At 40.4% G+C, this 144,179-nt stretch overlaps 1 protein-coding gene across 1 annotated transcript; it reads left to right on the top strand.

Annotated features, from left to right (window-relative positions):
- Positions 1-44,784: 44,784 nt before the first annotated feature.
- On the top strand, positions 44,785-139,890 carry LOC126259330 (paraplegin). The gene is made up of 11 exons (XM_049956026.1): positions 44,785-45,162; positions 45,241-45,507; positions 47,617-47,754; positions 47,975-48,208; positions 77,790-77,954; positions 94,958-95,109; positions 96,866-97,088; positions 97,170-97,332; positions 116,438-116,748; positions 126,208-126,519; positions 139,518-139,890. The coding sequence occupies exons 1-11, from the start codon at positions 45,001-45,003 to the stop codon at positions 139,728-139,730; spliced, it is 2,340 nt and encodes a 779-aa protein (XP_049811983.1). The 5' UTR covers positions 44,785-45,000; the 3' UTR covers positions 139,731-139,890.
- The last annotated feature ends 4,289 nt before the right edge of the window (positions 139,891-144,179 follow it).

Below are 144,179 nucleotides of genomic sequence, written 5' to 3'. Positions count from 1 at the left end.
AATGTACAAAACCCTACGACCAAAACACTAGCTTTTCAGATCTATAGCATATGATTTCTGATAGATGTGATGTCCGTGATTTAGAATCAAGCCTCTCCATTCAATCACATGATTAGGTTGGATCCTGTGGCGATGTCTTTTTAATGATCATAGCCACTAGTGAATCATATTTGTAGCTCTCTCATATCTTGAAGAAGTAAACTTTTTCGAATCTGTCTGCTAAGGACCCCTTACAGCAAAACTTCAATGTAATTTTAAATAGTCCCTCTGCATCTTGTAACTACTCCTCAGTCTCCGCCCTGGCCTCCCTACATCTTTGTCCATGTGATTGACCCAATTTAAGTCAGAACTGAGCAGAAGTCAGTGAGTGCTATATCTACCACCTTCTGCAACCTGTTGAGAAACAGGGTGAGCTGAGTTAATGCGACAGGACCATGTTCTGACCACTCGGTGGAAAAGGGAATATGTTGTCATAGCTCTGTCAAATGTGTCCATTGTGTGACGTCAGCAGTAAATGAATCTTTCTCCTGCAACACTAGGCAGTAGAGAAGACAACACCAGCAGTTAGTCGGTCGGGGTGGCCGAACGGTTCTAGACGCTGCAGTCTGGAACCGCGCGACCACTACGGTCGCAGGTTCGAATCCTGCCTCGGGTATGGATGTGTGTGATGTCATAAGGTTAGTTAGGTTTAAGTAGTTCTAGCTTCTAGTGGACTGATGACCTCAGAAGTTAAGTTCCATAGTGCTCGGACTCATTTGAACCATTTTTGAACCAGCAGTTACAGGAACTGGAAGAAGGACGAGGATTTTGCTATCGCTTTGTGGTGCATCTCCAAATTACATACAGGTATTACAGTCTGAAGAAGAACTGTGTCCCTCAGCGTGCATTCGCATCTGACACCCAAATATTCTATCCCTGCTATTTTGTACCATCCAACAGAGAAAAACTACAAACTATAAATCTCTACTCACATCATCCAATAGAGAATTCTATAAGATTTTACTGCATCTCTCTCTCCTGATATGTCAGAAACAAATACTGCCTGTTTGCTGGCATTGAGCATTTGTGGGGATCCTATTAAGCATACAGGTATTGATCCATTGCAGAAGGTGGCCAGTGATTGAAGTCGCTTGAATAGATCAGTGTAAAGTTTCATGACCTGTATCGTAGAGGGACCATATCCCACAGACTATCAGTCACAAGAGAGTGGTCCCTGTGTTGTTGTTTGATATACTGCTCCTTTTTCTGCTGTAACACATCCAACCAGTGATTGACTACAGCTTTGTACACTGCCATACATTTTGTTTTTTCCACCACCACTTCGAGGTTTGTGTCTGGTTATAAACTGACATTAACATGTTTCGATCCATTGGCTCTCACAGAAAACGACATCACGCAGTGTAAATCATGCTGAAATAAAAGACAGATGCAGAGTTTCTTATTTACCAAAATGTAGAAGACATCATGACATATGGAAGAGTTTTGCGGCGCTGTGGAGGATTTCCAAACAGCTGTCTGAAGGTGATTGATGGCTTCTACATTTAAACTCATCTTTCACAGTGACAGGCTAACAGATGTCTTGGTGTTCCATTTCGATTCATTCCTCATATTGTATCATGTACGTGACCACTGTTTTGGTGTTGGCCATCCCTGGAAGGTGTTGCTCCTACCACAACCCTCTCTCCATTTCAAACAAGTGAAGTCAGTCATTCATCATGTGGTAATCAACAGTGTACCAGCGGACAGATGGGATGGAAAAGACGTGGTTGATATGAGACAATGTAGAGTAATATGCATCACAATTGAGAGTGCAATCAATTTTAGCAATTTTTCCGTAATTGCAACACCAGTCAATGACATGGCAGCATGCTTCCCAGTATCTGTATCATCGCTAAACCACGCTCCACTACTTGGCGAGTACTATATACTAGATTGCGAATGTAGATAGATGTCTGTACAGTACATTCATTGCCGGCCGCGGTGGTCTCGCGGTTCTAGGCGCGCAGTCCGGAACCGTGCGACTGCTACGGTCGCAGGTTCGAATCCTGCCTCGGGCATGGATGTGTGTGATGTCCTTAGGATAGTTAGGTTTAAGTAGTTCTAAGTTCTAGGGGACTAATGACCACAGCAGTTGAGTCCCATAGTGCTCAGAGCCATTTTTGAGTACATTCATTCATTGTTGATTGTTAAACATACATATACCGAAATATACCAGACAGCATCCTATACCAATGTAGTTAGTTTATCTACATATTTCTAGAACTTAGATTATAGTAGGATTACAACTCCTCATCTTTCCCTATGCTGATGGGGGTCACAGAGCATTCTTGCACTCTTAGGATAAAGATGGATACTGAAAGATCTCTTCCTATTACTTTGACCATCCTCCCTGCAACACTGTCACCAAGTTAATTTGCACCCGAATGGAAGTAGGAGGCTGCTATATGTGCTACATTCCATGTGTCATGAAGGAACAGAGTGAGCCGGGTCCATAACTGCTGTTTAGTGAAGACCGCGTCCATAACTGCTGTTCAGAAAAGACTGTTCCACGCCTATCTTACTCACAGCACCCATTGAAGTGCACAAGATCTCTCCAGATGCGTGCTTTTCGAGAGGTTAGCACCCCTTATCGGTGTATAGAAGATATGAGAGTGTTGTGATGATATACACTGAAGAGCCAAAGAAACTGGTATACCTCCCTAAAATCGTATAGTCCCCTGCAAGAATGCAGAAGTGCAACCACACAGTGTGACATAGACTCAAATAATCTCTCAAATAGTGCTGGAGGGAATTGACACCATGAATCCTGCAGGGCTGTCCGTAAATCTGTAAGAGTATGATGGGGTGGAGATCTCTTCTGAACAGCATGTTGCAAGAAATCCCAGATATGCTCAATAATGTCCATGTTTGGTGGCCAGCGGAAGTGTTTAAACTCAGAAGAGTGTTCCTGAAGTCACTCGGTAACAATTCTGGACGTGTGGGGTGTCGCATTGGCTCAAATGGCTCTGAGCACTATGGGACTTAACATCTGAGGTCATCAGTCCCCTACAACTTAGAACTACTTAAACCTAACTAACCTAACGACATCACACACATCCATGCCCGAGGCAGGATTCGAAGCTGCGACCGTAGCAGTCTCGCGGTTCCGGACTGAAGCGCCTATAACCGTCCGGCCACCGAGGCCGTCGGATGTCGCATTGTCCTGCTGGAATATCCCAAGTCTATCAGAATGCACAGTGGACGTGAATGGATGTAGGTGATCAGACAGGATGCTTACTTACATGTCACCTGTCAGAGCTATATCTAGACATATCAGGAGTTCCATATCAGTCCAACTACATGCATCCCACACCATTCCAGAGCCTCCACCAGCTTGAACAGTCCCCTGATGACATGCAGGATCCATGGATTCATGAGGTTGTCTCCACACCCATGCATGTCCATCCCCTTGATACAATTTGAAACGAGACTCGTCCAACCAGGCAACATGTTTCCAGTCATCAACAGTCCAATGTCGGTGTAGAATGACCCTGGAGAGATGTAAAGCTTTGTGTCCTGCAGCCATTAAGGGTACATGAGTGAGCCTTCAGCTCCTAAAGCCCATATCAGTAATGCTTCATTGAATGGTTAGCACGTTGACACTTGTTGATGGCCCAGCCTTCAAATCTGCAACAATTTGGCGGAAGGGTTACACTGAAAGATTCTCTTCAGTTGTCGTTGGTCCCGTTCTTGCGGGATCTTTTCCTGGCCGCAGTGATGTCAGAGATTTGATGTTTTACCAGAGTTCTGTGCCAGACACTTGTTGTCTTATATAGGCGTTGCCGACTGCAGCGCCGGTTTCTGGCTTTTTACATATCTCTGTATTTGCATGCGCATGCCTATACCAGTTTCTCTGGCGCTTCATTGTATAACAGATGGTTTAGAAGAAAACTGTGGTTTTATACATGATGGAGCTCCAAACGAACGGAGTTTGGAGCATTTTTCGTAAATCAACTGCGCTATTAATTCTAAAGTATAGTTCTAGTGTCTGGGGTCAGTACCTAGAAGGTATTCATAAGAGAGAAATGATCATGGAACATAAACACATGTACTCTAATTCAGGACATAAATGTCCAACAGCTGATGTACATCTACTCTCAAGTTCTCTATCTCACTGACTGCGGTGACAAACTTTAAGAAGATAAAATTATTTCCTTGTACATCAAAGACAAAAACGTTAAGTGTTTGTGTACATGCACAATGCAGCTTTCCAAAGGTGATCATGGTTAGAAAATTATACTATGGTCCCATCACATATTACATAACCGTCAGCAATGCAGAGTGCCTCTTACAAGGAAACAGACAAACACCTAGCAGCACTGTTTGAGATGTGGAATTACACGCCTTGCTGCCACTAATTCTGTAAACAGGACACCTGTCAAGCAGACATATACACAGGACACTGCAATACCTCACAAAAACCTGCTACTAACTTAGAATCATCGTAGTTATGAAACTGTAGACTCGATTTATGCCCAAGATGTGGCAGGGGAATGGAGTACGTCGCACAAATGTTCATGCATCTAGAGGAGGGTGCTAAAACAGGATTTCCATCGATTGACATGTTTCATCATCACACATGAGTTGGAAGTCCTCTGATGACTGTGGTATGGAGACGTTTGCTGTTAATGATTGCATGTAGATAGTGCTCTAAGTCACACACAGAACACGCAGTTGTATACGAGTCAAAAGCAGGTTATGTCACACAACTAATGCACCCTGACAGAACAATGGAACATCTCCTTCTCTCTCTACAGTGCATTATCAGTCTACCATTAAACCATATCTCGTTACAACTCCATCTCATCTGATCAGTTCATCCACTTTCTATCATCCCTTAAGGCTGATGCAAGTCAATTCAGATGCAGGTTAGTCTCTTTTTCAGAAAAGCATCGAAGACAGCAGTCAACTTTCATATATCACTATTACCTCAATAGACACACAGTAGAATGTTATTAAAAAAGCCATACAGCAACTGCTTTGTGAGGTATTTGTTAGCTGACGCCGAAAGCTTGTGGTTGGTGGAGAATATAGAGAAACACATGGTAAATAGTGTTTATTAGGGTTTAAACCATCTAATCAGTCTTGCACAGGTGAAACGCGATCCTTTCTGTAGTTGTAAACTGCAGTCCCTCAGCTGGTAATATAACGCTCTTAAACTAAGGACACTTTATAAAAATCTATAAGGTGGTTGCCGATAACTTTGGGGTCACACCTAGGCTTGTGATCTAACACATATATACAAATTTATTACTCTACATTTGGTGGTCATCCACTTTAAACATTCTGTTTAAGCCGTCATGTCACTGTCGACGAAAAATGACTATACCCATGGTTCCCGATGCTTGCATGTCAATTTTTTCTCGTATTCTTGTTTCTGCCTAGTAGCCATTCCCATATACAAGAATTGTCGTACCCCAAGAAGAAGACATGCAAGTACTCCCTCAATTTTCCCGCATTTCGACGTATTTTTTCCTCAATTTATACGTATTTTCCATCATTTTCGTAATTTTGTCGATTTTATGTCACTTCTGCCCATGCGATCATGACACCACTTCTCGCCAGGGGTCACCACCTGAGGCCTAGCCCTTGTGTCACTCTGCTCACATGTCTGGAACAGGCATCGAAGGGGGAAAAACATAAGTGGTCTTTATATATACATATATAAAGTAGAGACCATACTAACTAGGTAAAGAAAACCCTACTACAGCAGCTGAGCATGCAGATTGTCCAAGTCATCTTCTCATATGATGGGGAGTAGTGTCCCGAGTCTACACAGACTGGAGACGGAACATCCCAGCTAGGTGGAGGTTCCATGAACAGTGAACCCAGACAGTTGGCGAAACAGGACCAGTATTTCACTCAGCACAGTAGGTCCACATGTTTGTCCAGCAGGAAGGACCAGTAATCTATCACTTCTTTGACACCATCGTGTAAGAAATAGTACAGCGCCATTCCTTTAATGCAAATGACTGCATTTGTCCTGGGAGCTTGGAAGTGGACGCCATCGCTGTGGGATAGGGCGTCAAAAACGATCGACATGGGCAGCTGTCATAATAGGGTTAACAATCGTTGTATGGATACCCACCATGCACCCACCATGCCACATGTCAACCAGTTTGCATCAGAATCAATTATTATGTAATCTAGAAACAAAGGCATATCAGCCAAATGGATGGCATACAGTAATTGGTGATTAGGGAATTTGTCATTCACTACCAAGTAACACATAGCCTGCACTTCTACCTTTCTCCCATCTTACAGCAGAGGGGCATCGTTCAACCATGTTGGTGTGGTGGTTCCTCTGTAATTGGCGATAATTATCCAGCAGATAACTATAGTCAGAGAGGAACGTTTGAGTATGACTGAGTGGCGGTGTAATATGATCGACAAGAACTGGAGGGTTCAATAACTCAGGAGCCACTTTCTCGATCATGATGCCTGTCAGGCTGATATGCTCAGAATGACACAATCAGTGCTTTGTTCCAAGAAACAGTGCCTACACTCTGTTCCTGATATTGGTCAAACCTGCACCACCTTCATGTGAGGGCAATATCCAAGTGCCTTAACGAATTTTGAGAACAAGGTCAGCATGCACAAAATGCCCAAATGCAGCTTGTAGCCTTGTAGCATTTGCAATAGGCATCAGCAGCACTTGCGCGAAATTGTTTAATTTTGGAGCTAAGTAGACATTAATGTACTGTGTCCACTGCAACATGTCCATCATGGGTAGCGTGTGGTGTGGGACCAGTGCACATAACTGTTTTAACAGGTAACGATATGTGACCACTGCAGTGTGTTGAATATAGCCATGAAATAGTGCCCCAAACATTTGAGTGTGGATACTTAAGTAATGGCCACTGCCGTTCCTGGGGCCAGCCCCCTGCCCACATCCCCATTTCGTCTTCTGCAGATTGATGATAGCATCCGCCATTGTTCTGTGTTGTTGAAGCCATTGCAACACTGACTGTACACCATCCCCTGACCTGGCTGGGAAGATGACATCTCAGCAACTGCACAACAATGGAACTTAGCATCCATAAACAAACCCCTTCCAAGTGTCAGTGAAGGCCTTGCAGAAAGGGCTTGAGAGCTACTGCAAATAAAGTGGCGGACAAGGGGTATCCTTCTCTCACGGAGAACTCGATAGAAATGCGTTCTGACTGATAACAGTTCAACATTACCCTTGAATGTTCTCTCCATGATTCAAAGACGGGACTCCACCTACAAACATGTGGGAGAGGCCCTTGCGTTCAATGACCACATGCAGAAAACCACGACTGATGCTGTTGAATGCACTTCGAAATCCTCTGCAACAAGGGCGCCCCAGAGTTTGGGGGCTGATACTGGTGTGATCACGTCCCTACACGATCCCAACACCGTGCAGACATTGCTCTTTCCACCAAGGCACATTCGATCAGCATGTTCTGCATCCTTGACTGTGGAGTGCAGATGTGCATGGAGGATACACATAAAAAGCTTATAGTCAGCATTTAACAAAATCAGGGTTCGATAGTGCTGTGGGCTGCACCCGCCATGAGGTTTAGGCACAGGGATCATGATACCTTCCATAAATGTGGTAGGTACTCTGAGTGTGTGTCATAATTGCCTTATACATTCGGATGAATGTTGCACCACAAGACCAGAGAGAGAGCAGTAAAACTAAACTGGGAGTCAATCAGGCCAGATGATTTATTCAACACACCACACTTCAAGGCCATATCCAATTCATCCCAGGTAATGTCTGCCAGAAACATGCTATCATCCTGCATAGCCTTGGTTGCTTCCACATTGTGTAGCACATCTACCAATCCTATGTCACTCATTGGGTCCTTGACATACAAGTTGTGGTAGTATTGGTGTACACTGTTTGTGTTTATGACACAGCTTGCCATCCTTCCATTGTTTTGACTGCCTTGATGAGCATGTGCTTGCCCAATGTCTTCCTTGTACTACATAATGCAGCGATGCTCATTCATAACGGATACTATCTTGTAGTCTTGAAGGGACTCTGACATCGCCCAAATGCTTTGATGTGTTGGATGGCCTGTTGACAGTCAGGCATTGGTAGTTGTACTGCCAGTTCCCTTAATGTTGTGTTATAAAATTCTGATGTCATCTGTTGTCAGCCTGACTTATCTCTGCCATAGCCAATAAATGCCCTGCTTTAAGGCATGTTTGATACAGCCAATCCTCCACAGCAATATGGAACTGTAAGCTCAAAGGTGCCATTGGCATCAACGCCAAGTATCCTCACTCTCACTGCAGCTGGTCTCATCGAGGGGGTGGGAAATGTTTAGTTTCCATGGTCCTCTACTATGTCTTGTCTGTTGCTGCAACAAGGAAATGGTGCAGATATAAGCTTGGTGCTTAGTAAAAGCCATCAGTCATATCTCAGTGCCAACTGTCACCACATGGAGCCCTAGTGATTCATACATCCTGTCTAGGTGACTAGCTGGATCGCTGTTAAGGTACATGGATCTATGATTGTCTCCATGTTGTAGGGTCCAGGGGTCTTGTAAGATGATTGTCCCATACCAGTGTGTACAATGCTGGGCATGGGACAAAGTGTAAGTATTGGTCCTCAGGCTGCAGAAAACAGTTGAATTTACTGCCCACTTTGATATGCTCTGCGTTTCCTTGAAACAACGGGGTCACCTCTTCATAGTAGAAGACACCTCTTCTCAGCACTTCGACAAACCTGGTGGCACATAAACATTCACCAATGGACTGCACCAACTGTAAGTGCAACACCATGTGTTGATGGAATATAAGTCATGTCTGATGCCTCGATCCTTCCCTTAACAGTATGGCCATGTCGCCACTACCATCACCAGCCAGTAAACTATAAGTGTCACAACCACAGAAGTCAAATCTTATGTCAGGTCTCACCTCTTGAGGAAACCAATATCTACGTCCCCCCACCTGTAACATACACCTTAACATTTGGACCGTAACTGGAGTGCGAATACATTAATGGTACCTACGCAGTGTACTTGTGACATCACAGTTAATTAGTCGGACTCAGAGTGGTCATGGCATCACTGTGACTGTGGACTGACCATCGTCCAACCACCTGGGCAGTTAAAACACGAGTTAGAGGTCACCTTGCATGTGGGACCCATCTGATGCAGCATCATCAAGGGACATCAGTTGATCATCTGTCTCCTGCATCACATTGTCTAGTTCCACTTCAATAGCCAAGTCTCCCAGTAAGTATTAAGTGACAGATTCTACTGGTTGATGAAAGTTAAAAGACAAATCATAAAATTTGAGTCATATCAACCTTGAATATAACCAATTAAATAAATAAATAACCTACATAAAATTTGACCACATAATAAGTCACCTCAACCATAATCAAAATACTTTGATGAATAATAACCTAATTTCCAAGGTAAATATCTAACAAATTAAGTTGAAAGGAAAGGTATAAATCATACAGAACCAGCAAATCTAACGAAAGATAACATATGCAAAGAAAATAAGTTATGAGATAAATCAAATTTAGAAGTAATATAACCTAAATAAGAGCCTAAAACAACAATTTGGAATATTATTGAAAGGGAAACAGGGCAACCAAGAGTACAGGAAGACTTTTGTGCCATAAAACTGAATGACAAGTGTACTAACAAACAATCAGAAATGGAAAATATTTTCAATAATCATTTTTTAAATGTTGCGGAGAAAATAGGATCTAGATATTCACTAGAAGAGGCAAGACTACTAATAGAAGAGGCCATACCTGTGCAGTTTGAAACAACTGTATTTCCACCAACCTCTCCCTCTGAAATCAGTAAAATAATAAACTCACTGAAAAGTAAAAGCTCTTATGGAATTAATGGCATTTCCAGCAAGGTACTTAAAGCTTGTTCCCCACAGATAAGTAGGATTCTCAGCCACGTATGTAATAGCTCTTTTGAGCAGGGTGTTTTCCCCGATAGACTGAAATATGCCATTGTAAAACCATTGCATAAAAAGGGGGATACATCAGATGTCAACAACTACCGCCCAATCTCTCTTCTGACAGCTCTGTCAAAAATTTTTGAGAAAGTAATGTATTCAAGAGTAGCCTCCCATAGTTGTAAAAATAAAGTGCTAACAAAATGTCAGTTTGGTTTTCAGAAAGGCTTTTCAACAGAAAATGCTATATACGCTTTCACTGATCAAATATTAAATGCTCTGAATAACCGGACATCACCCATTGGTATTTTTTGTGATCTCTCAAAGGCCTTTGATTGTGTAAATCATGGAATTCTTTTAGATAAGCTAAATCATTATGGTTTGAGGGGGACAGTGCACAAATGGTTTAATTCATACTTAACTGGAAGAATGCAGAAAGTCGAAATAAGTGGTTCATGTAATGTTAAAACAACAGCTGATTCCTCAAACTGGAGGGCTATCAGGCACGGGGTCCCACAGGGTTCGGTCTTAGGTCCTTTACTGTTCTTGGGTTGGGTTGGGTTGTGTGGGGAAGGAGACCAGACAGCGAGGTCATCGGTCTCATCGGATTAGGGAAGGATGGGGAAGGAAGTCGGCTGTGCCCTTTCAAAGGAACCATCCCGGCATTAGCCTGGAGCGATTTAGGGAAATCACGGAAAACCTAAATCAGGATGGTCGGACGCAGGATTGAACTGTCATCCTCCCGAATGCGAGTCCAGTGTCTAACCACTGCACCACCTCGCTCGGTTTACTGTTCTTGATATACATTAATGACTTACTATTCCACATTGATGAAGATGCAAAGTTAGTTCTTTTTGCTGATGATACAAGTATAGTAATAATATCCAAAAACCAAGAACTAAGTGATGTAATTGTAAATGATGTTTTTAACAAAATTATTAAGTGGTTCTCAGCAAACGGACTCTCTTTAAATTTTGATAAAATACAGTATATACAGTTCCGTACTGTAAATGGCACAACTCCAGTAATAAAAATAGACTTTGAACAGAAATCTGTAGCTAAGGTAGAATTTTCAAAAATTTTAGGTGTGTCCATTGATGACAGGTTAAACTGGAAGCAACACATTGATGGTCTGCTGAAACATCTAAGTTCAGCTACGTATGCTATTAGGGTTATTGCAAATTTTAGTGATAAGAATCTCAGTAAATTAGCTTACTATGCCTACTTTCATTCACTGCTTTTGTATGGCATCATATTCTGGGGTAATTCATTGCTGAGTAGAAAAGTATTCATTGCTCAAAAATGTGTAATCAGAATAATTGCTGGTGCCCACCCACGGTCATCCTGCAGACATCTGTTTAAGGATCTAGGGATCCTCACAGTAACCTCACAGTATATATATTCACTTATGAGATTTGTTGTTAATAATCCAACCCAGTTCAAAAGTAATAGCAGTGTGCATAGCTATAACACCAGGAGAAAGGATGATCATCACTATGCAGGGTTAAATATGACTTTGGCACAGAAAGGGGTAAATTATGCTGCCAAAAAAGTCTTTGGTCACCTACCAAACAGCATCAAAAGCCTGACAGATAGCCAACCAACATTTAAAAATAAATTAAAAGAATTTCTAGATGACAACTCCTTCTACTCACTGGCTGAATTTTTAGATATAAATTAAGGGAGGAAAAAAAAACAACTTAAACATTAGTGTCATGCAATATTTTGTGTAATGTAATATCTTGTACAGACATCTTTTATTAACCTGACACATTCCACATCATTATGAAGTGTCGTATTCATGACCTATGGAACAAGTATTAATCTAATCTAATCTAATCTAATCCAACAGTAACTGTTAAAGGTTTCAAATAATAAGGTAAAGCAATTATATGAGGACTAGGGAATATTCATCAAGGTAAAAGGCTACGACCAAAAACAGTAACAGATAATAAACCAATTACACCAAAGGAGATGTATTAACCGTTATCATTCAAAGAAAAACTTGAGTAAAAACTACTGTCACCAGACAATGAATAATAAAATGAATGAAAATAGTAAGAATCTGTTAAATTTGTACAAAAAAGGAAAAAATCAAACAATTAATTCATCTCAAAAAAACCATCTCAAGAATTAAAGCCTTTGAATAAAATCCAGGTAAAAAGGGTATATCACACAAAGATAAACTAGAAACACTAAAACAAACAGAAGTTAAAGGTATAAAATTCACAATAGAATCCATAAAACGAATATCCTGAGAATACTTTAAATTATGAGTTATTGACCCTGCACATATAAGTAACAATGGCTTTGATAAAGCATAAACTAATAACTGAAAAAAAACACATTTTTGGTAATCTATTGCCAAAATTTTTATTTATAAACCAAGTTTCCTAAAGTAGAAACACCAATAATTTTTTCCAAGTCAAACTCAAAATTAGTCCCTAAACCAGTTATAAACATAGTTATACAACCTAATAACAATAAAAATCAACCACAACTATAAGTTTCTAATATTGGACTAAAACAAATTAATGAATAAACCCCAGCAGTAACAAGAGTAGAAGAATGAACCAAAGCAGAAACAGGAGTAGAAGCAGCAATAGCTGCAGGAAGTCAAGAAGAAAAAGGAATCTGAGATGTTTTAGTTATAGCCACTAAAACAATCAATAGAGTAATAAGCTATATTTCAAAAGAACTTGAAGTAAGTGATGGTTGCATTTCTTTAAAAAAGTTTACTCAAAATTTGTCATTACTAGACCAAATGGCAAAATATTGCCCAATCAGGTCACCTGGGCAGTATTTAATTATTAACACCAGTTCAGATACTAAATGATAGATTGAGGTTTGTGAAGAGCAGAGTGGGTATGCGATAACAGCACATTCTATTGCTCATTTCTAAAAGAGTTTTTCAGCAAGCTGCTTGAATTTGTCTGAGCCAGCTGAGTCCTATCCCCCACCCCTCTCTTTCGTTCAAAATCTATTTATGCTCTTGAAAATATTTGCTGAAATCCTTGATCATTGAAGGAAACTGAAGAATTTTAATGGAATGAAAGTTCCTTTACTAAAATTTGAGACTGAACTGGGGAAACTGTATTATCCTCACCAATCGTCCGACAACCAAGTAATACATGAAACCAATCCAAGTAACATAAACATGGCTTTATTCCTAAACCTCTGAACAATAACAGCAATAAGCCTCATGGGAGTCCACACAGTATGAGACATGAAACAACTGTTGTGAACAGCACAACTGGATGAACTTAATGGGTCAATTAGCACTGCTCTGTGCATATATATGTGCGAACCGCAACCCAGGTGGTGCGGCACAGACCATGCTGCACACACACCTCCCACAGGTGGCCTCCAGCAGCTAGGCTGCGCTGATGCATTTGGCAGCCGGTTAAAAGAAACACATCTGGTGACACTGCACTGTGCACTCACACACACTAGTAGTGGGATACAGCATACTCTTATTTGATATCATACTGGAAACAGTGCTACTACAATTTTGTCAGAAGCATGTGGAAACAGTAGCACACAGTGCCACTGCCATATCACTCATCATTCCATCTGTTGTAGCATCACTTTAGTTGCTTATGGAAACCCAGCTTTACTTTCTATATGCAAATCAGTTGCTTGCAGTTAGATTTGAGTTGTTATTTAAAGATCTTGTACTCCTTCTCAACACTTTTCAGTTAATTAAGTACATATATATTATTTTCACAGGTGGGTAGCTTAAAATTCCTTCCTTTTGCAGTTAGCTTAAATGCAGTACTCTATCATAATAGTGTAGAGCCAAAGATATTATGGATTTCCACTTTACAACATATTCACTATTCCTCTGTTAATTATTTTTCAAAATCAGCAATCATCCTATTGATATTTCGGATAGCACAAATGGGAATAAAGGTTCCAGATGCTATGTACTTTCAGAAATCCAAACACTGTGAATACTTTTATCATTGCAAATAACTTCATCTAGATTTATTTTCGCCACAGAGTGCAATATATGTCACAATTAATTTGTGATCCTACAAGTATGTTAATCAAGTGTGGCTTGAACAAAACTGAATGGAGACCATAATGAACATTTTCATTACATCTAATCATATGTTAGAATTATTTTTTTTTTACATTATTATAATAATAGTCACAGAAATGACATGCAGCCTTGGGCTTCCTCTTGTGATATATAGTCATCAATTCACTGAAAATGTCATCTGGTGACACAATATCCCCATCCCACATGAAAATCTGCCACTGGCCCCCATCCCCATCATTGTGCTGCTCATGTAACAAAGAAACATGCAACAAACACTCTGCAGTTTTTAATATTAAATCATGCTGCAGTAAAAATTCATTAAGATCCATTAAAATTGTAAACATTTATTACCACATACTGTGAAGCCAGTAAGAATACTGAGTGGTACATTCTGTTATGATGTCTCCTTGAAAGAGGACAACTGTTGAAAACCTTTGCTCCAGTCAAGTGTGCACTCCTTGCACAAAGCACAGCTTCTCATTCTCTCTGTGCAGATCACTCTTTCTCATTGTGTTGTGATCATGAACTGCACTGTTACTCTGAAACATCCCTATATTTTCAGTGACAAATTGCATGAGATAAAAAATATATTGTTTTGGTGTTGTAATAATTTTGAGTTTCAAAAAATTTTTTATTCATGAAGCTCTTCGATACAATCCACAAATAATTTTTACAGCTCATTTCTGGCAATTGCTAACGTCAGTTTACACAAAAATATACTGCCACCCACAACCACTGAATGAAAATCCCCATGGTCAGCACTTTTACAATATAAGATTCTCCATGCATAGTGACAACATGTAATCCATAAATATCAGAACTCAATCTCTTACAGAGGTCTAAAATATGAGAAGACCAGTTAATTTTCTTATCTCTTTGCATGCCAAAAAAATTTCCCACTTCTATTCTTTTATTAGCTGGTTTCCACATGTCACATATATTTCTCTCTTTTTTTCTGTTTTTATTCACAACAGAATAAAATTGATCTCACTAGAATTTAGTGAATGCACATTTGCACTGAAGTTATTAATCACTCCCAAGAGTGTATAGTTAATCCGTTCCTCGAATCTATCATCTGATCTCCTGCTTACAAAAATTGTAGGTCATTTTAAAGATAAAGAATAACAATGGGCCAAGAATTGAGCTCTGGGACCCTCCACAACAGATGGAATTCTATCCAGATTGAGCAGAGATGTCACGTACCCTATCTGAGCAGTTTAATATTGTTTTTTGTTTTCTATGTTGGAGATACAGTTGTAACCAATTATCTGCAACACCCTAAATGTTTCATGTAATTTACCTTCCTCAAAGTGTATATGGCGATCAACACAGTCAAAAGGTTTTGATAAATCAAAAAAGGCACCAACTGCCATCATCTTCTCTTTCAGAAATTCAAGAGCATCATTTGCAAGTCCTATAAGAGATTTCATTGAAGGTGAATGGTGGTGGGGTGTGAGGTCATTAAGAATGAGCAGGTAATCAACTCTAATAGCCATAATAGAGTAAATTGCACATATCTTTATTCTTACAATGACAAGCACACACACTCACACAGTGAACACCTTGATGGCCTTGTGACACAGATTGTGGTGCAGGCATCCCAGCAGCAATGACAGCACAATAGACAACCTACAGCATTGATTCCACGTGAATAGCTTTCATTTCCTGCTGGCATCCTTGTATTGAATGAGTTGACATGGGACTGTGCCTACTGAGCACTGAGGTGAACACTCACAAGCATTGCTGCCATGGGTTTTTACAATGCACATATAGTGTCTCCTCTTGAACAGTTCTCTTGAAAGGCAAACTTGCTCTCGTTGAGAACTCCATTCTTCATAGGTGTTCAGTCTAGAATTTTAGATAAAGCTGTTGACAAAAAACCAGGGTGATAGTGAGTTCAGTTTTATCACCTTCCTTATAAAAGGTCTTCACAATGGCATACATAGGTCTCTCAGGAACAACACCATGTTGAAATGAAGCATTTAAAATATGATATAGGACACTACTTATCCACAACCAAATATATTTCCATAAATTATTACAAACATTATCCACTCCCACATAGTTTTTACTTTTTAATGACTTCATGGCTTTTCAAATTTTCTTTACAGTGACAGGATTAGGATGATTTCTTTGATTACATTGGAGTATTCAGCTTGGCATTTAGTCACAGCTTCATCAAAAAGGGAGTATAGCCATTTGATGACTGAGGAAGTTTTTGTCCAAAATTGTAGCTAAAGTTTTTGGATTCTCTACTACCTTTCCCTCATACCTGGTTTTACCTTTCTTCATTGTTGTACTTGTTTCTCTTTTTCCAATATTCCAAACTGTTTTTATTTTATTATTAGAATTTTATTACTAGATTTATCTGAATCCTATGTTTTGATTTCTGTATTGCTTTTTTAAAAAAATTTTGTTATTGTCTGTAGCATTACAATTTGTCTACATCTTTAAATATAGTGTTTGCAGCATAAAAGTTCCTTTTGGTTCTTATGTGACTGTTTAATACGTTTTGTAAACCAAGTCTGACTTACAGAACTGGAAACAGTATTTATGACCTGCTTCTTTTGAAAGGATTCTTTAAAAAGGGCAGAAAATTCATCTATAAATGGTTCAATTTAGCAACAGTTTTACAAAATCTGTATATTAAAGATAATTCTGTTTCCTGCAACTTATGGTCGAAAGTTTTTTGACCTTTTTTAATTACTCCCACGAATATCCATAGGGGATATTGGGCTTTGAACTGGCCTACATCATAAAGAGTGAAGATTTGTCCATCATGATCTGAAAGACTATTTGTAGTCTTGTCTGAGAGTAAAGTGCTGAACTCAAAACATCTAAAGTATGCTGCCTGTCCTAGTTTGGGACTAGTTGGAAACTATCTATTGTTGGACTGACATCTATATCATTAAAGACAGATTCAGAAAAAAATTTCCATTTGCTGTTGCACTATGTCTTTTTTGTCTTATTGGGAATGATACTGTGAGGGTCAAATCATAGATGGTCATCAGTCATCAGTAACTCTACATGCCCTCAATCAGAACTATCTGAGAGGGAATATATATTAAAATTTCCATGTACAATAAATTCCCAGTTATTTCTACTAAGTCTTTTTAGTACTTTCCCTAACTGCTTAATGAAGTTTGAAACATTTCCTGATGGGGGCCAAGACTGTCAAAACTGTTATCATGCATTAACTCAAAAACATTACTGTGTGTATTAGCAATGCAAATTTCACACCCCAAAGGTAAGCCATGACCAGCTTTTCTGACTCATAATTTATATATTTATGTTAGTCTTTCTTCAAACTGTCTTCTACAATAAATCAAAGTGTCTATATTGCTTCACTTGTTTCTACATTTCTCTGTTCTTCCTGCAGGTCAGCTGTCATTCCATTGTACTGTAGATAATTTGTGTTAGTATTTTGCAACCATGACTTGTTAAAGTGATAGCTCTGGTGTACTCACACCTGTTAGCACCTGCCTTCTTTCCTATTGTGATTGGTATGTTCCTCCTGCAGGCTGAGATTATTTCTCCAGTATCTTACATAGAGCACAGCAGGTGAAATGGAATTTATGAGTGTACAGTGCAAAGTTACTTAGATGCTTTGTTTGAAGTATTAGATAACTGTGTTTAGGTAAGCAGTTGTTACTGATATACTTTACAGAAGAAGGCAGCAGTGGTCTCTTCTGCTGTTAATATGTGACTTGACTCAGTACATGTCCCTGAAGGCTCTTCTTCACAACTGGATTTACAGGAAATGATGTGTGATTGAATGAATTTATTTATATATTTATACATTCATCCAGAGACAAATTCCTTTGTATGTATATTGTCATCACACACACACACACACACACACACACACACCACATGTAAAACAGAGGTACATAAGATAATGGGGAAAAACAGAGTATATATGAGAAATTCATAGTAAAAATAAACATGTACACAATTTATCACTGCATAAAAAAGGCAGAAGAGCATGCTTCAAACAAGAGAAATGAATCATAAGACTCGCCCAATCATACACTTTGGAGTAAGTTATAAATTACGTGTTTTATTGCTTTCAGGTATACTCCATCCCCTTCATCTACTTTATAATGGGTCAACCTGATTATTTATTTGTAATAATTTTATGTTGCATGAACTCTTTAATGGAGTAAAAACTATTTTTTAGTAAATATTCCTTAAAATATGTTTTAAATTTATAGAGTTCCTTTATGATTTTGATCTCTTTTGGCAGTTTATCACATACCTTGACTCTTTGGTAAAACATAGTGGTTTCAGGTACAAGCAATCACTGTATCCGGTTTGACGATCATGTATAGAGCTGTTTGCTGCATATTGCACAATGTGTGTGTGTGTGTGTGTGTGTGTGTGTGTGTGTGTGTGTGTGTGTGTGTACTGAAGTTGGAATACATATTCACTTTGAACTGTCAAAATACCACACTTTTTTAATATCTCCAGGCAGTGGACCCTTTTGTCATGCATGCTCATTATTCTGATGGCTCATTATTATGATGGCTCATTATTGCAGTTAGAACACATTTTCCACATTCTGAGCATTTTCACCCCAGAATATTATGCCCTAACTGATGACAGAATGTATGTTTGTGTAGTATGTTGCTGTTAGACGCGAGCTATTATTACAACTGTGGTTATTATTCGTAATGCATAGTATGCTGTGATAATTCTTTTGCAAAGTACCCTGATCTGTACATCCTATTTCAATTTTTGATCAACAAACACACCTAAAAATTTTGTGCCAGTACACATGCTATGGTTTCATTATGTAATTTAAGTTTTGTTCGTTTTTTTTTTTTTTTTTTTTAAGCTGAAGTTGTTTTATTGTTATTTGACCAGTTTTGGACCACTGAAAGTGCCTTTTTAGCCTTTACTTCTAACATTTCTCCTTTTTTGACCCAAAGTGGGAAGCCATTAATGTAAATGAGAAACAGTATTGGGCCTAATAGACTCCCGTGAGGGTCTCCAGTGTTCAGATATTCTTGATCTGAAGGATGTTTCACCATTTAATTACAGCCACTTGAAATTTCGGATATCTCTATCCTCTGCACTGTCTGCTTGGTAAGACCTAAATGATTTATTTACCTCCTCCCTATTCCTAGTACTTCAAGTTTACGTAGATATATTTCATGATCAGTTGCATCAAATGTTTTCTGAGGTCTAGGAAAATGAATGTTCTCCTCTATCTAGGGCTTCTAAAACTACTTTTGTAAATTTTGCTATAGCAGCTTCTGTTCCCTTTCCAAACCTGAATCCAAATTATCCTTTGCACAGAAATTGATATTTATTTAAATAATCTGTAAGTCTGGTTTCATAATAGTTTCTATCATTTTTGAAAAGGAAGAAGTAATGAAACTGAGCTGCAATTCTCTCTGTTCTCTACATCATCTTTTTTTATATGGTAGAGCTTTGGATGCTTTAGGTAATCAGGGAAGCAACCTTATGAGACTGACTCATTTATAAAGACTATTAGGGGTGCTTTTATACTGCTAGTGCAGTCTTTTAGTAGACATGTTGGTACTTCATCCAGACATGTGGATATTTCACTTTCAAATGTTTGTACAATTCTACTGATTTCCTCCCAAGTGGTGGATAGCAGCAGTGTTGTGTAAGGTACACACTTATTATTTTGTTGCTCCATCTTGTATGTTTGGAAGATTTTCTTGCAGTTTGATTACTATTTTACTAAAGTAATTGCTCTCTGGGGCTACCTGTTAAACTATCTTTATTTATGATTTATATATTGATCTGCTTTGCCTTTGTGTTACCAGTTTCTTGTTTTACTATATTCCAAATGGCTTTGCTTTTATTGTTTGAGTGCAGTATGATCCCACCATTTTGTATTACTTTTGCTTTCTGCAGCAGTTTTCTGTTGTCCTTTAGTATCTGAGAAAGAACTGTAAGAAGACTGGGTCACTCTTATTTTCTTTAATAGAACTGAGATATCTGAGAGTTTTAGAGGATTTTCTGATATCTTATGTTACCCTGTCCCTTCTACTAGACTCCCCCACAGGTTGGTAACTTAAGAAATTCCTCTTCAAATTTTAATTTGAATATGTTCGTGCATTTGTTGAATTTTTCATTTTTATGTGTTCTTAAGTATAGTTCTCACCATGTTTGGGTGGTCATCTGCATTGCAAATCTGCCCCTTTTTGATTTTGAAAACACCTTTCTGTAGCTAAGCACTTTTGTTTGTTTCTTTGTAGATATTTTGAGTTCTACAATTTGACCAAAGTGGTCTGATACTCCAAAGTTTTTAACAGATTTCTTATAAGATTTATGGTTGATATCTGTTACAATATGGCCAATAATTGGCAATGAGTGAATGGTTATTCTTGAGGTGTTTGCTGCTATAACTGTACAAGATATTCAAGAATCTGTTGCTGACTTCATCTATTTTCATCATATTGATATTTAAATCTCCACAAATAATAATATGCCCTTTAGCATTACATATCTTGTCCAGTACTTGTATTAATTTAGTGGAAAAGGGTTCAACATAACCATTATGAGATCTACATAAGCACAGTATAAACAGATTTTTATTGTATTTTACTGTTATTCTTCACTTGGGGAAATCATGTCACTTCAAACTATGATCTGAAGTCCAATTTTAACTTAAATACATGAACCTCTACCCCTTTTTAATGTTCTGCTATAGTGACAGCCTAATTCATAAGAAGGTTAAACTGTGTATTCAATGTCAGTGCCTTTCCACCAGTGTTCAGTAATGCAGATAATCAAGCTATCTATGGTTTTCAGTTCAATTTCTAATTGTTGCACATTGTTTCTTATTGACTGAACATCCTGGTAAAACACTGTTAAACAATAAATATTACTTTTCTTGGACACTTCTTCTTCCTTCCTTCTATTAAAAAATCTTTTAGATAGGAAGGAGGTGCTGTCCTCCTTTTACTCACAATGCTAGATGCTGTTTCTTCTGCAGTTGCTGCTGCCACTGCTGCTGTAGCTGATGATTCCTGCACTATTTGTGGTAATGATGCTGATCCCATCAGTATTGTTCTTCTCATTTCATCCAGTTCACTGCAACGTGGATCTTCTGTTGTTACTGATTTTAAATTCCTTGCTATTACTGCTGTTGTTGTAGCCATTGATACTGACACAGATTCCTCTTCTGCCAATGTTATTAAAGCTCCTTCATTTGCAACTGTTGTTTCTGTGGCATTTACATGTATGAGGGCTGGCTTATCTTCAACTGCCAGCTGCTGGTTGCATTCTTGAATGGAGCCTCTTCTGTCTGAGTGATCTGTTGTCTCCAGTGAAACTTAATTGCCTGTTTCACTGTTGATGTTAATAGTTTATATTAACTCACCAAGTTTTTTACATAAATAAGATTTGCCTTTCTGCAGGTTTGTTGGTAAACGTTGTTGGCCTTCTGGATTTCCTTGCTTATACAAACCAGTCCATTAGATCATGCCTGTGAGTTAAGTATATTACAATAACTTTTGATCTTTTATTCCATTTAAGACTGTTTTCAGTGTGCGAGTAGTTTCAATAAGCTCGTTATTACATATGTCATTTCCACAAACAAAAAACTGATGTGCACTGGTTTTGCAATGCCTGATTACAAAAAAGGTAAGCGTATTTTTAGAACGTGATATTACTATCGACATCTATACTCTGCAACCACTGTGAAGTGCATGGCAAAAGGTATACCCCATGGTACAAGTTATTAGGGCTCATCCTGTTCCATTCATGTATGGAGGTCAGGAAGAATGATTGTTCAAATGCCTCCATGAGTGTTGTAATTAACCCACTCTTGTCTTCATTATCCCTATGGGAGCAATGTGTAGGAGGTTGTTGTAGTAAATGTTTTTTGACAATCAAGAAATACTGCATCTACTTGACTGCCTAGATCCAAAGCTTTCAGTAAGTCATGTAAGAAAAATGCAAATTGGTTTTCACATGATTGGTATTTTCAGAATTCATGATGGTTGTCATGGAGGAGACCATCCGTTTTGAGATACCTCATTATGTCTGAGTTCAGAATATGTCCTAAGATTCTACAGCAAATCAATGTCAAAGATATTGTGCGGTAGTTCTGTGGATCATTTCTACTACCTTTCTTGTATACTGGGTGTGACCTATGCTTTCTTTCGACTACTGGGCAAAGGTTTTTCTTTGAAGAATCTATGACAGATTACAATTAAAAGGAGGGTTAACTCAGCCACAAATTCAGTATAATATCTGATAGGGATTCCATCATGCCCTGGAGCTTTGTTCAATTTTATGGATTTCAGTTGTTTTTCAATGCCACTGCCACTAACACTTATTTCACTTGTCTTTTCAGTGGTACAAGGATTAAGCTGGGACAACTCTCCTTAGTTTAAAAACAGAGTTAGCATTTCTGTTTTTGCTTTTCTATGCTCAATTTCAGTTCCTATCTCATCTACAAGTGACTGGATACACTTTGGCACTGCTACCAGCCTTTACATATGACCAGAATTTCTTTGGGTTTTGTGAAAGATCATTTGACAATATTCTACTACAGCAGTCAGTGCAGACTCCATGCATTGCTATCCTGACAGCCAAACATTTCTTTTAGCATCCCTCCATCTATAGCCCTATGCTTTGTTTTACACCTATTATGCAGTAGTCTCTATTTCTTTAGAAGTTCCTTTACAGTGATTGTATACCATGGAGGGCCCCTCCCATTATCAGCTATTCTACTGTGTTCATATTTATCCATTGTATGGTCAACAATTCATTTAATTTCGAGGCATATTTCCTTCACATGCTGCTGCATGAGCTAAAAGCTTTAAGTTCCTCATTGAGATATGGCACTGCCACTTCTTTACCTAGTTTGCCAAACATACAGATTGCCCTTTGTAGTGTAGTAATCACTGTTGCTGTTGCTACAGCTGCTGCTTGGTCACTGATACCAGTTTCAATGTGTACATTCTCAAAGAGGTCATTCATGTTTATTGTCATTAGATTTAATTTCAAACTATCAATTCTGAGCAATTTTCAGGGAACGTATTTAGCAAATGTACACAGGATGTCTTGTCATGCCTACCACTAACAAAATTGTAATTTTTCCAATTGGATGATTAAAGTTTCCACCAACAATTATAGCATGATTGGGGAATTTACATACTAACAAACTGAGGTTTTCTCTGAAGTTTTTGGGTCACATCAGAGGTAGGCCTGGTTGTCAGTAGAAGGATCCAATAACAATTGCATGCCCACCCTTGATACTGAATCTTGCCTAAACTATCCCGCGAGCAGCTTCTATTTCTATCTTGGTGGAATTGAGTTTCTTGTCTACTATGACAAATACACTACCTCAATTTCCCATTGTCATTTCTATATTGATTTAAATTTTCCTAAAAAATCTCACAGCTGGCAACTTCAGTTTTAAATCAGCTTTCTGTAGTTAGTATTTTGTGAACTTCGCTGATTTTTGGGAGCTCTTCAAACTCTAGCACTTTGATGCAAATGCTTCAACAATTGACTTCTAGGGTTTTGACACTATTGCCTGTGCATGTGTGGGTGGAGGGGGGAGGGGGGGGGGGGATTCCTTTAGATCTTACACCAATACTTCCGGATCTCCAACAGCTGTTGTTATCTGGACTGAATGGAGAGTCGCACCCAACACACAGCCCACTACCTAGGTAGCAGCCCTTTATGTGTAGTGTACACCTGCCCATTTAGGGGGAGCCTACAGTTCTCAACCACATGGACCAAGCCGAGAAAACCACAGTCTACCTTGTCACAGAACATTCACAGTTTCTGGTTCAAGCCTTCTAGTTGATTCCTAACTAGGGGGCCACAATCTGGTCTGTGGACTATATTTCAGAATGTGAGCTTCACTCCATGAGCAAGGCTGATATTCTCAACCTTCACTGCTAGTCACTGAAATGATCCAAGTATGATCTCGGAGCTCACATGACATGCATCGTTTATTCTAACATGCAGCACAGTCTTCAGTTGGTTGCACCCTTTTCCCTCAGTGGTGGCCAGAATAGCCTCTTCAACATGTTGAAAGAGGCCCCCAGGCATCCATGTTTGATTATTTAAGAATAACACAAGTTTTTCTTCATTTAAATCATTGGTTTATTGAAGTCTACACATTAACACTTAACAATGGTAATAAACAGTTCCACAGTTTCAAAGAGAATAAAACAATCTGTGCCTGGTAAAACAAAGATATTTAAATGTCATTCAAGTTATTATATAAAACTGTTCACAACACTTGACATTAACACTCTCCCTTATTTAATAACTTACACATTCTCATATTATTGCACAACTGTCATAATCAGACAGCAAATAATGAATTTGTTAATAAACTCACAAGCTGATTTTCTGTATTCAGTAGTTTCACCAGCTGTAACTAACTCTCAAACAAAGAAGTGTGCCATAAAAATATGTTTGGTCCATCAGTGAAATTTAGGATTCGGTCCAAGTCAAACAGCAGCTTCATTGTTCACTCTTAGGCAAGGTTTTGATGGCAAAATTCGGTTAAAAGTCTTCTGATCCAAATTATTTCTTGTGCTGCTTCACTAGCCACTACAGCTTCTGTAGTAGAGACTGCAATGGAAGTTTGTCCTTGACCCATCCAACTGACAGGTACACCAAAATACAAGCAGAGAACACCAGGGTAGATTGTCCAGTCCCTAAACCACCTGCACACTCGGCATCATTTTAACATTCAAGAATGCCTTTGCCTTCACTGTTTTTGTAAATGTAAGTCTGTAGTCATATGCACCCCTCAAACAGCAAAAGATTCTTTTTAGCCTTATTACCATACATCATGCTCTATCAGATCCTCAAGACTTCTAGATACTACTCCAACAGCATATGCTATGTCTGGCCTTGCCCTTTACATCAGGAACATCAGGGATCCAACTGCTTGCCTATAAGGATATTCAGTGTTGATATGGTACTCTTTCATGCCATTATCCTTGATAACTGGAGTTGTAACAGCTCTACAATCACTTGTGTCAAAGTGCACCAAAACCTTCTTGTTGTTGTATTTTCTGTCAATTTCCAATCCTAAGATATATAATGCCGGGTTTGAGTTTATTTTGAATTCTCTTTCAAGATCTTCAATAAATTGTTTAAGTTCACTATCATTGTTTGTCACAATCAGTCATCAATATAGAGTACAAAGAAAATCTTGTAAGAACCTGTACTATAGGCTTCAGGCTGCATTATAAATATCATTTCCTTCACGTCACTATAAAGAAAAGCAGTAGTCACACTTATTTGTGAAATGTTCATCTTCTCCTTGGCCGCAATGCTGAGCAGTATTTGAGTAATCGACATCTTTGCTACAGAGCTAAAGTTTGTTCATAATCAATCCCTTTCTTTTGGGAAAATCCTTTGATAACCTGCCTTGCTTTGAATCTGTCAACCGAGTCATCGGCTTTCATATTCAGTTTGTAGATCCACTCAAATGGAATTGCCCTTTTTCCAGGAGGTAAATCTTCCAAAGTCCAAATTTCATTTTCTTGATGTGCTGCCATTTCTTGGTCCATTGGTGCTTTCCAACCATCTCATTGACTCAAATTCATGGCATCACAATAAGAGTCTGGTTCCTCAAGATTCATTAAGTGCATTACATAATCTTGAACTCTTCTCAGACATTTTAGTGTTAAACATTCATGCAGTTGTGGCTTGTGGCCTAATCCTTTATAGTTAGATTGTTCTAATAACTCTTCCGTTTCATCCTGTGAGTCACAACCATAAAACACATTTTTTTCTAATTTCTCTTCAGCTTTGTCTTGTAAATTATCATAACTATAGAACTCATTTTCTCATGGAAAAATAAGTTTCACTTTGGTGTCAATTCTCTCTGATGATCCTGGAGGCTTCTGATGAGGGATACCAAGATCCACAGGAACTACTGGATTTTCCTTTTCCTTAATTTTCTCTTCAAAAATAACGTCCTGTGATATCATAACTATAGAACTCATTTTCTCATGGAAAAATAAGTTTCACTTTGGTGTCAATTCTCTCTGATGATCCTGGAGGCTTCTGATGAGGGATACCAAGATCCACAGGAACTACTGGATTTTCCTTTTCCTTAATTTTCTCTTCAAAAATAACGTCCTGTGATCTCATTAGCTGACGATTTTCTTTGTACCAGATCCAATAACAATCATCATGGTCATAGCCAATCAGAATTCCTGTTACTGCTTTTCAAACCATTTTCACCCTTAATTATCTTGGAACATGAACATGACATTTAGATCCTATTATATGTATATGTTTCACATCAGTCTTCTTATGATACCATATTTCACATGGAGACATCGCTAGAATACTGGAAGGTCCCATTCGATTCAAGATGTATGCTGCAGAATTTATCATTTCACCCCAAAACAACTGCAGAATGTTCCCATGAGCATTTGTCACAGACCTGCTGTTCCAGCAAGAGTAAGATTTTCTCTTTCTCTGTATCCATTTTGCTCAGAGTGTATGTCATAGTGAAACACTGGATTATGTTCTCCTTCTGTAGAATCCTTCTTGTCAGTTTATTGTTGAACTCTCCTCCATTCTAGATGTATATCCAGCAGTCTTTGTTTCAGTTATAAATTTGTTTAATTTATTAGGAACTTTTGATTTTTCCTTGATGAAGTAAACAGCTTTAAATGTACAGTAGTCGTCTTTGAATAAAACAAAGTAGTGACACCCAGATTTGGACTTTTGAAGAGGACCACAGACATTCATATGAATCAGCTTGCCCTGTTCAAAAGCTCTCTTCTGGCTGCCAGATGCAAGCCAAAGTGTTTTACTGTAAATACAGCCTTCACAGAGCCCAGAGTCCAAACCCATGTTTATGCGTAAGATCCTGGAGATTAACATCTTGACATGTCACATATTTTGATGCCCAAATCTTTCATGAGACAACCGTAGTAAGTTTTCTTGGATGATTTATGTTACTTCAGAAGGAATAGAAGGTTTAATGCTTCTCATCAGTTACTTAAATAGTCTTCCATAATGATCATGATTGTCAACTAGTTTTGTAACTTTGCCAATTTTAAAACAACATATTTCTGTTGTGGATGAAAATGTACTTTTTGGACTTTTATCTTGTGCTGCCGAGACAGAAAATAGGTTCTTTTTAATTTTTGGTACATACTGTGCACCATTTGGAGTGATTTTTTGCCAGTTTCAATTTACCCCTGATTCCATTTCCATGGTGCTCTTGCCAAGAGCCTCAACAGTATCACCATCTCCTGATATAACTGTATATGTTGTAGAAAATGGTTCAAATATCTTGAAAAAATTGTCAGTGTTGGTGATATGACTTGTTGCACCAACTGTCAGTATCAAACTGAGACGACATAACACTGGACATTTCAAAGGAGAGAACCATATCTGTATTCAGAGTTTCAACAGCTTCCAACACATTACTTTTCTGAGGCTTTTGTGCTCAACCATCCACAGTCCACTTTTGGCATTTCTTGGCTTGTGCAATAATGACAGTCAACATTTTTTGTACTGTACTTGTTTAGACAGTTGTTTTGGTGAGTTACTTATAAGTGCCTCTTGAGGTGTAGATGTCTCCTCCTTTACTCAACAAAACTTTCTCATATGCACAAAGTTGAGTTGTCAAGTTATCAACAGTCCTGTCCCTTTTTGACATGAGCATTCAACTTCATTTGAATGAAAAATACTCATCTGGTTGTATGCCTAAAATTTTACAAATTAAAAATAAATTGGATGATTCTGGATTATTTTCTACATCTTTGGCCATTTCGTGATTCAGATCATTCCACACATTTTTCAACTTGCTACATCATCATTAGATCGTTTGGTGAAATTTAATTATGGCTGTGGAGGCATAGAGTGCTGAAGTTGGCAACAGCTGTTGAATGATGCGAATTAACAATGACCAATTGTGACACAGATAAAGGCACCAAATCAGATTTTAGCCAGTAATAGTTAATTTATCTCCACAATAAACATAATTATTTTGATAAGGTCAATCAGAGGTTCTAGTTTCATGATGAGGGACAAACATTGGTCAGTGGTTTAAATTTAGAAATTTTCTAGTGTGCAGAGTGTTTTATTTATTTATTCATTCATCCATAGACAGATTTCTTTGTACGGACATCATCATTAGAAGTACATAAAATAATGGAAAAATAGGGTGTATATAAGAAATTAGTAATATAAATACACATACACACAATTTATCACTGCATTACATAAGGTAGAAGAGCCTTATTCAAACAAGTGAAGTGAATCATAAGATAATAGGTTGGTTGGTTGGATGGTTAAAAGGACCAAACTACTAGGTCATCATTCCTTTTTCCTCGAACAGACAGGTCTATATGACTGTGAATCAGAGATAGCCTACCATGCAAAACCCAGGGAAAGAAAACACCAAGGTCTACCAATGTTAGTGAAGGTGAGGAGGTAAAGGACAAAAAGAAGAAAAGGAGACACAGGAAGAAATGCAAGCAAAGTGCCCTATTTAGGAAGCAGTTATTAGCTCCTGGAAGCAGAGTGCAGTGAGGGGACATATATCCCCCAGCCTCCTGCCACTTATCATAGGTACTCTACTCTGAGATTGCTTTCGAAAGACTAGCAAAACAGACAGGGCAAGAGAAGCACAGAGACACAAAAGCTGAAGAAGTCCAACAGACCATCAAGAGGGGGGGAACAAGAGTAAAAGAATAGGTAGGGCGAGGACCATGCTGGACCATCAAGCAAAGTATTCTGCCAACTCCTCAGTTGGCTTGGTTAATTGGCTCTCCCTTGAAGAGTGGTAAAATCCCGCTTCAGGAACAAAACATAAAACTAAGTCAGCTGCTGGGGCATCGTCTCCTAACACCAGGGGTAGCGAGTCAGGGAGATTAAGGTGACTAAGTTGGGACAGTCCAACAAAACGCGAATCACTATCAAACTGGAGCCACGACAACAGTGGGGTGGGTCCCCTCAACAGAGAAGATGACCATGGGTCAGCCAAGTATGGCCAATGCAGAGCCAGCAAAGTACGGTAGAGTCCTTGCGAGGGCCCTGCATGGAACACCTCTATAGATCCCCGCTGTCTCCTTTGTCACCTGCAGTTTGTTTGGTGAAGACAGAGTGAGCCATTCCATATTGCAGGCACCTGAAACTTGACAGTGTAATGCCAGTCGGAGGTCTGTTTCCGGAATGCCAATCTCAAGAGTCAGTTTACTGGTAACCAGTTTGGCCAGGCTATCAGCGAGTTCATTCCCCAGGATCCTGACATGGCTCAGAGTCCAGACAAAACTTACTGATCGACAACACTGTTCAATGGCATACAGGGAATCCTGGATAACAATGACCAATGGATGCTGAAGGTAGCACTAGTCAAGAGCTTGCAAGCTGCTCAAGGAGTCGCTGCAGATGAGAAAGAATCCACTAGGAATGGATATGCTTAAGAACTTGAGAGATGGCTACTAACTCTGCAGTGAAAACACCATAGCCATCTCACAAGGAGAGCACTTCACTATGCCCTGCATGAGTATAAGCGAACCCTACACGATCAACAACCATTGAGACATTAGGTGGATAATTCTGAACCCAGGGATGCATCAAGGATGGAGAAAAACTGGCGGGGGAGGGCCTCAGGATGAACCGAGTCTTTCAGACTTTGTGATAGTTTGAGACAAAGCTGTTGCTGAGGGAGACACCACGAAGGTACACAGGAGTGGATCCAGAGGAAAGACGGTAGAGGAAACAGCTGAAGTTAACAGAGGATAGAACGGATTTGGATTGTGATCATAATCCCTGATCAGGGTCATCATCATGGGGAGTAGTATTTGGAAAGAGGATACAATAGTTTGGTTATTCAGAGGAGCTACAAACATGGGTAGCATAACTGACAAGCTGTTGTTGGCACCTGTTCTACAATGGAGGGAACTCTGCGTCCACGATTAAGCTGTTCACAGGGCTAGTTCGAAAGGCTTGCGCCGTATGTAAAACACAGCAGTTGTGTATCGAATCCAGTATCTGCAGTGAAGAGGTCAATGTCGAACTGTAAACCAGACTCCCATAATCAAAGCAGGATTGTATCAGGGCTTTGTAAAGCTGCAGAAGGGTAGTGCAATCTGCACCCCCCCCCCCCCCCCAAACTGGCGTTACTCAGGCAGCGAAGTGTATTAAGGTGCAGCCAGCATTTTCACGTAAGCTGGCGAAGATAGGGAGTGCATGTCAACCAAGAATCGAAGACCAGTCCTCAAAAGAGTTAAATCTCCACCACACTGAGCAGTTGGTCATCGATGTAAAGTTGTGGTTGTGCGTGAATGGCACAATGTCGACATAAGTGCATGATGTGAGTCTTGTTGGAAGAAAATCGAAAGCCATAGGTGAACCTATGCCTGTGCCGTTTACATGGTGCCTTGCAGTCGATGTTCAGCAACACCCACACTATAGGAGCAATAGCAGAGGCAAAAGTCGTCAGCATCCGAGGGGGGTGATGCTGAGGGCCCCACAGCTGCCAGTAGACTATTAATGGCAACTAGAAAGAGAGGGACACTCAATGCAGAGCCCTGTGGGACCCCATTCTCTTGGATATGGGTTGCACTGTGGGAAGCACCAACTCGAACCTGGAACATGATGCGACAGGAATTTCTGGATGAAAATCGGGAGCTGACCCCAGAAATCCCATTCGTGTAAGGTAGCCAGGACATGGTGTTGCCATGTAGTGTCATAAGCCTTTTGCAGGTCATGGAAGACAGCTATAACGCGCTGACATTGGGAAAAAACTGTTGAGATGGCAGACTCCAGGTAAACCAGATCAGTAGCGGAACAGCTTTGGCGAAAATCCCCCTGGGACAGAACCAGAAGGCCGGGAGTCTCAAAGAGTCACTGGCTCACCATGCATTCAACAAACTTACATAGAACATTGGTGAAACTTAGTGGGCGATAACTGTCCATCCCTAGAGGGTGCTTACCCAGTTTCAGTACTGGGACAATGATGCTTTCTCGCCATTGTGATGGAAACTTGCCCTCGCTCCAGATGCTGTTAAAAATGGCAAGGATATGACACTGACAATCCACCAGTAGGTGCTTGAACATTTGGTTGTGGATGCGGTCTGGCCCTGGGTCTGTATTAGAGCAGTGGGCTAGGGCATTGACAAATTCCCACTCACTGAATGGAGCATTTTATCCCAAGTGGCGCTGAGGCTTGAGCATAGAGCAGAGCAAAATGGTCGGTCATGGCGTTTGAGTCAGTGTAGACAAGGCTATTCAAGGCAATACCAGGTACATCTGCAGGTGTCTGGTATCCATAGAGTCATCTGATCTAAGCTCAAACCTGTGAAGGAGAGGTACGTGGTCTGATGGTTGAAATGTGCCGTTCCCAGCATTCTTGCTTCCATCTTTATATCAGGTGGCAGACCCAGGCATGGAGCCAAGTAAAGGCAATGAGGTGCTCCATCAATAAGTGCCACTTATAGCATTGTAGAGGCTACCTACAATCTCTAATGGCCTCTGCGTTTTTCGATGACCACCAAGGAACTGTCTGTGATGGGGTGGGCCCGAGGAAAAGAGGATCACTAAATTAACTGCCGAAAGAATGGCTGTAGCTGTATTCTCGAATGTCTCATCAACATCTCCATCCAGCGAGGAGCCAAAGTCGACAGCAGAGGTGAAAGCATCTCAGTCAGCGCTGTTGAGAGCCCATCTGGACAGGCATGCAGGGGAGTGATTCTGAGGGAGGGACCAGAAGATCAAGAAGTGGTCACTACCACACAGGTCATCATGGAGCCTCCAGTGGATGGTTGGGAGAAGACAAGCATTGCAAATGGAAAGGTCAATGGCCGAGAAGGTTCCGTGCGCCACATTGAAGTATGTGGGGGTACAAATATTCAAGAGGCGAAGGTCAAGTTCTGCTAGTAAATTTTTGAGGTCTTTACCATGGCCAGTGACCATGGTTCCATTCTACAAACGATTATGGGCATTGAACTCACTCAAGATTAGGTAAGGTGCGGGGAGGTGAGAAACCATTGCAAACAGTATGTCGCGAGATACTTCACCATTAGGAGGGAGGTAAACATTGCAGATGGTAATATCCTGAAACACCCTCACCCGAAGGGGCACAGCCTCCAAAGGTGCATTAAGAGGCATGAGTTCGCCATATAGAGTGTCTAGAACATATGTGCAAACTCCGCAGTTTGACATCTCATCAGTATGCTATCACTGTGACCTTTTCAGGCAATGAATAGCCCTCAAAGGCCAAGATGAAGACCCCAGTAACAACCTAATTGTCGTTTGGCCCCCTATAGACATGGTGGACAAAGCTCATCATCAGATTGTAAGAGCAGGTCTCTGTGAAAAATGATGGCCTCAACCAAGTTTAGACCGTGGGAGGGGAGGGAGGGATGGGGGGTGGGGGGTGAAAGTCACCAGTATGTCACCCAGCTTGCTCCAAGCAAGCAGTGCTGTGACTGTGTGGGGAATGCCGCTTTGATCAAAATTGAACCACTCTTTATTTTAGAAACAGCTAGCACTTCCCCAAATTTGTCAAGTTCTTTATGAAGAGCAAGGGCTTTGTGGTCAAGAATGAATCGCCATCAGTACTTGTACACACCAAGTAGTGTGGGGAGTGCTGCTATGCTTGCCGCTTAGCCCTACATTCCTCTCACAGTGTAGCCTGGGGAGGGAACATTTTAGGGTCCTATCTCTCTTCATTATAAGAGGATTCTCCTTTCATAGAGACTGCTGGGGCCATATGACTGCCAGCAGGAGATAATGTAATCTGCTCCATTTGTGGCTGATCCGCCCTTGTGCCAGTCACTCTGAATGGGAACTCTCCCCATTGGCATCACTCGGCCTCAGCAACAGCTAGCTGGCCAGTGATACATTGCTCAGAGTCCCTGTGCCGCAGTCGTGACAGGCAAATTCTCCTCACCATGAACAGGGAGTTTTCAGCTCATACACCAGCAGTGTGATCACTGTATGGTCAGGAGGCTACCTCCATGCAGGTACTTGATGACTCTTCCACAATGGGATGGTTGCCATGCCCTGTTTTGGGTATATTACCTTATTAAAGGGAAGGGGGCACAGATGGAAAAACAAAGATGGAGCACACACCACATTGTGTGAGTTTCCCTGCATGATCCACACTTCTGGAGAATTTTGAAAGTTGGTGGCAGGTCAGATCCAACAATGGGGACTATGTATTTATGTACAGAAAAGTTGTAGCATAGTTGTAGGAAGAGGGAACTCGAAGCCCAATCATAAAGCAGGACCAAGCAGGGTTGTCACCAAGTAAACTATCCAGTGGAGAGGCAGAGGGAGAAAAGGATGTTGTTGTTGTTGTTGTTGTGGTACGGCAAGAAAAAAAAAGGAATAAATGTGAGATAGTGTTAATACTTTCATCCTTCTTTACCTCCTCTGCATTACTGCAGATGACGTATCACTGAGCACATTTGTACTGTGCATGCAGTACACATGAGGTGCCTAGTTGTTTCCACTGCCCTGTGTGGAATGCATAAGTTCTTGTACACTTCACTAACCTGCTGTCTCCATGATGATGATGTCCCCAGGGCAGAAAACAGCACGCAGGTCGTGGATTCTTTTTCTTGAGGCTGAAATTAACTTCGCAAGGAACTGCTGCTACAAATAAACTATAACTCATTTGGGATGCCACTCGCTTTTTTTATTGATATAGACACGAGAAACTATTCTTGATCACAACATATTGAACATATCTTCCCACAGTCATTATATCTGGCTAAAATAACATGAAATACGTCCTGCTACAGACAACATGTCTGTCTACTGGAACCGTCAAAACTGGAGAATAAAATTACATGAATCAAATACTACTATTACAGACAACATGTCTGTACCTAGCGACGGTCGGAACTGTAGTAAATAAAATTGCATGAAACAAGTACTGCTATAACAGACAACATGTCTGTCTACTGGAACGGTCAGAACTGGAGAGCCGGACTGCCCGAGACACTTCGTGCGGCAAGCCAGCAAGGCGTGACCCGAACGCCACCGAAGTGCATCGGCAGTAATATCGTCAGTCTTATGTTATAGTAATACTTTGATTTTAATATTTTTAAATGACTGATTGATAGCTGGCTGTTGAGAGATGTTTATTTTAAAAAATGAAGTAATGTAGATGACAGATTTAATTAATAATAGCAACTAAAGTTTAACGTTTTGGCGCCCTACAGCTGAACACGGCAGCCAATCACAGAGCAGCAGCATCATGCAGGCGGTCTTTCTCATGGGAATGGTACCGAATCTAACATCTGTCACCGGTACCTCATCCCACATTGCGTCATCTCTATGCTTCTTGCATCTCCACTGCCCTGGGAATAGCTTCCTGGAGCCTAATGCGACGGCTGAATAAGCCAGAAATATTACAGTGGTCTTCAGTCCTGAGATTGGTTTGATGCAGCTCTCCATGCTACTCTATCCTGTGCAAGCTTCTTCATCTCCCAGTACTTACTGCAACCCACATCCTTCTGAATCTGTTTAGTGTACTCATCTCTTGGTCTCCCTCTACGATTTTTACCCTCCACGCTGCCTCCGAATGCTAAATTTGTGATAGTAAAAGTATAAGCATGCAGCAGGGAAAGGAAGTAATTCTGCAAAGGTGGGGCCCCGTGGTGGCCAAGCATGTATTCACAAAAGAGTTGTGAGCCCCTGGGTTGGACTCCTCCAATAATACAACTTTGTTTTGTATTGGGTGGAATAAATTACAAACTACAATGTATTGTGTTGCTTACAAACATACTCTATCCACTTTGTCTATTTTGTCATTTATCAACCTGAATATTTGTTTGTAATAATTTTATATTGCATGAACTCTTTAATGGATTAAAAACTATTTTAAATATTCTTTAACATATGTTTTACATTTTTATAGAATTCCTTTGTGTTTTCGATCTCTTTTGGCAGTTTATTATACACTCCTGGAAATTGAAATAAGAACACCGTGAATTCATTGTCCCAGGAAGGGGAAACTTTATTGACACATTCCTGGGGTCAGATACATCACATGATCACACTGACAGAACCACAGGCACATAGACACAGGCAACAGAGCATGCACAATGTCGGCACTAGTACAGTGTATATCCACCTTTCGCAGCAATGCAGGCTGCTATTCTCCCATGGAGACGATCGTAGAGATGCTGGATGTAGTCCTGTGGAACGGCTTGCCATGCCATTTCCACCTGGCGCCTCAGTTGGACCAGCGTTTGTGCTGGACGTGCAGACCGCGTGAGACGACGCTTCATCCAGTCCCAAACATGCTCAATGGGGGACAGATCCGGAGATCTTGCTGGCCAGGGTAGTTGACTTACACCTTCTAGAGCACGTTGGGTGGCACGGGATACATGCGGACGTGCATTGTCCTGTTGGAACAGCAAGTTCCCTTGCCGGTCTAGGAATGGTAGAACGATGGGTTCGATGACGGTTTGGATGTACCGTGCACTATTCAGTGTCCCCTCGACGATCACCAGTGGTGTATGGCCAGTGTAGGAGATCGCTCCCCACACCATGATGCCGAGTGTTGGCCCTGTGTGCCTCGGTCGTATGCAGTCCTGATTGTGGCGCTCACCTGCACGGCGCCAAACACGCATACGACCATCATTGGCACCAAGGCAGAAGCGACTCTCATCGCTGAAGACGACACGTCTCCATTCGTCCCTCCATTCACGCCTGTCGCGACACCACTGGAGGCGGGCTGCACGATGTTGGGGCGTGAGCGGAAGACGGCCTAACGGTGTGCGGGACCGTAGCCCAGCTTCATGGAGACGGTTGCGAATGGTCCTCGCCGATACCCCAGGAGCAACAGTGTCCCTAATTTGCTGGGAAGTGGCGGTGCGGTCCCCTACGGCACTGCGTAGGAACCTACGGTCTTGGCGTGCATCCGTACGTCGCTGCGGTCCGGTCCCAGGTCGACGGGCACGTGCACCTTCCGCCGACCACTGGCGACAACATCGATGTACTGTGGAGACCTCACGCCCCACGTGTTGAGCAATTCGGCGGTACGTCCACCCGGCCTCCCACATGCCCACTATACGCCCTCGCTCAAAGTCCGTCAACTGCACATACGGTTCACGTCCACGCTGTTGCGGCATGCTACCAGTGTTAAAGACTGCGATGGAGCTCCGTATGCCACGGAAAACTGGCTGACACTGACGGCGGCGGTGCACAAATGCTGCGCAGCTAGCGCCATTCGACGGCCAACACCGCGGTTCCTGGTGTGTCCGCTGTGCTGTGCATGTGATCATTGCTTGTACAGCCCTCTTGCAGTGTCTGGAGCAAGTATGGTGGGTCTGACACACCGGTGTCAATGTGTTCTTTTTTCCATTTCCAGGAGTGTATATCTTGACTCCTTGCATCAAACCAGTCTCAGGATTGAAGACCACAACAACAACAACAACTCTGTTCATTCTACAGGGATACAAGAAATCACAGTATCTGGTTTGATCATTGTGTATGGAGCTATTTGCTGCATAGTGCTCAATATTTTTTGAATAAAAACTGCAGTTTGGAATACGTATTCAGTTGGAACTGTCAGACAACATTCTTTTTTTTAATAGCTCAATGTAGTGGACCCTTTTGTGACTGTTGCTCGTTATTCCAATGCCTCTTTTTGCAGTTTGAATACATTTTCTACATTCTGAGCATTTGCACTCCAAAATATTATGCCATAGCTACTGTTAGAATGAAAGTCTGCATGGTATATTGCTTGTAGGCATGAGCTATTACAAACTGCTGTTAGTATTTGTAAGGCATAGCATGCTGTGATAATTATTTTTCCAAGTATCTTGATGTGTTCATACCATTTAATTGTTCATCAACATACATTCCTAAAAGTTATTTGCCAGCTGCGCATTCTATTGTTTCATTATGTGTTTTAATTTTGCTACATTAGGTTTTCTACTTCTGTAGAAGTTCATGTGATTACTCTTTTCTACATTAACAGTTACTTTATTGTTATTCAACGAACTGAGGACTGCCATAACTGCCTTTTCAGCTTTTACTTCTAACATTTCTGGTGTCCTATATGTAATTATTATTCTGCTGTTGCTAGCAAATAACACATTTTCTCGTTGTTTGACCTACAGTGGGAAATCATTAGTGTAAATGAGAACCATTATTGGTCCCTTGAGGGACTTCAGTCTTCAAATTTCTGGATCTGAAAGATGTTAAACCATATAATTAGAGCCACTTGATATTTTGGATATCTCTGCTCTCTGCACTCTGTCTCTTAGATAAGATCCAAACCATTCATTTACCATCCCATTATTCCTAATGCTTCAAGTTTGTCTAAAAGTATTTCATGATCAACTCTATTAAATGATTTACTGAAGTCAAGGAAAATGCCTTTATCTAGGGCTTCTAAAACTACTGCATGCATGCATGCATGTAGTAGGAGCTCCAAAAATTGCTCCATCAATGGAAAAGTCTCTCATGAACTGCTTGATCAAATTGTTCGTTAACGTAATGTAAGTAGTACAAGACATCACATGCATTAACTTCATGTCCATAGCAGAATGCGCACCAGGTTTTAGTGTCAGACTTGTTAAATTTGCTACAAAAATGATGTCTTTGATGTAGATGGTCAGACAGACTGCCTGTGTGGAAATCGTCCCTGGAAACCTAACCACACAGGATCACAAGGATAACATGATCTTTGAAAACACAACCATATAGAATGAGGGAACAGTCTTTTGTGTTGACTCTGAAATAACTAATTATTGCTGTTCCTGCTCTATAGCTGACAGGTTTCTTGTATGTACCCTTCTTTGATCAGTAAATAAATTATCCTCATAAAGCGAACATTTCATAACAAAACATTTGCATAAATATGAAAGAGACTGACATGAAAAGGTGCAAGTTCCTGAAAAAGTAATTACAAGAAACAAAATATAGAGAAACAACAGACTTTATTCAGCTGCATAGAGCTTCAATAAATTCGTTAAATAAATCTTTGGAATCAGAAAGCCTTCTCCTCCACACATACTCAAACAGATACAAATTAAACATGTATCTGCATTTGAAAGAACACTTGATAGTGGACCATGTCCCCTCTATCAAGTTTGTGTACACACCAGTTTCAGGATCTTTGAAACATGTACAAATCTTTCACCGCGCGGCCATTCATGGGATTTGAAGCAGTCCAATATAACAGAGGTCCCAGGTGCACATATGTCTTGAGTATTTCTGAAGAACATGTTTCTTTCTTCTAGCAACAACTTGAAAACACCCATCTCCCAGTAACTTTCTAACCCCTACGAAACTTTATCTTCCTACATTCTGATTTGTCAGTTTCTATACCTTTGCATCACCCCTAGTTAAGTCATTAATGCTGACGCAGTCCAGTACACACACTTCTCCACAAAAAATCTACCAGTCGACGACAGTTAAATACTGGCAAATGCAAATCAAAACAAATAAAAGAAGTACTGCACTTCTTCACCCACTGCAAAGTTGATTTCAAAATGTCTCTCGCACTCATCCTGTTTTCAACGAACCAACTTTTATTCTGGATAATCTGCAGGTACTCATGCAACCCCTCTGCTCTACAGATTCATTCCACGCCATCACTTCAATTTTTTCTCGCAACCAACTCCACAGACCGAACACATACTTTGCAAAACCTATATCTTGAAATTAGACCGTGCTTGAAGCACCAATCAACTGCTTCACCCTGCAGTTTAAACCATCTCCATTGAAAAATGGATCAATATCACAGAAACCGCTAAAATTTTCCGATAAACACACCAAAAATCGAAAAATATGGAAAGAAGTAATTGTATCTTAAACTCCATGATAACAACTTCAACATAAGTTATTACGACATGCTCCATTTTAACAAACCATGTAATTCACTCGTGTATTTCGTCAAAACAAGACAGCGAATGTCATTGGATACCGTATACTATCACCAATTGGCTAACATCAACGTCCCATAATTCCCAACATTCAACGGTCGTTGTCAGCATAGACCAAACATCTACACACTACTGCGCCACTGCTGTAATGTTTCACAAATCAAAAAAAAAAAAAAAATAACAAAGGCCATAAACTTTATAATTAGAAGCACCGCCAAATAATTTATGCAATTCTGTCCACATTGCTCGAGCTGTAATAAGAGGCATTATTTTCTGCAATGACAAGAAACAAAAAAAAGGGGAAAGAAAATTCTCAGAGACGCAATTGCAAAATAAGATTGTGGGATTCCTAAATCAAATGCAGTTTGCAGTACCATTGTCAGTTTATCGAAGACTTTGATCCTATCGCGTTTTTTCGGGGATGTTCATTATAATTGCAGTTATAAAATACAGGTTTCATATCTATTGGACTAACACATTACAGTAAAGTCTTCATGAAAATGTTATACTTTTCCTAATTATTTCACATATTATTCGTATATTTAAATGTAAAAGGTTTTGGTCATAAAATTCACTTTACTTGAGTTATAAAAATGCCATATGGTTCGAATGTTTTTCCAATTGTAATTTAAGTAATATTTCATGGTAATTTATTGTTCACTGTTGTGGAAAATTTACTTACTTATTGTTCCCTTTTGTGAAAAACTTACTTCACAGCAAATCAATGTTTATTATTTACAGTTACCGTACTATCAAAGAATAATTCACCCAGAATTTCAGTAGCCTAAAGTCCTATATCAACGTGAATAAACGTCCACATTTGAGAATTTTCGGAAGTTACCATTGTTGTTTGCATAAACTATTTCGTAGTAAATTGGCATTTGTGATTTAGTTGCCAGAGGTAGCACTTTTTGTAGCTACAGTATCGTATTACATGAAGTTTTCCCTTTCATGAAGAGCTTATATTATCTACATTTAACACAGGGATAAGGCTGTTTTCGAATTTATTAGTGGCCATAACGTCACAAAGTCAGGAAACCAATAATTTTTACCACAGGTTATACTGTTGCCTTAATAAAAATCTCGTTTTGTATACTAATTGCTCCAGGTTTTAAAGGGATTAAGTAAATTTTTAGCAGATTAAAAGATAATCAGCAGGCCTAGTTGAAAGTAAATTGTTTACTGATCTGTAAAATATCGCACCAGTTAAAATGCAACCCCACTGTGAATGCTTTTCTCGAACACGGGATGAGTTGGTTGACATTCGTAAGCAGCTGAAAATCTCTCTGACTATTGTCAGACAATTGACAACTGCTGCGAATCCATGTTTAAGAGGCATTCTCATCGGTCACCATGCCGAGTGTCAACTTCGTTTGTGTGAATAATACCAGAGTCACTAAAGGTATCTCAAGTACCGTTCTCTCCCATGAATCATGTCTCCTCTACAGAAAGTGCAGGATCTGTCACTACCCATCCGCTTAACTACAAGTGGCGTTGCAGTAGGTGTAGCCGCTCTGTACAGGGTATATAGGGACCAATAGGGACCAGGGAAGACTCAGGGTGTCCCCTAATCAAAAGGTTCGACATGCTCCTATCTTCCACCGAAACTAAAGCTGACCCACTGGGACTCGTTTTGTGTGTTGGGAAACCTGTTTTGTCCTGTGTCAAGATGAGGTAAACGATCAAGGGTAGGGGTCTATTAATCATCGATAGTTCAAAAGTATGGCGAATAACAATGCCGTTAGGGAAATGGAAACAGGGCACAGGACATAACACTAGATGTGTGTTGTAAAAGTCTTGTGTTCTAAACAATTTTATTTAATAACATGAAAGATATGTATGTATGTCTATCTTATAAGATGCAGACTTTTTTACGCTTTTTGCTGCAATGGAAGTGTTTATTATAGTTTTTAGGCTTTAATGTGTTGACTTTCAATAAATCAATGTTTTTGAGCTAAGAAAAACTTGAGTTATTCCTAAATAATCAAATAGGTTATGGACCATGTGTGCTACTGCCTAATTTAAAGTGAACTGAAGAAACACAAGTTGTAAGTTTCGTACATAAATTAAGTGCAAATTTTCAAATTAGCATATTGTGACATCCGTATGTAGGAATAACTTTCGAAGTCAGTTTGTGAATTTCAACTATGGATTCGTCATGGGTGATAATATTTGGTTTACTGGAAGGGCAATAAAATTGGAATTTATGGAATAAAAAGCAAGTGTCTATCTACATGGTATTCCCGGAGCACTTGATGTTATTGAAGCATCCTGCAGAATCTATTGTCAGGAAACAAAAGGTAATGTTTGTTCACTCTGACTTAGGAAGATCCTACTGCTCAAGTAAAAGAGATATATAAGGATGTGTTAAATAATTATCTTAAGATTGACAGCAATGCCTTAATTGTACTGACTATGAATACGACAGAGAAACAAAGCTATGAACCTGGTTGCTCAGTCATGAAAATTCCTGGTAAGTTTTCAGAAAGCACACACATTCATAAACGTATAAGCTAGCAAGTGTCGTTATTTTAACTTTTTTAAATATTTCCTTGCATCTCTCTCTATGAGGAGCTCCTTTCATTACTCTGACAGCCCTTTTGGAAGTTTGAAAGTTTATTTTGTCCTGTGAATATTGTCCTGTGAATATTTGTGAATATTTCCCCAGAAAATCACACCATAGCTAAGCTAGCTGTTCATATAAGCAGAATAGGCCCACAACACTGATTCAGTGCTACAACAGTCCCGAAGCATTTTTAATGCATAACAGCATTTACTTTTTTTTTTTTTTTTTTTTTCAAAACTTGTAGATGCTTCTCCCACCTCAAGCGCTCATATGTGAAAACAGATAGAAATGTCAAGTTTTGTAAGCCAAGTGTTACAGATGTCATCGAAATTGGGTAAGTGTTTTTAGTTTATTCGCTGTTTCTGCACTTTTTGGAACACCAAAGTGACATTATTTATTTTTTTTATGTATACTTCCAAAAGAATTTTCTCAATTTTATGCTTCAGATTACTTTCAGGGTCAGCCTACCATTTTGGAATATAATGTATTTGTGAATATTTTCTACTTATATTTCATAAGTCACTGGTTATCCTGTACGAAATCATATGATTATACAGTGTCACAGGCTTAAATAAATGTTATTGAATAATCTGTATTCCTATTAATAATATCAAAAGATGCATACCATATTTAAAATGTATACCATTTAGGTATCAGCTTAAAAGCTTAAAAGTGCTAAGCAGGTAACTATCAATTGTTTGAGGTACTGTTAATTTTGTATACTTCCTGTCAAAATTAGTGCTTTGGATAGGACACATTTTCAAACTAGAGTAACAAATCAGGTATATCAAACATGCCAATTTTAGAACTTTGTTTCAATTTCTGTTGACACACATGGCATTTAACCTGTTGTGTTTAGAAAATATAAGCACTGGCAGTTTTTGTGTGCAGTTAAGAATTCTGATACCACAATATGACATTAATTTATTCACCTTTAATTATGTAATGTAGGGTGAATAAAATATATTAATAAAAAGACTGAACACTGTACATGACAACAAATAACAACTGAATGAGACCTTGTTGGCTAGATTCAAAGAATTGGTTTTTGAGGCAAGACTTTTTTTTACCATATTTCACTTATTGATCATGAGAATAAAGGACAAGAGATTAGGGTGTGTACTGAGATGTACATATGGTAATTCTACTCTTGGTCGGTATGTATATGACTGTGTGATTTCGCAAGGCTTTCTAGCCTAAGTGTCTTGTAGGTTAAGCAGGTTCCTGCTACTCCTACTTCCTCCATGGGACGGTTGTTATAACCTCTCATTGTGGATTCTTTATCTCTTTGTCACATGTGGTCTTCACATCTCAAGCTGCATGGTGTTGCTACCCACATAGCAGGTGCTGTCATCTGATGTTGAGTCGCTACTCTGAACTGCCTTCAACATCTTGATTGACAAGTCATCAGCATTCACCAACACTATGGCAGCATACTCCAACACCAGCCTGATTAATGTCTGATACAGTGTACTGCTGCAGTGTGAGGGCAGTGTTGTTGCAGGGTTCAGTACAGGATACAGCAAGCTTATCCTGCCCAGCACTTTACCTCTCACCTACTAGATGTGCACCTTCCATGACAAGTAGCTATTGAAGGTACCTTCCAGTTTGGGAGCAAGGATGGGTCTATTCATCGTCTGCACTGGATGGAAATATGCTGGCAGCCTCTTGTGGATGAAGACCACTGCCTAGTTCTTGGCTGCATTAAACTTGAGCCATGATTTGAAGGCCAAAGCTCCCAGCTCGTTTCAAGCCAGATGCAGTCTGCGAAGCAGCAGTTGTGCATTTGTGCTGCTCACAGACAGCATGGTGTCATCTGTGTAGAGTACACAATATGGGTCCCAGCACAGACCCCTGTGGCACTCCCACTCTGATGGGATGAGCTGTCAAAATGCTGCCATCAATACACACATCGAAAGTGCGCTCACACAGGTATAACTGTAGCGGATGGATGTGTGACACAGGTACTGACACTACAAGCGGCTTTTACAGGAGGCCATCGGGCCACAGGCTGTCGAAGGCTTTGGAGAGATCAAGAAGCAGTGCCCTAACGATATTCATAATGCTCCAGTACCCTTATCGCCTACTCTTCCAGTATCAGGGATTGGTGTTGCGTCAAATAGCCGCCTCTGAAGCCAAACTATCCGTCAGGCAGCTGGTCTTCTTCATTGACATGGCGCTGTGGCTGCTTGGAGTACAGTCTCTCGAAGATCTTGAAGAGAGAAGCAGAAAAGTTATAGGTATGTAATTAATTTTGCACCAGACTGTCGTCCTTCCCCACTTTAGAAATTGCTACCGTCTTCAGATATTTCCAAACAGAGGGATAGCTGCAGGTCCCCAGCACAGATCCAAAGATCGCTATCATGACTCGCTTAAGCAGCATGTTGTCGATCCTGTCGCTCCTCCCTACTTTTCTGGGCTGTACGTGTGCGAATTGTTGAAATAGCTCTGAGCACTATGGGACTTAACATCTGAGGACATCAGCCGCCTAGAACTTAGAACTACTTAAACCTAACTAACCTAAGGACATCACACACATCCACGCCCGAGGCAGGATTTGAACCTGTGACCGTAGCGGTCGCGCGGTTCCAGACTGAAGCGCCTAGAACCGCTCGGTAACTCCGGCCGGCTGCGAATTGTTGCTGGAACTCTTCTTCTGTGACGTTTTTGATCAGGTCGTCGTCATCACAGTTGTCCAGGAACACCAGTACTCGCTCCATCACGATGTGGACGTAATAATCCTTGATGTCGTCATCCTCTTTCAGCGACGGGATGCGGTGGAATCATCTTAATAACTGATGTGTATCTTGAATACTGTTAGGTGGTCTTCCACAAGCTGTTATCGTCGATCCTGAGCATGGTATACGGGTATGAAGTGTGATTCAGTCGCTTATACTGTTCCGAAGCAAGCAAGTAGAGAATATTCTATCTCTCTGTTACGGATTAATCTCCGGCATGGATTGTTACAAATTTCTCCGAATTTCTGTCTAAGGAAACAGTGAAGCTGTCAGATGCTGGCAGAGAGAGAGAGAGAGAGAGGCATAATAACTTTATGCCTGTAATTGTCATGCCAGCCTACAGTTCGTAGAATAAATAGAATGCTAACATACGGATCTTGATTAGTACAAGATAGGTGTGAGTATTCGAGTGCAACTTTTCACCGCATACGGAACCCGGCTATACGATCTGATCCAGGTTCAAAACTGATTGTTTAAAGAAGACCGTTTATATCATGGGCGAACAAACGCATTTTAATTTGTAGTTCTGACTTATACTAGTGGAAAGTCATGATTGTCTTGACGACGAATATTTTGTACTCACAAGTTGACAGTAGTCAAAGGTAATAAACTTCTGTGACCGCAGACTCTTTCGTAAGCACTAAGCAGTTTCACTACAGACTACAGAGTTGCACAGGCGGAGCGAAGTGATTCGATGTGACTTTGTTTACATGTTTTAATTTTGTGTCAAGCAAGCGATGTCAGTGCATCAAAATATGACCAAGAGAACTTTTAGCTAATTATCTGACTAGATTTTTTAAAAAATTATGTGAGTTACTAAGTTCAGCGTTGTTAATTCGTGGTTTTTCGAAAAGGAGAGAGGGAATGAAAATGAATTTCCTGTTAAGTAAGTTGTGTGCATCTGCAGTTTCAAAAAGTGCCTTTGTTAGGCAAGTCTGTAACAGTAGGCCTGCATTTCAATCTGCATGGAACATCACCCGCAAGGGTAATACGATTAATGGTAATATCATACCGTTAAATCTGCGAGTAAGTAATAGAGCTTTGTGTATGATATTTTGATTTACTTTACTCAGTAAAATGCAAAAGTCCGTGTGTGTCATCTAGGACCTGAGAACAATAAAAAGAGAATACACTGCAGTTCTCAAGCTTATACAAAGATCCCAACCGAAGACACTTGGCACCAACAACAACTTCATCAGGTGTCTACACACATCAAGACCACAGTCTCAACAGCCAGGAAAGAAACCTGATAAAGATGAAGAAGACGACAAGATATCGTCTTTACTTGTGAAAGCATTTCTTTGGATGCTGACTGCATACATGCTAATAGCAATTGTTTCCCTGCTATTTCCAAGCAGCAACCAGCCTGAGGTTTGTTAAAGTGTAACCTTTTTTGTCTGTAAATTAAGCTGTAGACCAATAGGAATCCTTCTCTACAAAGCCGCTCTAGGCATGATAATCTGTGAGCTGTGTTTGATGATGTAGATATGTGTTTCACATCAACATGATGCTGTGGTTTGTCCGAATGATTTAAGTATTAATCTTGTACTGTCAGATGAACGTTTTCCTACAGAGTTTAGTGCGATGACAGTTGTGTAAATAGGACAGTCTGTGTAGCAAGTTTCCTTTCAATAGTTGTGCAACTTCTTCAATGTTTACATCATGTTTCTTTGTTCACAGAAATTCGTCATAGATATGTATATCCACCATTTCTCTCTCTCTCTCTCTCTCTCTCTCTCTCTCTCTCTCTCTGGACTGTTTACTGTAATTGTTCCTGTAAAAATTCGTTCTGTCTGTGGCAAATATCAAGTTATGTAACACATAATTAAAAGAAAGCTACTTTTCTAGAAAGTTGGTTACATAACAGAGTATTTAGAGAGGGTTAGTCACTGAAGTCTATTTTGGCTTCTATGAAGTAGATATTTATTATGAATTCAATATTAAAGTATCAACATCTGCAAGCATTGTTTATTAGTTAGCTAATTAGTTAGTTTCTTGTTCCATGGATTATTAGCATGATTAACTGTTACAACATGGAACAAGTAGATCTGAGCTATTTGTGTAAATATATATAAAAGGAACATGCTTAATGTACATTAAACTATCTGCACCTGTGTATGTTTCTGCCATCTAACAATATTCTGAAGCACATATAATAGTACTTAATTCACATTGAGAATATACTGTGTTTTTCGTATCTCTGCTTAGATGTTTTTGTGCACCAGTGCTTGTCAATGTTTTTGTCTTACTGGTTCATAACAAGTGCTTGTGAAATTAAGAAGAAGAGATGAACTTTCAAAGCAAATTATATTTTAAATAATGTCTTTGCGATCCCTATTAGAGTAATGCCTATAAGTTTTAATATTTTCCTAGATTCAGCATTTACATTTGGTTCTGGAGATTTTTTAAGTTGGCCAGGTTTACACAGGATAGGTTGTATCTATCTTCCAGGATTTTGCAATTCATTTCTTGTAGAATCTTAGTGACTCTCTCCCACGATGTGAATGAACTTGTGACCACTAATTCTCCCCTCCTTTATATCTGGTCAGTGTCCAGTTTGTCAGTTTTTGTCCTATTTGGTATGGGTCCCACAAAATTCAGCAACATCCTATCCTAGAATGGGTTGCATGATTTTCTTTCTTTCTTCCTTCCTTCCTTCCTTGCTTCGTTTCTCCTGTTTGCTTTACCCTAGTATTTTACCAATGAACCACAGTCCAGCACCTGCTTTAGCTGTTCCATTTCATACACTCCCTCCCCGCCAAATAATAGTTCCACCTGAGTATTTGTATGAGCCAACTAAAGCCAACTGTGACTCATTTATGTTATAGTCATAGGATGTGTGTTTTTCGTAATCAAGATTTGACACTATTTTCACAGCTTCTTACAGACAGAATTTCATTACAGATAACTGCATTTCCTGCAAAAAGCTTATGGTTACTATCAATGTTGTCTGCAAGATCATTAATATAAAACATGGACGGCATACTCAGAACCAAGCTGTCACCTTTCAACTTAATGTAGACTGCAGACTACACTACAGATCATTGTCACCACAAGTGAGACTTCCTGTTGGCTTTGCCAACCCATAACTTAATTGTTACACTTCAACCTAACTACCTTGGACTACATTGAAGATCAGTCTGTCAGCACAACCTACATTCCAAAAAGGAATATATACACAAAAAATATTGTCAGTGTTCCATTTTCTTCACATCTAAGCGTGTATAACTTTACTTGCCATGTTGTCATTATGTTGCAGTATGAAGATTACATTTGATATCAGTATATTCAGTTGACCTGTTAATTGAACTCCCTAACATACCTTCTTTACTTCAACTTCCATCCCACGTATTCAAACTATGATTTCGCAGTGTATGTGTACCCAAAAGCTACAGCCCCAACATTAGGCGTATTTAGATTAGATATCTAGTAACCAGTTTCCACACAGTTTATCATTATTAAACTTTTTATTTATTTCAGGTAATAAGATATGTGTCATGGAATGAATTTGTTCATCATATGCTGGCCAAAGGTGAGGTAGAAGAAGTCATTGTCCGGCCAGATGTGGATATTGTTACAATTGTGCTTCATGAAGGAGCCATCATTAAAGGGAAAAAAGTAAGATTTTAATTTTGTCGTTTTCAGCATTTCTTTGTAGTTAGAAACCAATTTTGGTGTCTGCTTTTGGTTGCTAACTTGTTTCAGAGTAACTTTTCTGTGGTGGAAGTGCTATTGTTAGTTTTGCTTTTTTAACACTGTAATATCTATCACTCATAGTATGTCATTGTAGATTTCATTTCTGGTTTCATGTTAATGGGTTTGAAATGTAAAATTATAGATTGATCATCGGACATTCCACATGAATATTGTGGACATCAACAGGTTCGAGGAGAAGTTACGTGAGGCAGAGCGGAGGCTAGGTATCACAGTAGACAATGGTGTCCCTGTTATATACGAACGGAGCACTGACACAGCTGGAAAGCTACTTGCCTCCCTCATTGTGGTTGGTCTTTTATTATCCATGCTTTCACGGAGCCGCAGCCTGAGACCACCGATCAGCATGGATGCCTTTGTGAGTGTAAATCTGTATCAGAATTTTTTACTCTTTCACTATCACTTCATAGCTTTTATTATTAGTAGTAATATTAGTTTCTAAGAATAACGAACACTTACGTCCACTTAGAGAAAAAAGTGTTTCTGTTACATAAGAGTGCTGTTGCTATTGTGAAACTGAAAGAAAGAGAGAAAAGTGAAAAAAGTTGTCATTGTTCTAGACCTAAGAGATAGTACCTGTGTGTTTTTAGTAGCTACATTGCAGCAGTAGACCAATATGTCATCAGTAGACAGACATACAGGACTCGTAAGGTGACCCATGTGCTTTGTCAGGAACAATGAAAAACTACTATTAAATAAAATGGATATGGAGCTTTAGACAGCTAAAACCTTACAACTCAAATTCTATGCAACATTCTAGTGGTGGTCACATGTTAGAAACATTAAATTACCATTTTTAACAAATCTCATCTCCTCTCCAATGCGCCTGTCATTTCAGTAAATCTATTACTTCTCATTTGTCACTACACAAACCTATCAGGGAATCAGTATTAAACGAAATATGTAGACCACTCTTTTCATTCTAAATATGCCTCAAAGGAAGGGGTATCCATATTATGGACTCCAGTATCAATAGCAACAGGCTCCATAACAACGATGACTCCAAACAGATTTCACAGACCATTATAGACGAAACCTTCATATGTGACTAATCACATAGTCACCAACCACAAAAGTCATACATCTACCATGGCTCACTCTATAAGTAGACATATTGTAAATAAATACTGCAAGAAGACCCATTACTGAAAGAGAAAAGCATTGTGTGTGCCACTTCAAAGAATGTACTGATGTCTCATGTCATTCCTAGACCTCAGTTTCAAGGAAAAAGAAATTATTAATTGATTGACTGATACGGAATTCATCTCTCAGATCAAGTTAGTATATAATTCTACATTAATATGGCCGTCAGGGACACCAAAACTCTTCTGTGAGTACATGGGTGGCAAACAAGGGGCTCCAGGCCATTGCAATACTTTGTCCTTTCCTGTGCTGCAATCTTACTCTGATTATTCAGGGACTTTTCTCTGTGGGAACACATTACTGATCTGGTGTATGTACCGTCTCTACCACATGATGTAGCAGAGCTCCAGGAGAGAATACTAGAAGACAGTCGACGATGCCATGCCGGGACGGGTATGGCAATAGTTCGAATACTGTATTGACGTCTGCCCGGTCACTCATGGTTCACATATTGAATGTTTGTTTAAAAAGAAAAAAAAAACTTTCAGAGTTTCTCTTCAAAATGCAATATGTATGACGTCTGTACAATGTTTAGTTCTTGTGCAATAAATAATTGAAAGTGTTCCCGGACTTATGTACAGACTGTATATTGTTTCACCTGTTCTGTAGCACAGATTCCCTATTGAAAACCTAGCTTGTGCGTGATGCATTGGTTATGCCTTATTCCATTTTATTTATATGCAGAATTTATTTTTGTTAACTTACTTGTAGTCTCCACATCTCAGTTCCATCTCCAGTTTTTACAAAAGTGCACCCCATGCATGGAAGACTGACCAATACCCAGCATGGCACCAACCCATGTGGGAGGATGGGGGTTGTCAGGTGTGCCCACAATGGTAGCCCTGTCACTACACAGGTATTGCACTATTGATGTCAGGATTTTATCTCCCCACACATGCAAAGGAGTAGATGTCTGGCCTTGTGGAGGCTATGTCCGTCAAACCAGATGGTAGTTGCTTTGCCTGGGTAACTATAAGACTCCATCAATGTCTCCAGACAGACCTGAATGCTTCAGTGCAGATTCTTACAATGCAAAGAACTTTCCCTCCTTGCCATGGCATATGAGGAAAACAAAATCAAGCCAACTGGTTTTTACCCAGATAGATGGAAGAGTCATTCTGTGTTCCAAATTTGTGGTCTTATCAAAACTGTATTTGGAGAAATGTCTTCCCTAAGTAAACTTCGAAGTGGTTCTGTCTTAATTAAAGCAGGGATTCCTACCTAGTCCTGAGTGTTGTGCTGTTCCAAGAAATTTGGTAATGTACCTGTGATATAACACACATTAAGAGCCTGAACATGTTACAGAATTTAACTTTTCACTGGGGCTTAATGCCCCAGACAGATAGAAATTACATGAAAACTTGAAAAGTGAGGGATCCTCTTTCTTTATTGTGCATGTCAAGGCCTGCCAGGCACAACAAGGTTGACCCAGGAGCATTCATTCTTGCTTTTATGGGGTATTTTCATGGGGAAGTTAAAATCATGTTGTACCACTGATTGCCATCCCTTATGGAATGCCTTAAGTTCCAGTGCATCTGGCATATTTCCTCCCAGTGTATGAACTATCTATTTTGTGGAGACTGTGGTTGGCCAGTTAATGATAACTTAGTATGCAAGCATTTTTGTCAGTTGCACAGGCATGTTGCCTCCCTGATCCCCAAATTGTGGTACATTAATTAAGGAATGTAAAATCCAAGGACTTAAGGTATCTTGTTGCCTGTCATATTGTGAACCCTGGAAAACATTATCACTTACATCCTGTCCCAACAGTATCAAGTTTTGCTGCTACTGTAACCAGTCACCAACAGTGCCTCGAGTACTTACTCCAAACTTTCCCTTGAAGTCATCCTCTGGTGATCATGCAAGTCAATTAGCCCATAGTGAAATAATCAGCACCCTCCACCCCATCCACCTTTTTGTAGCCCCTGCAGCACCATTTTTGTGAACGTCCACACACGACCGACAAAGCAGCATCCTCTTCCAGCGTCTGCTGGTGATAGGACTCCCTTTAGGGAACCTCCTCACCAGAAATGTACCATGGCCTTGCACCAACCAGTGACTGAAGGAGCTGCATACGGTGGGTCCCAGTGCTACCTGCTCCTTGTAAGGTATTACCCACACAGCAAATAAGCTGTCGCAAGATTCCCGAGCCTCTAAAGTAGTTACGGAGAAAAAGAAGTAGTGTCAGGAGAAGGCTACTCTGGTGACACCAGTGATGTCAGATCCCCCATTCCCCTGGGACACTCAGCCTATGTTCGCTGATGTTCTTCCATCTCCACTGGTGAAAAAGAGTGAACCTGGAGCACGACCTGTCCTCTAGGTCCCTATATGCCTAATCAGGATGCCTTTAACATGATAGTACAGTGAAACTTTAATGGATATTGTTGTCACATGCCACAACTGTAACAACTAATGTCTTTCTGTTCAGAAATCTGTGTTGCTCTGCAAGAAATGCATTTCAATGATGACCATTATTTAACCCATCAACATTACTAGCCTTCTGTTGGAACTGTACTGGTTCCTTCTGTTGGATTTGCACAGGTTCCCAGAGAGCATCTGGAGGGATCTTAGGCTATTTCACACAGATTTCATCAGTGAGTAGATTCCCCATAATACCATATTGGAAGCGATAGCAGTAAGAGTGCAAATGACCACAGTGATCACAATTTGCAACATTGAATTGAATTGAATTTTATTTGATCCTGTAAGATTACATTGTGTACAGTAAATGTATGTGTAATATAGGACATGTCAAAGTATTAAAATTCTTTATCACTTATTTTTCTACACCTTTAGCTTGCATTTTTACATCACTGATAATGAGTAACAATATATACAAATTTAATGGCATAAGTATTCTGCAACACTGTAAAACTCTTTTTCAAGGAGATAGTCTTTAAGTTTCTTTGCAAAGTCATTGTGAAGTACACTATCTTGCAGGGTTTTGGGCAGACTTCTTAGTAGTCTGATACCAGAGTACTGGGGTTCTTTTTCTAGCATTGCCAGTCGGTGGGGTATGCTCCGTACTTCATTCTTCTTTCTTGTATTGTGGGTGTGTACACTAGCATTTGTAATCCAGTCCTCACTACCTTTTGTGATGTACATTATTGTTTTTTATGTATACAACGATGAAAAAGTTAAGATACCTAAATTCTTGAAACAGTTTCTGCATGTTTCAGAGGTCTTTCTTCTTAAAATGGTCCTAATTGCTTTTTTTTTTTTTTGTAATGTGAACACTTGTTTTGTCTCTTGTTTGTTTGAGTTTTCCCACACAGTCACTCCATACTGTAAGTATGGTTCGAAAAGTCCATGATACACTGTACACAGAAGGTTCTTGTCTGAATACGGTGATAGCTGCATCATTAAGAATATGACAGAGCTCAGTTTCTTACAGACGTTATTAATATGTTTTTTCCATTTCAGTTCATTATCCACAAGAATACCTAAGAATCTAGCAGATTCTACTTCTTCCAGCCTTGTTCCATCAACCTCTAAATCCATGTCTACAGCCTTTTCCTTGTTTTTAAACACTGCATACATAGTCTTTTTTAGATTTATAACCAGTTCATTTTCCAACAGCCATTGAGTTGTGACATTTGCAGATATGTATGCTCTTCTCTCAAGCTGTTCCATATTTTGGTCACTATTTAGTATTGTCATGTCATCAGCATACAATATTTTCTTTTCTTCCTCCTCAACACCTATGTCATTAACAAATACATTAAATAACAATGGCCCCATTACCGAACCCTGCGGCACTCCATATTTGATGGATTTGGTTTCTGATTGGTACGAGTTTACTAATGATACATACTGCTTGCGGTTGCACAAATATGATTTTATCCATTCACCTGGTTGCCCCCGAATTCCATAGTTGCTTAATTTTTGTATCAGCATTTCATGGTCAGTGGTGTCAAATGCCTTTGAAAGATCCAGAAACATTGCAGAGACAAACTTTTTTTCATCTAAGGACTGTAAAATGTATTCTGTTAGACTGGCAATTGCTGATTCTGTAGATTTACCCTTTCTGAAACCATGTTGTGAGGTCATGAGAATGTTATGTTTGTCCAAATAGTTAACTAATCTGGTATACATAAGCATTTCTAGGATTTTTGAGAAACCTGATATCAGTGAAACTGGTCTGTAGTTGTTGGGATCATCTTTACACCCTTTCTTGTACACTGGCACTACCTTCGTTATCTTCAGTTTTTCTGGAAAAATTGCATCTCTGAAAGAACAGTTTGCTATGTTCAGCAGTGGTGTTATTATCTCCTCACATACCAGCTTTATTACATGATTTGATATTTCATCATCACCAGCTGATTTCTTGGACTTCAGTTTCTGTATAGTTTTCCATAGTTCATCTTCCGTGACTGGTCTTAAGAACATAGTACTGCATGATCTTTTTGGTACCTTAACACCCTTCTGTTTTTGACTATTTCTTTCCAATTTTAGGTTTTCTACTACACTGATATAGTTATTATTCAGTATGTTTGCTATTTCCATACCATCTGTGACCACTGTGTTGTCTACTTTAATTGACCTAAAACCTTCTTCTTTGTTTGACCCATCTTTTTCCTTTCTGTCAGCATTGATTGCATTCCAAGCTGCCTTTGCCTTGTTTTTTGAGTTCGCTATAGTGGTGTCAATTGCTCTTGCTTTCGCTTCTCTTATTGTTTTTCTATACTTCTTTTTTAACATTTTATAGTTTTCAACTTCGCCCATCCGTCTCACGTCCTGAAGCTTCCTTCGCTGTTCTAGTATTTCACTCGTAATCCACTGTGCTTGATCTTGATGCCTTTCTTGTGTCTTTACTTTGGGAAATGCTACATTAAAATGGTACTTAATTGTTGAAATAAATGCATCATATTTTCCATTTACACTCTGGGCCTGTAGGGTTTCATTCCAGGTTTCCTTACTTAACATTGTTCTAAAGATGTTGATATTTTGTTCACTGATGATCCTAATTTCTTTGGTTGTTTGTTTTGGTTCTGATACTGTGTCATTACTTCTGCAAAAGCTGATTAGTTGTCCATGATGATCAGATATTTATGTCTGAACTACATGTGACTCATAGTTACACATATTAGTAATTATGTTGTCAATAATTGTCTCACTTTGTGAAGTCACTCTTGTTGGTGCAGTTATTGTCACTTTCATGTTATGCTGTATTAACAATTCTTCAAAATCCTGTCTTATTTTTGTGTCTTTTCCCATGTCAATGTTGAAGTCTCCACATATAATAAGATTTCTCTTCATATTCATTCTGAATAAGCTAGCAACTTTTTTAAGAAAGATGCTAATATTGCCACATGGTGACCTGTACACACAAAACACTCTAAAATCCTCTGCCACTATACTAGTAACTTCAAAGTCTTTTTCTCTAGCTATGGGAAATGTAGCAGCTTCACTGTTTACATGCTTTGATAGAGTACCTGTTTTAATATATATACAAACGCCACCACCCTTATATTTAGATCTGCAGAAGTAACTAGCTAGTTTGTAGTCCTTTATTGCCACATTATGTATTTTACTTTCAGTTAGTCCATGTTCACTTATGCATAATATGTCTGGTCTTACTTCACTCAGGAGTACTTCTGCTTCTAATTTTTTGTTACCAAAGTATTGAATATTTTGATGAAGTACTTTTATGTAATTTTTCTTTTGTTGGTTTACATGTTGTGAGCTGTATTCTGGGGCAAATTCTTTAGTATCGTCTTTTTTTGTATGGTGCTTATATTTTTCTTTTCCAGCTGGAGTGTATGATTTTTCATCCCCTTCAGGCCATATTAGTTTCCATTGCATCTAATGATTTTGCAGACATCTGCAAACATTCTGCTGAACGTTACAGACCCCAGTCTATTTAAATGCAAGCCATCCTTCCCTAGTGAGTTTTTACATAGGAATTTGTTTGGGTCTATAAAAATTGCCCCAAGACGATCACATTGTTCTTTAAGAGCACAGTTTATTTTGGCGATATATTTTTCACTCACCGACCTTCTGTTTATGATTCCGCTAAGTATCAGACGAGATCCTGCATACGGGTCATTCCATATCAAATCACCCAATAAAAAATAAATTTTACACCCACCTCCTGAGATTTTCATGAAATTTGGCTCAAATGGTTCTAATACCATCCTGACAACACCTGCAATTTTTTTTTGCTGTATCTCTTACAGTTTTTTTTTTTATAAATATTTAAAGTTTTTATGTTTTGCGTTTTCTGAACCTTCGGAAATGGTCAATTTAATTTGTATTCAAAACTTTAAATTTGCTTATCTTAAAAACTCTTTTAGATAACATCATGAATTTTTGCAGCAAGTTTATTTATTATACATATTTGAAGATAAAAATGATGCTATTAAAATATATTAATATTTTCTATGAAAAAAAAATATATATGTATTTTTTCTTTTTTTTTTTTAACGGGTGTTTTGTTTTATAAGAATTGCAATATCTAGAGTCTCAGACCTGATAGAATGCTCAAATTTGTTTTAATTTACTCTTAAACATATAGGCTATTTGATAAAACAAAAATAATGATGGCTTTTTAACATGTTTATTAATTATAGTAGATTACATTAGAATTATGTACAAAGATACTTACGACACTTATGTATAACCCAACTGATTGCTTGAAACATTGAATTTTTTGGGTAATTTTGTCTTTTTAATAAACATTAATGCTGATTCAAACTGTTTTTCCACTTCATCCAAGAGCTTTCAGTTCTTTTGATACAGTCTTTTTTGAAGTAATACATTCTCCCAGTGCCGCTTGATTGAGGTGCGTCTACTACACAGACTATGTACTCCAAAGGTACTATGCAGGAATCTTCTCTTTCAGGCCAATAAAATGATGCAGCAGGTCCTGAAGGATGTAGAAATAGAATTTCTGCATCTTCTTCATCATTGAATATTGTTTTTACCAGTCCAAAGTACCAGTTACCATCATAATTTACAGCCACATGGCTATTTATGGATGGTTCAACACGAACCCAAGGTTGTTTGTTGGAAGTGGTTTGAAGTTATGAAAACTTCTTGTTCCAGGAATGGTTCGGGTTGCTGAAAAACGTTTTTCTAGTTTTAACCGTAGCAAATCAGCTTCTTTTTTGTCAATAAAGTGAAAATGAATGTTTTCAATATTTTTTTCACAAAACTTGTACACATCGATTGCTGTCATTATTTGTTCTTCGCCTGAAAGCAGTAGACTGGCTTTCCTTAAAATTCTTTTAATAGTTCCTCCTAGGCCATCACAAATTGACTTCCCATGACTTCTTGCAAAAAAAGAGTGTTGGGCCTTCAAATTAAAGTCTCTCAAGTGTTCAGTCAAATTTGTTTCTATTTTTGTACTGCCCAGCACAACCATCTGTAAAGTAGTGAACTGAGTCAATGTCAGTATGATGTAATGACAGCCACTTTGTAATTTCTTTTTGTACAAAGTTAACAAAACCAGTGCCATGTTCTTGGTCATCACTAACAAAACAGTGGTTGGAAACAAAAACATTGTTTTCCTCATTTCTTAGAAAAACTCCAACTGGGTGTAGAGTACAACCACCTTAACTTTGGATAATTTTCACTGAAATCCATCACAATAATTGCTGTTTTGGGTGGTGGGTCTTCTTTCAATCTTTTAAAGGCTGCTGATTGGGATTTTGCTATAAATGAGTTTGGGGTGAGCTTTTCCAATGACCTAACCAATAAAGAAATGTAGTCTTAAACACTGATAGACTGTTTGATCATTTCTGCCCTGTCTGTGTTAACCCACTGACTGATTACAATTTCTTCTTCTAAATCATAATATTCACTTAGTTTTTCAGTTAAGCACTCTGTTAGTGCAGTATTTGCAGGACAGCTGTTGCAATGATGTAGCATGCAGTTTTGGTTTTCTGTGTTGCACACAAGCATCTTAATTAGGTCTTTATAAGATTCTTAAATTTTCACAGCATCCAGTAATAGTTTAACATTCTGGTGGATACTGCATACACATACAGTGTGTGTGCCTGCAGCACCAGCAAGGATACACCATTTAGGTCTCAAGAAACAAAACTTTGAAAATCCTACTTCTACCTTGGGATTCTCCTATTTGAAATAATAATAGAGTTCTCTCAAGTTACACAAAATGAGTCTTTTTTGCATGTACACATTTTCTTGAACACTTACTTTGTCTTTAGTTCCAAGTAGCACTCTGGAACTTTCATCCTTTTCACAAAAATCTGTTAAAAGTCTTACTGTATTTTCAGAAAGAGTTTTACCTTTTTTTGGACCAGGAGTTTCCAAAATACCCTTTTCAGATTTTAGCTTTCTAGCTTGTCGCACCATGTACTCACTTACATTAAATTCTTTCGTCACTTTATTTCGACTCCAAGAATCTGGAGCCAAGGTCAGAATCTCGATTTTTCTAGACCTCCCAACAGATTAAATCTTCTCTTTCATAAGAGAAATCATTACATCCAAATCCTTTGCTTTCTCAACCACACTTTTATCTTCTTCGTCATCATCAGAACGTGGTGCATCATATTTTAATGCTTTTGAAACCGCCTTTTTTGCAGTCTTTTCAATACTGCTAACCTTCCTTTTAAAATAAGACCCTTTACTTTGTTCTGACAAGCCATGAAGCTTTATCGGTGTTAAACCTAAATAATCAAGAGCAATGTTTGTTTGTATGAGGGATTCATTTCTGGATTCCAATGATTCTAATTCAACCATGACTTCATCATCTGTTTCACTTTCAGTGACTTCAACTCTTAATTTTTCCTCACAAAAGTTACGGCATGTTGAGCAAAGCTTTTGTCCGGGTTTTATGCTAATATTTTTTGTCAGTAATTGTTTAGAAAGATTCAAGCCTACACTTCTCAACGATTTTTTGATGGGCTTTTGTGTTTTTTTGGTGGGTCTACAAATGTTGTTTGATACTTTTCAAAAACATTTAAAAAGTAGTAGCTGTGGTGTGAACATATATTCTTAAATTCACACAGATTAATTCCAGATCGTAAGTGGATCAAATCTTTTTCTTCCTCACTCAATTCTGATACCGGTTGTAACTTTTTTGAAGGTGTGTAGGTTGTTTGGAAACAGTCAGATTTTTTAAATAACCCTACACTACAGGTTTGAATATCTGACATACTGATTTCACTTTTGGTCTGATTACTGTTCTGGTTACTTTTATAGGATATTGGAAAAGAATCTCTGTAAACTAAGTAACAGTACTTACTGAGAGTTCGAATAAACTTAATAAAATACTATCCAAGCACTATTTAACAGTGTAATAATTTTTTACTTCAAAACACAGGAGTAACAAAACAAAATCCAAGTGTACATTGCTACTCCAAGAAGACAAAAACTTATTTTCGGTGTCTAAATCACTTGGTATTTTTTGTTTTTAAAATATAATTAATATTATTTTAAAAATTAGAGAACTATTAAACAGGTTAAAAATCCAACATAATTTTTCTTTTATCTAATAGCCTATACAATTAAGAGTATTTTAAAACAAATTTGAGCTTTCTATCAGGTCTGAGACTCTAGATATTGCAGTTTTTGTAAAACTAAACATCCGTTATCTAAAAAAAAAAAAAAAAAAAAAAAACTTGTAAATTTTTTTCATTTGGAAGATTTTAATATATCTTTATGGTAATTTTTTTTAACATTTAGATATAATACACAAACTTATTCCAAAATTTCATACTGATATCTTGAGTATTCTTTAATATACAAATTTTTTTAGTTGTGAGGACACGTTAAGTTACAATTTCCGACTGCTGAAACAACGCCAAACCTAAAAACTTTAAAAATTTATAAAAAAAACTATAAGAGATAGAGCAAAAAAAAAAATTACAAGTGCTTTCAGGATGATAAAAGAAGTAATTGTACCAAGTTTCATCAAAATCTGACATGGTTGGTGTCAAGGCCTGGGTGACTTGACATGGAATGACCCATACATATTTCTTGCAGAACGAATCACGTTTCTTGTTTCGCTTGCCATTTCTTCCTCACTGCTGCTCCTTAACGAATTCATCCCAACATGTATAAACACCCCATTATAGTTATGTCTGGTTTCAGAATCTGGTTCTGTAGTATCTTGTCTTGCATTTACCATATTTTTAAAATGTTTACAGAGTTGATGCATTCTAATACCAGGTCGTACGTCGATCTTGCAATTGGGGACAGGGCACTTACATATCTTGAGATGAGAGGCCATCTTAATCCTCCCTTTACAACCTCTTAATTTATAATGACTCAATGAGATGTCTCCAGGCTATTGATCAATGTTACTCTTGTGACTGTGTGAAATCTACTATTCATTATCTTCTCTCAAACTTTGGTTGTACTACCCATTCAGTTATCTTCCTCCAGAACCGAAATCATGTGGGTATTCCAAGGAGCAAGCTGGCCACCTATTTGGCTACAGAAGTGATTGCTCATTCAGCATCACTTTGACAGTCCTGGGCACAATGTTAATGGGTGCATGTAAATCCGCTATTCACTCAAAGATGGAAGAACATTTGGTGGGATACTGCCCCCTCTAATAAAATCCGTACTATCAGTGATACTGTGGCTGCATAGCATTACTCCTTCCATTTGTCCCTGAAGGAATCCTTCATCTTATGTTACGTCTGCATCTGCCATACCTTTACTTGAGTCAGGAAATCTACGTACTCATTTATTTGCTGAAGGTATTCCAACCTCTGTCTTCCTCTACAGTTTTTACCATCTACAGCTTGCTCTAATACCATGGAAGTTATTCCTTGATGTCTTAACAGAAGTCCTGTTATCCTATCCATTCTTTGTGTCAGTGTTTTCCACATATTCCTTTCCTCTCCAGTTCTGCACAGAATCTCCTCACTCCTTACTTTATCAGTCCACCTAGCTTTTAACCCCTGTGTGTAGCACCACATCCCAGATGCTTCGCGTCTCTTCTGCTCCAATTTTCCCACAGTCTATGTTTCACAACCATACAATGCTGTGCTCCAAACGTACATTCTCAGAAATTTCTTCCTCTTCCTATGTTTGGTGCTAGTAGACTTCTCTTGGCCAGGAATGCCCTTTTTGCCAGTACTAGTCTGCTTTTGATGTCCTTGTACCATCCGCCATTGGTTATTTTGCTGCCTAGGTTGCAGAATTCCCTAACATCATCTACTTTATGACCATCAATCCTGATGTTAAAGTTTCTTGCTGTTCTCGTTTCTGTTTCTTCACATTATTTTCATTTTTTTTTCCCTTCAATTGACACTCAATACATGTTATGTACTCATTAGCCTAAACATTCCATTCAGCAGATCATGTAATTCTTCTTCACTTTCACTGAAAATAGCGATGTCATCAGTGAATCCTACCATTAATATCCTTTTACCTTGAATATCAAGTCCAGTTTTGACCCTTTCTTTTATTTCCAACATTGCTTCTTCAATGTATAGATTGAATAGTAGTGGCGAAAGACTGCATTCCTGTCTTATACCCTTTTTAATCCTAGCACTTTGTTCTTGGTCTCCCATTCTTAGTATTTGCTCTTGGCTCTCATAAATGTTGTATATTAGCCATCTCTCCCTATAGCTATCCCCTATTTTCCTCATTATTTCAAACATTGTTGCACCATTTTACATTGTGGAATGCTTTTTCCAGGTCAACATATACTTTGAACGTGTCTTGCTTCCATTATCAACCACATTATCAGAATTGCCTCTCTGGTGCCTTCACCTTTCCTAAAGCCAGACTGATTGTCGTCTAACATATCCACAATTTTCAAATTATGGAAAATCCGGGATGGAATGTAACAATATTATGAGAAGGAAAGTTGCTACTCACTGGAGATGCTGAGTCGCAGATACGCACAACAAAAAGATTTTCCCGCTTAAAGCTTGCGCGCGCGCGCCTGCAGTCTCGGGAAACTGAAACCACACTATGAGCTGCAGCACCGGTGCTGCAACTGGTGCTGCTACTCGCAGTGTGGTTTCAGTTGCCTGAGACTAAATTCATGTGTGCGAGTTGCCTTTGCGTGAGTGTGCGTATGTGTGTCTGTTGTTGACAAAGGCCATTGGCTGAAAGCTTTAAGTGCGAAATTTTTTTTTATTGTGCCTATCTGTGACTCAGTATCTCCGCTATAAGGTGAGTAGCATCTTTCCTTCTCATAACATTAATATCCTCAATTTTCTTTTCCATTCTTTTGTATATTATTCTTGTCAGCTACATGGATCAGTGAGGTGTTAAGCTGATTGTATGATAATTATCTCACTTGTTAGGTCTTGCAGTCTTCAGAATTGTGTGGGTGATATTTTTCTGAAAGTCAGATGGTAGATCACCAGGGTCATATATTCTACACACCAATGTGAATAGTCATTTTGTTGCCAGTTCCCCCAAGATTTTAGAAATTCTGATGGAATGTTATCTATCCCTTCTGCCTTATTTCATCTTAAGTCTTCCAAATCGCCTTTAAAGTCTAATTCTAATACTGGATCTCCTGTCTCTTCTAAATCGACTCCCTTTTCTTCTTCTATCACATCGGATAAATCTTCCCCCTCATAGTGGCCTTCAGTATACTCTTTCCATCTATCGGCTCCCCTCTCTGCATTAAACAGTGAAATTCCTGCTGCACTCTTAGTGCTACTACCCTTACTTTTAATTCGACCGAAGGTTGTTTTGACTTCCCTATATGCTGACTCGGCCCTTCAGAGAATCATTCCTTTAATGATTTCTTCACATTTTTCATGTAGCCATTTTGTCTTAGCTTCGCTGCACTTCCTATTTATTGCATTCCTCAGTGGCATATTTCTGTATTCCTGGAGTTCCCTGAACATTTTTGTACTTCCATCTTTCATCAATCAACTGAAATATTTCTCATGTTACCCATGCTTTCTTCACAGTTACCACTGCTGTACCTATGTTTTTCTTTCCAACGTCTGTGGTTGCCCTTTTTATAGACATACATTCTGCTTCAACTGTACTACCTACTGAGCTATTCCTTATTGCGGTATTTATAGCCTTAGAGAACTTCAAGTCTCTCTCTCTCTCTCTCTCTCTCTCTCTCTTCATTCCTTAGTACTTCCCTTCTTTGTGTATTGATTTCCTGACTAATCTCTTAAAACTTCAGCGTACTCTTTGTCACTTCTACAGTGTGATCTTAATCTATATCTGGTGCTGGGTATGCCTTACAATCCAGTATCTGCTTTCAGAATCTTTGTGTGACTATGATGAAATCTTCTGTCTCCTGGCCTTTTTTGAGTATACCTCCTCCTTTTGTGATTTGCAAACAGAGTATTTGCTATTACTAGCTGAAATTTGTTACAGAACTCAAGTAGTCATTCTCCTTTCTCATTCCTAGTACCAAGCATATATTTTCCCAAAACCCTGTCTTCTACTCTTTCCCCTCTACCTGTCTGCCTGCTTAGCAAAATGGTGACCTGCTTGCCTCCCATGTAGCGGGCCCGGGTCCGATTCCCGGCCAAGTTGGAGTTTTTCTCCACCTGTGGACTGGGTGTTACGTTGTCCTCATCATCATTTCATCCTCATCACCAGCACACAAATCGCCCAATGTGGCGTCGACTGAAATAAGATTTGCACCTGGCGGCTGAACTTCCCCAAATGGGGCCTCCCGGCAACGATGCCATACGCTCATTTCATTTCCCCTCTACCTCATTCCAGTCCCCCGTGACTATTAGTTTTTCATCCCCCTTTACATACTGCATTACCCATTCAATCTCCTCATATACTCTCTCCATATCTTCAGCTTGCAGCGTCAGCATGTATACCTGAACTATCATTGTTGGCGATGGTTTGCTGTCGATTCTGATGAGAACCTGAATTCACAATTCACTGAATTGTTCACAGTAATACTCTGTCTCTCTCTCTCTCTCTCTCTCTCTCTCTCTCTCTCTCTCTCTCTCTCTCTCTCTCTGTCCTACCTTCCTGTTCATAATGAATCCACGTCCCATTATACCATTTTCTGCTACTGTTGATATTACCCTACACTCATCTGACCAGAAATCCTTGTCTTCTTTCCATTTCATTTCACTGACCCCTACTATATCTAGATTGAGCCTTTGCATTTCCCCTTTCAGATTTTCTGACTTCCCTATCATATTCAGGATTCTGACATTCCACACCCTGACTTATAGACTGGTATCCTTCTGTTGGTCACTTCACCCTTGGCAGTCCCCTCCCAGAGATCTGAATGGTGGACTATTCCGGAATCTTTTGCCAGTGTAGAGATAACCATGACACTTTTTCAGTTACAAGCCGCATGTCCTATGGATACACATTATGTGTCTTTAATGCAGTGGTTTCAATTACCTTCTGCATCCTCATGCCATTAATCATTGCTGATTTTTCCGCCTTTAGGGGCAGTATCCCACCACAAGGGCAAGAGAGTGCTGTGAACCTCTCTATCAGTTCCTCCCCCCTCTTTGACAAGGCCATTGGTAGGATGAGGGTGACTTCTTGTGCCAAAAGTCTTTGGTCGCTAGTGCTGATTATTATTCAGAATTTAAGTGGCGGTGGAAACCTGGAACTGTGAACTGTGAATGCTACCCCTAGACCATGGGTCACTGCATCATACCAGATTAAAACTGTTTTATCTTATTAATGAGCCAACCCCATGTTGTGGTTGCAGACCCTTACATACAGTAGCTCACATCCTGGGTGTATGCCCCCTTCTTATAGCCCTCCACACTGTGTGTGGTATTCCAGATTCTCTGCCTGTCTAACATTTTAAACTGCTTTCAGGGTGGGGTCAAGTTGGTTTGGGTTGAGGTGCTAGGCCCAGGTTGCCCTTGACCCATCCTCCTTCATTGGTGCTCTGGTTATTGTTCTTTTTTCTGTTTTTAATTACTTGTAGATATGATAAATCCTTTTTCTGTCACGCCCATGTTTCATTTTAGGAGATCCTCTTCATATAGCACTCTGATGGACCCAGTACCCTCAATACTAGCTGAGGACAACAGAACACTTGAACAGTTTTTTTATGTTTCCTCCAAGACACTGGCTTCTATTTGCATCTTTATCACTTTGACTATATTGGCTGAGGGTTGGGAAGATGGTGGGTATGGATGCCACCTGTCACTTGCTGAACACCAGAGGGTCACTCACCTGGACCCACCCAACTACTGACCTGATTATTTCTCTCACGTTATTATGCTGTTATCGGCCCTGCTGGTGCCTATTACATTTCTAGCCTTTTCACTTGTACTCCTATTCCTATCGCTAGCGGGAATTGTGTGTTTCATTACTGTCTTACCCAAATGTTGAGTCAGCTGAGGATCGGACATGTAGGAGTTGCCTCTCTCGACAGATGAGACCTGGAGGAGGGGGGGGGGGGGGCTTATCTCCTCTTTGCCCTTCAGACTAGCCCCCCAACCAAATACTTTTATCCCTCATGCACTTATTTCTGATGTCTGGTATCAATAGTGCTTTCAGCACTCTCACAACCTACCTCAGTTTGTTCAGGTTTCTGGCTGATTTCACTAACTCCAAATGGAATATCCCATGAACATAGGGCTGATGACTTTCCTGTTTACTCCCTTAACACCCCACCAATAAAGTAACCAAAAAATCAACTTACAGTTGATAAGGAATGGGTCAGTTGCATTACAACAAAATGAACATAATTGTCAGGGATAGAGCAACTATTTACAAAATGAACAACCCAAACAAAGCTGCTGTAGTAACTGATAAATGAAAATGATCATCATCATCTCAGTTACATCAAAAATGCCCTTAATATCATTCATAGTTATATATAAGTTACCTACAAACAGTCAAAAAATGAATTTACAATATTGCAAATCAGTTTGTAAAAATATTTAACAGGGTAGAAGTACCTACTTATATAATAGAAGTTATTTCAATGGTTTTCATTTTTGTTACTGTTCTAATTTATTTGTGATCTGCAGGAAAAGGATTTTATATTTTGCTTCTTGCATGTTCTTAATTATTTTTGTATTGTTTGGGAAATGCATGTTTACATGGGCCATAAAAACTGCATATATGCTGACAATGTTGTGTGGTAGCATTGCAGCCACATGTGCTACAACATTACTGGCCACTATTGCCTGACAGTGTGTCTGGCAGTACATTATCAGTGTCTGGCAGTACATTATCAGACCATTAGTGCTGACAAGGGGCCACACTGTTGTCACAAAACAGTGGAAGTAAGCGTCACCCTACTGCTTTTACACCACGCAAGGAATCAAGTTAGAAAGAACAAGAGAAATTAGGCTTTGTGGATGCATTCTTCTTTTTTACGAAAACAGAATGCTTCAGAAAATTTAACTTATGAATGTTTTCCAGAATTTTACCAGAATACTGAAACAGTATTTCAAATGTCTTGCACAAGAAATTGGTTCAAGAATTGCTTAAACAGATACGAATATGAGAGAGTGTATACCAGTTACAATTCAGTTGGTGGTCACCATTCAGTGGTGATTCATACAAAAGCTTATAGTACCTCTTTAATGTTCATTATTCCTGAATAAGTCTCATGGTATGAGAAGTATGATATGCTGTGGTAGTAGGAGTGGAAGGTTTCATAGGGTTTGAAGTAGAATACAATTTTTATTTTAGTTTTGTTCGCCAGCATACACCACTCGCTATCAGTTCTTGCTTCATGTATGCCACAATGTAGTATGAGACTCGGGGCATCAGATGGAAACCATGCAGATGAAGAGCCACCCTCACCTTCACTCTTCCTATACACCTTTATTCTGTCTCATCTGGCATAGTTTCGAAGACTTAGGATTATTATTATTATTATTGTTATTTATTATTATTATTATGTTAATGTCACGGAGAGCAGGATCTTGACTTAACCATGAAGGTCACAAGCACAGTACTTAAAAATGCTTAAAAAAGCCTGACTGAGTGCTACATGTCCATAAGAGGCGAAACAGTTGCTAGTTAGCAAATTTATGGGTTACATGATATGTCCCAGTTGTTTCTGCATCCATAGATTTTTGAGTAATTCAAATGGAGCCTCTTGATCAACTATCCAGTGTGTGAGGGGGTTACTGGGCAGTTTTAACAGCCAACAGCCAATAAAGAGAAATGTGGTACATCACTATCAGCAGCCAGATGCAATGCTGTGCAGAACTGACTGATACCTTCCTCGTGATAGTTGGCATTCATCAAGCCTCAGCTCTGTCTCTATTGGGCTTCGATACCGTAATGGATACCATAATGCTTGGGTTACAGAAGTGTGTACGGTGGATAGTATTATATGCTGATGTGATGCTTAGGGTGGTTACCAGGAAGGATCTTGAAATTAAATTTTAACCTTTGAATGATGATCTGCAAAAAATTGGCCTCCATTTAAACATACACAACACTAGGTATGTCAAAATGATTCCATCTTCTGGAACTATACACATTACCGGAGCTCCTCTCATCGTGGTTGATTAATTCCAATCCCAAGGCTCTCTGCTGCTGTGTGATGACTATGTGAACGAGGATGTGCGAGGAAGAATCAAAGTGATCATCCTGCATGCAATTTGGAGATGTCAATGATGTACTTTGTGATGAGATGCCTATTCACCTAAAATCGAAGATATAGCTACATCTATACTCTGCAAACCATTGTGAAGTGCATGGTAGAGAGTACATCCCATTATACCAGTTATTAGGGCTTTCGCCTGTTCCATACACACATGGATTTTGGGAAGAATGAGTAATATTCTAGGGTAAATCACGCAAGCGTTTTTTGTGCAGTCTCCTTTGTAGGCTGTTAATATGCAACATGAACAGAAAGTATCTCACACTTCACTGAGGCACACCCGAAGTTAGTTCTATACTTGTCCATGATAAGATAACATGTGGTGCCCTCTCTACCAAAAAATCCTCAATCTTGTCACGACTTTTGCCTGATATCCCATACGATCATACCTTTGAGAATAGACATAGATGTGGTACTGAGTCAAATGATATTTGGAAATTATGCAACACTGCATCTATCTGGCTGCTTTGATTCATGGCTTTCATTATGTCATGTGAGAAAAGTGCTAGTTGGATTGCACATGTCTGTGTTTTCAGACTCCGTGCAGGGTAACATGGAGATCATTCTATTTGAGATACTTCGTTACATTTGAGCTCAGAATATGTTCTAAGATTATAGAACAAATGGATACCAAGGATGTTGGATGGTAGTTTTGTAGATCACTTCCACTGCCCTTCTTGTAGATGGGTGTGACCTTTGCTTTCTTCCAACTACTGGGCATGGTTTTTTGTTCCAGTGATCTGTGGTAGATTGTAGTTAAAGGACGGGGTAACTCCATTGCAAATTCAATATAGATCTGTAAGAATTACCGTAAATGCTATCTTGATAGCCAAACTTGTATCATTTAGTATACCTTCATCTATAGCCCTATGCTTTGTTTTACCCTTATTATGGAGGGTCCCTGCTATTATGAACTGTTCTGGTTTCATACCTACCCAGTGCATGGTCAACTATTCCTTTAATCTTGAGTCATACTTCTGGTACACGCTCCTGCCTGAGCTAAAAGTTTAAAGTGTCTCATTGAGATATGACACTAGTGCTTCTTTATTTAGTTTACTGAACATGGCACAACAGAAAGACTGCTGAACAAGTAAGCTTTTGGCCCTAAGACCTTCATCTGAATTAGACAAAACACACACACACACACACACACACACACACACACACACACACATTGCACACACATAACCACTGTCTCTGGCTGCTGAGGCCAGACTGTGAGCAAATGTGCATGATTGGAGAAGCTGTCTGGGTGGTAGGGGTAAGGAGGAGGCTGGACGGGGTGGGCGGAGGATAGCATGTTAGGTGTGGGGGACAGTAAACTGCTGTTTATGGGAACATAAAGGGAAAGTTGGGAGGGGGGTGACGGCAGCTAGGTGCAGTCAAGAGGGTGGGGTGAGGGGGATGGGGGCAAAAAGGAGAGACGTAAAAAGACTGTGGGTGTGTTGGTGGAATAGATGGCTGTGAGTACTGGAATAGGAATAGGAACAGGGACTGGGGTGGTGGGTGAGAGACAGTGGCTAATGAAGGTTGAGGCCAGAAGTGTTACAGGAATGTAGGCCATAGAATGCAACACAGCAGTTGCAGCTTTGCTTGTAGATCACATGACCGTTGTCCATGAGCAGGCCGGAGTAGGTGGTGGTGGGATGGTGTGTGGGACAGGCCTTGCATCTAGGTCTAATACAGGGATATGAGGCAAACAGTTGGGAGTAGGGGTTGAGTAGTGATGGGCAAGGATATTGTGTAGGTTCAGTGGGCGGCGGAATACCACTGTGGGAGGGGTGGGAAGAATAGTGGTTAGAACATTTCTCATTTGAGGGCACAACGAGATGTAGTTGAAACCTTGGTGCAGAATGTGATGCAGTTGCTCCAGTCATGGGTCTTGGGTGTTACTGAGTCCTGAGCTGACTCCCCCTCTGCGGCCAGACAGTGGGGTTTTGGGAGGTGGTGGGTGACTGGAGAGAGAAAGCACAGGAGATCTGTTCCTGTACAAGGTTTGGAGGATAATTATGGTCTGTGAAGGCCTCAGTGACATCACTTACATATTTTGAGAGGGACTGCTCGTCACTACAGATGTGAGGGCCATGGGTTGCTGGGCTGTATGCAAAGGACTTCTTGGTTTGATATGAACAGAGGTACTGGTGTAGCCATCTTGAGTGGAGGTAAACGTCAAGGAAGGTGGCTTGTTGGGTTGAGGAGGACCAGGTGAAATGAATGGAAGAAAATGTTGAGATTGTGGAGGAATGTGGAGAGGATGTCCTCACCTTTGATCCAGATCACGAAGATGTCATCAATGAATCTGAAACAGGAGTGGGTTTTGGGATGCTGGGTGGTTAGGAAGGATTCCTCTAGGTGGTCCATGACTAGGTTGGCGTATGATGGTGCCATGTGAGTGCCCACTGCAGTATTCCAGATTTGTTTGTAGATGATGCTGTTACAGGAGAAGTAATTTTAGGAGAGGGTATAGTTGGTCATGGTGACTAGGATGGAGGTTATAGGTTTGGAATCCAACGGGTGTTGGGAAAGGTAGTGTTCAGTAACAGCAAGGCCTTGGGAATTATGGAGGTTAGTGTAAAGGGAGGTGGCATCAATAGAGATGGGCAGAGCACTGTTTGGTAAAGGAGCAGGAACTGTGGAGAGTTGGTGCAGGAAATGATTGGTGCCTTTTATGTAGGAGGGTAGCATGCATGTAGGTGAAGGTGTTGGTCTACGAGAGCAGAAGTTCTCTCAAAGGAGGCCCAATCATTGTGGCCCCATGGATAGAACCTCTGCTCTCATAGACCAACACCTTCACCCATCCTCAGTGGTTAGATTTATGGACTGTGGGAAGCATGAAGAAGATAGTTCAGGGAGTGGTAGGAATGAGGAGAGAGAGAGAAAGAGAGATTCCAGGGAGAGGTTCTGGGAGTGGCCTAAGGACTTGAGGAGAGAATTAAGATCCTGCTGGATATCTGGAATGGGGTCGCTATGGCAGGGTTGGTAGGTGGACGATTCTGATGGCTGGTGGAATCCTTCTGCCAGATAATCCTTGCGATTCAAAACCACTGTGGTGGAGCCATTTCAGCAGGTAGGATTATAAGATTGGGAACAATTTGTAAATGTTGGATTGTGGTTCTTTCTGCACCATAATGTTAGTTTCGTGTTGAGGGATTTGGGGAATGATAGTGAGGCCTGGTTTGGGGTTAAAAATTCTGGAAAGTTAAGGGGGGGGGGGGCAATTTGGGGGCAGTGGGGTTGGATCGTGGCTACCCCCATATCAGTCCTTGTTAACTTTCCAGAATGTTTTAACCTCACACTTTGCCTCATCATCATTCTGCAAATCCCTCAAATCAAGCTGCCCTTACATCCACAGAAAGAACGCCTATTCATTGCCTACAAACTACAACAACCTAGCCACCCATGGATATCACATCTGTAATGGTTAGCAGACCCTCTCGAAATATACCAAGGATCACACTGAGGCCTTCACAGACCATCATTACCCTCCCATCATTGTACAGATCTCCCATGCCTTACCTCTCCATTCGCCCACCATCTCCCAAGTCCCACCTACTAGTCACAGAGGATCATTTCCCTCATGACTCAGTACCACCCAAGACCCAGGACTGGAGCAACTGAATCACATTATCAGCCAGGATTTTGACTACCTCTCATCATGAACTGAAATGAGGGATGCTCTAGCCACTACTCTTCCCACCCCTCCCACAGTGGTATTGGAAATTTACGCATACTCTCAGGTTATCAGTCACCTCAAAAGTAAAACACACAGTGAATATCCGAAAACTGCATAATACCTTGAATTATACCAAGAATACTATATGCTGTAAAGACATTATGAATATGAGGGTTTGTGAACTCCAGGAAGAATGGAAGGAGGGTGGAGCCACTGAAGTAAGAACATTATGCAGATGGAAAAAGAGGAAACTTGAAACATCGGTGTCTTTATATTCTAACACTTGATTCTCTAGTATTACTTGGCTGCATTAAGGCAGGTTTTCTGTACCTAAAAGTATAGCCATACATCCCAAATCCGATGAGAAGTTTCAACTGCCTAAGCAAATACTATATGTAATATCAGCCTGATGTGGCATATAGACTGGTGGTTTTTGGATGGATCTATCGGGTTTGTGAGTTACACAAGTCAGTTATTCATGGAAGGTTAGCAGGACTAAGTGGTACTTAGGCTGTTGATAAAATAGTGATATATTGATACTTTTTAAAAAAAAGATATTGATGTATATCAGCAATATCTTTTTCACCGATATGTCGATACTGAAATGGCAATATTTGATATTACAATTTTTTTTCACAACTTTTGATAAATATGTGAAATTGTTCTTTTGAAATTGTAGTATAACATAATTTTACTTTCACTGTGTGAAGGAATTTTACTACTTTTTGAACTTTCATCAAATCCAGTCTTTCATTTTGACTGTGTGAGGCAAGTATAAGTGGCACAAAAGAAGTCTGATTGCACTGATTGGGTGGTGATATGAATAGGATAACAAGATTTCCAATGTGAAGAAATAACAACTAGTGAAATAACAACTAGTGTGCTATTTCTTCAGATCGGCATTCTTCAAAAACAATTGCTGAAAATGATGAACAAAAATCTAAATGACAAGATTGGTCTGTGTGGTGGGTGGAGATGTGTGAGGGCAAATGCTGACGTCATTGGCTCTCACCATTGCCAACAGAAACTGCAGCATTTTAACTTCACCAAGCAATTTTGGTACAATTACTGGGTCACTGGCATTTACAAAAATGAAGAAACAGGGAACTCGGCATGAAATGTTCTGGGCAAATCTGATATCTGATGAAACTGAATGGCAGACACAGTGGACACCTCTGATTTGCCACTCACATGCAGTTAGTATTGCTAACAAAGTGGTTATTGCCAAGTGTGGACGTACGTCATTTTCCTTTCAATTCTTGCTCTTAGGGGGATGAGCAGGCTGCTAGCTTGTTGATGTGCAGAATATCTAACAACAAAACTATACTTTAACCATTGCTACATTTACAATGTGCAGCTGATATTTCTATAGGCCGGTACATCAAAAGTTTTTGCATCAATGTGTTGTTGTTGTTGTTGTTGTGGTCTTCAGTCCTGAGACTGGTTTGATACAGCTCTCCATGCTATTCTATCCTGTGCAAGCTCCTTCATCTCCCAGTACCTACTGCAACCTACGTCCTTCTGAATCTGTTTAGTGTATTCATCTCTTGGTCTCCCTCTACGATTTTTACCCCCCACACTGCCCTCCAATAATAAATTGGTGATCCCTTGATGTCTCAGAGTACGCCCTACCAACCGATCCGTTCTACTAGTCAAGTTGTGTCACAAATTTATCTTCTCTCCAATTCTGTTCAATACCTCCTCATTAGTTATGTGATCTACCCATTTAATCGTCAGCATTCTTCTGTAGCACCACATTTCGAAAGCTTCTATTCTCTTCTTGTCTAAACTATTTATCCTCCACGTTTCACTTCCATACATAGCTACACTCCATACAAATACTTTCAGAAACTACTTCCTGACACTGAAATCTATAGTCGATGTTAACAAATTTATCTTCTTCAGAAACACTTTCCTTGCCATTGCCACTCTACATTTTATATCCTCTCTCCTTCGACCATCATCAATTATTTTGCTCCCCAAATAACAAAACTCCTTCACTACTTTAAGCGTCTCATTTCCTAATCTAATTCCCGCAGCATCACCTGATTTAATTCAACTACATTCCATTATCCTCGTTTTGCTTTTGTTGATGTTCATCTTATATCCTCCTTTCAAGACACTGTCCATTCCGTTCAGCTGCTCTTCCAGGTTCTTTGCTGTCTCTGACAGAATTACAATGTCATCGGCGAACCTCAAAGTTTTTGTTTCTTCTCCATGGATTTTAATTCGTACTCCGAATTTTTCTTTTGTTTCCTTTACTGCTTGCTCAATATACAGATTGAATAACATCGGGGACAGGCTACAGCCCTGTCTCACTACCTTCCCAACCACTGCTTCCCTTTCATGCCCCTCAACTCTTATAACTGTCGTCTGGTTTCTGTACAAATTGTAAATATCCTTTCGCTCCCTGTATTTTATCCCTGCCACCTTTAGAATTTGAAAGAGAGTATTCGAGTCAACATTGTCAAAAGTTTTCTCTAAGTCTACAAATGCTAGAAACATCGGTTTGCTTTTCCTTAATCTTTCTTCTAAGATAAGTCGTAAGGTCAGTATTGCTTCACGTGTTCCAATATTTCTAAGGAATCCAAACTGATCTTCCCCGAGGTCGGCTTCTACCAGTTTTTCCATTCATCTGTAAAGAATTCGCGTTAGTATTTTGCAGCTGTGACTTATTAAACTGATAGTTTGGTATTTTTCACATCCGTCAACACCTGCTTTCTTTGGAATTGGAATTATTATATTGTTCTTAAAGTCTGAGGGTATTTCGCCTGTCTCATACATCTTGCTCACCAGATGGTAGAGTTTTGTCAGGACTGGCTCTCCCAAGGCCGTCAGTAGTTCTAATGGAATGTTGTCTACTCCCGGGGCCTTGTTTCGACTCTGGTCTTTCAGTGCTCTGTCAAACTCTTCACGCAATATCGTATCTCCCATTTCATCTACATCCTCTTCCATTTCCATAATATTGTCCTCAAGTACATCACCCTTGTATAGACCCTCTATATACTCCTTCCACCTTTCTGCTTTCCCTTCTTTGCTTAGAACTGGGTTTCCATCTGAGCTCTTGATATTCATACAAGTGGTTCTCTTCTCTCCAAAGGTCTCTTTAATTTTCCTGTATGCAGTATCTATCTTACCCCCAGTGAGATAAGCCTCTACATCCTTACATTTGTCCTCTAGCCATCCCTGCTTAGCCATTTTGCATTTCCTGTCAATCTCATTTTTGAGTGTATTCCTTTTTGCTTGCTTCAGTTACTGCATTTTTATATTTTCTACTTTCATCAACTAAATTCAATATTTCTTCTGTTAACCAAGGATTTCTACTAGCCCTAATCTTTTTACCTACTTGATCCTCTGCTGCCTTCACTACTTCATCCCTCAGAGCTACCCATTCTTCTTCTACTGTACTTCTTTCCCCCATTTCTGTCAATTGTTCCCTTATGCTCTCCCTGAAACTCTGTATAACCTCTGGTTTAGTCAGTTTATCCAGGTCCCATCTCCTTAAATTCCCACCTTTTTGCAGTTTCTTCAATTTTGATCTATAGTTCATAACCAATAGACTGTGGTCAGAGTCCACATCTGCCTCTGGAAATGTCTTACAATTTAAAATCTGGTTCCTAAATCTCTGTCTTACCATTATATAATCTATCTGATACCTTCTAGTATCTCCAGGATTCTTCCATGTATACAACCTTCTGTTATGATTCTTGAACCAAGTGTTAGCTATGATTAAGTTGTGCTCTGTGCAAAATTGTACCAGACGGCTTCCTCTTTCATTTCTTACCCCCAATCCATATTCACCTACTATGTTTCCATCTCTCCCTTTTCCTACTCTCGAATTCCAGTCACCCATGACTATTAAATTTTCGTCTCCCTTCACTACCTGAATAATTTATTTTATCTCATCATACATTTCGTCAATTTCTTCATCATCTGCGGAGCTAGTTGGCATATAAACTTGTACTACTGTAGTAGGTGTGGGCTTCGTGTCTATCTTGGCCACAATAATGTGTTCACTATGCTGTTTGTAGTAGCTTACCCGCTCTCCTATTTTTTTATTCATTATTATACCTACTCCTGCATTACCCCTATTTGGTTTTGTATTTAAAACCCTGTATTCACCTGACCAAAAGTCTTGTTCCTCCTGCCACCGAACTTTACTAATTCCCACTATATCTAACTTAAACCTATCCATTTCCCTTTTTAAATTTTCTAACCTTCCTGCCCGATTAAGGGATCTGACATTCTATGCTCCGATCCGTAGAATGACAGTTTTCTTTCTCCTGATCACGACGTCCTCTTGAGTAGTCCCCGCTCGGAGATCCGAATGGGGGACTATTTTACCTCCAGAATATTTTACCCAAGAGGACGCCATCATCATTTAACCATACAGTAAAGCTGCATGCCCTCAGGAAAAATTATGGCTGTAGTTTCCCCTTGCTTTCAGCTGTTCACAGTACCAGCACAGCAAGGCTGTTTTGGTTAATGTTACAAGGCCAGATCAGTCAATCATGCAGACTGTTGCCTCTGCAACTACTGAAAAGGGTGTTGCCCCTCTTCAGGAAGCACACGTTTGTCTGGCCTCTCAACAGATACCCCTCCGTTGTGGTTGCACCTACGGTACGGCCAACTGTATCGCTGAGGCACGCAAGCCTCCCCACCAACGGCAAGGTCCATGGTCCATGTATACAACTTTCTTTTATGATTCTTGAACCAAGTGTTAGCTGTGATTAAGTTAAGCTCTGTGCAAAATTCTACCAGGCGGCTTCCTCTTTCATTCCTTACTCCCATTCCATATTCACCTACTACGTTTCCTTCTCTTTCTTTTCCTACTATCGAGTTCGTCACCCATCGATATATCGATATTGTTTTTCAATATATCAAGGGCTGATAATGATATTTTTTTAAAAAAATATAGATATATCGGATTCCTGATGTTTTTAAAAATATCAACAGTGCTAAATGGTACACTCAGTATTGCTGCTACGTCAAGTGCTGAATCATCATCATTGGATGTCATGGGTGTCCTAAAAGGCAAAGTGTTTGATTTTCTCCTTGAAGTCTCTCTGTTGTTTTTTCCTAATGTTTCTTTTGAAGGAGATGACATATTGGGTGATACTGAGGATACAGATACTACTGATTTCTTGTTTTACGAGGTAGTCAGCTTTGTTGGGGTATCAGTTTTCACCTTGATCACAAGACTAGAGTAAATGGTTGAGCATTTTTACATACATGGTTGTAAGTGCAAATGAGACCTACTACTAACAGTTAGGTTTTCTTGTAGGCAGCCTCCTTAATGCTGGAGTTTACAGTGGTCTCAGGGCGCACCAAGTGAATTCAGTGTTTGATGCAGCACTTCTCACAATACTGAGGACACTTGAGTAGCTGGAATGGAATTAGATGCCAAAATTCATAATTTGCTAATGGCTTTGCAGGTTATTCAATAGCTGTACCCAGGTGACAAATCATGGAAAATGAATTGTTATACGCAGCAGCCAAATAGTGGCTGGGACACTGATTGACTGGCAATGACTCTTTAACACATTGTAGTCTATCAGATCAACAACCTGGCTATGGTGTATTTCTTTCCAAGAAAAGAGATGTAATGAAGTGACTCATAGCAAACCTAGAGCAGGGCACTTCCCATTGGTGAATGGTTTCCTCCTCCAGTGAGAGGACCCTCCACGTTAAACGCTTTGGAGACCCAAGTCTGAGCATAGCACAAGCCATCACTTTGTGTAAAGAAGACCATCCCAAGTATAGGTTTGGCTGCAATTTGCTCAGCGTGTGAGCCATCTATTGCTCAAAAACTGGACTCATTTTGTATGAGAATGATATTGCTTCCTGTCCCATGACTGGTGCTGCTTTTTGTTGTCAATTTCTAGAATTATTTGGAAAAGAAACATTGGCAAACATAACAGCTGCTGTCACAAATGGCAGAGCAGCCAATATGATCACATAGGTGTACTTTTGTGCATGTACTCATTAGGTTTCACAGTTTGCTTAATTCTACTACCAATACATAACATTTGTTAAGCAAGCAAGAAATTTAGGAAACTCAAGAGCGAAGAACTAAAGTAAATATGGAAAATAGATCTTGAAGTTTGGTCCTTTCTTAGTACGTATTAATCTTGAAAATACATCAATTTCATATGTGCCAGTAACGCTTTAAATAATAGCATAAATTACCGTTTTTCGACTTTCTCGTTGTGTATCAATGTATGAGACATTGTAATCAGAATTTGGGATTTTTCTCCTGTCATGGTCTAGGCATTTAATTTGTTGAATGAAAGATGAAGAACGAAGTTCGTCCAAGCACACAGCAACAACTGCTACTGAAGGAAACACCATTTGCATCTGTCAATACATTCTGTGTATTCTTTGCCTTGAGTGAGCTGTTGCCACTGAATACAGGAGCCTTCATGTGGTTTGGTAGGTGTGCTTTTGTCAAGTCAGTAACCAAAAGGTGTAAGAAATTTCCTGAGATTTTCAAAATATCATGGAAAAGTAGCCACAGAAATGTCTACTTGCTTCCTTGTCCCAAAATAACAGTAGATCTTCTCACAGGACATGTAAAACTATAACATTTTTTGAGAAGCCTTGAATCCAAATGTTGCTGCATTTGTATCACAACCCAGGTGTTGTCCCGTTGTGATAGATTTCTGTTGCCAAAAGTGGAAAAAATAACAATGTCCTTCATTTTGGTCTCTGTGGGAGTCAGTATCTGCCTACAAATTGTCATAAACAGCCCCACCAAGGAGTCGTACAACCGGCCATTCACATATATTTCTGAAAGTTGGCATTGGTGAATAAAACTTGAAAGTTCCTCAAAAGATGTGAAAGTAGCTTTACAAACAAATTATGAATTTGCATTACTTCTCCAAAGCTTTCTGGGTGACCCTTATACTAGGGTTGGAACTTAAGTAGTGGCAACTATTTATTCACAGCCAATACATAAGAGTTATATGTTTGCACCTGTTACTGTCCTTCAATGTAGTCACCAGCATTGTGTAGAACCCGTTGCTAGCGATGTGGAAGGCATAGTATACAGTTAGCAGAGCCTGTTCTGTTGATGGTGCTAATGGAGCAGTCTACTGCCTGTCAAATCTCTGTGACCAGCTTTGCGAAAGAATTGCCGACAATTTCTGTGCAAACCACCCATCATTTTGCACGACAGTGCGCGGGCGCATACAGCGCAATCTGTGTCTTCTCTGTTCGGTCGATGGAACTGGGAAGTACTGTACCATCCACCATACACCCCAGACGTAAGTCCTTGTGACTTTGATTTGATTCCAAAGATGAAGGAACCACTTCGTGGCATTCGCTTCAGGGCTGTTCCAGATATTCGACAGGCAGTGGACCGCTACATTCACACCATCATCAGAACAGGCTCTGGTAATGGTATACTATGCTTTCCACATCGCTGGCAATGGGCTCTACACAATGCTGGTGACTACTGTAAGGACAGTAATGGTTGCAAATGCGTATCTCTTTTCTATTGGTTGTGAATAAATAGTTGCCACTATTTAAGTTCCAACCCTCATAGGTACTGTTTTCCCTCAAAGGCATAAGTTTTAGAAATGTTTTAGATATGTTGTTTTAGTTAATTTCTTTGGACCTATATTCACAAGATTGTAAATTTTGTAGACTCAACTTGGCCGGGCAAAGTTTACACTGGTTGATCCAATGACTGGTCCAGGGAAAGGAGTCCATTTCTCAGATGTAGCAGGTCTTCAAGAAGCAAAAATAGAAGTTATGGAGTTTGTTGACTACCTAAAGAGACCTGAACATTACAGGCGACTTGGTGCAAAGGTTGGTATATATTATATTATTCAAGTACATATTATGACTTTGTTACATGCGCTTTGATTAATATATGATGTGATGTCTTATGACCATCACTGAATAATTAGCACTGCTGTGCAGAACACTGTATACCTAATACATGAGAAGCCATTCGAGAGACAAACTGCAAGTGAACATGCGAAGAAAAGACCAACTCTTCATCATACCTCCCTGTCTAAAGTGTTTGAATGAATGGCATGCTTCCAGCTTTCTTATGTACAGTAGTCAGTCTGAAGTTATCTATTATTCCAGTATATTTCATTGTTTGAGGCAGAATTTTCGTAGTTGTTGTGTCGAAGCAGTGTCTGTACTATTAAAATTCATATGAAATAAGCATCTCAGCTTCCTACTTAGACAGCGACAGATGAATAATAGTGTATTTCTACCTAATTAAAATGTAACAAAAACAAGAAGGCCATGATATGCATGCATGTATTTCAGCAGCACTGCTACCTGTACATAGTTATGTAATCTCTCGGCTTTAATAATGAGATAGTGTGTGTCTTATCCCATTATGCAGTTAGAAAAAGTTTAACAAATAACTAATTCTGCATTCATTTGTTCTCTCAATGCCACATGTATTATCTCAATATTTATCAAATAATATATCTAAAAACATAGATGATGTGACTTACCAAATGAAAGTGCTGGCAGGTCGACAGACACACAAACAAACACAAACATACACACAAAATTCAAGCTTTCGCAACAAACTGTTGCCTCATCAGGAAAGAGGGAAGGAGAGGGAAAGACGAAAGGATGTGGGTTTTAAGGGAGAGGGTAAGGAGTCATTCCAATCCCGGGAGCGGAAAGACTTACCTTAGGGGGAAAAAAGGACGGGTATACACTCGCACACACACACACACACACATATCCATCCACACATATACAGACACAAGCAGACATATTTAAATATGTCTGCTTGTGTCTGTATATGTGTGGATGGATATGTGTGTGTGTGCGCGAGTGTATACCCGTCCTTTTTTCCCCCTAAGGTAAGTCTTTCCGCTCCCGGGATTGGAATGACTCCTTACCCTCTCCCTTAAAACCCACATCCTTTCGTCTTTCCCTCTCCTTCCCTCTTTCCTGATGAGGCAACAGTTTGTTGCGAAAGCTTGAATTTTGTGTGTATGTTTGTGTTTGTTTGTGTGTCTGTCGACCTGCCAGCACTTTCATTTGGTAAGTCACATCATCTTTGTTTTTAGATATATTTTTCCTACGTGGAATGTTTCCCTCTATTATAACTTTATCAAATAATAGTTTTATTGGTGTTAATTAACCGTTGACTATTATGATTAGTGCACATCTTTCTCATCCAAATTACACATTTTGGGAAAACATTAAATTTTGTGCATCCCTCACTGACTTCACTTATTGACAAAGATAGTTGACTGTAAAAAATCTGCTTTGGTCAGAAAGCTGACTGTAAAAAAACTTGCTTTGGATGTAAGTTTAATGCCTAATTAAAAAACCAGGATAATGCAGCATACCATGTGCTCTGTTAAAAGTGCTAAAAATGTGTGGCATGGGGTGCTAGATGTTCTCTTAGATTAATTAGCCTCATAGTGCAGTAAGAACTCTTGATGACAAAATGTGTCATATTTAACATTTGTAGAGTTCTGATTCAGGAGAGGAGACTTTTAAAGGCAGTTATTTACCTTACACAGAAAATGGCTTTAAGTGGTCTCAGGAACATTGAAACTGTGAAAGACTTGTTTCTTCAGCCATAATCCATTAATTGATACAGCTCCTCTGACCATGAAGGCTTGCAGCTCAACTGTGTTTCAGCTTTCAGTGTCGCCAATGTAATAAAGTCCCCTTTGTATCTCTATTGATTTTGTCCAGCTTTGTGCTTGGCTTTATGAGCATAAGATGAGCTGTGTCATACCTGATAGGCCATATCATTCTGTCATGTCTTTCCTTTCTTCAAGTGGTCTTTTTCCAATGTGTATTCTAGTGTCAGTTCACACACTCCTCCCAATTTCTATCCTTTCTTTGGTAGTCTACCACCAGTTTGTCAGATACACATTCTCTGGTTATTGATTGGGGAGGATTTTGCACCAAGAGAATTCTGTGTAAGCTTGCGACAAACTGTGTGCAATATTCTTGAAGTGCACATGATCTTTGAGTGCTGTGTTTGTGACTACTGTAAATCCTACGCAGTCATTTTATTTCCTCAGCAGAGCAAGATGCCAGCTATTCTGATTTTCATTTTTACAACGTGTACTATTTTGTTTGTGTGTAATGTTTCCTCGCATTCCTTGACACAAATTGAGTCCTACTGATGCCAAGCATTTGCTTTGCTTTGTATTTGTTTACAAAGTAGTAGTTCACTGTCTCACCTGTAAAAGTTTTACAGTTTTCTTTCTGCAAAAACAGTGTTTTGCATACAACAGAAGCTTCCCCAAGTTCATCATGACCTGTGTAAAATCACCTTATGACATCAGGAAGGGTCCTAGCAAATGAGCAGCAATGATGTCTTTGGTGCCCTAGATTATGTGATGCATTAGTCCTTGATGCCTTTGGTAGCTGTTATTGCCCTTAGCAATTGTCATATGTACACAGAAGTTTTATCACTGTTCTACTTACACCAAAGACGTGTTGTTAATTTTTCTAAACACTTATTGGCACTCAAGTCTTTGTTACTGAAATTGTGACCACACTATACAGGGCGTTTCAAAAAGAAAGAGCAGATTTCAAACATTTATTTCTCAAAAACTACAAATGATAGAAACACAATTCAAACGTTTCTTGTCAGAGAAAGGTTCAAAGTTTTTCAATGGTCCGCGCAGAAGTTCCATGCAAATCCGCAGTGGCGCTGGCGTTTGTTTGTAGGAAAATGGCGACGACACCACAGGAACGATCATTTTGTGTGCTGCAATTTGCAAAGTTAGAGTCCATTGTTGGTGTGCAACGTGCATTCCGCCGTCAATTCAACAAACAGCCGCCTCGTCATAAGCAAATTTATGAGTGGCATCACAGATTCGTAGAAGATGGTTGCATCTGCAAGCGAAAAAGCACGGGTCGTCCACGCACATCGGATGAAAATGTCGAGCGTGTCCGTGCAGCTTACGAAAGGAGCCCTAGAAAATCCACGGCACGGGCAAGTCACGAACTAAACATGTCTAAAACAACGGTATGGCGCGTTCTGAGTAACCGTCTGCACATGAAGCCGTACAAACTGCAGTTATTGCAAGCATTGCGTCCTGACGACCACAACAAAAGGTTCGAATTTTCAACTGCAATTCTACAGGACATGGAAGAGGACAATTTTGCCGAACGATTAATTTTTTCAGATGAATCAACGTTTCACATTTCTGGTAAAGTTAATCGGCATAACGTACGAATTTGGGCGAGTGAAACTCCGAGGGACGTTATTCAACATGAAAGAGACTCACCAAAGGTTAACGTCTTTTGTGCAATTTCGGTAAACAAAGTTTATGGACCTTTCTTTTTCATGGAGAAAACTATCACAGGAACCATTTACCTGGACATGTTAGAAAACTGGCTATTTCCTCAACTTCAGGAAGATTCAAATCACTTCATCTTCATGCAAGATGGCGCCCCACCACACTTCTCTGAACCTGTACGACGGTACCTAAATAACACCATTCCAGGACGGTGGATTGGAAGAGCAGGAGCACAAGATCAATGTCATCGTCTGTGGCCTCCCAGGTCACCAGACCTTACTCCCTGCGATTTTTATTTGTGGGGGTACATAAAGGACTGTGTTTATGTCCCACCTATGCCCGCTACTCTTCAAGAGGTACGACATCGAATTGTTGCGGCCGTGAATTCGGTAACTAAAGACCAGTTGCGTCGTGTGTGGCAAGAAATGAGATACCGGTTTGATATTTGTCGTGTAACAAATGGTGCTCATATTGAGGTACAGTTTTGATATTTGTTGTGTAACATTTGGTACTCATATTGAGTGAAGGACCGTTGGAATTGTGTTTCTATCATTTGTAGTTTTTGAGAAATAAATGTTTGAAATCTGCTCTTTCTTTTTGAAACGCCCTGTACTTTTCTGGCATTCTTAAATACTTTCCAGTCTTAAACATTTGAGCCGTTCAGTCATTTTGAAACTGGGTAAGGCCTCACAAAATTTTGAGCACTACCTGCTCTGTAATTGAATACTGCCACCACCCTGTTCCTCTTTCTTCCACTGTTCATTAGTTGGTTGTGAAATTGGGTATGGCCTTAAAAATAACAGTACAATTTCCTTAACTTATAGGTTGCCCACAGCCTCCTTGCATTACTTCGGGACTTCCACCACACTGTTCCTGTTATTTTCTTTGTGACAATGAATTTCAGGTCATTTGTCTTGCCTTTTCTTCTGTTCTCCACTGTTTCTTATTCATCCCTACTCTATCTGCTTCTGTTGTGCTGGAGTGGCCCCTATGGAACTTATATTGGTCACCTGCTTAATGCAGGAATATGATTGGCACTATGTGATAGGCTTTAGGCTTTGTGGCCCCGACATAGCACCCCCCCCCCCCCCCCCCATGGGACCAGGAGGGCTGCTGTCAAGTTACATGGGTGTGAGCGCCTATGTCAGAGTAGGGCTCCCTCATCAGTGTTTCAGAGATCGTGAAGCCTGTAGTGGAGATGGCTGCAAGTTATTGCTGATGCTCCTGGCTGTTAAGTGCCTGACACTGGAATAAAAGACTGTGGAAAATCTTCAGTGAGAGGGTTTGGTGCACTACGTGGGTGCACTTGGTTGATGTGTTTATGGCACTTGGAGACATCTTTGAGTTGCACTTCGAACATTGCCAGATGTAAGAGATGCATCACAGTCACCAGCACCTTGTGTTGCCAACCCTTGGAGAAAATTAGCACCTAGGCATTATCTTGGAAGAAGTATCGGTGGTGGCTCAATCAGCAGGAAGAGGAGCTAAGGACCATCATCTGGGTAACCTAGAGTTGTGATGGATGTAGCCAGCCATGCAAATTTTTGGCCATACTAGACTACTGTTGAATCCAAAGTAAATTTGGCCACAACTTCTTTGGCTTTAGTATCTGTCTGTAAATAGCCGTTGGCACTGACTCGAACTCTGGGTCTTGCTCCATGGGTAGGCACGAGAGGATGTCAGTATTGGCGTGTTGTGCCATTGACCTGTATTGTATATTGTATGTGTGTATTTGGCTGTAATTACATTGCAAGTGTTAGCATCTTGGAGACAAGTGTAGTGGTGTGTTCTACCCCATTGACTTGGGGGAAACGACTGCTCCCAAGCCATAGTCCAATCCATCTGCTGCCACAGTTAAAGGTTTGGACAACTCGTATGGCTTGAGACAGATTGGACAAAGAACAGCTCATTCGAGAAGCTGGAAAGTCTTGTTGCATGTGGGAGCCCAATTCCGTTTCACATTTTTCTCCAGTGCCTTGTGAAGTGGTTAAAGGATGGCATGAATTTTCTATAGTATCTTGAGTTGTCCCAGCACAGATTTTGTTGTTTAGTGTTGTTGGAGACTGGGAGATTCTGGATGGCCCATATATAATGGAGTGTGGTCCGGATACCTGCTGCACTGAACATATATCTCAAACACGTGACTTTTGGTATTAAAAAACAGTATTTTTCTTTGTTCCACTTGAGATTTGCCCACTTGAGCTTGAGATTTGCCCACTTGAGCACTTGAAATAATAGTTTAAGTTGGTAGCTAATTTCTGAGCATTTTTGCCAGTGACAATAATGTCATCTAAGTAGTTGACTGTCCCCAGCACCTCTCTCGTAAGATGTGCTAAGTTGCATTAGAAGATAGCCAATATGCTGGCAATGCCAAAGGGAGCCAGTTGATGGCTAAGGTGTTTCTTGATGCCTCATCGAGTGGGAGTCGGAAATATATGTCATGCATATCAATTTTTGTGAAGATCTTGCAACTGGCAAGTCAAGCCATGATCTTCACTTTATATATAGGGGAGGCATCATCAAAGAATTGCGTGTTTTGTGGTTTTGAAGTTTCCACAAATCCTTAGTGAACCTTTCAGTTTTTTGACAATGATGTTGGGAGTGCCCCATTGACTGTTAGATACTGGGGTCAAGATGTCCTAATTTGTAAGTATTGGGGCTCTCTCTGAAGCTTATCCCTGAGCACAAAAGGAACATTGCGCACTTTAAAGAAACAGAGTGTAGTCAAGGGGAGGAGTGCAACAGTAGCCTCAAATCCTGTGGTGCTGGACAAGGGACACACAAAAACTGATTCATACTTGGGAAAAAGATCCCTCAGGTATGAGCTGATCACGAAGGGTTGGATACTACTAGTGAAATCGTAGACTTCCAACCACAGGCCATTGAAAAGTTCTAACCTCAAAAGTTTGTAGCCTCCATCATATCAACTGCAATTAGGCAACCTGTTAATAAAGCTGCCTGGTACTGAACTTTTGCAAAAAAACTGGTCATTGACCATGATAGTGTCATTGCTGTAGCTCTTAAGTTCTTTGGAGAACTCGTGGAGCGGTAGAGAGACCAGCACCAATATGTTTCCAAATTCACAATGTTTATTGGAGAGCGTTTGAGAAACCATGAGCCCAGTGTTGACAGCTACTGTCAGCATGAGGACCCTATTGGAGTTTGGAAAAACGATCTGTACATGTAGTACATCTGGAGGGAAAACAGTGGATGCCACATCTGATCCTGAATCCAGGGGGTGAGCACAATCCTTGTTCATTTTGAGAGACAATTGGCAAATTTCTGTCTGACAAACATTTGTTATGGCAATAGTAGCACTGTTGGCACTGCTGCATCATGAAACAATTTCTGCAGGAGAATAGCTGTTGGAGACATTGCTTGCCCGCACTGTCTTTACCAGTTTGAAGGCCAAGCCTGAGGCTGTGCCAGCAAGTTGGTTGGGTAGCAAACACCTGAGATAGGTCCAGCAATGCTGTTGAGAATCCAAAAGATTGTTCGAAAAGCCGTAGTGATTGGGGGGGGGGGGGGGGGGGACAATCATATACATTAATAAGGATGCAGCCTTATGTGTTCTGGAGTTTAGCACACTGATAACAAGCCCCTGGACAGATCCTGTAACCTGGCTATCCACTCCCTATATGGTTGTGCAAAGAGCTTACGGTGGCTGAAAAACTTGTGACGGGCCACCACGATGTGTACTTGGGAGCCAAATAGTCCAGTAAGCAAGACTTCAGACATTCATACTGGAGGGCATGTGACTCAACCTCTGGGTTGAACTGCTCCAGTAGATGGTACACTTCAGCACCTGCATAGACCAAAAACACTATGCACTGCTGAATGTTAACTATGATACCATGTGCCAGGAAATGTTGTTTGAGACCACTGCGTAATTTCCCCATGGCTTTTTTGTTGAACGGCTGGAATGGTTGGGGTGCTGTTCAAAATCCTGTCACCAGTGAATCATTGCATGTCAAGCAATGGGAAAGTTCTGGTGGAGACGTGTTGATTGTAACCATCTTCTCCAGCAGCAGCTCTTGCCTCTGTTTATTGTGTAGACAGCAGTGACATTTCAGAAGCACTGTCCACCAGTTCAACAGCTGGTTGTGCAGCCATGCTGTCACAGAAAGTAAATGTCAGTTCACTCCAAACAATGGAGTTCCATGAATGAAAACATCATCCACCTGGGATGCAAGACACTCATGAAACTGAGTTCAACACAGAAAAACACCTCGTCACCAGCTGATATGAGGTGCAGTGAGAACACAGCCTGGGTAAAGAATGTTGAACAAGTACATTCATTAAGAAACAAATAAACTGAATCTCCACCTTGAAGCAAGTTCTACATGGATAGTATGTAGATAAGTTTAGTCAGCATTCAGCACTTGAGTTACACAATAATTGATGTTAGGGCAGAAGGCCCCAAGAAAATGTCAACGGTAATTTCCAGATTCACTTGAGAATAAGAAGTTAATAACACAAAGCCTTATGACAACTAATACTAATGTCCACACATGTCCCAAGTGCATAAGCAATGGTTTGGCAGAGATACTGACTTACTGACTGGAGTAAAACATAAAAGGTCATGACTATTCCTTAGTGAGAATTCTGATAGATGATTCACCATTGCGGTCGGCTCCTGGCCGAAAGAACAAAAAGGACTGAACTGAACTGAACTGAAGTGAACCAAACAGAACTGGCATGGCCTTGACGCAAGCCTAAATACTGTGTAGTTGCCAGGATATAGCCAAGTCTGTTTGCAGCCAAGTGACTGTGTGGAGGCACCTTTGATAGTGACCAAGCCATCACCTAGTGACACAGTGGGTGAGTGAAACCTTCAGGGTGGTGTTTGCTGCGGCTCTGCTATGTACATCACACTCTCATCACCATTGTGTGGTTGGTTGCCATGTAATAAGGAGTATTGTCCCAGTGTAGCATTCGCGACCTTTCCTTAAATTCAAATGAGCTCTTCCTTCCAGTACGTAGCACAGTTCAGCCAGTCTTCTCATCCTTCTCATTTTAACATTTGTTTTGAGTACATTTATTGTGTCTTTTTGCTCTTTTTTCCCACAACCTTTGCAAATGCAAATGGAAGTTTTACTCCGTAAAACACGTCACACACAATGGGTGAGCAGTGAGACCCCAGTCAAAAATACTAGTACATCCTAGTGCCTGAAATTTGTTCCTTCACATCTTACTCTACACATGCACGGCACATGTAACAGATTACTTTCCACATACCAGCCATCACCTTTTGCAATGTAACTGTGATTAGGCTTCTTGAATCTAATAACATCAGCAGCTTATCGAAGACTTTATCATCATTTACTGGTTGTGAGGTCCCACAAGATTTGATTTTGTTTTCCCATAACATCATTCAGTAAGGCTCATGCACTGTCTCTTATATATTGTATCTGCCACTGGCCCTACACCAGTTGTTTTCCTCATGCCAGGAATGCAACAATGAGATGGTGCCTGTATTTATATTGCTATCAGGTAGGTCATCCTTCTGTGGTAGCACGTAACCTGTGTTGAGCACTGCAGTAAGTCAGAGTGAATTTTTAACTGTTCCCCACTCCAGAATTGATTGTTTTGAACCACACTAAAAATTATGCTGTATGCTATTTTCAAATTGAATTGAATTTTTGAATTCTGAAGAAGACTTCATCATTTTGTACCCCTTTTAGGCTACTGACTAATTCACATCCTTTAATAATAACTTCGTCTCATTCTTTATCTGTGATTACCTCCTTCATTTAATATTTTACATCACTGATAAGTGACTGGATTAGGTTCTCTTCTTCGTACATCTTGCTCATGAGGCAAATGCTTGTTTGTTGGTGTACATTTCCTGTCATTTCTGTGAAATGTGCCATGCAATCTGGTAATCTAACTACAAAGTTAGTGCTTCACTCTTAAATCTATAGTCCACTTGTTTGATCTTTTCCTCAGTGCTGCATTTATATTGTTGACTTCTTGGGGTCTTCATCAAACCTTATGAGGAAGTCTTATTTTTTATTTTGTTCATAACTAGTTCAGCAGCTGCAGAATATTTCAACAGAGATAAAAAGTCGGTCATCAGCTGCACAAGAAAACCTTTATGTGGTTCAATTTACTGGTTTCAACAGTTTAAACTGTTATCTTCGGAACTGAAATAGACTCAAATGATTGGTAAGACTACATCAAAAGAAGACTCAGATGGTAGTATCCTACAATGGACGGGTAAAAAATACATATGTAAAGCAAGTATGTTAAAAACAAATGTACAAAGAATGAACAGCAGATATTAAACGGGTTTGGTGCAACAAATTTAAAACTGTAAGCTTGAGAGCCACACCATACTTTTGTTACAGAATCAATAAAATAGTGACAAGAATGAGAAGCCATACAACAGACAAATATCTCAAATCTGAGATATGTAACATTCAATGCAATGGTTGCCTGAGCTATTATATAGAACACACAGGGAAGGCTTTAAAACCCATTTTTGTGAACACTTACTCAAGTAATACATTCATTCTAATAAATCAACTTGGGCACAACTTCCTAGAACTGAAAAACACACTTTCCTCCATCCATCCTTACTTGGTATGGAAGTTTTGCATATATTCAACAAAGGATGCAAAATGAATCTTTTAGAAGAAGTTGAAATTTATAAACATTCCTGCCGTAACTATGTGAATTTGCTGAATGAACTACTTGCACTCAAAAACTTGTTGTTGCTTTCATTGTATAGCTTCTCTTTTAAATTATTTACAGTAACCTACTTCATGTCCAACTCATGTTGTATCTAATTACAAATTCGAAGCTTGCTTGATCACAGATTTTAAAGTAATTTCAGTTTATCATTTAACCAATATGTACTAATGACTTTTATGTAACATAGATTTTTTACATTCTGATGAGGTCTTCTTGGTATAGCCACAAACTACTACATGTTTATTTTAAATATGTAACTATGCTGTACACACTAGATTTCACTAAGCATCTAGATAAGCTGCAAGCACAGTTCTATGCACCATGTCAACTTGTAAAAACATGCTGGACCCCCCTGCATGCCTGCAATTCGACAGCATCTACTCCCTGGTATTGAAGCTCCTGCCAACGTACATCCAGCAGTTAGCCTCATCTCCAGGATACTGAACAGTTCAGTGTATCATCACTGTTCCGGTGGCCCAAGGCACCATCATAAACGTGGCACATTTCTTTAGCTCCCTTTACATAGTAAATATGTTATTTTTGATATGTCTGTTTGTTTAACACTAGATGCATGGATTACTGTCTTTTTACTGCTTTTGTTAATCATTTTATATGGTTTATTAGATTTAATGTGCCCTTGCTTTTAACAAACATTTTAGCAGACTTTATTACACTTTATATGTACACTAGCATTCCCACTTTGTATGTAGGTGTGTTAGACACCCTTCATGTCAACAGTTTGTTGACTTTTTTGCACATACTATGTACAGTTTGCAATTTGACAATTCATTGTTTGCTACTCATTGCAACATATAATATACTTTTAGCAATTCACTCTATTTTATTGATGCTATAACTAAGGTATCTTGTGGCTCTCAAGCTTAATTATTTTACATTGGTTGAAACAAACTGTCTTACTTTTACTGCTCGATCTTTGTACATTTGTTTTTAACATACATGCTTTACATATTTATTTTTTGCCAAGCCTTTGTAAAACACAGCTGTCCAAGTCTTATTTTGATGTTGGCGTAATGATTTGAGCCTATATCCATTTATGAAGATAACAATTAAAACTGTTGACACTAGTTAAGTGAACCAGGTAAAGGGTCTCTTGTTCAACTGACAACTGACCTCTTTTTTTAAAAAAAAAAAAAAAAAAAAAAGCACTGTGTCTCCTGGGGCTGCATTATTCCCCAGTTCTGCCTTAAATTCTCGTCTGTTGTTCATAAGTGTGTCCATTTCTCTGGTTGCTGTTCTGACAAACTGCTTTGGAAAAATCTTCAGATTTATTTCTACTGGTTGCAAAATAAAGTTGAACTCTAGCAACTTTTAATGCTGTTGACACGGTGCCAATAATATGTTGCCAGGATTGTGAACTAAATTGAGGACAGTCAACACTATTTACAAAGACCCATTAAAAAAAAGGAATAGCTCTTAAAAAGTCCAGAAAATAATTTTTTATGCAATCACAGATAATTTATAAGGAATTTCTTTCAAAAGATCCATCATAGCTATGTCACTGATCTTTGAGAAACAACAAAGATTGATAACCATGCTCAGTAGGTGTCACTACTCACAAGTATAAATTTTGTATAGACTGCCCTCTGCTGGGCTGGAAAGACCCAACTAATTTGTCAGGATGCAGTTTGAGGACCTGTGCAGTGTCATTAGATGCAGTAGAACAGTATTCAAAATTATTATATTTATTGCTGAAAATACAGGTTGTTTCTGCTTCTGCACTGACTAGCAGCTACGTAATATCGAGAGGAATCTGATAAATCCAAAAGGAGACTTGCTGCGAAGAACATTGTGTCAGCATGAAGTGGAAGCTGATGACTCCCAGATGCAGTGGTTTAGATTCCTGCTGGTGAGGAAGAAATGCCCCATCGGTAGTTCTGCTTTGGGAGATGGCAGCGACCAAGATGTGTGTGTTTCTATTCACACGCTACTTTTGGTAGTTCTCGATCCCTCCCAGATCACTGCCTGCATTTTCTCATCAGATGGACTGCAATGTCAAACACCATGTAGTTGTGCTGAGTGCTGAACTGGTCAACTGGCACTGTAGGCCATCAGACCCATGCAGTGCCTGGAGTTTAGGGCAGCTTCCATTGTGGACCGGAGTGTTGTTGGTAGACTGTCAGTCTACCCATCAACGCTGGTTGCTGTGCTGGCATCAATACTGGATGCTTAAATCCTTCAGTTGTTCCTTTGGTTCTCTGATTGTCTCATAAAACAGCAAGTGCAAGATCAAAACCAGAAAAATCTCTCACACAAGGTGTTAGTATATGACAACCAGAGAACAGATTGTGAATTACATGAATGCCATGAATTCTACCAATTGGGTGCCAGAAGCTTGTGGGAGTGGAGTATTTATGTCCCCAAGGAGAGACTCTGCTCTACCACATCATTTGTAATGACCGAATTGTTTCTGCTCTTCCCGAGTCATCAACGTTCTTCAGTTGTGCTACATTTGCTTAATGAATTTGTTGTAACGTCTTCACTATGTAGTCAAACTCTTGCTAGCCATTGTTACATCCTTCCTAGTGTCTCCTTGGCAACGTTATGGATGTAATGAAGGCGATTCTGTGTGCACTGCTGTAACCATTTTCCACAGAGTTGCTTGCAGTCTTTCTGGCAAGAGTGGCTGATATGCCTGACCCAGTAACAGTGTTGAAATGTTTCCACTTCCTGGCTGGCACCACTTCCACATGGTTGAGTAATGCTGCCTGTCTCAAAACTTATGAAATGTTTACTGTCTCATTCCCTTGCTAATTTTATCACGTAACAATTTTATTAAGTCAAACAGCATCTAACCTATTTGTTTCACTTTAGAATTCCTGCATTTCCGTGAAACCTGTGTGTCTCATCTTGCTGAAATTTGGGGTCCAGTGGCTTATCTGTCTATAATACCAATGGCTGAAAACACATCCCATTGTTAGGTAGCAGTAGCTGTGCACCTAGCTGGTTAAAGAACTGAGTCTTGGCTGAGCCCTCTGGCCACTTAATGAAATTGACAGATGCTATGTTAGTAGTACCCCTTCTCTCTGCTTCATCACCACCACTTCACATCACATCACAAGTTTTTTGCCCGCTATTTTGGTTGTGTGGCCATGCACTCAAGCGATATCATTCCACATTAAAGTTCATTAACCTCACAACTGGTAATTGTGTTTGTTTTCATATGGACAGAGGAAAAACCATTCCAAGACTGCACGTCACTCGGAGATAAATGGATGGATCCATTTTGGGAATTACTGAGAGGGGTAATAAAACAAACAAATGGATCAGGTAATTATAACTGTAATAAAAATAAAATGGAGATGGGTGGATCATAGAAACAGGTAAATGAATGTCCATGGATTCCAAGAGACAAGAAAAGGCTGACAAAATTACTTAGTGGAAGGTGGGTCAGTGACAGAAAAACTTGCAGGACTGACAAGGATGATCATAATACATGGAAAAGTCAGACGGTGGCATTTTTCAGCAGTGGATGTTGATTGCTGCTGCTGCTGCTGCTGCTGCTGCTGGTGGTGGTGGTGGTGGTGGTGGTGGTGGTGACAACAGTGATGATGAGAACGATGGTGATGGTGATGGTGATTGGCTCACATGTTAATAGCACTGTTTGTTCATCCATGCAGACCCGCATCAATTGGCTTCACGAAGCTGATTGAACCCCCAATCTGAGCACCCCATTGTAGAAAAAATTTGACATATCTCTCTCTCTCTCTCTCTCTCTCTCTCTCTCTCTCTCTGTGTGTGTGTGTGTGTGTGTGTGTGTGTGTGTGTGTGTCGGAGGGTATTCTGAGTGTACAGTATCAACTGCTTTCTATATCTTCTCCATATTTTGTTCGTGGACTATGCCACAGTATTATTATATCACTACAGTGATGAGCCAGAGCATTATGACCACCTTCCTAATAGGCAGAATTTTTACCTTTGACACGTATAACAGCGGTGACATATCGTGGCATGGAAGCGTGGTGCCTTGCATGAGCTCCACTTGACCCATGGATGCCCACATGAATGTTCCCAGAACATAGTGGAGTCACCACGATATAGATGTCAAGTAGCTGTTTCCTTGAAGATTCATGCTCTCTCATCAGCATGATGAAGAAGGTATTGGGTATTCAGCATGCCATGTAACATTCTGCCACGGCACCAACATCCAGTGCCTATGGTTACGTGCCCATTTCAGTTGTAATTGCTGATGTCGTGGTGTTAACATTAGCACAGGCATGAGGCCCATTGTTTGGAGTGTTCAGTGCAATGTGTGTTCAGACACACTTGTACTCTGCCCAGCATTAAAGTCTGATGTTAGTTCCTCCAAAGTTTGTCACCTGTCTGGTTTTACCAATGTGCCCAACTTACAACGTCCAGCATGTGCAATGATGGGTGACTGCCCAACCCCACGACATCCAGCTGTAGTGTCACCTTGGTTTTGCCACATGCTGAAGACCTTCACCACAGCACTCTTAAAACACTCGACAAGTCGTGCAGTTTCCAAAATGCTCGTGCCAAGCCTTTGGGCCATTACCATCTGCCCTCGGTCAAACTAAGATAGATCGTGTGCCTTCTACATTCTACACATGGACAGCACACTCATTGACACTACATGCACTGTGCAGGTGTCTGACCAGCAGCCATTGCTCACCAGGTGACGGTACTATCGCCTGGAAGAGTTTATATTGATAATATGTCGGTGGTTATAATGTTCTGGCTGATCAGTGTATTAACAAAAAAAGAAAAATAAACAGTCATTGCTCAGACATGATCCTGCTGACATATCTGTCTCAAGTTTGGCAGCATTCTTAGGGAAAGCCATCTATTTGCTTGATTTCATGCATAGAAAGGCTTCATAAAGGAATGGAGCGACGTTGACCAGTAAAAGGCAAGATTTTCTTTTTTTTTTTTATAATGACTCATTAAGGATGTACTGGACAGCGTTTTCTGTGCCACTAGTTCACGTGGCCTAGTTTGTAGGATTCAGTTACTGAAAAAAAAAAAAGCTGTTATTCTAATAGCAGGTGTAATGTGGAAGAGGCTTGCAGTGTTGCCCGTAACCTTTGCTCACCCCATTCCCTTTCCATTCTAGTTATTCTCCACTCTGTTGTTCTCACTCTGCTTGGTTTGTTACCCAAATTAATCCACATTTTTGTCACTGCCACTGAAAAAGAAAGCTTTATATCCATCTCTGTCACCTCCCAATATTGTACTATCTGACCCTATCATTTGTCCATCCATCCATCCATCCATCAATCCAGCCAGCCAGCCAGCCAGCCAGCAATCATGTTCCATGTATCCCACAAGTTGTCAAGGATGTTTCGACTACTCTGCAGAAGTTTAATTGGAAAGCCCTTGCACATTCTCCATACAATCCTGATCCCTCCCCATGCAATTTCCATATTTTTGGAGCCCTGAAGAAAGACTTATGTGACCATCAATTTACTTCATGTGAAGAGGTGCGCATCAGGGTACAATCATGGTTCCATAAGCAACAGTAATCCATGAAGGCATTGACTGTCTTGCCTCACAGTGGGATAAATATATTAACAGTTATGCAGTTACTTTATAGTAAACAGTTTACTACTTTTTTCTACGTGTCTCATTTTCATGTGACTGCTCCATATGCTTTTTGTTATGCTAGTTACATTTATTAAAATAAAATGGAAGAAAGCTGCTGCAGCCTTAGTTATATCAAATAGCTGCTGCTTATCTACTATTAGTAGCTTTCTATTTACATGATTACAGTAGTGTTGTACAAAGAAAATATGTAACTACACCTGTAAATACTCCTTGCATACAGCTTTACGACAAGCACTGCTACTTGCTATGTGGCTAACAGAACTTTTCAATTCCTGTTTCTAGATATTCAGAAGATTTGTAAAACAAATGGCTAATGAGACATGTTTCTAATATTCTTTTGAATTGGTAGGGTTTCCCAATTTCCTCGTGTATGTTAACTGGAAGCTAGTTGAATATATTGTCGCCAGAGTACTTAACTCCATTCTGAACCACTTTCGTAGGCAATTTTGAAAAGACTGGAGGAAGTGAAACAGTTGTCTTAGTTATCTCGAGTTATTTTATAGGTCAGTGCTAATATAAAATATGCAAGTTTGTCAGAAAATCATAAGTAATTGATCACAAAGATGGCTTAAGGGCAGTCATATGGAACTGGCACAAGATTTTAATATTCAGCTATAAACCCCATCGTAGCCAGCAGAATGGTTATTTTTAGTGACCTCATAATTTTTGTAATCTCCTTAGGGGCTGAATTTTTTAAACTAATGTTCTTGTTAGTGCATGCAGTGTCTACAAAGACAAAGTAATGTATCTATATTTGGTTGTTTGTTAAAGGATGGGATGTTTGCTGCGACTGTGAAGAAGTGATCATTGAATTTTATGGCCAATGATTTGAATGTGTCACCATTTCCGTTAGTGCTATTTTGTGGGATTCTAATTTCATTGTTGCTTAATAAGGTCCAAAATTGTTTTTGCTTTATTCTTGTAGCATTGTAATTTTTGAGTGTAGTTTTGGTTTTTTAATAAGACGGGGGATTTTGCAATACTGGTGAAATTGGAGTTTCAATTGTTGACTGCAGGTTGCCCTCAGTTTTTGTAAATCTCTTTCTTATTAACTAAAGATACTTTAATCCTTGGAGCTATTCATCCCTTATCCTTACTGCTGTTCAGTTTTCCCCTTGTTTGTTTTATTTGTCTCCTTGCCGAAACGGGTGATTTTCTGACCTTTAATGTTGAAAATTGCATCATGTATTAGTTATCTTCAGATGAATGTTTGCCTGTCCTCATTTATCATTTTCCTTTCATTTAATGTGTCTTGAATATTTAACAACATTTGTTTCATAGGTACCCAAGGGAGCATTACTTCTTGGGCCTCCAGGATGTGGAAAAACCCTTCTTGCCAAAGCTGTTGCAACAGAGGCTAATGTTCCTTTCTTATCAATGAATGGTTCAGAGTTTATTGAGATGATTGGAGGCCTTGGAGCTGCAAGAGTGAGGTAAAGATCTTTATTTGCAGTGTACAACAACAATGATTATATCTAGCAACTGTGTTTCCAGAAGTAGGAGGTGCATGTAGATGGAAGGGGGGATTGGGGGGGGGGGGGAGGGGGGGCTAGAGAGGTGTGCCTTCACGGACAAATTCTAAAAGGTTCTGTACACAATAACAGCACTAAATGTCATTAAGGTTACATGTTCACCAAGTAGGTTTGCCCTGTATGGATTGTGGGTTTGACCCTTTCTCAATAATAATAATAATAATAATAATAATAATAATGTCTGAGACAGGAAAGAATAATAATAATTCACATGAAAGGCCTTAAATGGTTTCACATTGTCAAAGTTGTGCACTAGTTTGTACAAATCACTTTGCAAAAATGGTTTTAATACTGTTTACTTTTCCCATCATGGGCTATATTGTTGAAAGAATTTCGACCACCCATGGATTCTTGGTAAATGCACTTTGATGTGGTACTCAGCTGTTTCTGCTATTTTTTGTAGCCGGCTGGTGTGGCCGAGGGGTTCTAGGCGCTTCAGTCTGGAACTGCATGACTGCTACAGTCACAGGTTCGAATCCTGCCTCGGGCGTGGATGTGTGTGATGTCCTTAGGTTACTTAGGTTTAAGTAGTTGTTCTAGGGGACTGATGACCTCAGATGGTAAGTCCCATAGTGCTCAGAGCCATTTTATTTTTTGCAGTTTGATATGTTTCATCAATAATTCTTAAATTCCAGGCTTTAGTGATTCTTACAGGACCTAAAAGTTTCCTTATCATTCATCTCTATATTTCTAGTTTGTGCAGTTCATAATTCAGTACTAATAGTCACTTGCATAGAGGCATCTTTGTTTCATTACTGCTGGCCACCTCAAGGTTTGCGGTCCTACAGCATGCTCCTTTGCAAGTGCAGCCGAGTCTGCCCAGTGCTGTGGCTACTATGCTATTCCAAACAGGTGTGAGAGAGAGACGGCTATAAGCCACAGACTGCACATGCGAAAAACAAGTTGATATCTTTGCAACCCGGTGTGACTACTTCTAAGAGGTTAATGTTGCAGTATACTTCTTGTTCTTACTGGTCTTGGTCAGAATGGGAAAATGAATGGGAACCAGGTCATCTGGTCGTGTTGGGAGAAAACCTTCAAAAGAAAAGACTGTTTCCAGTTGCCAGTGGAGGTTTTATTTCTCCAAAAGCCTATACCATAGGGGTAAACTGAAATCAAACTATCTATGACAACAGGAGGCTGCCGCAGTTAAATTGAGAAGCATTGCCCCCTCAAAGGGAAGAACTAGCAATATTCTTTTTAAGCAGACGCCAGCTGCAGAGCCCCATAATTCAGTCCCATAGCTAAGAAAGGGGTAAATTGTTTGGTAGTAAACTGTTTTTATTGTTTGGCTAGGAACTACCTCCTTGAGCTGGCTAAGGAGATATAAGCTACTACTGACTTTTTCAGTGTACAAAATTAATGTGGTTTGTCCAGTGAAGATTTTCACCAACATACACACCTATAAATTTACAGCTGTCCATCCCTTAGGAGTTTTGAACAGCTTTGCTGTTAGAGTAGAGAAGATTGAGAATATTTCATGGAAATGAACAAAGTGATCCAGTTGCTAGCGAGGTCACAACAGCAAAATTTCTTTTTAGTGTCAAAAAAAATCTCTTAATAGTGTATCTCTTCTCTTGGGATTTGTTACTCTAAGGGATTTGACCTGTATTCTGCCTTTCTAAACATTTACTGACTGTGCATTTAACAATTTCAGAGATCTCTTCAAAGAAGCAAGAAAACGTTCTCCTTGCATTATATATATAGATGAAATAGATGCAATTGGACGAAAAAGAAGTGGAGGAGTAGGCCAGTTTGATGGAGGAGTTGGTGAAGGAGAACAGACTTTGAATCAGCTGTTAGTGGAAATGGATGGAATGGCATCGAAGGAAGGTGTCATCATGCTTGCATCAACTAATAGGGCTGATGTGTTAGATAAGGTGAACTACATTTCATTTGCAATTTTTTTGCCAAATTGTTTTCCCCATTTCTCTAATCATGGATTAATCTTTTATTATTAGGCATTACTTCGACCAGGTAGATTTGATCGTCATATCCTAATTGACTTACCAACATTTGAAGAGCGGAAAGAGATTTTTGAGCAACATCTCAAGAGCATATGTCTATCAGAGCCTCCTGAGGTATACTCTAAAAGACTTGCATATTTAACACCAGGATTTAGTGGTGAGTTACTTGTTCTAAAGATTTGTTTCTCCTGTTACAATTGTCCCCTGTTTAATATATCGTTGTCTTTTTGCCAGCACTTCAAACAAATACAGAAAATAACATCTCAAAAATGTTCCTAAATGATTTATTGTTTGATGTTTGCACAGTCATTTAAATATGTACAAGATTTACAAAGTAAAGGTAACTATCTAGAATAGTTGTGATGTGACAGATGTATAGCATTCACATATCTTTTCAGTAATGTATTTATCAATAGTGAATGTGACAAGAATTCACCACAGACCTTTTCAGCATAATATTGTAGTTTCTGAAAATACCTGCCGAATTCCTTCCTTTCTAGCGCCCTTTATCCAGCGAGTGCTGGGTCGATACTGGTATAGTTCTTCTCCAAGTTTGCAAAGAACCTTGTGTAGGCTATTATTACGATGTGGTCACCACTCCCAAAGGCATTTTAAAGCTTTTGCCAGGTCCACCACCCCTTCCCCCTCCAGGGAGGAATCCATTTACCCCTCTACCTGCATCTAGTGTAATCACGTGGTCCTGTGTTGCATCTTTATTGCAGTGTTTCCACATTGGGTATATGAGATGAAACATGGGAACCAGCTCAGTATTTATCTTGGTGGATGTGGAAACTGCCTAAAAACCACATCTAGGCTGACTGGCATGTCTCCCCATATCCCAGAAGTGGGCATTTTAATGCGCTCTGGTATCTTGGCATGCATCTGCCTGAATATTCCACAAAATTTTGTAATTAGCAGGCAGTAGCAGTTCTTGTCAACTGGAGAATTGCATTTTGCACCTGTTCACTGTTGGGAACTGTAAATAATCATTTTGCTTCTAGACATTCAGGTCATTTCACAACTCTGTGATAAACGGGCAAGAGAAGTTGACAGTGTGCACAAAGTACACATACTTTACACTTTGGCCGAATATTTTCAGTGGCTGGTATGGGTTCGATCCAGCAGATATTTACATTTGTGAAAAAAAATATTAAAAAATTAGAACACTAATAAAGAATTAAATACCTGATTCCAGTTTTGGAAGATACATGGACCAGAGAGATATCAATAAGTGAAACTTTCTTGCAGATTAAAACTGTGTGCCGGACCAGGATTCAAATCTGGGACTGGGTACCTTGGTCCAGCTTATAGTTTTAAACTGCCAGGAAGTTTCACATTAGTTGTCAAATAACTTACAGGAATGCACCCGGGTGACATCTTATACAAATGCCATTAATGACGGTGTGAACCTATTGAAATATTGGCAATTGTTGACAATGTCTCCCACTGCACTCCCATAAGTTATTTGAAGATTGAATATGCTGGGCAAAACTCAGGTCTCATGTAAATCTTCATTTGTACTCTGAAACCATCATAAAGTTTCTGGTAGCACCAGAATCATTTCTCCCCTCTTCTTGACATCCAGAAGCTGTCAGTAGAGTTTTATACCATCAGATGGTAAGATAAACTGATGCATATGTAATGTGGGGAAAGATATGTGGCGAGATTGAATACTTTCATGTGAACAGAACTCAGTATGTCCCTCCCAAAGGAGAGGCATCATTAGAAGGACAGCTGTCATCTCTCGTACCTCAAGGTAATGTGGTAGGGCCACTGCTGTTCTTGATATTTATGAACAATATAGCAGATAAAGTCTGTACCCATATGAGGCTGTTTGCAGATGACACTCTTGTGTTCAGGGATGTGACTTTGTTAGAAACACAGCAAAATGCAGAGACACATGGAAGTGATCAAAATGTTTGCAAAGGCTGCCAGGCAACCCTCATCATAAATAAATAAATATAATGTAATGTGTACAGTAATTATATGAAAGGATCCAGTATTGTTTGCCTCCACAGTCAGTGATCAGTCACTGAAATCACTATCAATTATCAAGGAGTCCACATACCTTTTCTGACAAGTAGATGGTCTGTGGGAAGAAGATTATCAGTACTTTTCTGTGCAGACCCAAAGTTCTCTAATTTTTCTGTCCTTCCCATTATGCAAGATGCATGTCAGAGTAAAAGGGTTGGATATTTTTCTCATTGAGATCAAAATGTGCAATATCAGCAGTTCATACTAGATAGAATGATCAATAACCTGAAAACTGATTTGTCTCACTGTGACTTTTCAACTTGTACAGAGCATGCTATTATGAAACTGATTTTTCAGTGGGGACATGAGTAGAACAGGATTGATGCATCAGTGTGTGGATACTATATATACCCACCATCTTGGCCATGTGGCTGTAGTGATGGTTCAAATGGCTCTGAGCACTATGGGACTTAACATCAGAGATCATCAGTCCCCTAGAACTTAGAACTACTTAAACCTAATTAACCTAAGCACATCACACACATCCATGCCCGAGGCAGGATTCGAACCTGTGACCATAGTGGTCGTGTGGTTCCAGATTGAAGCGCCTAGAACCATTCTGCTATAGCGGCCAGCAGCTGTAGTGAACCATCAAGTTATAGCTGTGGTATTGGCTGAACACTGAAGTGCTGCAACAGGTGTGGATCTGTCTGCATCAAATGTTTAATAGTACCTGCTATGATTTCAACTGGGGGCATGGATATTATTGCATTATTTCTGTTGTCTGGAAACCACAAACCTTATTTGGGTACACAAGTTGTGCCAATGTAGAACCAAGTGGGAAAATGAAGTGTTCCTGGATGAGACATGCTTCAAACTATGCTATAGTGATGGAATGATGTTACCTGTAAATGTACTTAGATTTGAGTAGGATGACTTCTCATACTTAAGAATATCTACACCAAAAATATTCTTGTGTTATGACCATATTGCTGCAGGTGGATTGAACCTCCTCGATGCTGTAGTCTTGCACAATGCTGGAACTGAAATGCTTAAAGATATATGGAACTTTTATAAATAAATGTGAAGTGTGCAGTAATTGCAGGAGATGAAGTATCTGTGTGGGCATTTGTGCACATTCCAGGCATCATCACCTCAGGTTTGAGTAACATGGCAGTCCCAGAATAAATGCCCATAGTGTATCAATACTGCAAGAGATACACACAGAAATGGACAAAATCTGTACAAGATTCATGTAACAAGCTGTCGAACTGACGTATGCTCTGTTATGTGACGTTCCCTACATTGTAAGGTTTTAAATAAAAGAAAAAGTTATATTTTATGGAACAATCTCCAGAAGAAATCCCACAGGTACTTCATCTCCTGCGATTACTGCCAGACCTTGAAGTCCCTCTGTACACTCATTACAAGCAAAAATACATAACAAAACATCCAGACAGTTCCATGCTTGTAACTACTAAACGAGTATATCACTTAAAGTTTGCTTTCAGCATTTGTCTGATTGATAGACATAGGGTTAAGTGGCACTATAACAGTGTTATATGTTACATCACAATGGCCATATATGTGTTGGACATTACCACAGTGTCTCCAATCTGATAGCCTGCTTTGTTGAGCGACAGACTCGAAAAACAGGAAATTTGATTGTTGAAGGTGCTATTGTATAATTTTGACTTCATATGTATTGATAGCAACCGGAACTGCAGCTGCTACATAAGTGAGGTTTTACAGTCAGAGGTGCTACCTCTTCTGCAGGTAGCTCCCCAGGCCAGGCCCCAACCATAAAAAATAAAGAATGTGATAGACTTCTTCGAACAGCAATAGGTACAACTGCTTCTCTGGCTTTCCCATTCAGCTGACATGTTGCCCATCAAACTTGCCTGGAACGTGACTGGCTTGCAAAGTGCTGTCTGGCAGAGTGTACTAAAAGGAAGTAGGAAAGTTTGTCAGGTGCACCATTGGGAGGCTCTGGGGGAAAGCAGAAAAGTAGAGGAACAGAGAAGACTGGTGGGTGCACAACAGAGACCAATGCACAGTGTAGGTGAGGGAACTCGAACTGGGAGGAGGGGGTGGAAACTGTTGGTTGGAGGGTATGGGAACAGTAGGTTATGGTAGGTTGAGGTCGGGATAATTTTGGGAGTGCAGAATGTGTTGTAAGGATAACGCCTATCTGTGCAGTTCAGAATAGCTAGTGGTTGAGGGGAGGATCCAGGTCGCCGGGGTGGTGAAACAGCCATTGAAATTAACCATATTATGTTGAGCTGTGTCACAGTTATGGCTGTGTGTTGTGTCACAGGATGATCCACTTAGCTCTTCACCACAATTGGGCAGTGACTATTCATCCTGATACACAGCTGGTTCGTAGCCAAACAAATATAAAAAATTGTGCAATGATTCCAGCACACATGGTTGCTTTCACACATGGCCCAGCTTCTTATGGGGTAGGATAATCCTGTGCCAGGACTGGAATAGGAGGTATTGGTTGGATGGTTTGGACAGGCCTTCCACATGGATATGATCCCTTTGTCAAGGTGCTGGGATTTGGAGTAGCATAGGAATGGACTAGGATGTTGTGGAGGTTGGGTGGGTGATGGAACACCACTTTAGGAGGGGTAGAAAGGATCTTGGTGAGGACATCCATCATTTCAGGGCATTGTGATAGATGATTAAAGCCCTGTCGAAGGACGTGGTTCATTTGTTCTAGTCTGGGGTGGTAATGTGTGATGAAGGGGAGGGGGAAAGGGGCTTCTGTGTATCACCACATACCTCCAATCCTCTCACTACCCCCCCCCCTCCCCCCCGAACCAACTGAAAAGGAGCATCATATATGGCCAAGGAATATGATGCATCCCAATAATTGAAATTTTCAGTTACCGTATTTACTCGAATCTAAGCCGCACTCGAATCTAAGCCGCACCTGAAAAATGAGACTCAAAATCAAGGGAAAAAAAAATTTCCCGAATCTAAGCCGCACCTGAAATTTGAGGCCGCACCTCCAAATCGAAACAAAGTTGGTCCATTGTAATATGAGACACAATTTAGGTCGAATGAATGACGATACAGCTATGGTAGTTTGGTTCGGGTCGTAAGCTTAGCAGTTAAGCTTTACCAGGTAGCCATTGCTATGCGTCAGGCCCGTATTTATACGGGTACCCTACCTTTTTCACGTGCTTTGTCTGGTTTGAATCGATTGTTTATTTTTCTTTGATCTGATAAGTGCTGTTCTCTTTGTTATAGGTTTTTAAGTCACTCTAAGCTGAAAATGCGTTATTGTACTGTGTCATGCATTGTTCGTCGCATTCTGATAATGTGTGTTTACGACCCGTCACCGCTCGCGGCATGGCTTCTTTTGTGCGCGCTACCGCCGCTTACGGGGAAAAAAAGAGAGAGAGAGAGAGAGAGAGAGAGAGAGAGAGAGAGGAATTGTCTCATTGGCGAAACAATGGCAAGAGACTGCTATTTGTTGGTACTTACACGGCTGCTTTCTTTGATAATGATCAACAAGAACCAAATAATAGACTGCGTATGATAGAAGATGTTCTGAACGAGAGTTCAGCTAAAATTTTTCGCCGTTTGATAATCTTTGCAGACGCCTCTTTTGTACATTACATTCTGCACAGAAATTAGTCATCTTAGATTTAAAAATCTAGTCAATTGCCGTGCTTCATTTCTGACTATCACTATTAGGCATAATACGAATATAAACATGACAGGATATGTATATTCTTCCGCGTTTGCTGTTGTCTCGCACTAGTTTCGTAGTTTATTAGGCAGACAGGATTTAAATGAGGTAGCAGCAAACACGAAAGAATACATGGTAAAATGTTTATATTCGTATTATTCTTATGGTGAAGAGAATACTGCATGTGATTCTCAATTCATAAAAGTTCCTTTTAGCAACCATCTCTTCTCACAGGTAGGAAAAAATTCTGAACGTAGAGTTGGCTATATTGACAAACATCCCAAACAGTCTTGCCAGTCGGATTTTCATAGTACATTGAAATGCTGCTACATTCAAAGATTAACCATACGGAATTTGTATTTACTTCATTGGATAATGTATGAAAATGCAGTGGTCCAAACTCAGGGTGGAGAAAAAAGCTCGTCTTCCACCTCTTTTTTAATTTATTTACTGACGCAGAGGTTTTGGCGCCAGTATTTATCTTTGTGCCTGCAAAGCATGCCTGTGTAGCACTACATATATTCGACGGCAGAAGTTAGTTGTGGCGGCACCTACCAACATTTTTCAGAACTTCCGCTTACTTTGCACTCGATTCTAAGCCGCAGGCGGTTTTTTGGATTACAAAAACCGGAAAAAAAGTGCGGCTTAGATTCGAGTAAATACGGTACACCTTTTTGGCATGCTGCTAGTTACACCTTTTTGGGATGATGCCAGAAGATACTTTTGCTGACAGTCATCCCCAGCCATTTACAGCATTGCCTTCAACACAGATTTTTGAGTTACCATTATTTTGGGATTTTGATTGATTTACGTAAAACAAATATTAAAATCATCAAGAGCATTCTGTGTTCTGGAAAATAATACCATCACTACAGCATGATGAGGTGTAAGCAGAGATATGTAAAGAAATGAAATTTAGAGGAAGAAAACAGGTTATAATCTGAAGAGGACAACTGTTATCAATACAGGCTTCTGACTAAGAACATTGCCAAATACTAACCCATCATCTACACTGTTTCTGCATGTGTTGTCGTCATCATCATCATCATCATCATCATCATGAGGGAGAGACAAACTATATGATCCTTCTTATGGAACTTAAGTGTCTCTGAACTGTGCAAAATGACGTAGTGGTGGAGGCTCGGTAACACTTTTGGTAGGACAGTGGTTCTAATCCCTTTACATCAAACCAGATTTAGGTTTTCTGTGGTTTCCCAGATCTCTTAATGTAAACGCCAGGAGGTTTTCTCTGAAAAGAACATAGCTGATTTCTTTCCTCAGTATGAACATGCACTCCATGTTTAATTGAGAGAATGTAAAACGCAAGTTTCCTTCCTTTCTTTTAAATAGCCCCTGGACTAGAAGATTATAACACAATGCAAGTCTGTTCTTCTGTCGTCAGGTAACAGATTTTTCAGTGATTCCCAGATGTTTGGCTAAATTTTTCACCAGGAAAACAACATAAGTAGAAAGAAAATTAATAGTTTTTTGTCAGCAGATTCAGCCGTTTTGAAGGGCTGTTATTGTCAGCACAAACAAGTTGTGCTTTGACCACTGTAAGTTTATTTTTTGCAAAGCTAACATTGTTTCCTCTGTATCTACTGAGTATTTTTTTATTATTGTTACACACACACTCTCTCTCTCTCTCTCTCTCTCTCTCTCTCTCTCTCTCTCACGCACGCACGCACACACACACACACACACACACACACACACACACACACATTGTTAAGAGATCATGACAAGGGTATCAAAACTTCATAAATGATTCCACTACATCTTTGGTTGTGTGAGATGCCATCACAAGTTTCTTATATGAGGATGAGGATGTAAGACACCCTGTTAAGCCTCTAATGAGAGATGGCATTCATCATGCCATCTGCTTGTCAACACAAGACTGGACCATTTCACTTGAATTAGTGGTGACTTTCATCCAAATCCGTTAACAAGCTAGAGAGAGAGTGCAATGTAAAGATTGTAAGCCTCTGCTACTTGTCTTCCTTGTTTATAAAATCTTCCACACTGTAATTCGTTTGCTCTTTATACGCTCTTCAAAGTTCACTTCTGTGAACTGCATTTCATTTCGAAATCAAAGTATTTTCAAACAAGCTTTGTCTGTGACAAGGCAACATGTAGTCTGATCTGTACTTGTTTCATAAGTATATGCAAACAGATTCTTTTGGAAAGATGTTGTTTCTCAGCTCAAAGAGGACTATTTCATGTATCAACACACAAAGAATTGTTATTAATAGATGCTTTTGAATAATGGTTTGCATTATAGCCAGTTGTTAGTTACCAACATAGCTCACATGATTTTCTTCTGTAGCTTAAATACATTGAGGTGGTTTGCATTTTTATACCCCAAAAAATTTTGCCATAGCCAAAAATTATATAAAGTATGCATTATAAACAGTTTTCTTAACAGTTAATCCAGTTTTACATTATTTGGAACTCTCCTTGCATAAGCAAAACAGTTTAATTGCTTCACTAAGCACTACATCATCATTCCATGACAAGTTCTTATTTATAATAACTCCAAGATACGAGGGGTGTTCAGTAAGGAATGAAATACATTTTTTCCTCGACCAGTTTTGGTTGAAAAAAATGCAGAATTCGTTGCGGGGCAGCATGGAATATTCCAACTTCAGCCCCTTTAGTTTCATAAAGTTCAGATACATGGCAACTCTATATGTTGTATTCCAAGCAGAGATCTGTTCATAGGGTTCCTTTTGCAGAAAACTGGAGTACCACATATATTCGTAAGCATTTGTAGAATGTCTACATAGACCTGACAGGGAACAAAAGCATAGTGTGTCGTTGGGCAAAGCGCCTGTCATCATCACAACAAGGTCATGCAAACTTGTCCAATCTCTGGCGTGCTGGCCGGCCACAAACAACTGTGGCTCCTGCAGTGTTGGAACACGCAGACACTCTCACTCAAAGTGATCAACGGATCACAAACAAACACCTCATTTCACAACTGTGTGTGTCTATTGCTAGTCCACCAGTTGAGGTATGCAAAGGGGTGTGCCTGCTGGATTGCCTGCTACCTAACAGAAGACCATAAAGTACAACACAGGACCAGCTGTGCAGAATTGCATGTGCATTAGGGGGCTGATTGTGACAATTTTTTGTCAAACATTGTCATGGGTGATAAAACACAGATTCATCACATCAAACCAGAAGCAAAATGGCAATCCACAGAGTGATGCCACACCAACTCCCCTCAAAAAAAAAATTTCAAAGCCGCAACCTGAGTTGATAAAGTCATGGTGGCAGTCTTCTGGGACTCTGAGGGGTTATTCTGTTTGATGTCCTCCATCATTGTGCAACTGTCGACTCAGAAGTGTATTCTGCTACCCCCAGGAAATTGAAGAAATGACTTCAGTGTGTTCATCACCACAAATATGTAAATGAACTGCCTCCTTCTCCATGACAATGCAAGGCCTCACACAACTCTGTACACTCAGGAGCAGCTCACAAAACTTCATTGGACTGTTTTTTCTCATCCAATTTACAGTCTTGATCTCGCACCTTCCAACTTCTGTTTGACCCAATAAATGATGCACTCTGTGGGAAGTAGTATGTGGATGCTGGAGAGGTTATTGATGCAGCAAAATGTTGGCTCTGACATCATCAGTATAGTGGCACCATGCGGACATACAGGCCCTCCCAGTAAGGTGGAGGAGGGCCATTGCATTGAAGGGAGATTATGTTGAAAAATGGTATTTTGTAGGTAGAAGAGTGGGGAATAATATGGGGTATTGGAATCCTGAATAAAACTAACATGCTTTAAGAAAAAGATATGTTGCAGTACTTATTAAAGCCCCTTGTGTTTAACAGAATCTGCAGTGATCAGTTCTTTGACCTCATAATTTAACTGTGATCTACACTCCTGGAAATGGAAAAAAGAACACATTGACACCGGTGTGTCAGACCCACCATACTTGCTCCGGACACTGCGAGAGGGCTGTACAAGCAATGATCACACGCACGGCACAATGGACAATGAGAGAGAAATCTTTCCCGCATAATTGAATGAGTTATATGCCCTGTGAGCGATGGCATTCAGTCAGTCGTGGACTTGTTGTTGGACGAGAAGGTCATGTTAAATGTGCCTGAAAAAATTATCTGTAAGATGAAGAAATGACTGTTAAATCACGCTCAGTTTATATCGCCATGCTAGCATAAGCAATTACGGACATTTCGGTGAAGTTGTGAGAGGTTTTGGAATGTTGGTTGCAGAATAAACCGCGTGTGAAACTATCGGCCTTTGTGAATATTCTGCGTGGCGTATTCCATATGCATGTACAGAACATTTTGGCGAGCATTTTCTTTTGAAGAATCCACTGAAAAGGACTGAATGTGAACTCGTTTTGTAACTGTGTTTCCCATGTGAATCTTGTAAAATTTCAGGTTGGACTTAGCACATTTCTGGCTGTCTTACGTGTGATATAAGCTGCACGAACTATTAGTAGATGTACTACCAATGTAAATGTGGGCTTGGAGACACAATAAATGAAAAGGACCATAATAAAACATCAGTACCTACAAACAAACATTTTCAATGAAGGGAGGAAGCGCCCACTTTGCCCGTTATTAATAGAGATTTACAGATTTATCTTGTTACTGGAGTTATGCGGACTTTGTAATCTTAAGTACGGACAGTGGTTTTCTTCAATGCTGCTTTTCTCATCGTCCACATAGTACCTACGAATGCAGAGCAACGGGTGGTGAATGGATACTATACTGAGGTAGGTGGACATTAAATAAATCGCAAAACGAGTCCCGCCAGCCCCGCCCCGCCGCAACATGAGTGAGTGAATCAGTACAGCTGATGTTGACTGCACAATGGAAGCAGAATTAACTGATGACCAACTCATTGGGCTGTAACTCAGATGATGAGAATGAGAAAGATGATGACAGCAACGAAGGCAATGAACCTATGGGCTTGAGTACAGATGCTAAAAATGCATCTGATGTAGCTATTCAATACATCAAACAAATCTGTGTGTGTGCCTCTAATACATATTTTGTGGATTAGGAAATGGCAGAACACTGTTACAAAATCAAAGTTGACATATGCTAAGCAAAAGAACATTAGAGACTTTTTCTGTTCTGGTTAAGAGCAGAATATTTTTTACTGTGTGATTTCTAATGTTGTAAACAGTCATGTGCAAATCAGCTGCATGTCACTGCAGTACTTCAATAAGGTATATACAGATGTTAAACTGTCACTCACAGTAATAACATCTTACTGTACAATACAAATATATTTTATAGAACAGGTACTACTGTGCATTACACTTTCACGTAAGATTTCGTAGTCTGTGAATGTTTATCTTTTCATTTTATTAGTGTTTTAACATGTAACAATATTTCAGACAGTATTTCAAGATGAACATTAAAATTGTGCTGTACTGTGGTGTGATGTTATGGGTCAATACAAGTGTTCCTCAGATAGTCCAACCTGTTTTGCATTCCGACCATGCTCCTGGTCATATAGGGGATGGATTAGTGAGGTTCTACAGTTCTTTAGAACTTCAGATAAAATGGATGACTTCTCTCCTCCTTACATAAATCCCAACATGCTGCACCACAAATTTTTGGTAGCTAGCATTCCAAAATCCTTAAAACATTTTAAATTTGTAAACTGGAGGTATAATAATAATAATAAAATAATAATAATAATAACAATAACAAAAGCAGGATGTCAAAGTATTGCACCCCAACTCTGCCAGAGAATAAATCAGTCATTTGATGAGGCTGCTTTCCCAATGCACTGAAATTTGCAGAAATTTAACCTGTCCACAAGAGGGGCAGACATGATGACCAGTATCAATATTATCAACTTCTTTTAGAATATTTGAGCAAATGCTGCATGATCAATTAGAAAGGTGTAACAGAGGTCATAACATTACTCTGAATAATCACTATGGATTTAGGAAGGGACAAAGTATTCTGCATGTTACTACAGAACCAACCATCAAAATCAGCAAATGACTTGATAAGTTGTGTGTATACAGTATCTTTCCTGACCTAACTGAACTATTTAATGTGATAAACCATAAGCTCACAAAATGTCTGTTTATGGTTTCCATGGAAAACCCTTAAAGCTGATTCTCTTCTATGTCAAAAGTAGAAATCAGAGGATAGTTACATGACAAAATGATGACAGCACTTGTTCTAGTTGGAAGGAGATACAAGCAGGCATACCCCAGGAATCCATAATATGCCTGTAATTGTTCCTACATTACATAGACAATGTGCCACGTAGATAACTTCAGAAATGATTATGTATGCATATGACTCAACAACAGTAGTCTGCTGTAAACACAACAAAGAACTAGAAGTGAATACTAAACAAACTCTTCAAGAACTTGAAGTTTGGGTAAATAACAGTGCTATGAAAAACTTTACAGAAATGCAGATCATACATTTGAGAGCAAACGAACTGCTGAATATACACTCCTGGAAATTGAAATAAGAACACCGTGAATTCATTGTCCCAGGAAGGGGAAACTTTATTGACACATTCCTGGGGTCAGATACATCACATGATCACACTGACAGAACCACAGGCACATAGACACAGGCAACAGAGCATGCACAATGTCGGCACTAGTACAGTGTATATCCACCTTTCGCAGCAATGCAGGCTGCTATTCTCCCATGGAGACGATCGTAGAGATGCTGGATGTAGTCCTGTGGAACGGCTTGCCATGCCATTTCCACCTGGCGCCTCAGTTGGACCAGCGTTCGTGCTGGACGTGCAGACCGCGTGAGACGACGCTTCATCCAGTCCCAAACATGTTCAATGGGGGACAGATCCGGAGATCTTGCTGGCCAGGGTAGTTGACTTACACCTTCTAGAGCACGTTGGGTGGCACGGGATACATGCGGACGTGCATTGTCCTGTTGGAACAGCAAGTTCCCTTGCCGGTCTAGGAATGGTAGAACGATGGGTTCGATGACGGTTTGGATGTACCGTGCACTATTCAGTGTCCCCTCGACGATCACCAGTGGTGTACGGCCAGTGTAGGAGATCGCTCCCCACACCATGATGCCGAGTGTTGGCCCTGTGTGCCTCGGTCGTATGCAGTCCTGATTGTGGCGCTCACCTGCACGGCGCCAAACACGCATACGACCATCATTGGCACCAAGGCAGAAGCGACTCTCATCGCTGAAGACGACACGTCTCCATTCGTCCCTCCATTCACGCCTGTCGCGACACCACTGGAGGCGGGCTGCACGATGTTGGGGCGTGAGCGGAAGACGGCCTAACGGTGTGCGGGACCGTAGCCCAGCTTCATGGAGACGGTTGCGAATGGTCCTCGCCGATACCCCAGGAGCAACAGTGTCCCTAATTTGCTGGGAAGTGGCGGTGCGGTCCCCTACGGCACTGCGTAGGATCCTACGGTCTTGGCGTGCATCCGTGCGTCGCTGCGGTCCGGTCCCAGGTCGACGGGCACGTGCACCTTCTGCCGACCACTGGCGACAACATCGATGTACTGTGGAGACCTCACACCCCACGTGTTGAGCAATTCGGCGGTACGTCCACCCGGCCTCCCGCATGCCCACTATACGCCCTCGCTCAAAGTCCGTCAACTGCACATACGGTTCACGTCCACGCTGTCGCGGCATGCTACCAGTGTTAAAGACTGCGATGGAGCTCCGTATGCCACGGCAAACTGGCTGACACTGACGGCGGCGGTGCACAAATGCTGCGCAGCTAGCGCCATTCGACGGCCAACACCGCGGTTCCTGGTGTGTCCGCTGTGCCGTGCGTGTGATCATTGCTTGTACAGCCCTCTCGCAGTGTCCGGAGCAAGTATGGTGGGTCTGACACACCGGTGTCAATGTGTTCTTTTTTCCGTTTCCAGGAGTGTAGATACTGCCTACAGGAAAATTAAAGAGACCTTTGGAGAAAAGAGAACGACTTGTATGAATATCAAGGGCTCTGATGGAAACCCAGTTTTAAGCAAAGAAGGGAAAGCAGAAAGGTGGAAAGAGTATATAGAGGGTCTATACAAGGACAATATTATGGAAATGGAAGAGGATGTAGATGAAGATGAAATAGGAAATATGATACTGCGTGAAGAGTTTGACAGAGCACTGAAAGACCTGAGGCGAAACAAGGCCCCGGGAGTAGACAACATTCCATTAGAACTACTGACGGCCTTGGGAGAGCCATTCCTGACAAAACTCTACCATCTGGTGAGCAAAATGTATGAGACAGGCAAAATACCCTCTAACTTTAAGAAGAATACAATAATTCCAATCCCAAAGAAAGTAGGCGTTGCCAGATGTGAAAATTACCGAACTATCAGTTTAATAAGTCACAGCTGCAAAATACTAACGCGAATTCTTTACAGACGAATGGAAAAACTGGTAGAAGCTGACCTTGGGGAAGATCAGTTTGGATTCCGTAGAAATATGGGGATACGCAAGGCAATACTGACTCTACGACTTACCTTAGAAGAAAGATTAAGGAAAGGCAAACCGATGTTTCTAGCATTTGTAGACTTAGAGAAAGCTTTTGACAATGTTGACTCGAATACTCTCTTTCAAATTCTAAAGGTGACGGGGGGAAAATACAGGGAGCGGAAGGCTGTTTAGGATTTGTACAGAAACCAGGTGGCAGTTATAAAGAGTCGAGGGGCATGAAAGGGAAGCAGGGGTTGGGAAGGTAGTGAGACAGGGTTGTAGCCTGTCCCCGATGTTATTCAATCTGTATATTGAGCAAGCAATAAAGGAAACAAAAGAAAAATTTGGAGTAGGTATTAAAATCCATGGAGAAGAAATAAAAACTTTGAGGTTCGCCGATGACATTGTAATTCTGTCAGAGACAGCAAAGGACTTGGAAGAGCAGTTGAACGGAATGGACATTGTCTTGAAAGGAGGATATAAGATGAACATCAACAAAAGCAAAATGAGAGTAATGGAATGTAATCGAATTAAGTGGTGATGCTGAGGGAATTAGATTAGGAAGTGAGACACTTAAAGCAGTAAAGGAGTTTTGCTATTTGGGGAGCAAAATAACTGATGATGGTCGAAGTAGAGAGGATATAAAATGTAGACTGGCAATGGCAAGGAAATCGTTTCTGAAGAAGAGAAATTTGTTAACATCGAGTATAGATTTAAGTGTCAGGAAGTCGTTTCTGAAAGTATTTGTATGGAGTGTAGCCATGTATGGAAGTGAAAAATGGACGATAAATAGTTTGGACAAGAAGAGAATAGAAGTTTTCGAAATGTGGTGCTACAGAAGAATGCTGAAGATTAGATGGGTAGACCACATAACGAATGAGGAGGTACTGAATAGGATTGGGGAGAAGAGGAGTTTGTGGCACAACTTGACTAGAAGAAGGGATCGGTTGGTAGGACATGTTCTGAGGCATCAAGGGATCAGCAATTTAGTATTGGAGGGCAGCGTGGAGGGTAAAAATCGTAGAGGGAGACCAAGAGATGAATACACTAAGCAGATTCAGAAGGATGTAGGTTGCAGTAGGTACTGGGAGATGAAGCAGCTTGCACAGGATAGAGTAGCATGGAGAGCTGCATCAAACCAGTCTCAGGACTGAAGACCACAACAACAACAACAAATTATGAGACTAAATTGTAACCAATACTTACCTTCAGGAACTATACTGTGTAATAACATTCAGGAAGTGTACTGCGTAGTACTGCCAATAAACACACATAAAAATAAAACTAAAACACCACCTAGCCTTTGGAGCTTGTAGTTCTCATGTTTGTGAGAAGAGAGAGATAAATTGGGGAACATTAAAAGGGAACAACAGGTCAATCCACACAAAGATGAGTAGGTCCCACCTGTAGTGAGGGTGAGGTAGATAAAGAGAAGATCTTCCCTTTTAACCTTTCCCAACCTACTTCTCTCTGAGGAAGGAACTGTTAGTTCTAAAGACTAGGTAATGTCACTTTTCCTGTTGTGGATGTGTCTCGGCAGCACTACACATTTTGACCCTGAAGGTAAGTACTTTCCAGCAATTCTATCACATAATTTATTATTTTCCTTGATAAAATTATTTTATAGTTATCAACACAATCCGAGTTATTACATTACAAATGGGATTTAATATCAGACAAAATAATGTCATTCCACCCCAAGTCCGTGGTGGCTACCACTAAACTAAGATGCGCTTAAAATGAGGGGATAGCTGGTTTGAGTCCTGATTGTGGATGATATGTCATTACCAGAACGGTATTAGAAACAGGCAAAGCACATGGTTCAATCGCAGTAATGTGACCACCACCTGTGTTCAATGTCAACATGCAATAACCACTCTGGGTCAGCAGGTGGCACAGCTAGCAGTGGAGGTATGTAAAGTGTATCAGGGGGATGTGCAAATCAGTGTCATTGTTGTAATGTGGAAATAAGAGTGATTTGTCTTATGTCCAAAAGCACATGATCATTGGCTTTCAGGCCAAAGGTGGAAGCATTTCCAGAATGGCTAAGTTTGTAAACTGTTTGCTTGCCACCACAGTTAAATTATACCATGCATGGCAAAATGGCGGTATCCGAAACTGATGCCAAGGCAACAGTGGTGCGCAATAGAATATAGGTGACAGGGGTGATCAAAGACTGCAGAGAGTGTACACGGAAATAGATGTCCAGCTGTTAAAGAACTGACCACCCAGATGAACCAAGGGCTACCAACAGTGTCTCTTCAATGACCATTCAGTGAATGTTGCTGTGCCTCCACAACAGGTGCCAGGTTCATGCACTCATGCTGACTGCTGTTCATCAGTGAAGAAGGTGGAATTTGCATGCCAGTACCACAGTCATACATCCACTGGGCGGCAACAGGTGGCCTTTTCAGATGAATCACATTTTACCCCATTGGACACATGACCATTGGTTTCTACGGTATGGACCATCTGAAAGAAAACACCCTGCAACAAGCGCCATAAGGCTCTAGGCCAGAGGACATACCATGGGTGATCTCTTCATTTTGGAAGATACAATGGATCAACACAAGTATGCTTCTATCCTTGGGAGGCTATGTCCACCGTTACATGCAGTTTGTTTTTCCTCAACATGATGGCATGTACCGGATGAACAGTGTTTTCCTCAACATGATGGCATGTAACATGTCACACAGTTCAGTGTACATGTTGTTGTTGTTGTTGTTGTTGTGGTCTTCAGTCCTGAGACTGGTTTGATGCAGCTCTCCATGCTACTCTATCCTGTGCAAGCTTCTTCATCTCCCAGTACCTACTGCAACCTACATCCTTCTGAATCTGCTTAGTGTATTCATCTCTTGGTCTCCCCCTACGATTTTTACCCTCCACGCTGCCCTCCAGTACTAAATTGGTGATCCCTTGATGCCTCAGAACATGTCCTACCAACCGATCCCTTCTTCTGGTCAAGTTGTGCCACAAACTCCTCTTCTCCCCAATCCTATTCAGTACCTCCTCATTAGTTATGTGATCTACCCATCTAATCTTCAGCATTCTTCTGTAGCACCACATTTCGAAAGCTTCTATTCTCTTCCTGTCCAAACTATTTACCGTCCATATTTCACTTCCATACATGACTGCACTCCATACAAATACTTTCAGAGACGACTTCCTGACACTTAAATCTGTACTCGATGTTAACAAATTTCTCTTCTTCAGAAACGCTTTCCTTGCCATTGCCAGTCTACATTTTATATCCTCTCTACTTCTACCATCATCAGTTATTTTTCTCCCCAAATAGCAAAACTCCTTTACTACTTTAAGTGTCTCACTTCCTAATCTAATACCCTCAACATCACCCGACTTAATTCGACTACATTCCATTATCCTCGTTTTGCTTTTGTTGATGTTCATCTTATATCCTCCCTTCAAGACACCATCCATTCCGTTCAACTGCACTTCCAAGTCCTTTGCTGTCTCTGACAGAATTACAATGTCATCGGCGAACCTCAAGGTTTTTATTTCTTCTCCATGGATTTTAATACCTATTCCGAATTTTTCTTTTGTTTCCTTTACTGCTTGCTCAATATACAGATTGAATAACATCGGGGAGAGGCTACAACCCTGTCTCACTCCCTTCCCAATCACTGCTTCCCTTTCATGTCCCTCGACTCTTATAACTGCCATCTGGTTTCTGTACAAATTGTAAATAGCCTTTCGCTCCCTGTATTTTACCCCAGCCACCTTTAGAATTTGAAAGAGAGTATACCAGTCAACATTGTCAAAAGCTTTCTCTAAATCTACAAATGCTAGAAACATCGGTTTGCCTTTCCTTAATCTTTCTTCTAAGATAAGTCGTAAGGTCTGTATTGCCTCACGTGTTCCAGTATTTCTACGGAACCCAAACTGATCTTCCCCGAGGTCGGCTTCTACTAGTTTTTCCATTCGTCTGTAAAGAATTCGTGTTAGTATTTTGCAGCTGTGGCTTATTAAACCGATTGTTCGGTAATTCTCACATCTGTCAACACCCGCTTTGTTTGGGATTGGAATTATTATATTCTTCTTGAAGTCTGAGGGTATTTCGCCCGTTTCATACATCTTGCTCACCAGATGGTAGAGTTTTGTCAGGACTGGCTCTCCCAAGGCCGTCAGTAGTTCCAATGGAATGTTGTCTACTCCGGGGGCCTTGTTTCGACTCAGGTCTTTCAGTGCTCTGTCAAACTCTTCACGCAGTATCGTATCTCCCATTTCATCTTCATCTACATCCTCTTCCATTTCCATAATATTGTCCTCAAGTACATCGCCCTTTGTATAGACCCTCTGTATACTCCTTCCACCTTTCTGCTTTCCCTTCTTTGCTTAGAACTGGGTTTCCATCTGAGCTCTTGATGTTCATACAAGTGGTTCTCTTATCTCCAAAGGTCTCTTTAATTTTCCTGTAGGCAGTATCTATCTTACCCTTAGTGAGATAAGCCTCTCCATCCTTACATTTGTCCTCTAGTGTACATGTCTGGCTCAAAGAGCACCAAGACCTTATTGACATACCACCTGCACGTCTTGCAGCAGTCCGCACTGCAAAAGGTGGTTTTTCGGCCTTTTGCCAGGTGGTCACATTAATGTGACTGGATAGTTCTTGGTTAAATTTCTGTCCTTCCTGGAATATCCTGAATAGTAAGTGCATGGAATAATATTGATAGAGAATTGGTAATCAAATAGATATGTCTTAGCAATCCTGTTGGCATTCTGAAAGAGGAGCAGAATATATACTAGCAATGGGTATCATTATCTCTTTATTTTCACTCCCTTATTGATTCACGAAAGTGCAGGCATGTCCCTACATTTCACAAGATTCACTCTGGATTACTTATAATTAGTTGCTCACCAGACATGCCAGTAAGTCAATCCAGAGGAATAATCCATTTCCACTGAAACTGTAGTACAATTGCTTTTCGAACTTGCCGTGAATATGGTGTCATGGTTGAAGTCCTCATACAATGTTTCTGCTTTCTCCCATTGCTCATAACTACTGATGTACTTGTGTCCATGATGTATATTTTGACATTTCATATTTATTTAGTTGACAGAGGAAAAAATGCCAGATAATTTTTTTTTTATTTGAAAAGAAGTAGCAATAGTGCATAAATGTGTATGAATTATTTTTCAGGTGCTGATATTGCAAATGTGTGTAATGAGGCTGCACTCCATGCAGCTCGAAGCAAACAAAAATGTGTCACAGGGTCTGACTTGGAATATGCTGTTGAGAGACTTGTTGGTGGCACAGAGAAACGTACAAGTGTGATGTCTCCAGCAGAGAAGCGAACTGTCGCTTATCATGAAGCAGGACATGCTATAGTAGGCTGGATGTTGCCACACACTGATGCACTGCTGAAGGTCACCATTGTACCAAGAACCTCCTTAGCATTGGGATTCGCCCAGTATACTCCCACTGAGCAGCGATTGTACTCGCAGGAGGAAGTTAGTAATTTTTTATTTTTTTGTAAGTACATTATCACCTATTACTTCACAGTTTTGATAAATAAAGCATTGAACAGGACTTACAACTGTTACAATGACATGGCAGTATGTCAGCATTGTCTGATGTAAGGCAAAAAATGTTACCTGATATAATCACTCTTGATAGTACAGTATTATAAAACACTGATACTTAATTTACATATTTCGGAAATTTTTACAACTTGAATCCATTTTGTGTAGCTGGAGAAGTAAAATTTTAATATGTTGCTACATGTATGTTGCAATATCATCCAGGATCTTGATTTGTGCAGGTCTTTTTCTGCACACTCTTTGAATAAGTTACTAGTGAACACACATTTTCTGCTAATGTCCTGTTGCACTTGTTGTAGATAGGTAATGCATTTGAATATGACTGATGTATTCATATTTGAGAAAACAGTGGTTGAAATCCATGTCTGCTCATCTAGACTTAGATTTTCCATGGTTTCTCTAAATATGTTTAAGTCAAATGCTGAAATGGTTCCTTTGTAAAGGACACGGCCAATTTCCTTTACCATCCTTCCCCAATCCAAACTTATTGTCCATCTATAATATCCTCAACCTCAAAGGAATGTTGAAACATACTCTTCTGTATTTTCTTTGAATGTCTCTCTTCAGATGTGAAGTGGAGGATGGCTGGTAATTCACAAAATAGCGAAATTGCTAATCAGTGTGCAGGTGTATTTCATCACAAACAGTCAATCTGATTTAGGTGCTTAGCTTAGGATACTGTCTACAGCAGAGCCTGAACAATTACTACCTCTCCAATGAAGAACTGAAAAGTGACTGACCCCACCACACTGCTTTTACAATTTGCATTATATAAAGGATATTTTGCAGCACATAAATCTTCTGATATTCCATCAAATTAAGTTTATGGTACTTTCAGCTCTCCAGAGCAAATAGTGTGAAATACCTTGTGTTCAGCCTGAAGACTGTTTGGATGCAGCTGTGCAGCTAATCTTTCTTGTTCAGGCCCCTTCACCTCTGCTTAACTGCTGCAACCTACATCCACAATCTTCCCCTTACTTTGAAGGAAAAATTTAATGGCATGTCCATAGCTGAAAAAGTATTTGTTTTGGAAATAAACTTTCCAAATTAGGACTGGTAACAGAAATTTGTTTCATTTGATAATAGTTACAGTGGAGCCTAGGTAGATGTTTGCATTTAATCTTTCCGCAGCTGCACTGTTTTTATTTTATTTATTTATCTTTAGTTTGGCTATGACCAGTGATGATGCTGGATTCTAGCCTGATGCCTTAGTTGATGGCCAGGATAATTGTTTGAGAATGAGTTATGACCCAAAATTAATACCAGAGAAATCAAAGATAAGTAAAACAGAAGCAGTTTGGTGTAGAACATCTGTTTCCAAAGCAAAAATTTTCAAGCGCATAAACCTTTTTCTGTAGTCAAGCCTTGGGCTCCCTCACACATTTGCACCATTTTTGTTTACTTACTGTTGTTTGACCACAGAAAAGCTGGCAGTGCTGCTGATTTTGACTAACTTTCCCAGGAATTTGCATGAATTTTCCATAGGCAGCTGCAAGGAGAAAAGTTTCACCAGTGTAGCACAAATGCCATTACATTCCACCTGCTGCTGTTCCTGTTGTGAAACACAAAAAATGGTTCATGTCTTAACAGTCAAAATAGACACAGAGTACTATTTGGCCATGGTTGTGAGTTTCGGCCACGATCAAGATGACCTTACCTGCCATAACCTAGGAATTACAGATGTTATTAGAGTTAAATTTGCGTTTGCCACTATGAATTAGAGAGAGATAGTTACAGTAAATGCATTTACTAAAGTATGGCACAACTGTTCATAAGAGTGTACTGTTTGCTGCTACACTGTATGATAATCAAAGCTCTGTGCCTTTACTCAGATCCATAACTTAGAATTACTGTGTTTAAAAATAGATCAGAAAAATTAATTTCACTCCTTTTTGTATGGAAATTTGTTTTTGTTCAAAAGTTTATCTTGAAAAGAAACTTTTGAAACATTGCCTACAGTACAAACGTTACAACACATATCATCTTTGCTAATGCTGCTAAATTTTAAAAACCATGACGATTGTAACATGCTGGTTCTACAGACCTATTGCGATGTGGATCTGAGCTACTGCAGTAGGGTCAAGGAGATCTGTAGCTTAAATATTGTAGGCTCCAGAAATAAGCAAATACCAAAACAAAGTGCAATAAATCTGCAAGAGGGACTGCGGACTGTGTAAATTACGTTTGTTCATCCTTTCCTGGAATATTGCTACACTGTATGGGATTATTGCCACATAGGATTGATGGAGGACATCAGAAAAAATCAGAGGTGGTCATCTTGTCTTGTACTTCACGAAATGGGGAGAGTGAGTGTCATGGGTACGATAAGTGAGTTGGGCTGCCAGTCATTAAAATGAAGATTTTTTGCAGTGACAGATCTTTTCTTGAAACTGCGGTTGCCAACGTTCTCCTGTGAATGCCAAAATATTTTGTTGACTTCTATCATGATAAAATAAGATAAATCAGAGCTCACGAGGAAAGGTGTAGGTGCTCATTTGTCCCACATGCTATTCAAAAGTGAAATGGTGGGGATAGTTTGCAAGTGGTGCTATGAACCCTCTACTTAGCACTTAAGTGTGAATTACAGAGTAATCTTGTAGAATTAACTCAGACCACTGCAACCTCATTCAGTGTAAGCTTTTAGTTAGGAAGGCTTCATACAAAACTGTGTAGGGATAAAGCATCTTTCCTTTTGTATATTTGATGTTGTGTGTGAACATATCAAAATCATTGATGAATTGTGGATTTAAAGATTTGTTGAAGGGACAGTTGCATCTACACAGTTTAGAGATGCAGTTTTTGTTGACTGAGCTGGTACGAGTTGTGAAGCAGTCATGAAGTCAACCACATTATCTTTAGTAACATACACTACCACTGGGTGGTCCACCTAGACATCAACCACAATTTGGTGTCATTGCTAATGATGATGATTGAAATGAAAGTACATGTGTTACCTGAACCAGACAATATTATTTACCTTTTAAGTTGTGAAGAGGATTGATCATCAGGAATCTGAAACAAATTAAGAGCAAATGTCTGCAATAATAAACTGACAAATTTTGCTGTAAAGAACAGATGATATTTGTTGTTTAATGTTGCCATAAGAATGCCTCACTCAAATCTTTAACAGCACTAATGCTAACAACATGAGGATAAGTGTCACACAGCTGTCAGTCAGGCTACATTCATGGTTCCTGAAGATCAGCAGTTTGTTAAATTTGTGTAACAATGAGAACAGTGTGTGAGAATACACATTTGCAACTATAAATCCCAGAACACTCTGAGCCCTGCCCCCTGTCTCTGCATTTTTCAGATGAAGATATGTGATGAATTAAGGAAATTTTTGTGCTTACTCCAAGTAAAGTAACCAATTGAGCTAGTAGAGAACTAGGAATACCTCGGCCTACTGTATGGCGAATTTTAAGAGACAATTTGCTGTACGCATCGTACTGCATAAAACTTGGGCTGGCTCTTGTCAAAAATGACAAAGAAAAGCGTTTTTAATTTGTAATGACTTGGTAAAAATGGTAGAAGTAAAACATTTCATCTTAATGGAGAGGTGCATAGACAGTGTTCACATATGGGGTGTGATAATCCCTTTGCACTATTGCATCACAGGAGACTCAATGAAGCTATACATGTTGTGTGTCTTATCACAAAACAAGCTTTACGGGCTATTCTTTTCTTGGTGGAAAATGTTTGTGAAATTATGAACCTGGACATGCAGGGACAGTGGCTTTTTCCTCAACTTAAGAAAGACTCGTAAGTGCCGTCTGCTTCACATCTCCTGTGCAGCAAGCTATGTACATTTAAGTATTAACTTTGTTTTTCTTACTTGTCACTTCTTTCTCCATGTGTTTTTGCTCTTAGGAAGCTTTAATTTTCGAGTACTAGTAATAGTGTTCCATAGATTTCATGTTTGTTTTGAATACAGTCAGAGAGAGTCCATTTAGTCAGCTGTAGTGCCAGTACTGCCAGTGTCATCGTAACTGCCGTCCACCTCACATCTCCTGTGCAGCAAGCTATGTAAATTTAAGTATTAACTGTTTTTTTCCTACTTATCACTTCTTTTTCTGTGTGTTTTTGCTTTTAGGAAGCTTTAATTTTCGACTAATAGTAATAGTTTGTATAGATTTCGTGTTTGTTTTGAATACTGTCCAGAGACAGTTAGTGCTTATTTTCATTGTTTCCAACAAGAAGTGTCTAGTAACCACAGTTTAGTCTATCAGCCGCCTTTAGTTTAGCAGTCTAGTTAAAAGTTGATTACTTAACTCTCTACAGTAAATTGTTGATTTCTTAGGATGCGATGGATAGGATGTGTGACTACTGTGTACAGACGCAGGAGGAGCTGGCCATTATTTGCGAACAGATGAACGTGCTGATGGCCACGGTCAACCGTCTTCAGGCTGCTGCCTTGGAGTGTAGCGACGGTGGGGAGTCTGGTGCTTCACATGCTACACCCCAGGTGTTACATGCTTTACCTTAGGTCCCTGCTGTCGAGACTTCTTCACAGGTACCAGGCGCAACCACCCACTCCCCAAGGGGAATGGCTGGTTCAACGGTGTTCGCGTTGCACGAGGCGGAGGGTCAATGTGGAGGCTGGCCGTGTGGCATCGCCTGCTCTGCCTGTGAGTGGACATGTGGCCGCTCCTTCAGCAAGGTCCGAGCAGGCACACAGGGGGAGGTATTTATTAGTGATTGGGAGCTCCAATGTTAGGCGGGTGATGGAGCCCCTTAGGGAAATAGCGGAAAGGTCGGGGAAGAAGACCAGTGTTCGCTCTGTCTGCTTGCTGGGGGGGTCTCGTCCAAGATGTGGAGGAGGCCCTGCCGGCGGCAATAGAGAGCACTGGGTGCACCCGACTGCAAATTGTTGCTCATGTTGGCACCAATGACTCCCGCCATCTGGGTTCAGAGGTCATCCTCAGTTCGTACAGGCAGTTGGCGGAGATGGTAAAGGCGAAAAGCCTCGCTCATGGGGTGGAATCTAAGCTAACTATTTGTAGTGTCATTCCCAGAACCGATCGCGGTCCTCTGGTTTGGAGCCGAGTGGAAGGCTTAAACCAGAGGCTCGGACGATTCTGCGGAGATCTGGGTTGCAAATTTCTCGACCTCCGCTATCGGGTGGAGAAATATAGGGCCCCCCTGAATAGGTCAGGTGTGCACTATACGTAGGAAGTGGCTACAAGGGTAGCAGAGTACCTGTGGAGTGCACATGTGTGGTTTTTAGGTCAGAGAATTCCCTCCCTAGGCCCGACAAGACGCCTCCTGAGACGCGACAAGGTAGCAGTAGGCAAAACGCAACAGGTAATGGCAATATTAATGTGGTAATAGTAAACTGCAGGAGCGTCTGTAGTAAGGTCCCAGATCTGCTCCATTAATAAACGGTCACAATGCCCACATAGTACTAGGGATGGAAAGTTGGCTGTAATGAAATTCTAAACTCAGATTGGAATGTATACCACAGAGACAGGCTGGACAGTGAAGGGGGAGGCGTGTTTATAGTGATAAAAAGTGCAATAGCATTGAAGGAAATTGAAGGAGATCCGAAATGTGAAATAATTTGGGTGGAGGTCACTATTAAAGCAGGCTCAAATATGGTAATTGGATGTCTCTATAGGCCCCCTGGCTCAGCAGCTGTTGTGGCAGAACACCTGAAGGAAAATATGGAAAATATTTAGAGTAGATTTCCCGGCCATGTTATAGTTCTGGGTGGAGATTATAATTTAGCAGATATAGACTGGGAGACTCAAATGTTTATAACGGGTGGCAGGGACAAAGAATCCAGTGTTTTGCATTATCTGAAAAGTATCTTGAGCAGTTAAACAGAGAACCGACTTGTGGCGATAACATATTAGACCTTCTGGTGACAGACCCGAACTATTTGAAACAGTTAACGCAGAACAGGGAATCAGTGATCATAAAGCAGTTACAGCATCGGTGATTTCAGCCGTAAATAGAAATATTAAAAAAGGTAGGAAAATTTTTCTGTTTAGCAAAAGTGACAAAAAGCAGATTATAGAGTACTTGACGGCTCAACACAAAATTTTATCTCAAGTACAGATAGTGTTGAGGGCCAGTGGACAAAGTTCAAAACCATTGTACAATATGCATTAGATGAGTATGTGCCAAGCAAGATCATAAGAGATGGAAAAGAGCCACCATGGTACAAGAACCAAGTTAGAAAACTACTACGGAAGCAAAGGGAACTTCACAGCAAACATAAACATAGCCAAAGCCTTACAGACAAACAAAAATTACACGAAGCGAAATGTAGTGAGAGGAGGGCTATGCGAGAGGCATTCAATGAATTCGAAAGTAAAGTCCTATGTACTGACTTGGCAGAAAATCCTAAGAAATTTTGGTCTTATGTCAAAGCGGTAGGTGGATCAAAACAAAATGTCCAGACACTCTGTGACCAAAATGGTACTGAAACAGAGGATGACAGACTAAAGGCCAAAATACTAAATGTCTTTTTCCAAAGCTGTTTCACAGAGGAAGACTGAACTGTAGTTCCTTCTCTAGACTGTCGCACAGATGACAAAATTGTAGATATCGAAATAGATGACAGAGGGATAGAAAACCAATTAAAATTACTCAAAAGAGGAAAGGCTGCTGGACCTGATGGGATACCAGTTAGATTTTACACAGAGTACGCAAAGGAACTTGCCCCTCTTCTTGGAGCGGTGTACCGTAGGTCTCTAGAAGAGCGTAGCGTTCCAAAAAATTGGAAAAGGGCACAGGTCATCCCCGTTTTCAAGAAGGGACGTCGAACAGATGTGCAGAACTATAGACCTATATCTCTAATGTCGATCAGTCGTAGAATTTTGGAACACGTATTGTGTTAGAGTATAATGAATTTTCTGGAGAATAGAAATCTGCTCTGTAGGAATGCGCATGGGTTTCGAAAAAGATGATCCTGTGAAACCCAGCTCACGCTGTTTGTCCACGAGACTCAGGGGGCCATAGACAAGGGTTCCCAGGTAGATGCCGTGTTTCTTGACTTCTTCAAGGCATTTGATACAGTTCCCCACAGTCGTTTAATGAACAAAGTAAGAGCATATGGACTATCAGACCAATTGTGTGATTGGATTGAAGAGTTCCTAGATAACAGAACGTAGCATGTCATTCTCAAGGGAGAGAAGTCTTCCGAAGTAGGGGAGTGTCGTAGGACTGTTGCTATTCACAATATATATAAATGATCTTGTGGATAACATCGAAAGTTCACTGAGGCTTTTTGCAGATGAAGCTGTAGTAGATCGAGAGGTTGTAACAATGGAAAATTGTGCTGAAATGCAAGAGGATCTGCAACGAATTGACACATGGTGCAGGGAATGGCAATTGAATCTCAATGTTGACAAGTGTAATGTGCTGCGAATACATAGAAAGAAAGATCCTTTACCATTTAGCTACAATATAACAGGTCAGCAACTATAAGCAGTTAATTCCATAAATTATCTGGGAATAGGCATTAGGAGTGATTTAAAATGGAATGACCATATAAAATTAATCGTCGGTAAAGCGGATGCCAGACTGAGATTCATTGGTAGAATCCTAAGGAAATGCAGTCTGAAAACAAAGGAAGTAGGTTACAGTACTCTTGTTCGCCCATTGCTTGAATACTGCTCACCGGTGTGGGATCTGTACCAGATAGGGTTGATAGAAGAGATAGAGAAGATCCAACAGAGAGCAGCGCGCTTCATTACAGGATCATTTAGTAATCGCAGAAGCATTACGGAGATATAGATAAACACCAGTGGAAGACTCTGCAAGAGAGACACTAAGTAGCTCGGTACGGGCTTTTGTTAAAGTTTCGAGAACATACCTTCACCAAAGAGTCAAGCAGTATATTGCTCCCTCCTACATATATCTCACGAAGAGACCATGAAGATAAAATCAGAGAGATTAGAGCCCACACAGAGGCATACTGAAATCTTTCTTTCCGTGAACAATACAAGAATGGAATAGAAGGGAGAACCGATAGAGGTACTCAAGGTACCCTCCACCACACACCGTCAGGTGGCTTGCGGAGTATGGATGTAGATGTAGATGTAGAAGACTTCATTTTCCATAGAATGGAGCTCCTCTCCATTGTCACCTTGATCTCCGAGCATTATAGAATCAATCTTTTCCTCAGTGATGGATAGGTCACTGGGGAAAAACAGACCTGGCTCTTACATTTGGGCTGCTGAGATCTCCTGCTTTAACACCATAAGATTTTTTCCCCCATTTGTTGGGCTGTGGAAGCTGTAGCTTATGTTCCATCCCTACCAACAGTTCAGGCCAACCTGCAAAACCATATCACTGCTGTAGTGAAATCAGTAGCACATGAGATAATTCTTTACTTGTGAGATGAGTTTGGCTACCCCATAGATGTTTGCAGTGCAACAGGAGGTGTCACAATGATATTTATGTCCCATATTTTTAAATTTTAAAAATTCCTACTTCCATTTGTATACAGATTATTCATATAAGTTTAATTAATATTAATTCCATAAAAATAAATTTTATCTATTTTTATTTCCATTAATGCTATACTGAGAGGCTGTAGATAATGTGAATTGTAAAGTCATGCTCTTTCAGCTTCACAAGAAACCCACACTGGAATTTATGGATAGAAGGACACTCAAAAATGGTAGTGCATACAGTAACAGTTTTTTTTTTCTTCTGGGGGTTGTAATCGGATTTAAATTTAGTGTATGAGGTAGGATGTGATTGGATCTTGAAAGTCAGGGCCTAATTTCACGTGTATGTTATTAAAAATAACTTCAGTTGACTCGGAACAGCGAGAGACCATATATAAATCTCAGTAATTAAAACTGTCTGAAACTGTCATTTATCAGTATACAAGAGAATGTTTTATTAATAAAGTCAGTGTTATTTACATATTTGTTTTGCTAGAGTTTGTTAGCTAAGTCTTAAATCAAATGAAGAGTCTCACACAGTAAAGAGCTGATAAAATGCTAATTAAACTTAAAACTAATAATTTTTGCTTTTGTTTACTGATTAAAATAGTTCAAAGTAGCAAACCTACACTGTGACACAACCTAATATTGGCCGTAATGTGGATTTTTCACAAACAAGCTCCGAAGAGCCAGGAAAGTACACTAGTCACAATGGCAACCATCAGTATAATAAGAATACTTGAAAAAATGGAACCAGTCATATATGTGTTGCTGTCAGTTGTACAGAGAAACATTTTGAAGGAAATTTTGCTCAGTTCTTACTAAATTGTAAATATATTTAGTCTTACAAGCATATGTGTTGATTGTAATCATTGATAGTTTTCCCATTTCTCTTCCTTTAAATTTAGTTACAGTTCTAGGGTTGCAGAAATTCAAGTACCATGTGTAACTTAATTTTATGTTTCAGCTATTTGAACGGATGTGCATGGCATTGGGTGGCCGTGTTGCTGAATCTCTAACTTTTAACAAGATAACTACTGGTGCTCAAAATGACCTGCAAAAAGTTACGAAAATGGCGTATGCACAAGTGAAAATATATGGCATGAGCAATACAGTAGGGCTCATTTCTTTCCCAGAGGATGAATCACGTGAAATTGGGCGTCGGCCTTATAGTAAACGACTTGCTGCATTAATTGACGATGAAGTGAATAAGTTAGTGGCTCGTGCTTATAGCCGGACAGAACAGCTGCTGCTTGAGAATTCTGACAAACTGAAACAGGTGAGCTGTGGAATTCTTTGTGGTTACTGCAACATACCGTAATTTCTGATGGAGAATCCATATGTCAATTGCCTCTTTCTCATGTCTCATGCTTCAGAGATTAGTCTTTACTAATCCCAATCTTAGCCCTTAAAACATGAAATGGCATTTTTTTTATATTGAAATGTAAATCTACAGTGGATTCAGGAAAGACAAATAAACTGAAATTCAATTAATTTTTGACTATTGTATCTGTTTGTAATTGAAAATATGTTGGACTATTTTCATATTTTTGAGAATTTTTAAGAAGTACATTACTACATCACTTTAAAAGTGGACTGTTGCATATTATTAGCCGGTCGTTGGTGGCCGAGCGGTTCTAGGCGCTTCAGTCTGGAACCGCGCGACCGCTACGGTCGCAGGTTCGAATCCTGCCTCGGGCATGGATGTGTGTGATGTCCTTAGGTTAGTTAGGTTTAAGTAGTTCTAAGTTCTAGGGGACTGATGACCTCAGAAGTTAAGTCCCATAGTGCTCAGAGCCATTTGTTGCATATTCTCTCTCTCTCTCTCTCTCTCTCTCTCTCTCTCTCTCTCTCTCACACACACACACACACACACACACACACACACACACACACACACACACACAGAGAGAGAGAGAGAGAGAGAGAGAGAGAGAGAGAGAGAGAGGGGGGGGGGGGGGGGGGGGGGGAGGGGGGGGGCTGATAAGGTCTACATCCTCTAAGATATTCTCACTACGGGTGTGCAAAATGAACTTTGTACTAATCAAATTTGCTCAAATCTCGACCAGCTGTACAAATTGCATCACACACAGGGTATCTCAAACTGATTCTGGAAGAGTACTTACAACTTTATAACAGCTTACTCACCTATAGCAGACTAACAGGTGGCACATACAGCAGAAAACAGTTTTCACTAGCTTTCGAGCTCTTTGGCTCTTCTTCTGGGAGAAAGTACACATGTACACACATCAGACAACCAAACACAAGCCACCACGGCTCTGTGCCACACATCAGTCTGCTGTATGTGACTGGTTGCCTTTCCGTCATTTTATGTTTTGTACCATCCAGAAATTTCCATTCTTGCTAATAACATACTAAGATTTACAGGCTTCATTTGCATGTGTCAAATGTCCTAGTTAGTTCCCTAAGAGGGCCAGAAGTTTAGAGACTTAGTCACCAGGAATACAGAATCCTGTTGACCAGCTACATTAACATACATACTCCACAGGCCACTGCATAGTGCATAACAGAGGTTATTTTTTAGTACTACTAGTAGTCACTTTCTTTCCATTTCCACTTGCAAATAGAACAAGGGAAAAACAACACTATAAATCTCCATACAATTCCTAACTTCTTGTATCGGTGAGGCCCTTGTGCAAAATGTTTGTTGGTGGCAGTGGAATCGCCTACAGTCAGCTTCATATGCGTTCTCTATAAATTTTCTCAATAGTGTTCCATGAAAAGAATATCGTCTTCCCTCTAGGGATTCCCATTTGAGATCAAACATCCCTCTAACACTGGTGGGATTATGGAATCTACCAGTAACAAATCTAGCAACATACTTCTGAAATGTTCCTATGTCTCCTTTCAAAACGCTGTGGTGGGGATCCCAGACACTCTAGTAGCAATTGATAATGGGTTGCACTAATGTTACTATACAGCTGAGCCATACTTTCCTAAAATTCGCCCAGTAAACCGAAGCCAACCATTCATTTTCCCAACTACCATCCATACATTTGTTCCATTTTGTATCACTTTGCAATATTATGTCTAGGTATTTAATCAACATTACTGTTTGAAGCAGCATCCTACTAATGCTTTATTCAAACATAATGGGATTCTCTTTACTATTAATCTCTGTTAACTTACAACAATTTTCTTTTTTAAATTTAGGACGAGGTGACATTCATCACACCAATTAGGATTTTTTTTTTTCTTTTAACTCATCTTGTATCCTCCTAGACATTCAATGATGACACTTTCCCATACACCACAGCATCAGCAGCAAACACATGCAGATTGCTGCTCACCTATCATTTATGCATATAGAGAATAAGAGTGGTCTTGTCACACTTTTCTGGGGCACTCCTGATGATACATTTGTCTCTGGTAAACAGTCACTGTTGAGGACAATGTACTGAGTTCTATTATGTAAGAAATCCTCAAGCCACTCACATGTCTGGGAATCTAGTGTGTATGCTCATGCCTTTGTTATCGGTGTGCACTTTCCAGAAATATAGGAGTATGGAATCTGTCTCTTGCCCTCTGTCATATCCTACAAGGGCATAATGTAGCTATGGACAGTGTGTTGTTTTACATTTTGTAGTGATTTACACAGAAATTTGACAAGTTATCCAGTTATCTTCCCATGAACCATGGATCTCGCCATTGGTAGGGAGGCTTGCGTGCCTCAGCGATACAGATAGCCGTACCATAAGTGCTACCACAATGGAGGGGTATCTGTTGAGAGGCCAGACAAACGTGTGGTTCCTGAAGAGGGAGAGCAGCCTTTTCAGCAGTTGCAGGGGCAACAGTCTGGATGATTGACTGATCTGGCCCTGTAACATTAACCAAAACGGCCTTGCTGTGCTGGTACTGCGAATGGCTGAAAGCAGGGGGAAACTACAGCCGTAATTTTTTCTGAGTGCATGCAGCCTTACTGTATAGTTAAATGATGATGGTGTCCTCTTGGGTAAAATTTTCCGGAAGTAAAATAGTCCCCCATTCGGATCTCCAGGTGGGGACTGCACAGGAGGACACTGTTATCATGAGAAAGACAACTGGCATTGTACAGATCAGAGTGTGGAATGCCAGATCCCTAGGTTAAGAAAATTTAAGAAAGGAAATGGATAGGTTAAAGTTAGTTGTAGTGGGAATCAGTGAAGTTCGGTGGCAAGAGGAACAAGACTTTTGGTCTGGTGAATACAGGGTTATAAATACAAAATTAAATAACAGTAATGCAGGAGTAGGTTTAATAATGAATTTAAAAAAAATAGAATTGTGGGTAAGTTACTACAAACAGCATAGTGAACAAATTATTGTAGCCAGGATAGACACAAAGCCTACCACAGTAGTACAAGTTTATATGCCAACTAGCTCCACAGATGATGAAGAGATCAAAGAAATGTATGATGAGATAAAAGAAATTATTCAGATAGTGAAGGGAGATGAAAATTTAATAGTCATGGGGGACTGGAAGTCAATATTAGGAAAAGGAAGAGAAAAAAAAATAATAGGTGAATATGGAATGGGGGTAAGGAATGAAAGAGGAAGCTGCCTGGTAGAATTTTGCGCAAATCATGAAAGAAGGTTGTATACGGGGAAGAGGCCTGGAGACACAGGAAGGTTTCAGATAGATTGTATAACAGTAATTCAGAGATTTAGGAACCAGCTTTTAAATTGTAAGACATTTCCAGTGACAGATGTGGACTCTAACCACAATCTATTGGTTATGAACTGTAGATTAAAACTGAAGAAACTGCAAAATGGTGGGAACTTAAGGAGATTGGACCTGGATAAACTGAAAGAACCAGAATTTGTAGTGTGTTTCAAAGAAAGCATTAGGGAATGATTGAGAAGAACAGGGGAAAGAAGTTAATTAGAAGAAGAATGGGTAGCTTTGAGAGATGAAATAGTGAAGGCAGCAGAGGATCAAGTAGGTGGCTAGTAGAAAGTTTATTGATAAAAGGAGAAAAGAACAAAATGCAGTAAATGAAGTAGGCAAAAAGGAATACAAACATCTCAAAAATGAGATCGACAGGAAGTGCAAAATGGCTAAGCAGGGATGGCTACAGGACTAATGTAAGGATGTAGAGGCATACATCACTAGGGGTGAGATAGATACTGCCTACAGGAAAAGTAGAGACACCTTTGGAGAAAAGAGAACCACTTGTATGAATATCAAGAGCTCAGATGGAAAATCAGTTCTAAGCAAAGAAAGGAAGGCAGGAAGGTGGGAGGAGTATATAGAGGGTCTATACAAGGGTGATGTACTTGAGGACAATATTATCGAAATGGGAGAGGACATAGATGAAGATGAAATGGGAGGTAAGATACTAAGTTTGACAGGGCACTGAAGACCTAAGTCGAAACAAGGCCGTGGGAGTAGACAACATTCCATTAGAATTACTGATAGCCTTGGGAGAGCCAGCCCTGGTGAGCAAGATGTATAAGACAGGCAAAATACCCTCAGACTTCAAGAAGAATATAATAATTCCAATCCCAAAGAAAGCAGGTGTTGACAGGTGTGAAAATTACCGAACTATCAGTTTAATAAGTCACAACTGAAAAATACTAACACGAATTCATTACAGATGAATGGAAAACCTGGTAGAAGGCGACCTTGGGAAAATCGGTTTGATTTCCATAGAAATGTTGGAAGACGTGAGGCTATACTGACCCTACAACTTATCTTAGAAATAGATTAAGGAAAGGCAAACCTACATTTCTAGCATTTGTAGACTTAGAGGAAGCTTTTGGCAAAGTTGACTGGAATACTCTCTTTCAAATTCTGAAGGTGGCACGGGTCAGATACAGGGAGCGAAATGCTATTTACAATTTGTACAGAAACCAGATGACAGTTATCACAGTTGTGGGGCATCAAAGGGAAGCAGTGGTTGGGAAGGAAGTGAGACAGGGCTGTAGCCTATCTCCGATACTGTTCAATCTGTATATTGAGTAAGCAGTAAAGGAAACAAAAGAAAAATTGGGAGTAGGGATTAAAATCCACAGAGAAAAAATAAAAACTTTGAGGTTTGCCGACGACATTGGAATTCTGACAGACATCAAAGGACCAAGAAGAGCAGTTGAACGGACTGGAGAGTGTCTTGAAAGGAAGATGAACATCAACGATAGCAAAACGAGGATAATGGAATGTAGTCAAATAAAATCGGGTGATGCTGAGGGAATTAGGTTAGGGAACAATACAATTAAAGTATTAGATGAGTTCTGCTATTTGTGGAGCAAAATAACTAATGATGGTTGAAGTAGAGAGAATATAAAATGTAGACTGGCAATGGCAAGGAAAGCGTTTCTGAAGAAGAGAAATTTGTTAACATCGAGTATAGATTTAAGTGTCAGGAAGCATTTTCTGTATGTTTTTTAGTGTTGATTCTGGCTTTTAGCCTCTGATTTTAAACTGAGTTTTTAATGTGTTCTTGGTGGTTGGCTTTTCCTCTTTTTTTTCTCTCTGGTCGGCCAACCACCGTCACACTCTGTGTGTTTTAATTTGTTTTGTCTGATCTCTGTCGGAGTCTTTCTCGTCCTGTGTCGTCTGACGTCTTTCCTGCTGTTCGTTTTTTATTCTCTTTGGGTGGTTTTAATTTTTTGGAAAAAGGGACCGATGACCATCGCAGTCTGGTCCCTTTAATCCCACAAACCAACCAACCAACCAAGCATTTTCTGAAAGTATTTGTATGGAGTGTAGCCATGTATGGAAGTGAAACATGGACGATAAATATTTTAGACAATAAGAGAATAGAAGCTTCCGAAATGTAGTGCTGAAGAATAATGCTGAAGATTAGATGGGCAGATCATGTAACTGATGAGGTGGTGCTGAAGAAAATTGGGGAGAAGAGGAATTTTTGGCACAACTTGACTAGAAGAAGGGATGAGTTTGTAGGACACAATCTGAGGCATCAAGGGATCGTCAATTTAGTATTGGAGGGAAGCACGGAGGGTAAAAATCATAGAGGGAGACCAAAGCATGAATACACTAAACAGATTCAGAAGGATGTAGGTTGCAGTAGTTACTCGGAGATGAAGAAGCTTGCACAGGATAGAGTAGCATGGAGAGCTGCATCAAACCAGTCTTTGGACTGAAGACCACAACAACAACATCCAGTACAGTGTTTTCTGCATTGACTTATTTGAATCTGTGGATTACTGTGCAAACAAATCCACATTTGGCATGAGTGGAAATGATATGCAGGTGGATGCTATGGGGTTTCTCATCTGTAGGTATTTTGAAATTGACAATCCTGTAAAAATAGATTTGATCTATTAAAGTGGGATATCATTGTAGACATTGTTCCAAATGATTCTTTGTTCCATTTCAGGTAATTTTTCAATTACTCCTTTACTTGTGCAAGCAGCAGTCAAATGAAACTGAGACAGACGGAAAAAAAGTAAATAAACTGTTTATTATTCAAAAGTAATTGCCATAATTGTTAAGACATTTATCCCTCTTGTGAGGCAAGATGGTCAATGCCTTCATGGAAAAATGTTTGTGTTTGCCATTAGAACCACAGCTGTAATCAGGAATGCACCTCTTTGTCTGAAGCCAATTGATGGCTATCAATATCTCTCATCAGATTTCCAAAAATATTGAGATTGGAAGTAAGTGGAGGGTATGTAAGGGCTTCCCAATGTAGTTAAAACAATCTTGGCAACATGTTGGTGGGCATTATCCTGAAACAGAACGATGACGTTCATCAACATTCCTGGGCATTTGGACTACTCTGTAGATGTTTTGCTGGGAAGCCCTTGCACATCTTCCATGCAGTCCCAATCTGTGCCCATGTGATGTCCACATTTTTGGAAGGCATTCCTGCTTGGTCAGCAGGTGATGGAAGAAGTGATCACTGTAGCAAATATCTATGAATACCAGTATTGCTGGCCCCTGTTTTGAACACAACCGAGGTAGATTCTTCCATCATGTCGGTCCACAGAGAAAAAAGAAAAACTTTGAGGTTTGCAGTAATACCATGAAACTGGTTGCCAAATAAAATAAGGTTGAAAACTGATGACTGAAAGGTATTTAATTTTACATTCTCTATCGAACAGCCGCACCGAGTAACCATTTCTAAAAAGATGGACATACAGAGACTTTATGGTCATATGTTCAATAAGGAACATTACCTGAAAGTTATGCACCATTTGTGTTAAGCAATCCGAAGAAAATGACCATAGTTGTGGCAGAACCACTCATGGAAATTTCATCTTGATAATGCTCCCACCTGCCCATCAGTGCTTGTTCATGATTTTTTGCCAAAAAACCATGACCATTATGTTGCCACAGTCACCATATTCAATGGAAATAGCTTCCTGTGACTTCTTTCTATTCCCAATGCTGGAGAGAACCATAAAAGGTCATTATTTTGCCACCATTAATGAGATGAAAACAGAATCTCTGAAGGAGCTGAACACCGTAACAAAAAGTGAAATCCAGAAGTGCTTCCAGAATTAGAAAAGGTGCTGGCACAAGTGTGTTATATCTGAGAGGGATTACTTTGAAAGGGGGAGAGTTGATGTTGGTGAATAAATAAAGATTTGCAGAGAAAAATAAAAATTCGTGTTACTTTTTGACTATACATTTATGTTAGCATAAAGCCACCATTTCTCATCACCAGTAGTGATACAGGATAGGAGCGGCCTGTGTTGTTCATGAACCAATTGGCGATGAGCAACCAGAAATGTACATATGGCCATCCACTGATTTTTGCAATTTTGGCTTAGAGCATGCGGTACTCGTACACCTGATTTTTGAACCTTCGCCTTTGGATGCTGTAATAACACTGTTCACGTTTACGTCGCACTTCGCTTGGCGTAGACCGGGACTGTTTCCTAGGCATGCTCGATGTTAACTGACTGGGCGCGGCCTGTGCTGCCTGAGTTGTTGTTGTTGTTGTTGTTGTTGTTACGCCGGCAGAGGTCGCGTCCGAATTCTCGCGTGCCCTCTGGTGGACGGGACTCTACTTGCGGCAACTACCGTTCGTAATGCGCCATGCTGATGTGCGCCTCCCGCGATCTTTCTGGTGGCTACTGCACTCCTCCTCCTTCAGGGGGTGAAGCCACTGTGATCCACTGCGTCGGAAGGTGGAGCGTCGGGCAGGGGCGATGACCTCCACATCCATTGGAAGGCTGGAGTCGAGGGGATCTGCCAATCCTCGAGCCGGAACCTTCGAATACGGCTGGAAGTGACCCACACGAAGAGGCCCCCGTCGTCCCACCACCGGAGCCCGGGACAGAATGGGCAACAAGCTGTTGAACTCCGGATCCTGTGCCACCTCGGGAGGGGCAAGACCCAGTGGCGGAGACGATGGGGAAGGGTCGACCACAGGTGAACCAGCCTCCTGAGAAACTGGGCCTGGGGGGGGTCCGGCTCTCGCTGGGGCATCTCAAACGATGGCGATGCCGGTGCTGGAGCTACTGGAGGCTGACAAGGCTGAGAACCATCGCAGTGCGGCAGAGTCACAGGGTGGAGGGTGGGTGGGTGGGTGGGTGCCCAAACGTGGACGTAGCTGATTTTGATGACGACGTACCACCCGGTCCCCTGCCTGCAAGGTATAGAGCCAGCGGCCATTTCGGCGCAGGACCACCGCCGGTATCCAACGTGGATTGCTACCAAACCCACGTGCCCAGACCGACATACCCAGTGGAAAGCCAGGTACTCCATTTTGTGAAGACTGGCGAGGACCAGGCCGGAGGAGGTGCAGCAGAGTCCTAGGTTGGCGCCCATGGAGGAGCTCTGCGGGGCTGCGTTCGCCCATTGGTGTGGTCCGGTATGCCTTCAGGAAAAACGTCAATGCCTCCTCCGCAGAAAATTCGTGCACATACTTTTTCATCTGCGTCTTAAATGTGCGCACCATGCGCTAGGCTTCCCCATTCGATTGTGGATGGAAGGGGGGAGAGCAAATGTGCCGAATACCGAAGCGCCTACAAAAATCCTGGAAGGTCTGTGAAATAAACTGCGGTCCATTGTCAGAGACCAGGGTGATTGGCAGACCTTCCACAGAAAAGACTTTTGCTAGTGCCTGGATTGCAACTTCTGAAGTGGTTGAGGAGCAGCGAACCACATATTGGAATCGGGAATAAGCATCAATGACAATGAGCCAAAAGCCATTGAGAAACGGGCCCGCAAAATCGATGTGAACACGTTACCATGCTTGGGTTGCCGGCGGCCAGGAAGAGAACGCTGCCCTGGGAGACGCCTGTTGGCTCGCACACTGGGAACAGGCGGCCACCAAGTGCTCGCTTTCTCTGTCAATACCAGGCCAGTACACATGTCTGCGAGCCAAGGTTTTAGTACGGGAAACACCCCAGTGCCCCGCATGTAATAACGTGAGGACCTCCCTTCGTAAACTGGCAGGAACAACCACACGAGGAGCTGTATCATCGGTAGCCAGAAGGAGAACTCCTTCCAAGACCGAGAGGCGGTCTCCTAGAATAAAATAATTACAAAGAGGGTCTGAGGCCCGGCCTGGAGGGCGGGATGACCACCCCTGCTGAATGAGGCAAACTACTTGCCGGAGAACTGGGTCAGGTGCCGTTTCCCTGGCGACTCTAGAACTAGTGATCGGGAAGCCATCAACTGCTTGGCGGGACGCCACATCCAAATGAAAACACATAATCTCTTCTCGATCGAACTTAGGATCCGGGCCCACCGGAAGACGGGAAAGAGCGTCGGCATTGGCATGCTGTCCGGTAGGGCGAAAATGAATGTCATAATGGTACTTAGAGAGGAACAAGGCCCAGCGCTGTAGTCTGTGGGCCGCCCTATCCGGAATCAGAGAGGCGGGGCCAAATAATGATATTAACGGCTTATGGTCAGTGATTAACTGAAACTTCATGCCATACAAGAAAGGGTGAAACTTGGTAACAGCGTAGACAATGGCCAAAGCCTCTTTTTCCACCAGGGAGTAATGGGCCTGCGCGGGACTAAGAGTTTTAGACGCAAACGCCAGTGGTTGCTCGGAACCATCTGCGTTGCGATGGGCCAGGACCACCCCCACCCCATACTGCGAAGCATCTGTAGCCAGGACCAACGGCTTATGGGGGTCAAAAGTAGCCAAACAAGGCGCTGATGTGAGGAGGCCCTTCAACGAGTTGAACGCTCGCTCGCATGCAGGCGACCAATGAAAAGGAACACCCTTGCGCAGAAGGCAGTACAGGGGGTGAGCTATGGTGGAAGCCCTGGGAATGAACCGGTGGTAATAGGCTATCTTGCCTAAAAAAGCTTGTAACTCTTTCAGCGAAGCGGGCCGAGGAAGGTCGACGATACCTTGGACCAAACTTCCTAGTGGCTGGACGCCGTGCTGAGAGATGGTGTAGCCCACATACTCAATGGACGGTTGGAAGAAGTTTGACTTATGCAGGTTGCAACGCAAGCCCACAGATCTGAATTTGAGAAAGAGGGTGCGAAGGTTGTGCAAGTGTTCCTTCGTGCTGCAGCCTGTGACAATTATGTCATCCAGGTAATTAATACAATGAGGGATTGTCGTCGTGACGTGCTCAAGATAACGCTGGAATATCGCCGGGGCACTGGATATTCTGAAGGCCAACCGCTGATATTGGTAAAGGCCAAATGGGGTGTTGACGACCGCCAGCCGTTTGCAGTCCTCATCAAGTGGTATCTGATGATAAGCCTCTGAAAGATCGATTTTCAAAAAATATTGGCCTCCCGCCACGGAGGAGAACAATTCATCAGCACGAGGCAAAGGATAAGTGTCCACCACCAATTGGGAATTAATGGTGGCCTTGAAATTGCCACAAAGACGTAATTTTCCCGAGGGCTTCCTTACAATAATGAGGGGCGAAACCCACTCACTAGAAGAATTGGGAAGAACGACCCCTAGGGCTGTCAGCCGGTCTAGCTCTTCCTTTACCTGAGGGCGGAGAGCCAAGGGGATCTGCCTCGCGTGTAGAAAACGCGGGCGAGCCGACGCCTTCAATGTTAAGTGAGCTTCAAAATCTGAAACACGCCCCAGGCCCTCCTCAAAGATATCTGGAAAGTCTGAGATCAAAGATTCCAATGATTGATAGGGAACGTCTTCGGAGACCAACTGTATGGCGTCAGCGATAGAAAAACCGAAAGCTTGAAAGGCATCCAGGCCAAAAAGGTTAGCGGAGCTCACGTCACTGACAACAATAAGAGTAATAGGCCGGGTGACTGATTTGTAAGTCACGTCGGTAGTGAATTGACCCAGTAGGGGAATGAACTGTTTACCATAACCGCGTAGACGCCGGTAAACTGGCGCCAACGGGGGCGATCCAAGGTCGGAATAAGTTTGTGCATTCAACAACGAAACTGCTGCGCCCGTATCTACTTGCAGTTGTAACCGGCGCGACAGAACCGACACCTCGATAAAGAGTTTGCGTGCCGATGCATCGGGAGCCTGGCCCGATGAAACTTCCTGAATGTCAACGTCCATGTCCTCTGTACCTGCTTCCTTCGATACTTTTGAGGCTGAGCGGCAAACTTTAGCAATGTGACCTTTTTTATTACATTTGCGACAAATGGCCCAACACTGGGGGCACTCTGACCGATCATGATGTATATAGCACGACACACAGGACGGCAACAGGGGCCGGCGGCCGGAATTCTGTTTACGCGCCGTGCGGGAGCGGCCGTAACGGCCGGATTGTACCGCTCGCACGTCGTCCACCCTGGACGCAGTGGACGCAGCCGCACCGCCCTGAACTGCCGCAACGTCGCACCACGCTTACAGCTGTTGACCTGCGGCGTGAGAGACTTCATACAATTGAGCAGTGGACAGGACTTCCTCGAGGGAAGGGTCTTCTAACTGCAGGGTCCGTTGCCGGACCACCCTATCAGGGGCCGAACGAACAATGACGTCGCGTACATAACTTGGGCATACGACTCTCGCGACTGCTCCGTGACAAAATGACACTTGCAACTAAGACCGTGCAGAGTAGCGGCCCACGCCCGGTAAGACTGATGGGGCTGTTTCTTTCATTGATAGAACTTGACCCTAGCCGCCACAACATGCGTGCGGCGGCGATAATATGAAGACAGCAATGAACACAGTGCGTCAAAAGACAAGGACGAGGGTTCCTGCAACGGCGCTAGCTGCCGCAAAACTTGATACAGCGAAGGAGATATCCATGACAAGAAGAGAGCACGACATACCTCCGCATCGGCAACATGAAACGCCTGGAAATGCTGCCGAAGGCAATGTACATACGCGTCCCAATCCTTTCCGTCTCGTCATACAGGGGAAAGGGAGGAGGGAAGGGCGCTGGAGCAGACTGCGTGGAGTGCAGCGCCGGAACCACTTGTTTCATGGTGGCCATGAGCTCCGTCTGCTGCTCAACCAAAACCCGCACTAAGTCCTCCATGCCATGGAGAAGCTGCGAAACCGGAACAACGACGCAACACACGAAAGAACGACCCTACTCGTCGCCAATTGTATAATAACACTGTTCACGTTTACGTCGCACTTCGCTTGGCGTAGACAGGGGCTGTGCCCTAGGCATGCTCGATGTCAACTGACTGGGCACGGCCCGTGCTGCATGAGTTGTTGTTGTTGTTGTTGTTGTTGTTACGCCGGCAGAGGTCGCGTCTGAATTCTCGCGTGCCCTCTGGTGGACGGGACTCTACTTGCGGCAACTACCGTTCGTGATGCGCCATGCTGATGTGCGCCTCCCACGATCTTTCTGGTGGCTACTGCAGATGCAAATTTCATACAGTTCAGGACATTTACCAGTTCTCGAGTACAATGATGTGGATCGTGATGGATTAATGCATTTAAATGATCCTCGAGCCCAAAGGTCTTCCTGACCATGGGGAGTCACTAATGTCAAAAGAATCCTCCTTAAAATGAGAAAAACATTTTCTTGTCATGTTTTGTCCCCATTATCCTCATATATGGTGCAAATGTTTCAGGCTGCCTCCGCTGCTGTCACCTCTCTATTGAACTCAAACAGAAGAATAGGTTGGAAATGTTCCAATTTCTCCACATGGTACTCCATTTTATACTGTCCACAGCTCCATTTTCTATCTCCAAATGACCGTATGTAATCCCAAATAGCAACAGTGAATGAAAAAAAAAAATGACAATCAATAAGTAAACCCTTAGCAATCAGAATATCAACGTGCAAAACAAAAACACTACAAACCTGTGCGCTAACCTAATATTAGTTTCGAAAGCTTTCATTTCTTGCCTTTTTAAATTCATCATTTTTGTATCATTTATCTTTTTAATTCTTTAACTTTTCAAGATTTCTCAGTTGATAAGCTGTTTGAATTTGTTTCAGCTTGCTGAAGCTTTACTTAAAAGGGAGACACTTAACTATGATGATGTAGTGGAATTAATTGGACCTCCGCCACATGGTAAAAAACGCCTCATTGGCCCAGTGGAATTTGAAATGTCAATCAGTAAAGATGCTCGTATGGACAAGCCGCAAAAACAACCAGAGTCTCCTAGTGACCGTCAAGAACCAAGTGCATCATCAGTTGTAGGAATTTAAAGAAGTTGTCATCCAAACTAATAAAATTATTTATGTTAAACATTATAATTATTTAAGTTTAGGTCTCGTTCATATATGCTGTTTATCATTTGATATTGGTAGTTCATGCAAAATAGTAACAGTCATCAGAAAATAAAACAAATTTGGTGTTCTACATGAAGGCATGTCAAATTGTTGATCTTTAATATCTGTAGGAAGTTAAATATCTTGTTAAGAGAAATTGATAGGTAAAAGCTAGATATTGTGGGAATTGAGTAAAGTTTGGTGGCAATGGTCAGATGTATGCAAGATTATCAACATACCATATTTATCCAATTATAAGACAAATTTATTTCCCAAATTCGTCTTTCAAAAAATACAGGATCATCTTATATTGGCAGAGTAAACTTCTGCTGGTGAGGTCAACAGTTTTATGTTGTTTAATAGAACATACAGGGGTAATCTTACATTTATGATGGTCATTTTACATTGAGAAGTGAAGCTTTGGCTTTGGAGGTGACGAGCAGATTTATTTCAAAGAATTCAGAAGGGCAGAGCTTGACAAATGGTACATCCCAGCAGGCTTGAAATTTTTTGTATACACCAAAGCACTTGATGCCGTATCGACAATGCTTGAACAATCAAATGAAATTTGACTCACAGCACTTGTGCAAGAGATATGCGAGAAACTATGAACTAGCCACTACAACAGTGTATTACTCTGATTAAAATTTGACATTTTTGTGAAACACAAGAGGAAATAGCATTAAATTTCATCATCTTACAAACTTTTGTTGTATTTGAATAGGTTTGCAATAAAAGTCCTTGTACGTATGTGGATAGGTGTACCCTATACAAGCATTAATGCCGCTTTTTAAGTGAAGATAACATTCCAGAAACCTTATTTTATTCAGAACAAAGACCAGTATTTTATTTTGTTATGAGAGACTGTAATGATTTGCTAAGTGGATTGCAGACGAGAAATTCGGTCACTGTTCTGTGTGTCAGGATACCGGGTAAAAATGTTACCAGCTTTTAATCAGCATTAGAAGATGATAATGAAATTCAGTTGAAACAAGAATGAAATGTCTTACAAAGGAAATAAATCATATTAAACTGGCTGTAATTTTTATCATGAGAATAAATTTGGTGGCAACGCCCATTGTGGATATAGTATCAACAGATATCACTAGATCATGGGGCAAGTGAAAGTTCAAGAATGGGGGTGAATCGTAGTTGTGATCTTTTATTTATGTATTAGTTGCTGTTGTTACCTATGATCTAGACACTTGAAGATATTGCAGCCTGTTTTTCTCAATTGCTCAAGCTCAGCACTGTGGAAAGTTAGGAAGGGGAAGTGACACTAGCTTGGCTGAGAGCTAGGATGATTGCAGGAAGGGGAGTGACTAGCGAGCAGCAAATTTTGTCATGTTGCCAACCATGGGAATCTATACCATGTATCTTGGTTTTTTATGAACATGTGCCATGTTTAAATGGAATTTGCGTGAATCCACTTGTAGTCATAATCGAACTGACTTAACAATTGGACAAAGACCCAACAATAGTATTCATTTCTGCAGGAGATGGTAAAAGTCTAAATAGGGACCAGTGGCATACTTAGGTGTTTCTTCCTACAACGTTGTCGACACTCGCAGTTACATATGACGGAAATGAAAGGAGTGTGTCAGCTGGTTCTACACAGCCAATTTGAGAGCTGCAAGCAGGCGAATTGTTTGTAAGCAAGAGACATTGCAACATTCTCATGTCAGTATAGAAGCAAAGTCCAATATGTATTTGGAAAAAAAGAGCTGTGCTGTCAAGTCCTCTCTGTAAAAACAGCCTCAGAAATAGCAACATATTCAGAAGAAATGAGAAAGATCTAAATTTAACTGGTGTGCTATTAGCATGATTATCATGATTAAAAATAGTGATGCTGCAAACAACAGCGTTAGTAAACGGAAAAGGTAGTAAAGAAAATGGTCAGAAAATTAATGTAAACCATTTCTTTTTGTTTATTTTATGTTTCTTGTTATTATGAAAATGTAGATCAACAAATGAGAAGTTTTGAATAGGTATAATGTTAACTTTTTGGCAGATACGTTACGCCATGTAACAATTTGTAATTTTGATCAGTCGGAATATGTTAAAAATGGGTTTTCTCAAGGAGCCTCTTAAAAAGAAGGAGTCGTTATACTCGGCTAAATATGGTAGAAGATTGAGCCTTATTGCCTGAAATGACTGTGTGTGTGTGTGTGTGTGTGTGTGTGTTGTGTGTTGTGTGTGTGTGTGTGTGTGTGTGTGTGTGTGTGTGTGTGTCTTTTATGCTGTTTTGTCTACATTTGCTGCTAATACCTAGCAGTCTTTTTTTGAATGTTCCCATTTCACATTGTTATTCTATCCCTCATTTTTCCATTGTTTGAAACAGAGATGAATTAATTAAGGCAGCTGAAACCAATTTAAGAAAAAAAAAAAAACAAAGCCCAGCAGAAATCCTTGGTAACACAGCAAGTATTCAATACTAAGTTTGATTAATGAAGGGGAAAAAATACACAAATGTAGCAAATGAAACAGACAAAATCTAATTTATACAACCAAAAAAACGAGATCTCAAGAAGTTCAAAATGGTACAAAAGAAATGACTAGAAGGGAAATTCAAAGCTGTAGAAGCATGCATGCATATTGGAACAGACTACCTTGTAGGAAAGAAAGCTTTTGAGAACAGAGAAGCAATTGAAATAACGTCAAGAGGTCAGATGGCAAGTCAACACTACCAAATGAGAGAATACTGAAACGTGGTAGAAATGCATAGAAGGGCTAAATAAAGGAAATGCATTTAATGAGAAAAGAGCTAAGTGATGCAATACTGTGGAAAGAATTTGACGTAATGCTGAAACACATAAATCAAAACAAAATACCTAAAGTAGATATAACATCTTAATACCTGTATAAAGTTCCTTATGAAAGAAAGAAATTAAAAATTATATTTCTATAGCAGTACCCAGAACACTGAGGAGATGATAGCACGTGTCATAATCTTTGGTAGCTCCATGTAGAATCTGCACCAAGTAGCACTAGTGCTCGAAAACAGTTACCCTTTCACTTATTAGTCACACATTGGTATGATGCGGATTAATGTCATCCGGTGTTAAGGGCTTAAGAGCCTTGGGGGAATCAACAGTAACAAAACTGTTATGCATGATAAATAAAACAGGCAAAATACTTTCAGACTTACAGAAGAATGTGATAATCCCAATGCTGAAGGAAGTAGGTGTTGAAAGGAATGAATGCCGCAGTTGAGAAAGACCAAGGATGGAATGACTGGAAGATGATCTGGGGGAAGATCAGTTTGGGTTCTAGGGAAATGTAGGAACACACAAAACAGTACTGACCATACAACTTATCTTAAAAGATAGGTTACAGCAAAACATTTTTAGCACTTGTAAATTTAGAAAAAGCACCAGATATGGTGTCTCATACTGAAGTGAAATGTGGATGATAAACAGGATAGACAAGAAGACAATAGAAGTATGTTGGTGATTATAGTATTTATTTAACAGAGCGTGCTGTCAATTACATCATGTAAATATAAACTGCAATGAATGTCTCAGTATTAGCTGATGTCTACAGGCGCATGTGTGTCAGCTGGAGTAATGGATGGCTTAAGTCTATCACTTAATATCGTGATGGAAGAACCATTGATGCCAATAATGATGTCCTGTCGTGGGTTGCCAGTACTGTGTATGGGCCATAGTGCAGTGGTTAGAGAGGTTTTTGAATGGTGCCACACATGCAAACACCTGTTTGCAAGAATGCAAGTATTAGAAAATGAATAGTCACAGGATAGTATGTTCTTTTGAGACAGCTGGGTGGAACTTGCTTATCTGCAAGCATTGATGTTGTGCAAAGTCTGATTCTTCAATGATATTGTTTGAAGGGTCAGTGAAGCATTCTCCAGTTAATCGCAGTTTTTGACCATAACCTAATTTGGCCACTGACAAATTCAGATTTTGTTTGAAATCTGTTCAGAGCCCTACTAGGACAATACAGAGGCTGTCAGTTCAGTGCTCTGTGGTATGACTTCTGAATCAGGTTTTTAATTGGTGATGGAGCCGTTCCCTGAGACCATTAGCAACAGAATGACAATGGCAGGTTTGAATTCAGCTCATGTAAAACAATTAAGAATCAGTTATAATATTTTGTATGTAAGGGTTCACAGCTGCTGTGAATTTCTTGAGGAAAATCATTTTCCTATATAGGTTGTTTTGTTTTTGAAATAACGCCTGTATTTCATGATTTAGCTGTTAGCTAATTTTGGCCTCCTGAGTAGAGGTAGCTGGTAATGCCCAAGTAGAGCAATTAGCTGATAGTTAAATCATGAAATAAAATTATTATTTCAAAAATAAAACAGCCTATGCAGGAAAACTGCTTTCCTCAATAAGGGCCAAGAGTGCTTTAAAGAGGTTGGACTTG

The sequence above is a fragment of the Schistocerca nitens genome, chromosome 5 (assembly GCF_023898315.1).
Source record: "Schistocerca nitens isolate TAMUIC-IGC-003100 chromosome 5, iqSchNite1.1, whole genome shotgun sequence".
NCBI classification, from domain to species: Eukaryota; Metazoa; Arthropoda; class Insecta; order Orthoptera; family Acrididae; genus Schistocerca; species Schistocerca nitens.
The sequence above is the reverse complement of the archived record's forward strand: the minus strand, read 5'-3'. Positions and strand labels throughout refer to the sequence as shown.

Excerpts from the sequence above, each read along its gene's own strand:
- LOC126259330 (XM_049956026.1), top strand. The coding sequence starts at position 45,001 with ATGAAAATGAATTTCCTGTTAAGTAAGTTGTGTGCATCTGCAGTTTCA. Across the intron at positions 45,508-47,616 it reads CAAGCAGCAACCAGCCTGAG|GTAATAAGATATGTGTCATG; the intron begins GTTTGTTAAAGT and ends TATTTATTTCAG. Across the intron at positions 97,089-97,169 it reads GGGCTGATGTGTTAGATAAG|GCATTACTTCGACCAGGTAG; the intron begins GTGAACTACATT and ends TTTTATTATTAG.